The sequence below is a fragment of the Anolis sagrei genome, chromosome 1 (genome assembly GCF_037176765.1).
Source record: "Anolis sagrei isolate rAnoSag1 chromosome 1, rAnoSag1.mat, whole genome shotgun sequence".
In the NCBI taxonomy this organism is placed as follows: domain Eukaryota; kingdom Metazoa; phylum Chordata; class Lepidosauria; order Squamata; family Dactyloidae; genus Anolis; species Anolis sagrei.
In genome coordinates, this window is record NC_090021.1 from 214,079,266 (window position 1) to 214,223,444 (window position 144,179).

At 39.9% G+C, this 144,179-nt stretch overlaps 3 protein-coding genes across 4 annotated transcripts in view; 1 reads left to right on the forward strand and 2 right to left on the reverse strand.

Annotated features, from left to right (window-relative positions):
- Positions 1-261: 261 nt before the first annotated feature.
- CCNT2 (cyclin T2) lies at positions 262-19,321 on the reverse strand. Of its 2 annotated transcripts, XM_060775908.2 has the most exons (10): positions 19,046-19,215; positions 14,595-14,676; positions 13,705-13,833; positions 11,665-11,725; positions 11,191-11,253; positions 7,370-7,415; positions 4,674-4,837; positions 4,141-4,211; positions 1,861-2,974; positions 1,615-1,762 (listed from the first exon to the last, which is right to left on the reverse strand). In XM_060775908.2, the coding sequence occupies exons 1-10, from the start codon at positions 19,063-19,065 to the stop codon at positions 1,698-1,700; spliced, it is 1,815 nt and encodes a 604-aa protein (XP_060631891.2). In that variant the 5' UTR covers positions 19,066-19,215; the 3' UTR covers positions 1,615-1,697. The 2 variants fall into 2 exon arrangements, with proteins under 2 accessions (XP_060631883.2, XP_060631891.2); XM_060775900.2 differs by having other exon boundaries at positions 262-2,974; positions 19,046-19,321.
- A 4,256-nt stretch (positions 19,322-23,577) lies between these two features.
- Positions 23,578-63,075, reverse strand: ACMSD (aminocarboxymuconate semialdehyde decarboxylase). The gene is made up of 10 exons (XM_060775926.2): positions 62,969-63,075; positions 55,117-55,161; positions 46,768-46,864; positions 44,375-44,424; positions 42,621-42,857; positions 40,459-40,552; positions 39,481-39,576; positions 35,708-35,880; positions 26,622-26,720; positions 23,578-25,545 (listed from the first exon to the last, which is right to left on the reverse strand). The coding sequence occupies exons 1-10, from the start codon at positions 63,023-63,025 to the stop codon at positions 25,483-25,485; spliced, it is 1,011 nt and encodes a 336-aa protein (XP_060631909.2). The 5' UTR covers positions 63,026-63,075; the 3' UTR covers positions 23,578-25,482.
- Positions 63,076-87,444: 24,369 nt separating this feature from the next.
- Positions 87,445-144,179, forward strand: part of TMEM163 (transmembrane protein 163) — a 103,822-nt gene continuing 47,087 nt past the window's right edge. The window contains exons 1-2 of the mRNA XM_060775886.2: positions 87,445-87,777; positions 94,051-94,170. Coding sequence (XP_060631869.2) covers positions 87,648-87,777; positions 94,051-94,170 — 250 coding nt within the window. The 5' untranslated portion in view covers positions 87,445-87,647. The remainder of the gene's footprint in view (positions 87,778-94,050; positions 94,171-144,179) is intronic.

Genomic DNA, 144,179 nt, shown 5'->3' on the forward strand with positions numbered 1-144,179 from the left:
TAAAATGTGCAGATATTACCAAGTAGAGGATCCCCCTCAGACATGAGGATAACGTATTTTCTTTTTTAACATTAAATACCCAGTAAGTAACACTCGCTACTGTACTGAATTTATATTGAGGTAATTTCCATGCACTTAGGGTCACAGCTGACAGAAATGAGACATTGGTTTTTAACAAAAATCCCATCAACATACACAACAATCATTTTGTTCAAAAAAAGGCAGGTGACTAAAAACAGTAATATGACACTTACAGCCATAAAAATGTATACTAGTGGTTTAATTGGAGAGTGATTATTCAGGTCTGGAAAACAGCCTCCAGTTTGTTACGACAAGCACAAGTACAATTCACGTAGCATACGTGACAATTCTTTTTATTGTCTGAGATAAGGGAGAAATTGGGAGACCAACAATTGTACTCAGTTATTGCAAAGATAGTATTCCACCTGTAAAAGAAATGGCATTTCACTCACAAGACACATTTTTTTGGAGGGGGATTCAAAACGTGGCAGTCTGTATGAAATGCTAATGGAAAACAGTGATCCATCATGTTCACTAATAACTTAAGCTTTAAAAAAAAAACCCTTACTAAATTTCACTATATAAGTTTACGTCTTTCAGTTCTTAAATCACGTTAATCTATATAACCATTATTAACAGCTCTGTGTCTCTATTACTGCATCAAGCCAAACATTTAAATGCACTTTCACATCAAAAAGATTATATCAACTTTATTTTCATTTCCCCTTCTGAAAACTACCGTTTCAGCAGTCAAGTGGGTTTTTGTTAAAAAGGAAAAGAGTAAAGAAAAAGAGTAATAATAATAATAATAATCACAAATGGAGGCCTGAGCAGTTTTCCCCTCTCCCTGCCTTGCTGGAGGTGCATGGTCATGGCTGGCTATCCTTCCAGCAGCTTCACAATCTTCAGTCGGCAAACTGCTCTCAGGAAGTGCCTCTAAAAAAGGCCTATATTTTAATATGAAGTGTCACTTTCGTTTTGATAATTTATGGATTCTGACACATGGAAAAAAATTAGGTACATTGGTTATACTTACAAGCAGCTCCAATCCTGAGTATTTATGGTATATCTAAACATACAAAAATGTATGTACGTTTCTCTCCACTTTTTTGTTGTAAACATTGTCAGCATTACTTTACATATCCCTTCTTTGAAACATGCAAATCATACATACAGTATAAATACACAAAAATTACACTCATTCATAAACTAAGCAACAAAAATGGTGGCTGGCATACTCAGTTATAAATAGTTAATGCATCAGGCATTCAAGACAGCTAGAAGCAGCCATTCCGTCTACTTTTCTTAACTGCAGTTGTGGAAACACTGTGATTTTTGCACCTTTGATATCATTACAGTATTTATAACACTATCGCATGTGGAGATAGGCTCATTTACTATATCTCTTCTTTTCAGAGTGAAGGATAAAGCAGCACTTACATATATTATATATATATCTATATCTATATAAAGTGGGGCAGCAACGGCTGGGGCTGCTCTTCTTATATTACAACGGTCTCCATTCTAATATTCTTAAATAAAAAAGAAGAAGGGAGAAAGGGACCTGAATAACTGATTACATATTCATTCCTTGGGCACTTAACAGGGAATCCAGCATGTCGAATGTGTCTTTGTAGTCCATATGCTGGCTGTTTGTACTGTACTCGTGACTGGCCTCAGGACCGTTCTCCACTGGGTTCTTGTCCAGTTTCACGAGGGTGCTGAGATGTCCGTAGCCCACCTGGTATGCGACAGGGGGAGGAGGGGGTAAGGGAAGGTTAAAAACAGAGTTGAGAGAGGATACATACTGCTTAACAGAGGAAGAACTAGAGGAACTACCTGCACTTTTGGAACTTTTGCTCATTTTGGAGTGGTGGTTGTGAGAAGCGTCATTGCTGTACAGCTTCTTCCTCGAAGAGCCGGAACTCGAGGAATTGCCGTCGCTGCTCAAGCCAACCGGACTCCTCAGAACAGCAGGGACCAATCCATCACTACTATGCTTACTGCTGCCACTACTACTGCCGCCAGAATGAGAATGGGAATGCTTATGACCGGCACCATGATGGCGGTTTGTGGAATGGTCCTTGTGCTTTTCCTTGCTAACATGGGGACTCGAGTGCTTGCTTTTCCCGCTTCCCTCATCCGAGGAGCTGTGCCGCTCGGAGGAAGAGACCTTGATCTTCATTTTCAGATCCTCTTTACTCGAGTTCTTTTCTGTGGGCGGAATGGGTATCCGCAATTTCAGTGACCCACCCTTCTCCCTTTTGTCAACCATGTGTTTTTCGGCCTTTTCGGCATTTGCAAAGGGAATTTTCATTTTAATAGGGGATGTTACAGAACTGCTACATGCTGCTTGAGTCTGGTGTTTTTTGAAGGGTTGTTCTGTACCAATATAGTGTTCTCTGATATCCAGTTCAAGCGTTTCTAGTTTCCTTTTCTCTCTGTATTTATCCAACGTCATTTTCTGAGGCATTATCGCAGGGGCAACATGCCCGTGGTGTTTGTTTCCTGCTTTGAGTGTGCCCGAATGCTCAGAGAGCTTTTCACCTCTGTGATGTAACCCTGCATGTAACTGCAATGGAGCGCCTGGCTGGAAGTTTAGGCTGAACTGGCCAGGCAACGAAGCCTCTGGTTTCTGAGCATACATCTGTTCTGTCCTTGTTGGTTCTTGGTGCTGAGGCCATTCTTGGTGCGTCGATAGAGTATATGAGGTACTTGGCATTCCTGCTGCTAGCACTGCCAAATTGTCTTGACTGTCTTGAACAGAAATGCTTCCTGAGTTCAGAGGAACTGGAGCAGGAAATGTGGACATCGGCTGTTTTTGAAAACTTGCATTTGCCGACACACCAGCAACAGCATCTACCAACATGGAATTCTGAACCAAAGATGATCCAAGAAGAGAATTTTCTGATGACTGACCATCTCCTTTAGGCTTCCTAGCAGCTTGGTTAGCCTACACAAGAACAAATTAATAAATTTAGTACATATTCTTCAGCATAGCCTACATGAACTAGTTCTAAGAGATCAACAAAAGAGGTAAATGCATCAAGTGGTTTTGCTCTAAATCAGTGGTTCCCAACCTGTAGTCCATGGGCCACCAGTGGTCACCAAGAACTAAAATATGGTCCTTGGCCTCATCGTTACTACACTGTTGCAATGAGAGTGACTGATCTCATGAAACCCTCTTATTGTGCCACGGCAATGGGGATATTGGGAGGGGAGAGGCTGGCTACACAGGAAAGCCTCCTGACTGCTGCTTCTCCTCCCCCACTCTCCCCCTGAGTACAGCCGTTCCACATGGCGCCTTGAAGTGGAGGCGCCTTGGTGTTGTTGTTTTTAGGCCTGTTCCTGGGGCTATTTGGGGTGCTGATTTAGAAAATGGCATTGGATAGACCACATCAGCTCTAGATGATTAAATATGGTTTTCTGTGGGAGAGCAGATGGTGACTACTGGATGGTATATGTTCTGTATCAGAATCTAGAGCTGATGTGGTCTATCCAATATAATTTTCTGAATCAGAACCTCAAACAACCAAACCAAATCTAAAGTTGACCAAAAACAGATTCATAATCCTTTTGGTAGTAATGTTGAAGAGTGGTTCCTGGTCAAAAAAGGTTGAGAACCACTGCTCTAAATAGTGGCTTGGAGCCAGATTAGCCATTCTGCAAATGGAAGTAGCATTCCCACCATAGAAAGCATTGAGTTATCTCTATTTATTTCTCCCTAACTTAGAACACTGAATATTCTGGATCTAACCCATATATTTTAAAAACTACAGCTACCACCACCACCACCACCATCATTTGTCTTTTGCTCAGTTCAGGACTCAGAACAGCTTATAGAACATTTAAAAAATGGTTAAAATTCACAAAACCGAAATGTTAATCTATCAGCACAACGAACAGAAAAACCCAGCACACTGTTAGGTAGGACGGGTATTGCACAATGAGTTCTCAAAAGCCTTATTGTAAATGTAAATCAGTTAAATTATTGAAACTCCAAATTTCATTTTAACAAGCAACCTGCATCAGAATACTAACATTCAAGTAAGCCACGAGCAAATAAGCTGGTAGTTTAAATAATGTTCCTGCAATTTTATTAATGAGAAAAAATCTTACCCTCCAATTTCGAATTCTCTTTAGCCTACTAGGCGTTTTCTCCAATATCTGAAGAAATTCGTGTGTTAGCTCTGAGAAAAAAAAAACATGTAGCTGAACACCCTTAAATAATTAGTTCAAATCTTATCAATAACTTCCAACATACGTTTATGCCCAGGAGTGCCTAATTCTTCATTCAAAAGTATCTCAAGCAAGTTTTCTGAACAGCTGCTTATGTCAAAATGCAAGAAAAGCATGACTTTTTAAACTAATCCATGCAAAAATGGATTGTACTTGGAGCAGTTTAGAATAACGGAGCAAATAAGGACAAAATATCAGAAACAGCCATTAAAGCAAAGCAGTAATATTCTGAAGAGAAAAAGTCAGAATCAAGATAACTTGTATTGCATGCTGAAAAGTTAAAAAAGTAGGAATTTGAAAGCAATTAACATGTGCTCAATTAGCCTTTTAAAGTCAACTATATAAGAAAGTGAACACCAAAATCACAATGCAAACAGTTTAAAGCAGAATAAAGCAATGTTGATGCTACTTACCATCAAGTAACTCTAAAGTAACAGAAGGATCTACGTATTCCCACCAATGTTTTCCATCAGTTGACACAGGGATCTCCCAGTTGGACCACTTGCAAGCCAAATGTATACAGACACATGCTATCACAGTCGGCTTGTATTGAAGACAAAATGTAGTAAGGTGCAGACTGAGGTCAGAAATATTTCATAATGGAACAAATCCCAAACATGGAAGAGAACAAAAAAACAAGAAGAAAGAACTTATCAGCACATTTTTGAAGTAATAAGCTAATAAACTGTAAACATTTTTTCTAATATATTATTTGAAAATTTATACTAATAAAAATCATTATTTTAGAATTTACATCTCCAGTTAAATAAACAGAACTACCATATTCCATCTAGTATTCAATAAGTGTAGCTCAATAATTCAAAAATTTAGAATATTAGCTTTTACAATAAAAACATTTTTGTCAAAATAAATATAGCAGGCTGTTATCTGCTGGGGTTTGGTTCCAGGAGCCCTCATAAATACCAAAATCCATAAATGTTCAAGATCCATTAGATATAATACTGCTGTAAAAGAGTGTGCCTTATATAAAATGGCAAAATCAAGATTTGCTTTTTGGATTAAAAAAATTTCAAATCATGGATAGTTGAAGTCATAGAAGCAGAATCTGTGGATACAAAAGGCCGACTGCAATTTACAGGTTTTTTGGCTTTATATGCTTAAATATTATTAACATGTAACATACAGAAAAAAACACCAATTCTACCTCTTCCAGTTCAACCTGATCAAATAAGTTACTACCAGGTAAAAATACCTAATTCACACTAACAGAACTATGCCAATCCATGTTCTAGTGCTGCTTTAAAAATTAACATGTAATCTGAAAGATTATTGCTATGTTCATTCCTGCTAGCTAGTGTTTCTTTTGCTTCATGTTTATTTACATTAAATATGAGCTTAAAGTCACCTGCACTTGGGCCCCATCTCCAATGACTATGTAATGCAGTTCAAAGCTAGCTTCAAACTGCAGTGGCCAGACAGCAAACTCCCACAGGAGCATGTGAGAGAGTGCCTTATGGTTTTGTGATCAGTGTGTGGGCCTCAAACCGGTTCCAGGATTTCCTATGTAATCATTTGCACAGCAAAAACACTTTCTTCAATACCAGTTTAAAACTAACTTAAGTGGTCAGTTATCCAGTTTCTCCATGTCATTTTTCACTCAACTTGAATGCAACAATAATGCTGCATTAACTTCCCAATTTAACCTTCCAAATTCTTCAGAAATAACTATGTAAGAAGTATAGTTGGAGAAGAGGGGCAGGAATGGGGAGCTTCAAGGCAGTGGTGAAGAAGATAGGAAGCTCCCCATTCCTACCCCTCTTCTCCAACTAATGTTAAAGTTATATCAATCCACCAGATCTGGACAAATACATATGGCTGGCTGCTACTGCTTTTCCCTATATTCAGTCAACTCAATAGCCACATTGAACCCTTAGTTCATGTTTAATATCCTATATGTTTCTGATATTTTTGTTTCCATATCACAATCTACGTCAGGCCTGCACAATATATGACATGTGGGCTGGATGCCGCAAGCAAAGGCATTCCGTGTGACACATGGGCAAGCTCACGCCTCCCCTCAACCTTGCTTCCTTCTGGGTGCTTGGGCCTCCCTTCACCTCATCCTGCCATGCGAAGGGCTGAGTGCACATGGCTCTCTCGTCTAGCACCATTCCTACAGGAATAGAGCACAGCTGAGGAGAGGCCTGGGATTCCCCTCATTCCCATGGGAATGGTGCGAGGGTGGGGTTGTCTCTTTAGCAGAGAGGGGGGAAATGTGGCTCAAATGGATGGGTTTGTGGGAAATCTTGGCCCTTCACAAGAGCCAAGGTGTGCAGGCCTGGTCCACATCAAATTCTGCCCTCTTCATCCTTTCATTTGAATTTCTGCTATACATAAACAAACAGGTGAACTTCTTTTCTGCATTTTGCTTTTGTGCTCTGCTCAATAGTGGAATGGTCAGTTGGATTATTCGTTAAGCATATTTAATTTTCATTCCCCAAATTACTGAGTTAAAACAGTGTTCTTTTTTTCTGGTGGATTTGTTATATCATGTATTTACCAAGCTTTTACATCTTATTTACCTGCCCATTTTACTTAAAACTCCAAATGTAATGAAAAAGAACAACAATTGAGTTCCTTTGCTCTTATAAAAACCAATACATTATTATAAAACCACTCAGCTTCTGCAATGCTAAATATAGGGAAGGCAGTTCATCATGTTTCTTAACGAATGATTTTATTTCATTAAAAAAGCAATGCTAATATTGTATTTTCATTAAGAAAAAAATGCCATTAACTACAAGGATAAACTAGAAACAGCTTTATACTTACCAAGATGCTCGGATTTCTACGTTAAGTTTATCTCTCTGTAATCTTTAGCTGCTATTCAGGCTACCAATTTTAGACTTATGCACTCACAATCGAGAAAATGTCACCAGAAAGCACCACTACACTTCACATCGTGCATTTAACCCCTTTGTGCCATCAAGCCCTTGTACAATACACCGCACTGCAAACAGGAAGGTACCACCACAGTAGACGGCCCAGTCGCCTGTTGCAACAAGGGTTAGACACAGACAGGGGGCCCTGCAGTAAAGGAAGCTATAGTGTGCTACAACAGTGCAACAAAGAGGTTCAGGATAACAACCTGTTGGTAGCCATGAAATATGATGTCTGTGCCAAATCCTTGCTTGCTGTAAGAAAGAGAAATAAAAAAATTAGCCAACAGTAACTGTTACTTTCTCAAATCAAAATATTTGTTACATGAAGATAAACAACTTGTTTCCAAATATATTATTTATTTGTGGTATTTATATATTGCCCTTTTCAACCCCGAAGGGGACTCAGGGCAGTTCACTGTGTTAGCAACAATTCAATGCCATTGATAAAAACATTATAAAACAGCAAAATTTATATACCAAATATATCTGGTATAAATTACTAATCACTCCAAAGAGCCAGTTATTTGTCCTAAGTAACTTTTCAAGCCAACTTCCCTACAAGGATTCTCAAAGTATGAGACTCCTGTTTCCCTAAATAAAATCAACACTTCTGATGGAGTCATACTTACATCTCATACTGATAAAACGTGAATATTTGCACATGGCAATCCAATTGTCAACTATGATCCCATTACTGCTATGCAACTGACAACAAACTAATAAAGAAAGGTAAGAAGTGCACAGTCCAGTAAAGGAGCTGATTCCCTCTCATTTATATCCATGAGTCCTTCTTACCACTACCTCTATGGCAAAAAGGGGTTAGGGAAGAGATCTCTGTATATTCAGTCTGCAAAGGGTTATGGCATAGCACTGTGTGGATTATGTACACGCATATTTTCATCACCTTTTGCTACTGACTGTACAGGATACAGCAAACAATATTTTATAGCATTGTAGCACATTTTGATTTTAAATATGCTGAAAGTAGTTGCTATCAACTGTTACACAACTAACGTTTGCTTTGTCACAGAATATTTAAGAAATGTAGGATCTAAGACAAGTCTAAACCTATCTTTTAAAAATAAAAATTAACACTTTATTTAAATTTATCTTATGTTTTACATATATGTTTGAAAGCCATTAGGGGGCCCTATTTAGAAAAGAAGATGCAGAAGAAAAATAGTATTGTAACTATAAAAGAGTGAAAGAAGCCAAGTCATCACAGTAAATTGCAACTCATTATAGACAGCACACATTTCTCATCAAAGAACCCTTTTTCCATATATAGACAGTTCCCAAGTTACAAACAGTCAACTTACATAGAACTCCTAGTTACAAACAGCGGTGAGACAACAGGAAGACTAAGTAAATCTACCCCTAGGAAAGGAAATTCACTCCTGAAAGAGTTATCATGGGAAAAGATGTCTCCACTGAAGCTTTATCACCAATCCATTTTCCCTTTTCAATCAATCAATTGATTAACTAATTAAGACTTTGCCTGCATTATTTTATGGTTTGTGCCATGAAATCCTTCCTCATTCTCGGAGCCTCCTCCTTATAATTTACACTGTCCTATCTCCCAGTGTTTAAATTTTTTAAACAATTTTATCTTTGAATCTGGCCCTGCCTATTGAAAAAAATTGTGTTTTTAATGCTTGATTTTATATTGTTGTGTCGTGTATTATTTTGATTTTACATGTTATGTATTTTGCTTGGTTTTACCATGTTTTGTGTTATATTGTTTGTATTGTATTGATGGATGTGGCCTCATGTAAGACGCACCGAGTTCCCCTGGGGTAGATGGAGCGGGGTATAAATAAAGTTTTATTATTATTATTATTATTATTTAATCAATCCTTGTTTCCACAACAAGCCAAAATTTTGAAATCCAATGATCACAGGGACAGAAAGTGAGGTGAAATTTTCTGAACAGGGGCACAGACAGCAAAACAAACACCACAGGGGTGTTAACTATTTCCAGTATCCAAAACGTTTTTAAAAATTGGCTGGAATTACTCTTAAAAATGTACCTGTTCTGACTTACATACAAATTCAACTTAAGAACAAATCTACAGAGGCTACATAATTTGTAACCCAGGAACTGCCTGTACTGTTTTTCTTTTAAGAGACTAAACATAAAAATCAGTGCATGTGACACCAGTATTTTAGATTTCTTCTCCTTATAAAAAGAGATAAATCAACATAAGAGTAACATAAAAAGACTTGATTGCACTATTATTATGGAATGTGTTGCATAATATTAATGCTTTGCCCACATTCTGTTACACAGCTATTCGAAATAGTTTCAGGTTCTCAATAAATTAAAAAATATACTTTTGCACACATAGTAATTCATTCATTAATTCATACAAACATTTCTTAACTCATGTTAAGCACAGTGGGAGAGTAAATATCTACATCAACCAGCAATTCTCTGTTCTGAAACATTATTCCCCAAAAGTGTGCTACTCCTACCCACTGAAATATGTAGCTGACTACTAACACAAGCCTTCTCATCACATTACTTTCTCTCCTGAAAATTTGCAGTTTCAGATAGAAATTAGAAAACCAACCTCTCAGTCCTAAATGAAAAGAAAATCTTGGAGGAGACCTAATTTCAAAATATCTGTTTTTAAAAATCTGAAATAAGACTGAAATGCTTTTTAAAAATCCATGCCGCAAAAGCAGGAAGATGGTTACAACTTTCCTCTTAGCTAATATTTCAGGGGGATCTTTTTATAAGGCACAAATACACGGTATAAAGTAAAATGTAAGTAGTTCTCTTTAAGGCTAGCTATAAGGATTTGTGAATAAAACATCTGTTTGAGAAGCTTCAATTTTCTCTTCTGAGGAAACATTTATCATAGAAACAACTTCCATACACACAGGTAACAAGCTGCCATAACTGAACTGTGTCTTAAGCACTTATAAGTGTATCAATAGAACATGTAATACTACTTATTCATCAAAATATTAAGAAAGTTTCAGAGTAAAATAGAAAAAGTCACAAATCTGAGAAATCCAGGACAAACAATCCATTATAGATTATATTTTCATGTCATTTAAACACATTTCCCTTTAAAATGGATTTCATGAGTACACTATATATTTATTTATTATTTATTATTTATTTATTACTTGCACTTATTAACCGCCACTCTCAGCCCTAGGGCGACTCGTGGCGGTGAACAACAACATAGAAAAGACGATTTACAATAAATCAAGACAATACATAACATTCTACATATACACCTAAGAATGTTCTCTATTCACTTGATGGTTAACTGTATTTAATTTCAGCCCAATTTACACGAAGGTTCCGCAGAATGTGAAATATATGCACATAAAATGCTTTCGAATTGTTTAAAATACAACCAAGGAGCAAAGAAAGCGAATCAAAGATAATTAAAGTCCAAAAGAGAAAGGACTTAAACCAATGGTGTCAAACTAGTGGTCCTCTAGTTGTTTTGGACTTCACCTCCCAGAATTCCTGGCTTTGGACAAGCAGACCAAGGCTTCTGGGAATTAGAGGCCCAAACATCTGGAGGGTCATAGGTTTTACATCTATGATTTAAACAATAATGCAAAAATGGTATAAACTACAACGAAAGGAATGCAATGAGCACTTTATATTTATGGCATGTTATCCAATCTCCTATGCAGAAAGACTTGAGGGGAAAAAGGTTTCCTTATTTCACTCATTTTATGTTATGTTAGTGAAAGCAAAAGTCCAATCTAATCCAGCATTCCACTCCCAAAACAACCCATTAAAAACCCAGAAGCCTGACATCAGCATAACAAAGCTTATTGCTTTATACCAAATAAATACTTGAGGATTAGCTTTTATTCTACATATAGAAAAAAGATGCACTATCATGCAATTCTTCAGCTTTAAAAGCATCTTATAAAAAACAGGTTAAAATAAAATCTAGTGAGCTACACTAGTGATTTACTCACAGTAGAAATATTCCATAAAAAGAACTATTTTCCAAGATGAAGGAAAGGACTCACTCAAGTTGTTACTGACCTCTTACTAACTGCGTACATTTCACAACATCTGTGTGTGGATGCTCAATGGTAATCTCAAAACCTGAAAAATTAAATGTGTTATTTCACAAATGTGGCAGATACTCTGGAATTGTCCAGCTCCTGATATTTCCTTTAAATGCTCAATTCAGCAGTCGCAGTACAGACCATTAAAGTAAACAAAGGATTTTAACAATCAATGTTTACAATCCGAATGTGGAGTGGATAATATATTGCTTAGTTACTATAAATGTACAATTACTGCAAGAATGTGACTAAATTAGAATGTGTGAAATTAAAAAAGGAAGTATTAGCCTGCTGCTTATGTTGTCAGTATTCTAACAAAATATATTTGCCATAATAATTAAAGTTTGAATAGATATTCAATCATCATGGTATGAAAATGAGAAAATACTGTGTCAGTAATGAAAGTGTGTAAAGAAGCCATCAGACAGATATACTATAAAGTACTTACCTAAAGTTTGAAGCATTATTGTTTCAAGTATAACCAGCTCTTGGGCCTGTTGAAGGTATGCCTAAAAATGTAAACAAAAATTGTGAAACATAAGCAGTAAACACGAAGCTAGCAAGTGCTAAATGCTAGTCTAGCATACCTGATGGCTGCCAATACTTAACATAGGGTACACAATATGATCACCTAAGCAGCTAGAAACGTCAATGTCAGGAGTCAAAGCAGATAATATTGAGATCTGTATTTATTTCAATGTTTATTTTAAGATTTCATCTTTCCATGAAACTCCCATTAGAGCTGTTGGAACTTAAATACCAATGATCATTAGAGTTTTCCAGACATATTTCACCTTCAAATACAGAGATGAGAACTGGTTGATGGAATCATGTTTTCTACACCAAATGTCTTCTGCTTCCCTTACTGATTAAAAAGATATCCTCTACTCTGATTTGGATCTACTCTGGAAGTTAAATCTGCAGTGTTCAAATAAATACGTAAATAATATTGTAGCTCAAATCTGTCAAGAGGCAAGTGAAGAGGTTTTAAGGATATTCACTGCTCCACAGGCATCCATTCATACCATGTTAGAAAGCCCCAGTTTATTTATGGAATAAGATAAAGCTGAAAGAAATGGAGAAAAATAATGAAGAAATGTGTACAATGAGACTGAAACAAAAAGCCTAATGTTTCCTCAGAACAAATACTACTTCCTTAATTTAAATAAAGAAAACTAACTTGAAGTTAATCATTACACAAGACTATTAATAATGTTTCTTAATAGTTATTTTGAATATCCAGTAGAATTACATTATGGGCAACTCTCCATATGTGTAGGTTTGAATACTCACAGATTTGATTAAAATGTTCTCTAGTCATCTCTAGGTCTTTCAGTGCAATTCTATAATCAAATATTACTGTAGGTTGAATAGAGTAATGCTGGAGGATCTAGATCAGGGGACCTCAAAATTTTAAAGCCAAGGGCCGGTTCATGGACCATCAGACTGTTGGGGCTGAACCTGGAGGCCAAGGTATCAGCGGTGGATGGGAGGGTCTTTGCACAATTCAAACTTGTTTGCCAACTGTGCCTATTCTTTGAGAAGCCAGAACTGGCCATGGTGGTACATGCCTTAGTTGCATCCTGTCTGCATTACTGTAACACGCTCTACGTGGAGCTGCCTCAGAAGATGCTCAGAAACTTCAGCTGGCCCAAAGAGCTGCAGGTTGCTAACTGGGGCTGGCTGCAGGGAGTAGACAACCCCTCTGTTGCAGCAGCTACACTGGCTGCCAGTCTGCTTCCAGGCACAATTCAAAGTGCTGGTTATGGCCTTTAAAGTGGCCTATATGGTTCAGTTCCAGGCTATTTGGCTGACCACTTCCCTTTGTATGAACCTGCCGGTGCCCTGAAATCTTCAGGAGATGCCCTTCTCTTGGTCCCACCTCCACCTCAAGCTTGGTTGGTGGAAACGAGAGAGTGGGTCTTTTCAGTGGCTGCTCCATGAGTCTTGAACTCTCTGCCCAGGGAAGCCAGAATGGCCCCCTCCCTGGTGAGCCTGCTTTTGGCTGATGAGATAGTCAAGTTAGTTAGAATTGTTATTATTGTGTACCTTCAAGTTGTTTCAAACTTAAGGCAACCCTAAGTCTAAAGTATAGGGCGGGGGGGGGGGGGGGGATGGCCTTGGAGGGCTGCATCCAGCCCACTAGCCTTAATTTGGGGACCCCTGGTCTAAAGATCTAAAGAGAGGTGTTATCTCATGTCAAAAATATTTTTGTGGTTTATCCATTTTGTGAGTATCCCATGCCACTAAGCCCAGACTGTATGTGTATGTGTATATGTATGTGTGTGTGTGTATATATATAATATGTAAAAGTACATAGAATTGAAGGATGACCAATGAACTGCGAAACATTCCAGTGTTTTGCGAGTTATTAAGGGTTAACACAATTCATGAATACAGAAATAATTGGCAAAGAAACAAGTGGAAATCTTTTAAAGCTTAAACTGTTCTATAAAGATATATTAAAATTTGGTCCAGCAGTACATACATCACTTTTTGTGTCCAGCTGTGCTTCTTGAGGATGAAGGCAGGCATTTGCTACTTTGATAACATGTTCGAGTTTTCGTGGCTGCTCTTCCACTTTTGCAGCCAAAAATAATGCAGTAGGAGATATAATCTGTTGGAAAAAACATCTTTAGTTAGAAATAACATTCTAACATTTCTCTTGTAAAATCAGTTACTGTGAACCAGGGATACCCAAAAGTGTGATCATACATTATTGGGACTTTACATATAATAAATAATCTTGTACTGAAATCACCAAGGCCTCTTCCACATAGCTGAATAAAAACCCACATTTTCTACTTTAAACTGAGATATATGGTAGTGTGGTATCAGATACATATTCCAGTTCAAGCAGATACTGTGGGATTTTCTGCCTTGATATTCTGGGATATAGGGCTGTGTGGATGGGCCCTAACAGAGCAAATAACTAGCATTATCTGCACTGCATTAAACCACTGCACAAGCAGCAGTGCATGAGAAAACATATACATGCTGTTTTTAGTGTAACATCACCTCTCCCTTGCAGTAACTTTAAAATGTACTTCCTTAGTTAAATGGCTACACTGGATTTAAGTTTTAATGTGAAAGTAGAGTAGGGCATACTAGTTAGAAACAAGTTAAAGCTAACTTTGTTTCTTGTAAAATCTTAACATTTAATATTTCCTTTCTAGAAAACTGTAGATTAAAAAAAAAAACCAAGATAGTACTTAGGGTTTTTTTTTTTTTGGCTCTAAAAAAGCCTATACAGAATCGAAAATAATAGCATAAGTTGAGAGGATATAGCTACCTAATTCCCAAAATCAACAATACAAAAAAGTAAACAGAAGTACCATGAAAAAAGCTACTGTTCTTGTGAAAATTTAACATACTTACATTTCTATTAAACTTTGTGAATGAATGATGCATATAAAACCTGTGCATGTAAACAATTGCAGTATTAATTGTAAGTTGAGAGCTGAAAAGAGAGTCAAGGAAGTTTCACATATGCACAGCCACTCAAATTAATAAAATTCCCCTCTAAAGTTTATTAAGGCAACTCTGATCTAGTTAAATTACAAACAATTTTTCTCCCAAAGCGGCTATTTTCTCAAACATTAAAAAAACTTTAAACCTTATCCATGAGCCACCCTGAGATATTTCTGACACAGGAAGTCAATTTTTATTACATAAATGAATATATAATTAAATCAGATAATCTTATTGTATGACACAAAACTGAATCATTTACACCCTCTATAGATAGAAGAACCCCTGTCCCCGATAAGTTTCTGATCCTGTGGAAAGGGTTGAAGTGGGTTTCATCTACTCCCTGCTTATGTCCTATTTCCCCTGAAAATCTGCTCCTGATGTTTGGAGCCAGAAAAAAACTATCTGGGAAAATGTTGCTGGAGGCTGAAAAAGAAGTGTAGTGATTATGGCTATAGCAGAGTAAACTGTATTTTGTTATATCCAGGCAGGCCTCAAAATTGTGCACCACCTGAAGGTCAGAGGAACCCCTTCATTCCCAAAGCCTGGAATGTAGGACATGGAGCAGCAATCCAAGGGGAGATTTGGATTTCTTCTATTTCCAGACAACTCAGTCACAACTTTCATCCAACTTTATAATATATAAAAACCCTATTTGAAAAGGATGTACAAATTCTTATTTTCCACAAGTATCTCCATGCTTCAAAACATAAGGCATCAAATCACATATTCTGTGGCCAGAGAATGTTTGCTCACCAAATAGGAGTGAATATACATGACTCACAGTTCCCTACATAGAACTTGCAGAAACGGTGTGATGCAATATTAGCACAACTGTGAAGCAATATTAGCACAAATTTATTCCAATCAATATAAATGATTTCCATCATAAACAGCAGCTTGTCTACTTGCTGACAAGCTATTTAACAAAGTGTCCAATGAAATCTGTCCCATGTCTAATGTTCTTTAATTTTTTATTTAAAAAGATTTCTTAGTATTTTTCAAAGACCATTCCACTCTTTAGATAAACAGAGCTGCATAAATATGATAGTTGCTATTCATTATTCCAATTACCAGAAATACCTGCAGAAAATATACATCTTCTATATAAATAAAAATGTAATGTTCGTTTGTGGGATTAATATAACTCAAAAACCACTGGACGAATTGACACCAAATTTGGACACTATACTCCTAACAGACCAACAAGTGACCATCACTCATACCCCCCCCCCCCAAAAAAAAAAGCAGTGGAAAAGACTTTAAAAGGAAGGAAGGAAGGAGAGAAGGAGGGAGGGAAAGGGGAAAGAAGGAAGGAAAGAAAGTAGAAGGGAAGAAAAAGGGGGGAACGTAAGGAAGAGCTAGAGAAGGAAGGAGAGAAGGAAAGAAAAAAGAAAAGGAAGGAAATTGAGAAGGAAAAAAGGAGAGAAAGAGGGAGGGAAGGAAGGAAGTAGAGAAGGAAGAAGGGAAAGAAAAGGGGGGGGGAAGGAAGGAAAGAGGAAGGGAAGGAAGGAGAGATAGAGGGAGGGAAGATTGGCCACAGCAACGTGTGGCGGAAACAGCTAGTATATAAATAAAAATGTCATGTTTGTTTGTGGGATTAACATAACTCAAAAACTACTGGATGAATTGACATCAAACTTGGACACAATATACCTATCAGGCCACTGAGTGACCTTCACTCATGAAAACACTGAAAAACACAGCGGAAGGGACTTAAAAGGTAAAAAAAAGCAAAAAGACGCTACAGTGCATGCACAAAAACAACTCCCCCAGCAAACAACACACATAATAGCATATCCACACTCTCTTCCAGACTACAGTTCCCAGCATCCCCTAGACCAGGCCCTTTTGGAGGAGGAGGATGATCTAAATGCACTGCTTCCAAGCTGCAAGCTTTCTTCTCGTTGGATTTCTTTGAGAGCATCCCAATCCCTGCACATTTCCAATTTCCTATTCCTGGACTGCAACTCCCAACAATCCTCCAGATAGATTAGAGATAGATAGGTAGATAGATAGATTGATGGATCAGGAGGACTGCTGGGAGTTGCAGTCCAAGAATAGGTAAAGAAAGAAAGGGGAAAAATAGGAAGGGAAAGAAAAGAGGGGAAAAGAAGGGAAAAAAAAGGGAGAAGAAGAAAAAAGGGAAGGAAGGAGAAAAAGGAGAGAAAGAGGGAGGGAAAGTTGGCCACAGCAATACATGGCAGGTACAGCTAGTTCAGGTATAAAATACTACATAGCGATGGTTTGGTCATTTTTATTTTATCTTTAAAAGGTGAGAAGTTTTTCTAACATTTCCAATAATATAATTCTAAAAATGTTATGTCAGAATCTGGAATAAACTGCTCAATATTATCCACTCAGTATCACCCAGTTTCACCTTCTAGATGAATAAATAATAATACCAGATTTATACAGTTTTCCCATTATATATTTTATCTCCCGTTTCAATTATTTGCAACTGGAGTCAAAGGAGGGTAAGCATAATTGCTTATCTTAGTGCAGGTTAAGTTTCCATTATCTGGAATCCTGAAATCCGATATACCACAAATCCCAAAAATGTGCACAAGGGAGGTTGAGAGAGTGACACCTTTGTTTTTTGATGCTTCATGCGCAACTTAAAAATACTATGAAATTATCCGTAAGCTATACAAGCAGTCTCAGAGTTACAAACATCGACTCATAGTGAAGAACAGAGGTGAGACAACAGGAAGTGACAAACATCTACCCTTGGAAGGGAAATTCACTCCTGAAGGAGTTATCATGGGGAAAAGGTGTCTCCACTGACGCTTTCTCACCAATCCTTGCTTCCACACCAAGACATTTTTTTCCAAAATCCAATTATCACAGGGACAGAAAGTGAGGTGAAATCTTCTGAACAGGAACACAGAGCAAAGCGAACCCAACAGGGGTGTTATGCCTTCCCTATGCTAACTAAAACTACATACACACACACACACACACGAGTGTGTGTGTGTGTGTCTGGATATACACTTTAAAAGTGTACCTGTTTGACTTATATACAAATTCAACTTAAAATATACAGAACCTATCTTGATCGTAACTTGAGGACTTGCCTGTATCTCTGTCTGTCTGTCTGTCTGTCTATCTATCTATCTATCTATCTAAAGTGTCTAAGAACCATAAAATAATTTCGTGTTCAGACATGGATCCCAAGACCAAGATACTTCTTGATATATGTATATGCAAATATGGGTATTACAAAAACGGGGGGGGGGGGGGGGGGGAACACCCAAAATTCAAAACAATTCTGGTTCAAAGTATTTTAGATAACAGATACTCAACCTGTATTAAACAGACTCAGTTTACAGTTTATAAGTGGCAATAACGAGTGACCAACTTTCCTGTATTTCCAGGGAACTCCTGTATTTTGGATCCTCCCAGCTCCCATACTGGCTTTGTATTTCTCTAGTATTTCAAAGGCTGAAACTTGGTTACCCTAGGTAATAACAATAATAATAATACAGTAGACTTTCAGTTAACTAGATTTCAAGCAACTGGAACTCCCAGGAAATCAGCAAAAAATTAAATACTACTTTACATTTAAATTGGAAAAAACCCCTAATTTTAAGGGGAAATGTACAGTTTAAATTGAAGTTTGTTAGTGATGTTCATTAAGTGAAGTGTATTGGCCACTTAATTGAAATTGCATACTGCACTCATGAAGTTGTTTATAATACAGTGAAACTGTGTTACATTAAGTTATATTTGCTTTTATTTACTTTTAATGACTTTAACATTAATTATATCTAAAATTGTAGTTTTTGTACAAGAGAAAAAATATTGTAGAAATCAAAAAGGGAGTATGAAACATTTTCTTCCTTTCCCATACCAAAGAACATACAGAGAACCTTCTGGGTGCCCCTTTCCCCCTCCTTACGCACTACCCGCCATTTAAACAGCATGGGGGGCATGGCAAGTATTTCACGGGGCAGTGCAGACGCTTTACACAGGCCACAACGTAAGATAGAAATCGAGATTTGCTTTTGTGTGGTTGTGTGAGAAGTTGCATAACTAACTAGCTTCGAAGTGCATGAACGAATACAGCTAAATAAGTGTGCAGATGGGGCCTGCATCCCCGTGGGGTTCCAGGCGGCGGCGCCGAGCTCAAGCCTCCTTCCTCCGCGACTCCCGGGGGAGCCTGAGGCGCCTTGCCTAGAAGAAGGGAGGAGCCAGGCAAGGCCTGCGAAGGCCCAAAAGCCTGAGGTGGGGCCCTTCCTCTCCGCCAGCCACCAGAAGACCCTTTCTTTCCCAGCCACGCCTTCCTTCCCCGCTTCTTGCTGCCCTCTCTGCCCCCCGCTGCCTCCCTCAGGCCCAGGCCCAGCCGCCAAGGATACACGTTGAGGCGCTGGCCCATGTCCTGGATGAGGTTGGCCGCCTGCTGCCGGTACGAGAGCTCCTTGTCGGCCTCGACGCCGCAGCGCCGCGAAGGCGTACTCTCCAGCTGCTCCCGGCTGAAGAACCAGCGAGAGCCGCCCGCGCCACGAGATGCCGCCGCCGCCGCCGCCGCTGCCGCCGCTGCCGCCGCTGAGCTCGCGCCAGGCCCGGAACCCGTCGCAGACGACGCCGCCATGACACGACTTCCTCCTCCACCCGCAACCGGCGCGCCCGGCTCAGGCCCCGCCCCTTCCTCCTCCTCCTCCTCTTCCCCCTCCGCCTGTTCTGCCATCGCGGCGCCTCTCGCGAGAGCTCCAATCCGCGTGGCCGAAAGCCTGCCGGCTCTACGCTGCACGCGGCCTCCAATAAACCATAGAGTCGCCGGGAAAGGTGAGAAAGGCTATAGAGGCGCTCGAATAACCTCTCCTGGATCAAACCGGAAGTCGGAGAAAGGCTCGGGAGCTTTTGTTTTAGGCCGCTTCCCATGAAGATGTATTATGCAACAGTATAGTAATACAGAATACTAATGTTGTGCTGTGCTAATAATATATTGTATACAAATATAATATTGATAATGTTATAATGTAATACAATATAATAATACAATACAATAATGTTATATTTCATATTACATGTAATATTGCTAATAATAAAACAGAATAGTGGCATCATATAATATGGTATTATATATTACAATATACATGGTGAGGCAGCATAACTTCTTTTTTTCAAAACTTAATAAAACCCCTTGTATCAATCAGAATTTTTTTTATATAATGTAGGCGCATACCTATTTCTAGGCGCAAAGATGACTGCAGATGCAGACTGTGGCCAGGAAATCAGAAGATGCTTACTTCTTGGGAGGAGAGCAATGTCCAATCTCGATAAAATAGTAAAGAGTAGAGATATCACTCTGGCAACAAAGATCCGCCTAGTCAAAGCCATGGTATTCCCTGTAGTCACCTACGGATGTGAGAGCTGGACCTTAGGGAAGGCTGAGCGAAGGAAGATTGATGCTTTTGAGCTGTGGTGTTGGAGGAAAGTTCTGAGAGTGCCTTGGACTGCGAGAAGATCCAACCAGTCCATCCTCCAGGAAATAAAGCCCGACTGCTCATTGGAGGGAAGGATACTAGAGACAAAGTTGAAGTACTTTGGCCACATCATGAGGAGACAGCAAAGCCTAGAAAAGACAATTATGCTGGGGAAAGTGGAAGGCAAAAGGAAGAGGGGCCGACCAAGGGCAAGATGGATGGATGGCATCCTTGAAGTGACTGGACTGACCTTGAAGGAGCTGGGGGTGGTGACGGCCGACAGGGAGCTCTAGCGTGGACTGGTCCATGAGGTCACGAAGAGTCGGAGACGACTGAACGAATGAACAACAACAGGCACATACCTAAAGTTTTGTTTTACGTAGTTTTGTAGATCAAATTAGGTAGGTGACGTTCCCCATTCTCCATTCTCCATACACAGAGTAAACCGATTTCTGGCGTTTGTCATGACTCTTGCCAGCATAGCAGGCGTTATGTTGGCAATTTCTTCCTGGATGTTGGTCTTCAAATCTTGTAGGGTCCTTGGACTGGTCACATAAACACGAGATTTCAAAAAAACCCATAGAAAAAAATCACAAGGGGCCAAATCTGGAGAGCGGGCCGACCACTCCAAATCCGCTTGAAAAGTAGGCCTCAGCGGCAAAAGCACGCTCCTCACTGTTCCAATGCATGATGGCGTCTGAACTGTGTCAGGACAAAACTTTATACTCCCGCCTCTCAAACAAGACCACTAGCGCTCCACTAAGTCTTGAGCCGACTGAATGGTGCGCATTTTAAAAAAGGAAATTATGCTGCCTCACCCTGTATAATACAATATATTAATATATAATTCTAATATTGTGCTATGCTAATAATATAATATATTGTATATACATATATTGATAATGTTATAATGTAATACTATATATTACTTTATATTATATTACAATATATTAGAAATAGTTTTCTAAGATCTACAGAGACACTTGCTGGAACACCTCAGCAAGCAAGAGTCCAAAAGTGGCAAGCTCAAACCCAGAACCTCAATCAATGGCTGATACCAAATGAGAGACTCCCTCTTGGGCGCACAGAAAACTGGGCGACTTGGAAAGCGCTGAACAGACTGCGCTCTGGCACCACAAGATGCAGAGCTAACCTTAAGAAATGGGGCTACAAAGTGGAATCCACGACATGCGAGTGTGGAGAAGAGCAAACCACTGACTACCTGCTGCAATGCAACCTGAGCCCTGCTACATGCACAATAGAGGACTATAGTAATATATAATACAAATATTGTGTTGTGCTAATAATATATTGTATACACATACAATATTGATAATGTTATAATGTAATACAATATAATACTAATAATAATGCTTATTTGTTGTCGCTTCTGACTCTTTGTAACCTCATGGACCAGCCCAAGCCAGAACTCCCTGTCAGCTGTCGCCATCCCCAGTTCCTTCAAAGTCAATCCAGTCACTTCAAGGATACCATCCATCCATCTTGCCCTTGGTCGGCCCCTCTTCCTTTTCCCTTCCATTTTCCCCAGCATAATTGTCTTCTCTAAGTTTTCCTGTCTTCTCATGATGTGGCCAAAGTACTTCATCTTTGCCTCTAATATCTTTCCCTCCAATGAGCAGTCAGGCTTTATTTCCTGACTGGTTGCATCTTCTCGCAGTCCAAGACACTCTCAGAACTTTCCTCCAGCACCACAGTTCAAAAGCGTCTTATCTTCTTTTGCTCAGCCTTCCTTATGGCCAGCTCTCACATTCATAGATTACTATGGGGAATACCATTGTTTTAACTGTGCGGATCTTCGTTGCCAGTGTGATGTCTCTAGTCTTCACTATTTTATTGAGATTGGTTATTGGTCTCCTCCCAAGAAGTAAACGTCTTCTGATTTCCTGGCTGATGGCAACCTACCCCAGTATTCTTGCCATGAAAACATTATTATTATTATTATTATTATTATTATTATTATATATTTCATATTACATGTAATATTGCTAATAATATTACAGTATAGAGGTATAGTACAATATAGTAATATATAATACTAATATTGTGCTATGCTAATAATATAATGTATTGTATGTACATATAACTTGTAAGCTGCTCTGAGTCCCAGAGCAGTAGTGTAGTGGCTTGAATACTTCATGCACACTGTAGGGATACCTCTACACCAGGCATGGGAAAACTCCCGCCCTCCAGGTGTTTTGTTAGGAATTGTGGGAGTTGAAGTCCAAAACACCTGGAGGGCCGAAGTTTGTCCGTGCCTGATCTGCACTGGAGACTTAATTCAGTTTGCATCACTTTAACTGGCATACACCCTCTCCCTCTGGAGACCAAGGTTCAAATCCTCGCCCAGTCATGGAAACTCAGTGGGTGACCCTGGGCAAGTCATACTCTTTCAGCCTCAGATCGTGCCATCACCGCTCAAGCAGGGAGCTTTGAAATGATTGAACATAAGCTCTCCGAAGCTTTATGTGTCCCTACTGCCTATTACAGCGAAAGCCTAGCTTTTTGAAACCAAAAGTATTGTCAGGTGTACAATTTTTTTTTTTTTAGAAACAGACCAAAAGTCCAGTGAGTATTTGCATTGCTGAAAAAAAAAACCCACCAGTAGATCTAGGAAACAGCGCCCAAGCACCCCTCCGTGTAATCTCAATTTTCTACTCTAGAAAACTGGTTAAACCTCACAGGACAGTTTTGAATGGTGCAGAGTTGTGAGGAAAATACATACAGTTGGGGGGGGGGGGGGGTATTTAGTCAGATAGCAATTGTACAAGTTCTCCCATTTAAAAAGATGATAGAGGCCTGTAATTGACATCATAGGCAGTCCTCAACGATGAGAGACAACATGAGAAAACACATCCAGAAAATCACATTGTCTGATTTTTAACGAATTTATTTGCAAATTATGGAGACCAGGGTTCAAATCCTCACCCGGCCATGGAAACCCAGCGGGTGACCCTGGGCAAGTCACACTCCCTCAGCCTCGGCAATCCTCTTCTGAATAAATCTTGCCAATAAAGTTTTATTCGTACCTGACCTATGTGATAGAGTTGCCATAGGTCAGAAAAGGCACCCAACAACAATTTTGTAAGGGCCCCCATTCATTTTGAACGGGCTCTGTCTAATGTGTCGATTAATTTGTTTTTAGCCATTCAAAATCATTATAATGATTCAAACTTTTAAAACAAAATTAATGCATAATTCATGTCATTTGAGGCCTCTTCAACTGCCATGGCTCCATGCTGTGGAATCCTAGGATTTGGAATCTGGTGCAGCAAGGAAGGTTAAAACGGCAGTGGGCCATGGCAGTTGAAGTGGTATCAAACTGCATTAATTGGACAGTACAGATAAGTCTGAATTCCCTCCTTTGGGCTTACCACCATCTCAGGGCCGTGAGACTGAACCAAATAGGTACAAATATCTCAATGAATGGCTTAGACAAGAACTTAAACAACCAGGAACAGTTTATTCAAGAAAAGGCTTATCACAACAAACACAAATGCTGGCTCACTGCTTCTAGCAGTGTCACCATTTGTATCTGACTCCAAAACTTCTGGAGCCCTAAAACTACTTTCTCTTCTCTTGTTTCTCTCAGACAGAACTGTGTCTCCCTCAGTACCATTCCACTCAACTGTCAGTAATACATTCAAAACTTCGTCAGTTAAACTGTCCTATGGGCTTTCCCCTTCACCCCGCCCTCCTCAACATTCTCTGGACTGTGATTGGCTGTTTCCTTCTGATTCTGCTGTCAGTCACAATAATCTTAGGTGATATTCCCACTATGGAAGGGTTCATAGTCTGGGTTCAAAGAGCCAAGCCTTAGCCCCCAACTATAGGTATAAAAGAGCCATAGAAGTTGTATTCCAGGTTGAACATCCCTTATCTGGAATTCCAAAACACCCCGAAATCAAAAATTTCCTTCGTGGTTGGCTAAGACAGTGACACCTTTGTTTTCTGATGATTCAATGTACCCAAACCTTATTTCATATACAAATTTAATTTTAAAACATTGCATAACATTGTCTTCAGGCTATATGTATATGGTGCACATAAAACACATATTTCGTGTTTAGACTTGGGTCTCATCTTCCAGAGATAGATACATTTTATATATGTACTAGCCGTCCCCTGTCACGTGTTGCTATGGCCCAGTCTGCTGTGTATATGTGTTTTGTGTGTGTATATATTTCTGTATATGTGTATATGTGTCTTTGCACGTGTGTTGTAGAGTACTTTTTTTTTGCTTTTAAAGTCTCTTCTGCTGTGTTTTTCAGTGTTTTTATGAGTGATGGTCACTCATTGGCCTGATAGGTGGGTTGTGTCCAAATTTGGTGTCAATTTGTCCAGTGGTTTTTGAGTAATGTTAATCCCACAAATGAATATTACATTTTTATTTATATAGATGTATGTATATACAAATCCAGATACTCCAAAATGTGAAATCCAAAATACTTCTGCTTCTAAACATTTCAGATAAGGAATGAACAACGTGTTTAGAAGATAACAACTCTTCCTGAGAGAGAAAAAGACCTACATCTTCCTCATCCCAAATCTGTTCTCTAAGTACCACGTAGAAAAAATACTTTAAATCAATGGGAAAGTCAAGACTGGTATCATTAAGTCTAGCATTATCAGGCCAACCATTGGATTTAGGCCTATATAACCAATCTTCATTCTGACAATGGTCACTTTTTTCAGGAAGATAATGCCCACAACATTGATGGAAATGGAAATTAGTAACAAACAGAAATGCACACACACACACAAATTAAGAATTGACATGGGATTAAATTTACTAAGACTGCAGCTGTATGGTTTTACACAAAAGCCTCAAACTGTCCATAAATATGTGAAGTAGTGATGACAGCTATACTAAGAAAATTTAAATCCTGTATTCAGGTCATTTAAGAGTTGGAACCTAGCTCTGGATTGTTTGCATTGAGAGTGCCGTGTTAACTTTCCTTGCAGGTCATAAGCAAACTGATCAACCCATGACAATACAGGTGGCAAAGAGCCCATCAGATTGTAACACACTATTAGTTGGAAAGTTTTTAAAAGACTTGTAAATTGATAGACATCGGTGTTTGCTCTGCGAATGATTGCCATGCTCTTCTTTCTATGCAAACCGTGAATAAAGGTTTCGTTTTTTTTTTTCCATCCTCTAATCCTGTGAGTTAATTCACTGCAGCCCACCAGGCACAAATCCACTGTTCTTTTGGGGAACAACAATTTCTGGCAACCCAGCTGGGACTTTGGGATTGCTCACTGATACTTTGCAAGTAGTGCCTGGTCTGCATTTTCTCCTGTTGTAGTTAGAGCCGCCGAGGTTGGATGTTCAAGGCATTCTAATATTATTCAAACTGCTTTCTGTCAAGATCCAAAAATGCAAGGGCATTGCCAAACTTGAGCTTATCCTGTAACATAAATTAATTAATTAATACATTAAAAGTTTTTGCAAGCTTCATTAAATATTTTGTATGTACAACAATGGCTAGAAAAAATACAATGTGAGTTTCTCCATACTTCAGCTATGTGAGTGAATTTAAATTATAACAGGCCTGCATATTTTATAAGGGATGTGTTCTGGGGACCCTTTGCGTAATATGATTTCTGTGTAAAACATAGCACCCTCAGCCCCCTTCCACACAGTTGAATAAAATCCCACATTTTCTGATTTGAACTGAAATATATGGCAGTGTGAACTCCGATAACCCAGTTCAAAGCAGACATTGTAGGATTTTCCGCCTTGATATTCCGGGTTATATGGCTGTGTGGAAGGACCCTCAGATGGGTCTTCTCCTTGGCTGGTATGCTACTGAAAGCTGAAAATACAGTACTATAATTAGTCATTAAATTTATTGAAAGAACTGCAGTGTGACCTTTTTATTGTGTTTTTCAAATTCAGCACGCCAAAATATATTTAAAATAGTTGGGGGAGAAAACCCTGTACAAATACCAATGGTATGTCTACAGTTATGGTGCATTTTCCTTTGTAAAGCAAATAGTTTTTGACTGGGGAAACCTAAACCAGGGAAATGGTTCAAGAGAATGGGATAAGATGGTCTCCTTTATTGCTTTATCGCCATTTGGACTGATCTACGCTGCTGGTTGTTTCTATTATTCACAGATTTTCTGTGTTGTGTGATTACTAGCATGAGATCTTAGAACTATTAGAGATTGATTTCACTACAAATGGTATTTTAGAGTCTGATTTATTCATGCAGTGATTCCCTATGAGACTTATCTGACAACAGGCTGTTAGTCTGCATGTGAGTTCAAAATCTAACCTGAGTCACAGTTGTAATGAGAAGTGGTTTAATAGTTGCCTTAGTATTCAATTTGAGGAGATGTTTTCAGGTAGGGCTGATTACTATCATAAATCAAAGTCCAATGAGATAATTATCACTCTGTTTGACACAAGCAGCATTTAAAGGAAAATTTTAAACAGGAGTTCAAGATTGAAACCTTTTAAAAAGGGCAATCACTGTACCTTCACTTCCTCATCAAAGTCCTCCATGGATTCAATCAGTTTCCCAGGTTCATGTTCTCCAAGTGGGAATGGATAATCAGTTCCCAATATTACCTTGTCCTGAAAATCATTTGTTAGTTACATATTTAATGCATTTCTTTACAGAAAGTATGAAATCCAAAAAGTCCGTCATTTTAAATTATAAATTACATCAAATATCTAGTAAACATGCAATGAAAATGCAATTAAAATAAATATCATGGTTAGCTTACTTATAATTATTTCTAAACAGAATATTGGACTCCACTACCAAACCTAATGTCCTAATGTCACTTCTGGGCTGCCCTAAGTCAGAAGGGACTTGAAGGTTCACAACAACAATTCTATTTTTCACATATTGTTTTTACTCTTCAAGGACGGGAAGCTCCTGTTCAGATCTATTTCCAAAATACTCTGATTTTTAAATATTTTTAGAATTCTTCCTTAATTAAAGCAATAGATTGCGGGCAATATCTATCTATATTTATATCTATATCTTCTATCTATCTATATTTATATCTTTATATTTATATATTTATATCTATATTTATATCGATCTATATCTATATTCTATAAATATAATAAAAGTCAGTGTTTGTATGTGGGAATGTGGGTGTGTATGTGGCAGCTTTTTGATTGGCTCCCACTTCCACAGGCCACTGCGACCAGCACAAGTGACTGACCTGGGCCAAACTTGGCACACATAGCCCCCATGACCCACTTTAAGTCCTGGTGTGGTTTGGAGGATCACAGAGGATGGGATCTCCAGTACTTTCATTTGCTTCGGCTCCCATAGACCACTGTACTGTCCACCAATGACAGATCTCGACCAAACTTGGCACACAGAGCGCCCATTATTACAGTATATGCATGTATATGACTAAGTTTCTGTAAGGATCATCTACTGTGTGTGTGTGTTAAGGGAAAAAGCACCTGGGTAATTGAAGCAATCAAGGTTAACAAGCTTGAACCACTCCCTGAATCGGATATAACTTGGAGAGTGTTTTGTAATGGATTTTGGGACTTACTGAAACACTTGCTTCAGAACTTACACAGAGTAAGTTCCAGGCTGAGAGCCTATCATCCTTGTACCATTAGAAGAAAGAAGAAATCTACAAAGAAGATGCATGAATTTAATGCTAAGGACTTTATGTGAGTTTCTTTTTTGCGGATGTACTGAGCTATTTCAAAGCTGGATATTTTGTGTTTTTCGAAGCTACTTATTTGACTCTGTTACTTAAGAGTAAATTTTGATTTTCCCATTTAATTGGCTCATATTTACTCATTGTAGATGAACAAAGGGCTGGGAAGTCTGGACAGGACTGCACGCATTCTGGGTTTGCTTTTGTATAAACCGCAACACCCATGACCCACTCTACATCCTGTTGTTGTTTGAAGGAGGATGGGCCATAGATAATGGGACTTGAAGTACCTTCACACACTTCCTGAGACCACTGCAACCCTCACCACTGATGGATCAAGGTTGAACTTGGCACACAGAGCCCCCATGACCACTCTACATCCTGGTTCGGCTTGCAAGTGGATGGACCATGGATGACAGGACTTGCATATGGAAGTTATAGTTCACCCGCACTTACTGAACCCAGCCAACATTGGATCTAGACTACACTTGCAGCACAGACAAACAACGCTTTACTCAAATAACCCTGGCACCTCTGGGTCCCCAAGCTAGTGAAATTAGAAAATGGACTTTCAAGGTCAAAACTATTGCAGTTCATATGTGTTGTTCTTAATGATCAAATGTGGCCCCAGAAGCTATCTTTTCAGCCTGGCAGTGCCCTAACTCGGTGTTTCTCAAACTGTGCTCCTCCAGGTGTTTTGTACTTCAGCTCCGAGAAATCCCAGCCAGCTTACTGGCTGTTAGGAATTGTGGGAACTGAAATACAAAACATCTGTAGGAGCACAGTTTGAGAAACTCTAGCCTAATCAAAGGATTTCCAAGAAGTTATTGACTGGGGTGCTGGAAAATTATATTTATAGTGCTGTCAGATTCGTGGGACAAACAGACAAACAATTTTACCTTGACCCAGTAGGTCTTTCCAGCTTCTTAGGGTGCATCTACACTATAGAATTAATGCAGTTTGACACCTCTTTAAATGCTGCAATTCAATGCTATGGCATCATAGAAATGATAGCTTGGTGGAAGTACTATTCTCAATTTGCTTTACAACCAGGAGAGTGCTTTAGATTTCATTTCCCAGTTCCCAGACTCTTTGATCCAGGTTCTGCCAGGCTTAAAATATGTTTTTTTTAGGGGAATGGCATTGTCAGATAGAATTACAATGGTGTTTATACAGGCAGTTCTCAAATTATAAACAAGATAGGTTCTGTAGGTTTGTTCTTAAGTTGAATGTGTATGTAGACTTCCCTCACTTCCTGTTGTCTCACCCCTGTTCTTAACTATGATACTTGTAACTTGGGGACTGTCTGTATTTGATGATGCGGAATGTAATTTTTTTGGCTTGTCTGACAAATATTTGTGTTGATTCATAATGTCTCCTGTAGGCGTCACTATGGGGTTTCTAAAAGCAGTGTTCTCAGTACATATTCTGTATCAGAGGACCAGTTCAGCTTTTTGTAAGATACTTTATTTAAACTATGATAAGAAAACTTACGTTATAGAAGAAATGCTTTAACTTCACATCCCTTTTGTTCCTACTGTAATTATAACCCTCCATGATTCATCTCACCATTTTACAATATTTGCCAGGGCAGATATCCAGAGTTCACAAGTCTGACACATGCAATATGGTTTCTCAATGAAAATATGTTTTAATATAATAAATGCTATTTTATCTTAGTTCACATTACTACTAACAAAAAAAATGTCATGGAAAAGTGAACATAGGTCCTTACAACAATCCACACAAGCTTGCACATTTAATTGCTTTTGCACTTTGAGAAAGAATTACCATACATTTCTTCCATCTGTTCTGTGGCCAACCATTTAAATAATAAAAAGACACAGTGATAGTCTAATTTATGATTTTGTTGAATCTATATATATAAATTTGTTAGGGGCATCCAATGAGGAAACAAAACTCAAAAACCCCCCAACGAAACTTAACCAAAATTCCCATGCCCATAACACAACCCACAAGGTACAAACATATCTACTCAAAATGAAAAACAACACAACAACACACTCACAAAATGGCAAAACAACAAAACTAAAAAAAAAACCAACGAAACTTAACCAAAATCCCCGTGCCCATAACACAACCCACAAGGTACAAACATATCTACTCAAAATGAAAAACAACACAACAACACACTCACAAAACGGCAAAACAACAAAACTAAAAAAAACCCCAACGAAACTTAACCAAAATCCCCGTGCCCATAACACAACCCACAAGGTACAAACATATCTACTCAAAATGAAAAACAACACAACAACACACTCACAAAACGGCAAAACAACAAAACTAAAAAAAACCCAACGAAACTTAACCAAAATCCCCGTGCCCATAACACAACCCACAAGGTACAAACATATCTACTCAAAATGAAAAACAACACAACAACACATTCACAAAACGGCAAAACAACAAAACTCAAAAATCTCCCAACGAAACTTAACCAAAATCCCCGTGCCCATAACACAACCCACAAGGTACAAACATACCTACTCAAAATGAAAAACAACACAACAACACACTCACAAAATGGCAAAACAACAAAACTCAAAAATCCCCCAACGAAACTTAACTAAAATCCCCGTGCCAATAACACAACCCACAAGGTACAAACATATCTACTCAAAATGAAAAACAACACAACAACACACTCACAAAACGGCAAAAGAACAAAACTCAAAAAAACCCCAACGAAACTTAACTAAAATCCCCGTGCCCATAACACAACCCACAAGGTACAAACATATCTACTCAAAATGAAAAACAACACAACAACACACTCACAAAACGGCAAAACAACTGAGCATGCGCATTAGCGCCCAGCCGCAAGTTCCCTGGCGCGCGCACATGGCCTTCCGGCCAACGTTCCCTCTGCGGAAACCATGCCCACTCCAAGCCCCGCCGCGCCGCTTCCCGCACACACACACACCCTGCCGCACACACACGCAACCCCATGCTCCATCACTCCCCCGCCGCCGCATACACACACGCAACCCCACTCCCCCCGCCGCCACACACACACACGCAAACCCACGCTCCATCACTCCCCCCACCGCCGCACACACACGCAACCCCACTCCCCCCGCCGCCACACACACACGCAACCCCACTTCCCCCGCCGCCGCACACACACACGCAACCCCACGCTCCATCACTCCCCTGCCCCAATCTTACCTCCTTTTACTTCATGCCACCTCCAAACCCCACCCCGCCCCTTCCCGCCCTGTCAAAATCTAGGAAAGAATGGAAGGAAGGAAAGAAGGAAGAAAGAGAAAGGGAGGTAAAGAAAAAGGGGGAAGGAAGGAAAGTTAGAGGAAGAAGAAAAGAAAAGAAAAGGAAAGATGGAAGGAAAGAAAAGAGAGACAGCAGAAGAGAAAGAAAAAGGGGGAAGGAAGGAAAGAGATAGAGAAAGAAGAGGAGAAGGAAAGATGGGAAGGAAGGAAGGAAGGAAGGAAGGAAGGAGGGAGGGAGGGAGGGAGGGAGGGAAAAAAGGAGAGAAAGAGGGAAGATTGGCCACAGCAACACGTGGCGGGTAACGGTTGTTATTTCTATTATGATGATGATGCTATTGTTCCTCTGAGACCCTTTTAGGGGGAATGGGAGAGGTGTCAAGTCCCAGAGGCAATGCATTGCATTATTGTTATTGTTATGATGGTGGTGAAATAAAAGGAAATAAAAAGTGAAAGAAGGAAGCAAACAGGGAGGGAAGAAAGGCAAAGGAAGAAAGGGGGAGGGAATGAAGGAAAGAGAGAAGGATGAAACCAAGTAGTGAAAGAAGGAAAGAAAGAAAGAGGTAGAGAAGGAAGAAAGGAGAGAAAGGGGGAGGAAAAGGGGGAAGGAATAGGTAGGTACCTCTCTTTCATAATAGTCCAGATATCTACCTCAACTTTGATAAGTTTTACTATAGGCCACAGCAACGCGTGGCAGGGCACAGCTAGTGTTATATAACCTCTAGATGGCAACCTCCCTTTTTTTCCTATTACTGTTTGCTATCAGTGGAACAACTTCTGTTTGTGGTAATTAAGAATGAAAATGATAAAGCATGGTATATAGTAACAAGTTTACAGTGTAATTCTAGAACAAACAAGAGTTTGCACAAGAGAATCATTAATATGGGAAAAAATTGTAAGAGGCTAAGACTGCATACACACTGCAGAAAATATTGCACTTTAGTCCCACATTAACTGCCATGGCTCAATATGATGGAATCCTGAGAGCTGTAGTTTTGCAAGTCCAATAGCTTTCTCTGCCAAAGTGTACTGGTGCCTCATCAAACTACAAATCCCAGGATTCCACAGCATTGAGTCATGGCAGCTTAAACTGATGTCAAACTGTATTGATTTGACAGTGTAGATGTACCCTAAGGCTGGAATGCTATATGTAAAATGCCAGAATGCTAAGATAACACACCAAACCGCCCTTTTTCTTCATAAAGTAATGCAGCTGAGAACTGCATATTTGGAGAGATCGGGGTGATGAAGATATTTGAACTGGATTGGGATTGTGTAATAGCTGGTCTATTTTAACCTTTGTTTTAGCCTTTGTTTTTAACTTTTGTGGTATGAAGTTTTACCTTGGCATTTTAATATATGTGTGTGTGTATAATACTAATAATAAGATATTATAATTATATATTTTATATTACATGTAATATTACTAATAATATGACAATATAATTGTATAGTACAATATAGTGATGTATAGCGCTGATATTGTACTGTGCTCATGGTATAATGTACTGTATGTATGTGTATATATAGTAATAGTAAGCTGCTCTGAGTCACCTTCGGGGTGAGAAGGGTGGCATATAAATAATGCAAATAAATAAATAAATAAATATATTTTAACTTAATCAAGTTTTAATGTATGTTCACTATTATGGGAGTCTTAGGATAGTGATTAGTGTCTATTTGTGTACTTCTTTTTTTTGTCTTTAATGTTGATATGGTCAGTGGACTAATCAATAAACTTTGCTTGCTATATGTAAAATGCTATATTTATTAATCTGTCTAATAGTAAGACCTTTTGACCTCAGCAGGCCTTACTCCAGAGCAGAATTGCACCATACAACTCTAATAGGCTGATTTAATAATAATAATAATAATAATAATAATAATAATACTTTATTTATACCCCGCCTCCATCTCCCCAAGGAACCCGGAGCGGCTTACATGAGGCCAAGCCCAACAATACATCAATAAACAAGAAAGCAATAAACAAAAAATAACAATACAGTTAAATAAATAACATATAAACATTAACATGCAAGGATTTAAAAACCTATGGCCGGGCCAGATGTAATAGTTAAAAATTAAAAAATAAACACTGGACACGAACAAGGTAGGATATACCTAATAGGAGGGTTTTAAAGAAGAGAGGGGAGGTCAATCCAAGCGGATAGTTAAAGTGCATTTGAGGACATTTTGCTGGGAATTATTCCTTATTTCGGGATTTGTCATTCTAAATATTAAAAAGGATGCTTTGTAAGTTATGACAGCTCCTCAGAATACTTCAATATGATGCTATATAGGATGATGGTCTATGCATATAGGATGGAACCAACAGGATGCTAGAAAATTTGGCTGCTCTTAAGAATGATTGCCTTACAAGACTGTCAGGGAGATAAGGCAGCAGGAAAAAGCATGGAGCACAGTGGGTTCAAAGGGAATGAGTCTAACATAATTAAAAGGCTTATTTACTCTGGAGTTTGAAAGAGTAGGAAGGTACAGGGAGCCATTCTGCTTTGAAACATGTAAAGGCTCAGACTGTGCTGTGAGTTAGGACTGCCAGGTGAAAAATAATACAGAGATCCTACACCTTTAATGGTTGTATAGAACAGTGATTTTTGGCAGGTGTTGCTTGCCATGCAGAGCCCCAGCTTTAATACAGATTAAAGGAAGAGAAGCCTTGTTCTGTTTTTCACCTGGCAGCACTAGTATCTCTGTTCTCAAACAGCTGCCTCCCAAAACCAAGATTACAAAAGTGCCAAATTCAACATACTCCAATGAAAGGTCAAAGCTAAAAAAGACAAGGAAAGCCTGTTTGCTCTTCATGTCTTCTTCTGTGTTCACATATAATGTGGTGGTGACTTAATATTCATATCAAATGGGACCCATTCATGAGAGCAACGGAAGTGTGCCTTTTCCTTATCTCCCAACAATCTCCTATAAAAACAATTTTCCAGTTAAATATCAGGTATCAAAAATGCAGAAAGTGTTCCTTAATATTTTTAAAGCCTCCTGTCTAGATCAGGGGTCCACAAACTTTTTAATCAGAGGGCCAGGTCACAGTCCCTCAAACTGTTGGAGGGCCAGATTATAATTTGAAAAAAACATGAATTTCTATGCACGCTGCATATATCTTACTTGTAGTGTAAAAAAACACTTAAAAACAATACAATAATTAAAATGAGGGACAATGTTGACAAATATAAACGTATTTGTATTTCAATGGGAAATGTGGGCCTGCTTTTTGGCTGATGAGATAGGATTGTTGTTATGTGCTTTTAAGTTGTTTCAGACTTAGGTTGACCCTGAGTGAGGGCCGGGTAAATGACCTTGGAGGGCCGCATCCGGCCCCCGGGCCTTAGTTTGAGGACCCTTGCTTTAGATAAAGGAATTGCAAATCTTCCTTCAATTGAAGCTATGAAACAATGCATGTAAAAAAACAAAACACATCCTTTGTAAATTTAGATAATATTTATTTATTTATTTATTTATTTATTTATTTATTTTATTTGGGGGTTCTTTTACCCCGCCCTTCTCACCCCGAAGGGGACTCAGGGCGGCTTACAGGAGCAAGGCACAATTTGGTGCCTGCATCATAAACAATCGTACACAAAATTACACAAAATTACAACAATTTACAGTTGACATGCATACAATATAACCATAAAATCAATGGAAAAGGATAGATCTTTACCGGTATATAACAAGACAATGATTCTTTTCCTTTGTGTTCTTTCTTTTCTCTTTGCATAGCAATTTCTCTAACCCCTCCACTTCTCCACCTCACCACAAAAGTCAACATTGACAGTGAAATACAACACCGCCTGAGCTCTGCGAGTGCAGCATTTTTCCGAATGACATTCATAGGAAGACCAAGGCAGGCCCGTAGCCAGGATTTTGTTTCGGGGGGGGGGGGGGGCTGAATTTTTTTCAGGGGGGGTTTCGGGGGGGGGCTGAATTTTGGGGGGGCTGAGTCCGAGTGAAAGAGGGTCTAGCCTAGCAAACCTTTTGTATCATTACCTCAATACCCCCATGCATATGGGATATATTGAGTATGGTGATCTGATCATGATATGAATAAACGTAACGTGTGTTTTGTGTATTTTTGTAGTTATTTTTTATTTTTTTATTTTTTTTAGGGGTTATTTGGGATTTTAGCATACTTTTTGCTTCTTCTTTTTTCTTTTTTTTCTCTTCATTTCCTCACTTTCTTATACTTTATTGTTCCCACTCTTTCATTGTAATCTATATAAAATTAATAAAATTCTTTAAAAAAATTTTTCATTATTTATTTATTTATTTAATTTACATGGACTGGGGAATTTTCAGTGGATCCGCATTCATGGCAATTCCACAATAGGTTTTAAAAAATCAGCTTCCTCCTATGTTTCTGCTCTAGATTTTTGTTGTTGTTGTTGGGGGCGGTATTTATATCAGGAAGAGAGTTATTACTAGCACCAATAGGAGCTTTTCTTTCCATATACCATAAATAGCAAGCACTAAAGACTACAATTGCAGGAGGTCCTATCCATGTCCAGGACCATGGTGTGTTTTTTTTGAAAAACATTCCCATCACTGTTTAGGCTGTGAACAATGTGTCATGTCCAATCTGAATCTTAATAGCAAGGAAGAGGGTACTTGTAGCCTAAGGATCCATCTTAAAGAAATTTGCTTCTCCTACCTTTCCTACTACATCTGTCAAGAGCTTCAGAGCACTTGCATCATGGACGAGGGAGTCCGTGTAGAATGAACCAAGGTATTTCTTTGGATCAATTTTATTATGTACTGCACACAAGTCAGGTCGCACATTGAATCCATGAGAAATGCGCCCAAGTGTGTAAGGAAAAGAACCACCTGAAAAGAAGTGAAAATTGTGTATTTATCCTGATTTAATTAATATACCTAACAATATGGACATATTGCAACATTACAAATATTTTTATACAGGCTGAGTACCCCTTATTTGAAATTTTAAAATCCAAAATAGACTGTCCACATGGGTGGCTGAGATAGTGACACTTTTCGTTCTGGTTGTTCAGTGTACACAAACTTTATTTCATTACACTACCTTCAGGCTATCTGTATGATGAATTGGGTACAATCTCTGAGAGACCCCATTATATATGTGTATATGCAAATACAGGTATTCCACCCCCCCCCCCCAAAACCCAAAACACTTTTGGTCCATTGTGTTTTGGATAAGGGATGTTCAACCTGTACTGGCTTGATTGATTAATTGATAGCTTCATTTACTTTAAAGAACGCAAGACAAGACACATGGATTTCCATGCACCCCATTTTTGTTTTACAAGTCTATGAGGTAAGAAAGCTTATGAGGGAGCGACTGGTCCAAGGTCACCTATTGAACTTTTGGCTCCATTGAAATGTTAAAATATGGGAATTAAAAACAAACAAACAATTCATGTGCTTTGTCATAGAGGTTGTAAGTGTTACCCTTTCTTCCTTAAAGTCCTTAAATGATTATATTTTTCACTTTTTAATTTTTTTAAAATGTCCCAAATATCTGATAAAGAGTATGGGAGTTATTTCTGCCATGTTTTTTTACTCCCCTCTGGGCCATATTAGCTGGGAGGGAGAGCCAAAGACTTGAAAGAAGTGTCCGTGTGTCCTTTGGTGGTTGTTTGTAAGCCTTTGTAGATAAACAAAATGTTGGTGTTTTGTTTTTGTTTTTTGCAAGATGGTACACTAGGCAGTGTGACCCTCCTAGCCCCCCTAAAGAGCCAGATATGCATGGATAACACCAATCGCTCATCCTTTCTACTGAAAGAGATACGGTTTTGGAAAGCCGCCTTAGGCACAGTTACAAGCTTTGTTTACTTACTATTATTGTTACTGGTGTAATTTTATTTTCTCATTACGCAAAAAGCTCTAAATATTTACATTTTTTGTACGGTTAAGTCACTGGCCTATGATACAAAAGACACTTACATAGTGAATCACATACACATCTTGTAAATGTACTTACATCAGTTACAATTCCATAAAAAGCGAAGTTATGTCAGAATTGTAATGTGATCTAGTTATGTCTTGATTATTGCAAAAAAAAAAAAAAGGAATTATTTACAAGTAACTAATGTTTGCAATTGCTCATGTTTCCTGTGTGGGTGGACTTAAGAACAAACACTGTAGAAATAAATCTGATATTACTACTAAAGGAAAATTAAAGGTTATTTTATAATGAATGTATAATTTGTTGCTTTGATCGTCATGTGTTATTGCCCTGTTTTTAGACACATCATTTTAACTTATAGCCTTTATTTGTGAAATAATGTTTACACTACTAGGTTCTTCTCTCATTTATGTCACTGGGAAGGCGGAATTCAGAATGTAAGTCTTGAGTTAAATGGTTAAGCTTTTTACCATCAACAGTGTAGGTTTGCAGTACTTCACTAACCATAGCCTAAGGCTCATCTATACCAAGAAAGTTAGTCTGTTATAAATTTGGCCTGGGGCAGCCCCAGATCAAGCATGTATGTGCTGAAACTGGGGCCCTTGACCTGATGGCCTGGAACTACATTGGCTCCTCTCTTAGCCATGGAGCCCTGTCAGAGCCTGCCATATCTGTGGTGTTGGAATGTGGCACCGATTACATCCACAAAAAGGAGGGGAGATTGACCTTCTTCTTCATACTGGTGTTGCAAGCACTCCGTTTTCCATTAGAGCAGTGGTTCTCAACCTGTGGGTCCCCAGATGTTTTGGCCTTCAACTCCCAGAAATCCTAAAAGCTGGTAAACTGGCTGAGATTTCTGGGAGTTGTAGGCCAAAACACCTGGGGATCCACAGGTTGAGAACCACTGCACTGGGGGGCACTGTGGTGTCCAGGCATTCAGGTGGAATTCTCTGAACATCTAGGAGTGGTGATGACATCTCCTGGTGATGGCAATGCTGTTTGTCTGGATAGTTGATTGGGCCAAATCAGACCCAGTTCAGCTGTCCAGACTGTCCAGAATTGCCTTATGCTCCAGAGTTTCAAACAAATTCCGGAGATTCTCTGACTTTGCCTGAAGTGTGTAACCCCTGTGAATCTAGAAGATTGCCAGCAGTCCATTCACAGTGAGTGTGTACAGCTATTTTTGTTAGTGTAGACAAACCTCTAGCCACCCCTTTTCAACCTGTAATGACAAGGAATGTGTAAGGGTAACAATACAAATGGTGTGTGTATGCTGTCCTGAACTTCTTAAGGAAAGATTGAAATGGAAAGGTGTTCAATAAATCAACATGGGGTTTAGAACACCCTTTTAAAAGTAAGAAGTTAAGAATTCATTTACTCAGGCGAAGATCTCTTAAAAGGATATCTACCTCTGCTTCCTACTTTATAATATAGTCTGCAGGATCTGAGGAATTAGTAACTAAATTTAGCTTTAATAAGACAATATGTAATTTATTAAAGGGTGAATTTCATAGGAGTCCATCATCATGAAGAAATAAAAAAATTCTGCTGGCATTATATTGTGAAATCTGAAAAAAGAAGCGTCTTTCACCTACTTTTCAGTCCTTTGCTGTCAGTATAAATGGCTCTGTGTTCCTCTTGGTTCTTTTTAGTTATGCTATTTATTCTTTCTCTCTCATCTCTTAGAATAGGTTTGTTCTCGACTGGCCTGGAATTGGCACCACTTTCTGACACTTTGCAAGCTGCTCTGATCTCACAATGGGAAAGGTAGGGAGCAGAAAAGGAAGGAAAGTATTATTGATAGTTACTCCTCCAGCCTTTGGCTTCCTGACTTTTTTTCCCTCATGTATGGCAGTTTAAAATTATTCCTTCTTGATCATTTTGGGTATGTGTGGATTCTAACATATGTGTTTGCAAATCACATTTTGATAGTCTATGCTGCAATGACCTTGTGCCTCAACCAAAAAAAAAATTTTTTTTTCAGAACTAGCACCAGGAAAATATTTTCCTCTTGAGCTTTTCTCTTGATTGTGTATTTTTGGCCACTGGTTACTTAGCTAACTATATGATTTTGTTTATTAGCTCTTTCAGTGTACCCTGGATTCCTGCTCTCTGCTTGTGGCACCATTTGTTCTAGAAGATTGTATAGAAAATTTAATGTAATGATATCCATCTCCACCAAGAGCTATGTCTCACTTAAGTGTGCAAAGGGTGCAATTCTATCTGGGAATGTCATTTATTGCCTACATTGTGACTTGTTTCTGAATAAACATCCATACATTGTATTTAATTTACAAAACTTGACTAAGTGCTTAAAATTCTGCTTAAAAACACTGATGCTCAGTTATACCAAAATCGCACTGGATCCGAAGTAAGTTCAAATGCCTCTAGGAACTTCAAACAGGTAAAAAATGCCTTTCTCCTACTCTTGCGACTATTTTCAATGGCGTACATTGTATTTTATGCCACTGTAAATACATTTCTGTCATCCTCTTTCTGTCGTATTTTAAGCATTCTGAATCATAACACTATGTGACCCTTACCTCCATGGGCAAAGCAAACTCTCAGCCTGGGGAAAACTTCAAAGACCCCTCCCATTATCATGGAGCAAATAGCAATGGTTGTTTCTGAGGGCATGCCTATTAACAAGAAATAATTTAAGAGAAAATATTAATAATTTTTATTGTACACGTTTAATTTTGTGGAGACAAAATAACATTTTTTTCTACAGAACCTGGGAAAGTTACTTTTGATTATGACAATTCCCAGAGTCCACCAGCCAAAATATCTTGTATGTTGGTATTAAATGACGTAAGAATTTTCCCATCCTCACCCCACTTTGTTGGCTGTTACTTGCTGAAAAGTTTCATATGAGTATATTATATCACAGAGACATTTCTGGGCTATGTTGATCAGAGACACAGATGGGGTAGAAATGCCTTTCTGAAGTTTTTCATTTAAGCTTATCTTAGAGAAGGCAACAAAAAACACTGCAAGTGATATGCCAATAATCCCAAAGAACCACTTGCCATACTCGTCAAACCATTTGTGAGAACATATTGTACTGGTATAGAAAATCCATGACACCTGCACATTTGATATGTTATAGCCACCGTGATGAGTTGCCACCATGATGAGTTGCCACCATACAGAAGTATTTCCATAGGTTCAGTGTCATGGAATCATGGGAATTGTGGTTTTACAAGGTCTTCAGTCTTTTTGCCAAAGGGAGCTGGTGCCTCACAAGCTACAACTTTCAGGATTCCATAGCATCAATCCATGGCAGTCAAAATGGTTCAAAATGCATTAATTCTACAATGTAGGTGCTCCCTTTGTTAATTAGCAATTGGACCTATTATATCTCAAACCACTTCCTTCTGAATGTTTCACTTGCAAAACATTTAAAAAATCTTCTTTGTTTGTTTTCATTTGTATTTTCTGCAGAATGTATTGAAGGGTCCTGGCTTTGAATGTCATCCTTCCCTCGCTTGGGTTTGGGATTATATCACATCACTACTAACCTACAAGCCAAGGAAACCAGTACTTAGACATTCTTCCATCGGTCTGCATATCCCAGGGATGCACAAAGAGGCAGCAGTTTAAATGTTCAGCAGCCTTCAGTTAATGAGAAAAAGAAGAAATTATTAAATATTATATATTCCAGGCAATAAAACCACCGCTTTCAAAAAGCGAAAGCGTGCTGTTTTAATGAATAGTAAATAATGCAATAATTATTATTATTTTGTAAAGCAATAATTATTTACACATATACCAACCATCATCTTCACAGTGGCAGGCTAGAACAATATGAACGTATGCCTGTATTTTTTGCCTGGAGCTTTTTGTAACCTCTCTGTTTTGAAGGGCTTCTCAGATGCCTCCTGACAGGAGCAGTTTGGGATTCTGCCCATTACATCCATTTTATTCTGGGATTACTTACATAGGTTAAGTGCTCAAGGAGAGGGTCTAGGAAGTTGATTAAATGGCCACATATACATATGATAGCAATGCTTAAATATTTGAAGGACTATCATATTAATGAGGGAACAAGTTTGTTTTCTGCTGCTCCAGGGACTAATCAGTGTCATACCAGTTGGCAAATACTGTTGCAGGGAAGCAGTCAGAAATTGCCTCACTATGGATTAAACCACATACAGTATTATGGTAAATGTAGACTATGTTGCTGAGGATCCTCTCTGTTTTTCTTTTCTTTTCCTTTCTATCAAATGTGTAGTGTCCCCAACCAAGATCAGTGCTTGTGAGTGCAAGATCCTTAAACCTTTCTGTGCCTGCTGGGTTTTGTTCAAAACTTCCCCTGTTCCCTTTTGCAAAGGTTAAAAGGGAAGGAGGGAACTTAAAATGCACACTATGCATTTAAACTTATCTGTTTATTCATTTCACTTCTTCTGACATACTCTTATTGAATTTACAGTGCAGCTAGTGAGTATGAAGTGACACATGGATCTGAATTCAATGGGTAAGCATGAACACATTTAACATGTTTGCAGTGAAATGTTAGCACGTTTTCAGATATCTTTTTGTAGAGAGCAGTGTTTGTTGTCCATCATTATATTGCTGATTTGCTGTTTAACTTTACATGGATAAGTAGAACTACAGTTCTCTAGGGACAGCTAAGGTTTTCTAGATTAATGCAAACAAAGCAGTTGTACGATACTGTAATGGTTAGATCAGCAATACAAGTGTTACAACATAGTATACCTATATATCATAGAATAGTTCTGTTTCGTAATTTTTTAAACATGTATGGCTGAGCTAAAATATTGGCACAGCCCAATTGCATTTTCAACAGTCACACCATTATTGTTCCTTCCAGATATTGGTGCATATTAAAATAGCTTCTTAGGGCATTTCCCATTTGTTCATCTACTATGGCTGCTCCACAGTTGGAAGCTTTCATTCACTCTATTCCTTTCTGGACCTGCCCAAATATAGGGAAGCAGATACCAAGAAGATATCCAACAGCTTGAATACTCAAAAGCAGTCAATTCCAGGATGCCACATCAAGGACTAAGGATTAATATTAGTGTTGTCTGGGCCCCATAAAATGGGTAGATTGCCTTGACTGTCTTCTCATATACTGTGATTTCTTTCATACTGTATTCTAGATGGTAATCTGGAATGCTTTGGAATGAATTCTGCTTTGTAGGATTTCACTCTCACATTTGAACCTGACATAATGATGAATCTTGACCTTGGGGAGAAGAGGTGAAGTCTGTATAAAATGAACTGCTTTGAAAGCCACTGTAGCATAATGTATCAGATTAGAAATAGGGAGAACTAATGCTGAATTGATCAATTGATTATTGATTATGCTAACAAGTGACAGTAGCAACAACAATACTAATACAATACATTCAGAGATGATGTTTAATAATTTATCTAAGTCTCCATGGTTTGACTCATGATAAAGATGGGCATAAAGGGTTCCAAGTCCACCAACATCTGTATTGGAGCATTTTGGATTCCGGGTTCAGTTACAAAGGTGCCTAGAATTCTTTGACCTCTAACTAAGTTCAGCAACAACATAAATGAGTTACCATTTCCTATCCTCTTGATTTTACCTTAGAGAAAAAGGATATCTAGTTATCTGCAGATCACAGTTCTGCTATTATCATAGAGACATCCACATCACTTTTTTAGAAACAAGAGAATGCCTACTCACGGCATAGACTGGAAAGAGCTCTGGGGCATTCAGGTCCCAGTCGTTCACATGAGATCCTATCTGAACACCAGGAAATCCAAGTTCATTTACACAGCGATACATTTCCTTTACAGCCAGATCTGGAGCTTGCATGGGGAGTGTGCCAAGGCCAATGAACCTCTTTGGGTACTTCATGACTGTAGCAGCTAAGTCGTTGTTTAATAATTCGCACAGGTCTAGTGTATCATGTGGTTTGGCCTGGTAAGAATAATTAAGAGAAGACTGATTTATAATGTGGTTTTTATGTTGAGAGAGGAACACAAAGGTTGGATGCAAACACAATACAATACCATGCAAACAAGTGCATAGACAAGAGTACAAAACCTATTGAAAGAACGGTCCATTTAAGCCCCCACCCTGTGGAACAATGCAGCTCTTATATTTTGAAATACCAGGAGTGATCTCTGATATGTAACACCAAATTCTATTTTTTCTGGCTACCAAAATTTGAGCACAGGATTGCTTCTGTTAATCTTTTCTGCCTTTAGAAGCACCTTGCTTAAACCTCATTGTGACTAGTGAATTTTTGTCTAGTGTTAGACAAACAATTCTGGCTTTATTGAAATATGGGGACTATCAAAATGAATAGCTGCAGAAACATCCTATTATGGATGCTAACTAGAATGGGCCTACTTAATAAATGAAAGTTGGATAAGTATTGGCTTCCAATTTCCCATTGATTCAATGGGACTACTCTAATAGCTACTAACAGCCAGACTGAAGCCAATAAATTCTTCTGTGATATACCTAAGAATCATGTCCCTAGATCCTATGCATCCTTGCTTCTACACAGATCATTTTAGCTTCAGTCATCATATAATGTATTTGAATGGATAAAAGTAAAAATTATTTTCTTACTAAGTACAACACATGTTAAAGTAAGGTGGCTGAATAGTTTTCAGAACAAATTACAAACCATGAAATATTGCAATAGGAGGGAGTACAAGAATGTATGAATATTGGTGACTTACATAATTTTAATATGTAACTTTTTGTAAGCATATTATTTATACACACAATCCAATACTACTCCAGAAATCAATCATACTATGCAAGAAAATGACCATTTAAAAAAAAATCTAGGGTATCAAGTCTATGTAGCATTTGATAGCCTGCTGAGAACATTAAATATGAATTTAAACCTATTGCCAGAATATTTGTGGTTCTAAAAATAATGTCTTCTTCTTGGATTCCTCTGCCCCTGAACGATAATGCAGATGTTTCCTTAGAGAGGGCCTTCTATACATGAAATAGCAAACTTATGTCCCCTTTAGGTGTTATGCCACAGTCTTGTGTTAGGTCACTTAAATACAAGTTAAGCAGATTTAAATGCCAAACTGCAGCCTAGCTTGAATCTGAAATATTTTCTCTTAATTGCTATTTCATAATTTGATGGAAAATGTTCACAATCTTGCAGCTGACAATCAAGACTTTACATACTTGGCATGATGTCAATGGTGAAGTGGCCCCAATCATACCATTTTAGTACTTTCTCAATGCTGTGAAGATCCAGCATTGGTTTGATCCATTCTATCCAAGGGAAATCATGCTTTGTTATTTTAGTTTAGAGATATATGGTATATCCCTAAACTAAATACCTTGCTGTTGTTAATTGTGGTCAAGTTGACTTTGACTTACTGTGACTCTGTGAATATCCTCAGCAACCCTGCTCTGGTCTTACATGTGCTGCAGTATATTTTTCTAAATTGACTTACCCAATAGCTAAACATGACAGGAACTGTGGAAAGGACTTGGGCAGTGACTCCTGTGGAACAGAATGTGTACAAGTGATCAAGAATATGCAGCTGTTTTCTTGAATCATCTCATATATTAAGTGCCCATCTTACAATACTATCTTTCAAAACTAATATAATAAGTAAGAGTGAAATTGTTGTGTATTCGTTCAGTCGCTTCCAACTCTTCATGACCTCATGGACCAGCCCATGCCAGAGCTTCCCCTTGGACGTCGTCACGTCCAGCTCCTTCAAGGTCAAGCCAGTCACTTCAAGGATACCATCCATCCAACTTGCCCTTGGTCAACTTCTCTTCCTTGGAGTGAAATTACTTAAATATAATACCCATTGGCTTGTGATTGCATTGGAAATCTATTTTTAAAGGGACATTTAAAGAGGCATTTGGACAGAGATTCTTCAGATTGCACACCACTCTTATCAACCTGAAGCATTCCCTTAAAATGTGCAATGCAGCGAGTCACACAAGTTACAATCTCCTAACTACACCTTCCAAACATGGAGACAAATTTCTTTAAAAACATAATATATTAAACTCTGAATTATGGATCAGCTATGCCACTGGCTCATAGGCTGGTGAATGTGACTGATCAGAGAGAGCCTTGATTTACGGTACTGTGTGCTGGAACATTGGACAAAGTTTCCCACATATACATCAATACAGACCACTTCAGGAAAACATCTATGGAACATTGTATCTGCTGAAACATAATGCTGCCAGAATAGCCAGGAATACTTCAAATTGATGATGTTTCCACTGAAAATAATTAGCATTATATTCAAGATACTTGTTTCTCAGTCTGGTATATTTCAGATGTTTTGAACTTTCATTCCCATCAGCACCAGCCAATTATTTGACATGATGAGAGCTGTTGTTCAAAACATAGTTGAATCCACACTTTCTGGTTCACAACCTTTGTCATTTTTTTATCATTTCAGAGCCTTACAATGCTTTGTGACATGAGTCCCCAATTTAAAAATGAAGATCACCTATAGCCAGTTTGTATAATAGAAGCAGGCAACAATCGCTCCAGTCACCGAAATTCCTAAAATTTATGGTCACTCCATGAACATGTCCACCAACATTTTAATATCAATAATAATAATAATAATAATAATAATAATAATAGAAGAGCACTAATGCATCAGCATTTCGCCTGATGTTTCCAAGCTCTGGTTTCATTATGACCTATTATGGATTACCCCAAGACTTCAAAGGAGTCAGCAGCTTGAAGAATATATCCTTATGTTTCTAAGCAATCATCTGGTCTTGGGCTGAACTTGAACAATTTTGTTTTGTTTTGAGAAACAAAATTAATGAATAACTTTGAAAAGCAACCAAACACCAGTGACTTGGTTTTGAAGAGTAGTCAAACCGTTCTCCCAACACTTCCACTGGTAGATTTCTTTGCAAAAACATTTGTGACCAGATTGCTTACAAAAATAAAATCTCCACAATTACAATGTGAATGCTTTTCTGTCTCTCTACCCCATTAATGCTCTGAGATCCATTAAAAGTATTGAGATCATCCTGGTTTCATTCAAATTAATCCCTTTTATGTAATAAACTTAGTTTATTGTGGGTGCTTTACTGTAGGTTATGTGGGTGGAGTGGTAAAGTGAGCAATGAAAATCTCTCAAGTTGTGACTGTGACCCAAATCCTAGCCACATTTTCCCTCATTTGTAAGCCTTTTTTGTTACATCATGGCTGCACTGCAGCTTTACAAAATCTGAAACAAATAGAGAAGGAAGGTAGAGACATAAGAACAGATCTTTAAAAGCTTTATTCTTTAAAAATATTTGAAAGATGCAGCTTTTCTCCCTGTGTTATTACTTAAACTATAAAACTGTTTTGCACTTCTATATTAGATCATTATGGTTAAGAGCATGTATGGTTGCTGAGGATTTTATCACAAGACAGGTTTGTTGCACAATCATGCCAGTTTAGTTCCATGTTTGATCTTTCCTTACCACACAACTTTGTGACTCTCCTGTTGTTATATTGCATTGCCATCATTATTCAGTTGCATATTTTTATTGATGGGAAAACCTGTTAATGCCTCTAATGTTGCTACTCTTTGACTATTATTTTTGGTGCAATCATTTCATTCTAGATGTTTTGATCTGTGTCTCATAACCCTTTATTCAAAATTCCCTGGATGCCTTTTCTAGTACCTAAAAAGGAGAAACTGTGCCTCTTGGAAGCTGTCAAGAGTACCAATTCACATTTTAAGCACAGCACTGTTTAACATTTTTTTAAAAAACCCAATCATTTTCAAAACCAGATGTACAAAATAAGTATTTTTGAAAATTCTGTATAATGTTCTGTTTTTTCAACTACATGCACTGATGATACCTGACTTGTCCATCTGTTTTATTCGAACCTCTGGATCCCAGCAGTTGTCTTGGATAACTCTGAAAACTTTCCCATCTTTCATCATCTTTGCTTCCTCCTGTAAAAAGGTAAACATTCATGAGTTCAAAGCTTGTCTCTTTTAAACAAAGGAATATTTTTGTTAATTTCTATTTATTTTTTAAAAACAATATCTGGCATTTTTAGACCTTTTGTTCATATTGTCTTTGTTGTGTGGGAACCAAGTGCATAAAATAAAGCCAGAAGCCTGGAGTTGTATCTACACTGTGATTCATTCAGATCATGTGTCAACATTCTTCCAATGTCTGTGGCTGGCTCACTTAGCCTGATCCTAGAATGATTGTATCAGGCAATCATAGAATCATAGAGTTGGAAGAGACCATAAGGGCCATCTATTCCTATCTCATTCTGCCATGCAGGAACACACAATCAAAACACTCCCATTCCGTCTCTCTTTAAAAACCTTCAAAGAAGGGGACACCACCACAATCTGAGGCAGCATATCCTACTGTTGATCAGCTCTAACCTCAGGATTTTTTCTTCTTCTAATGTTTAGGTGGTCTGTCTTTTCCTGTAGATTGAATCCATTGTTTCATGTCTCTGGTGCAGTAGAAAACAAACTAGCTCCCTCTTCAATATGACACCTTTTCAAATGTTTAAACATGACTATCATACCTCTCAACCTTAAACATAGAGAGCTATTTTACCATTTTGGTCACCTTTCTCGAAACACATTACAGTTAGCTAATATGTTTCCTACACTGATGCCCAGAACTTAACAGTATTCCAGGTGAGGTCTCACCCAAGCAGAATAAATTACAACTGCCATGGCAGGAGGGGCTATCTAAAATATGTAGAGATACCAGGTTGGAAAATGGTAGCCTACAGAAGCATTTCTCAACCTGGAAGTCGGGACCCCAGGAGGGGGAGGGTCAAGAGGGGGTGTCGGAGCGGTCACCAAAGACCATCAAAAACACAGTATTTTCTGTTGGTCATGGCGGTTATGTGTAGGAAGTTTGGCCCAATTCTATCATTGGTGAGGTTCAGAATGTTCTTTGATTGTAAGTTAACTATAAATCCCAGCAACTACAACTCCCAAATGGCAAGCCTATTGTTCCCAAACTCCACCAGTGTTCACATTTCGGCATACTGAGTATTCGTGCCAAGTTTGGTCCAGATCCATCATTGTTTGAGTCCACAGTGCTCTCTGGATGTAGATGAACTACAACTCCAAAACTCAAGGTCAATGTGCACCAAACCCTTCCAGTATTTTCTGTTGGTCATGGGAGTGTGCCAACTTTGGTTTAATTCCATCATTGGTGAAGTTCAGAATGCTGTTTGATTGGAGGTGAACTATAAATCCCAGCAACTACAACTCCCAAATAACAAAATCAATCCCCCTCCCAATCCAACCTGTATTTAAATTTGGGCATATTGGGTATTTGTGCCAAATTTGGTGCAGTGAATGAAAATACATCCTGCCTATCAGATAGTTATGATTCATAACAGTAGCAAAATAACAGTTATGAAGTAGCAATGAAAATAATTTTAGTTGAGGAAATGTATTAAGGGGTCACAGCATTAGGAACCACTGGTCTACAGTCTCCTTTCCCAAGTGGTTGGAATATTGAATGCAATATTCCTGCTTCTTGGCAGGGGCTTGGACTTGATGGCCCATGAGGTCTCTTCCCACTCTTTGATTCTATGATTCTATGATTTTACAATGCCAGTGCATGGGAGAAAAAGTTGTATGGATTCATAGATGTGAATTCCTAGCCCTTGGGGTATTTTCCTCTATTGTGACTTTAAGAAATCCTAGCCAAGAAGAGAAAGCTTGGTTAGAATTTCATAAACTTGATCAAAAGCTTGTGCAAATGGATTAAAGTTCTACTTTGTTGGTATTGATTTTTGTCATTAAAAAATAATGAGCCTTCTCTTGGCTGAGATGAAAACTTGAACAAAAGAGGAGATATTTTTCAGATACAAAATTCAGAGTAAGAACTTTCCAGGGTGAAGTGTATTTACTCACTGTTGAATAACCAGACCCAGTCTATTCTGGACTGTAGCTTGGAACTTTGTACAGTTTACTGTGGGCTTCATCTGAAGACCTTCATCTGAAGATTACATAGTAGTTTACAACAATCAAAACAGTGAATGCAGTTGCTTCTAAATGTTTGATTTTTTTTTGCTTTGGTTGTGTTTTACTATTGTTTGTGTTTTGTTCTTTTTTATTCTGATTGCTGCATTCTGTATTTTTTTCCCTTGGGTTATTTTCAAAGGGATCCCCATGTATGGTCTGCTGCAAAAATCTAAATGAGAGATTATCAGACTTTTAGACAGAAATTCTTAGTTTGAGTAGGGTGATTATTATAGTTTAATAAAAATAATGTCCTTGTAAATGCATTATTAAGTAGGATTTTCTTCCACCAGGAAATCAATGTGCAGGCAGGCAGTACAAACACAGCTTGATGAGATCAAGAGAGGTTGGAGACCAGAGGGAGGCCTGAAGCAGCTGAACTTTAACTTTAGCAGAATATTAAAAACTGGAACTAAATTATTTTTCTTAAGACTGTCATTTAGGTTGCACATGGATTTATGTGCAATTGTTATTTGATACTGGAACAGCCTGGACCATGCTTTTGGATCAGGTGATTTTAATGTTTATATTAACATGTTTTCAATCCCGTTGTATAATGTTTAAATTATAATAGGAGCCCTTGGTGGCACAGTGGGTTAAACCCTTGTGCTGGCAGGACTGAAAACCTATAGGTCGCGGGTTTGGATCCGGGGAGAGTGCAAATGAGCTCCCTCTATCAGCTCCAGCTCCCCATGTGGGGACTTGAAAGAAGCTTCTCACATGGACGGTAAAAACAACAAAACATCCACACATCCCCTGGGAACTGTCCTTGCAGACGGCCAACTGTCTTACACAAGAAGCAATTTGCAGTTTCTCAAGTCGCTCGTGACACGAAAAAAAAATTAAATGTGGTTACATTTTATGACTTAATGTTACAGTGGTTTTATGTTAGGTTTTCATGTTTTGTAAGGCATTGAATTTTGAATAGGTTGGAAACCTCTTTGAGCCCCCACCCCCTGGGTGAGAAAAGCAGTATATAAATGAAGTAAATAAATAAATTCTAGTATCAATAATAAGTCAATATGAAGTGACAACCAATCTAGATGTGAGATTGAAGCTATAGTTTTGTGAGGCATCAGCACTTTTTGGCAGAGAAGGCTAAAGATCTTATAAAATAACAACTCCCATGATTCCATAGCATTGAGCCATGACAGTTAAAATGATGTCAAACTGTATTAATTCCAAAGTGTAGATGCACCCAATAGTTCAAGTCCTCATTCAGCCATTAAAGCTTACTAGTTAACCCTGGACAAGCCAAACACTCTCAATCCCAGAAAACCCTGTAATTGTTTTGCCTTAGGGTCACCATAAATCAGAAATGTTGTTAATATAAATATATATTATTAATGTAAATTCATTTCATTCAGAGAGAGTTTTGATGTACCTTTAAAGACACTCACAGTCCTCCTGTGGCTTCAGCACAGCCCTTTATTTTGGTCTGAGAGCCATCACCATGATTATGTGCTCTCTCTATATAGGTTGATTTCTAAAATAAAAACATTCACTTTCCAGACATGGCAATTGAGCTACGTACATTTTTTTATTTGCACCAGAAGACTTTCTTCATGCCCCTTTGCACTATATGTTGCTCTATGGTGGTGCTTAAAAATCCGTAATGAAATCAAAGAAAGGTCAGAAGTAACCTTGAATATGTGGTTAGTCTGATGCATTATTTATAAGTGATGAATATTTGAAAGCCTCAATCCCCAGCCCACCCCCTAAGTGTGACTGTGTTTTGGACAGCTCTCAGAATGACTTGGCAGCCGGGTCACAATTCAAGAAAATATCACAGGCTATAATTACAGAGTTACCATCTGATTCCTTTGGCAAATGCCTCCCAAGAATGGATTTTTCCCAAACTCCAGGAGGAGAGGCCTTAACCATTCATTCCTACAGAGTATACATTATGAACACGGGCCCAATGTTGATTATTACACACCGAGCCATTGAGGAGGGATTGGAAGGACGTGATCAAATCGCGAAAATCCTATTTAAATATAAATGGTTGGGGATATTTTGGTAGGCACAGCATGGTTCTTTTTTTCCTGACAGATTGGTTTATGGAATCATTGCAGCGCAGAAAAGCCAAGCTAGAAAAGCTGTAATTTCTCTAAGGGATCTCTTGAAACCCACATAAACAAATGCAGAGTGTAGCTAGTTAAATAATAGCCTTTCTAATGGCCTCGAGGCTTGCGTTGTGAAATGGAGTCTCCAATGAGCAATGTCCTAATTAAAGAATGGTGGTTCCCCCCACTCCATCTGCATTAATGACATGCAGACCATGAAAGCCCTATAAAGAGCGCACAAGCAAACCTGCTTAGATCCATTTGCCAGCCAGAGGCAGACCGTCACTCTTTGCAGAAGGTGTGGGCTGACGTTCCATATTTATACTGTCATCATGGGTTCCAAATGCTCAGGGGACAGAGATTGTTTAAAAGACACACACACACGGATTTATTTGCCAGATCTGTAGTTAAAGTCAATTTGGGGCAGAGTCTCTGAGGCTCTACTGTAATTACTAGGCACATGGACCCAGAGAAAATTAGTTTTCCATTGCAAGCTATGACTGCCACACTGAACTCTTCATAAAAGTTAATTTAAGGCTTTCCATCTTGAGGCTAAATCAATTTACTTTCTAACGCAAACAGCGGTCCGTAGTGCAGCACGTTCCAACACTAATGGACCTTCGCTTTCATAAATCCTGGCAGAAAATAAGAAAAGGAAGCTTTGGTGTCAGATTATGTGAAAATGAACTCCATAGTATGCTTTGTTTTTTTTTAAGGAAACATATATTTCAAGATAATAATCTTTGACACAGTCAAGCCACACTGGATTTGTTTATCCATCACTTCTCCATTTTAATATTATGTGGCAAGAACTGGTATATACTACTGTGGGAGGAAATCTCTTGAGGTGATAAAATGTAGATCTCACCATGCAACTGTGCATTTAGATGAAGTAACTGTTAAATTAAATCCATAAAGCATCTAATAGTGACCAAGTGTTGTATATAAGTACCCACAGCTACAGTATTTATTTATTTATTTATTTACAGTATTTATATCCCGCAGGGAACTCAGGGAACAAAGTAAATATACATGGCAAACATTCAATGCCATAGACACACAACATATATAGACAGACACAGAGGCAATTTAACATTCCATCTTTTGTCTTGAGGGTATTTTGACCACCAGGAGAACTGTCCCTCCACCGACCTTTTGTGACACTGATGAAGTACTTCCTCATTCTTTGCATGCTTGCTGGAGATTTTTATGGCCTCGTAAATTAGTTAAATTAGCCTCCCCGCATAAGCAGTACCTAAATTTCCTACTTGACAGAAGCAACTGTCTTTCAGGCTGCAAAGGTCGACAGCAAGCTACACAAATTGGTTGGAAGTTCACTCTGACCCGGGCTGGCTTCGAATTCATGACCTTTTGGTCAGTAGTGATCTTAATGCAGCGGACTTGCAGCCAGCTGCGCCACAGTCCCATTATATATAAATAGGGTTGCTGTCTTTATAATATGAGAGGTAAGGAGCAACAGTAGGAGCAACTAGAGTAAAATCCCAATTTTTTCCAGCTCATGCTTTATTGCACTGATTAATGCAGTCGTCTACTGTACTCTAATACTGAAACCTACATTTTTGAGCTTTCCTTCAGCCTTCAGTTGCATGCATAACAGCTTTTTTGCTTGGTTTTATTCAACCAAGAATGATTCTCTACTTATCTGCTGTTTTCAAAAAGAGGCATGACTTCTTTTGTATTTAATTATCCAAAGCTTCCTCAACCTTTTATGTGATGGGTTTGATTATGTCTCCCTATTCTTAACTCAACATTGAAGTTGCTATGAATTTTCAAACACATTGTCTGTGGCTGCTTTTGGCACTTTCACCCCTTTTCTTCCATAAGAAGCCCGGCATCATCATCATTCTGTTCCCCACACCACTTAGAGTCTTTGTTGTGTGCCTTCAAGTCATTTCCAATTTATGGCTACCCGAAGATGATCCTATCATTGTGTTTTCTTGGTCAGATTTGCTCAATAGGGTTTCTCAAGTGCCTTCCTTAGAAGCTGAAAAAGTTTGACTTGCCCATGGTTGGCCAATAGATTTCCATAGATAAACTAGTCCAACATTCAACCAATACACCAGTGATTCTCAACCTTCCTAATGCCGCTACCCCTTAATACAGTTCCTCATGTTGTGGTGACCCCCAACAATAAAATTATTTTTGTTGTTACTTTCATAACTGTAATGTTGCTACTGTTATGAATCATAATGTAAATATCTGATATGCAGGAGGCATTTTCATTCACTGGACCAAATTTGGCACAACTTTGAATACTGGTGGGGTTGGGGGGGTTGGTTTTGTCATTTGGGAGTTGTAGCTGATGGAATTTATAGTTCACCTACAAACAAAAAGTATTCAGAACTCCACCAATGATGGAATTGAACCAAACTTGGCACACAGAACTCTCATGACCAACAGAAAATATTGGAAGGGTTTGTTGCACATTGACCTTGAGTTTTGGAGTTGTAGTTCACCTACATCCATAGAGCACTGTTGACTCAGACAATGATGGATCTGGACCAAACTTGGCATGAATACTCAATATGCCCAAATGTGAACACTGGTGGTGCTTGGGAGAAACAGGCTTGACATTTGGGAATTGTAGTTGCAATCAAAGAGCATTCTGAACCTCACCAATGATAGAATTGGGCCAAACTTCCCACAAAGAACCCTATGACCAATAGAAAATACTGTGTTTTCTGATGGTCTTTGGCAACCCTTTTAACGCTCCCTCACAACCCCGCCCCCCAGGAGTCCCGAACCCCTGGGTTGAGGAACATTGCACTACACCACGCTGGCTCTCACCCCTTCCATGGGTATGTGGATCTCTCTCTCTCCAGGTCACCCATCAACTTATGGTGACCACATGATCTTCATGGGCTTTTTGTAGGCAAGGAATACCCAAATGTGGTTTTGCCAGTTGCTTCCTCTGAAAGACAGACTTCAGCTAAATGTCTACCTAGCTCATTAATTTTCACCTCCAGTTTGTTGAGAGAAATAGTTTTCACATCAGAGCATTATTTTCTTGATTTGAAGTTTCTGATAAAATGTAGTTTATCTGAAATTGCAATCCTCACTTGGTGACCCCTTTCCCTGTCTTTTCTTTTCCTTTTTAGAAAAAAATCACAGACAAATATAAATCTAGGTCATCTGTTAGGTCATGTTCAAAGTGCATGATTCTACTGTAAAGACAGCAAATGTGAGATGCGATTCTTGAATTTATCAAAAGTTGCTCTTATCAACTAAGCTTCGGGCAGTGGTTGTTATGGAGACCTGTACAGTAGTGATTCGGGCAAAGATTCAGAGGATAGAAGTCAGTGGAGCAAGATTCTCGGAGATTTATAGAGTTTGGAGGGAGCGGAAGTATTGATTTCATTCAAAAATGTACTTTATTTCTTTTTTCCTCCTGGAGATTAATTCCCAAGTGAAGCCAAAAAAGGACATTAATAACTTTCTTCTCTTCATGGCATCCTTGCGTTATGAATTAATTAGCTAATTTTCCTTCTATGTTCTTTATATTTCACCTATGAAATGTGTGCCCCACTCCACATTATTTAAGCTGTATTTACTCCTTATTGGCTCCGCTTAAATGCTGTATGAAGCACTAATTATGTACTATTGAGAGGCAGAAATGAGGCAATAAAGTAGTTTATTTGAGAGCATTTCAAATCATGGATTGGCAATTGATAAACTGGGATCAGGGCCTGGATCTTCATTGTGCATTTTGTAAAGGAGCAACTCATATTTCTGAAATCTGGAAGTCTATTTAAGCAAAAGTACCGTATTTCATAAAAGTCACACAAAATGCAAGCCGTGTCCCACCATCACACAACCAATCCCCTTAAATAAATGATATAAATTACTTGTATTAATAGCAGTGGAAACAAAATTAAGTTTCTCATTTCTGCAATATTTCAGAAATTTATTGAGATTTAAGGCTGAGATAGAGAAAAATGTTTTAGTACATATCCTCCAAGGCCTTCCATGATTCAGAGGCCAACAGAAGACAAGGTTATCCCTCTTGATATCAGTGAATTCTTAGTCAAAGCATTTGGTAAAGCTTTTCTTTCAGATTTTTTGCTTTTCCATTCTTTATAAGTCATATTGAGCATAGATGTGGTTTACCTTATTGTGTTGCTCCAGCTGGATCCATCCTCCATAGCCGTATCTCTACAAAGAAAAGGATACATACTATAGTTAATTAAACATCAATGGAAACAGGAATTAAGGTGACCATGTGAAGAGCTAGATTGACTTGAGAAAAATGTAAGAGAGGTTCTACACAGACACTGTAATGCTGTTCAAAGCTGGCTTGGGGACAGTCCACAAAATGTACATCCTCAATCCATGTTAAACCCAAAACAGTGTGTAAAAAATTCACTAGAAAGTCTGGAATAAGCCAGATAACATCCCATGCAGGGCTTAAAATTCGGATGGAAAAATGCAGAGTGCTTGTCACACTTTAAAAAACTCCAAAACACAGCTGGCCAGAAGGTAAATAACCTCATTCATATAAGAACTCTTGCTTTCTGCCCCTTTGTACTCATTTCTTGTGCCCTGCCATAGTCCAGCACTGATCACCAATGGACATATCAATACATCTCATGTTTTTTACCTATCTCAACAGTCTGGGTAAATAAAAACAGAACAAAACATTTGTGGGTTCATTTACGATACCCAATCAGTGGACACTGACCATCCCAGCCTTGAACCGATTCCCTGGGTGTTTGTGTGGGCACTTTGCAGTGGAACTAGTTCAGTGTAATCCACTTCTTAACTGCATAGTACCACTCTGAGACTGTCAGTTCAGGAACAACTCTGTGACGGCTAGAAATTGTTCTAAAATGTAATGGTCAGGTTCAAATAAGTAACCTCTTTTTATTTACAAACCTTCAGATACATTGAAACCAAACCAATGTCTCTTCTGTATTTCGAAACCTAATATTTTGTTTATTGGTTGAATCTAGCCAAGCCTGCATTATAGAACTAAGAAGTTATTTATTTATTTATCGTGTCAGGGGCAGACCAAACAGTTGCATTGCATTTTTAAACAAACAAACAAACAAAACTAAGAAGTTGAATTCAATATACACAGGTCTTCAGAGAACAGGTGCTGACCCTGTTCCCCCTTCAAATTTGGCGGCACACATTTTAGCCACTCCGGTCTGTTGAGATACCAAAATGTATTTTGTAATGATTTTTTTTCATTTTCAGTCCATCAAAATCCCAACATTTCCAAAGGGCAGGACAGTTCCATATAAAAATACACCTACTGGATTGGCTTCTGCAGAATCATTCTCACATCTATTCCAACCTGAAATTGTTGTTAGCACAATAAAGCATAATTATCGTCACCACTACCACCACCACCATCATCACCATCATCTCATGGATGGCATCCTGAACAAGATATCTGCTTTCAAATTAGATGAAATCATGCTAGCTGAGAATTCTGGTAGTTAGAAAGTAATTTCTCTAAGCACTGCAGAGGAAGCCACAGGGAGGGGGGAGCAATCTTGTTTTCTGCTTCCTTGGAGACTAGGACACGGAACAAGGGCTTCAAACTACAAGAGAGGAGATTCCATTTGAACATTAGGAAGAACTTCCTGACTGTGAGAGCCGTTCAGCAGTGGAACTCTCTGCCCCGGAGTGTGGTGGAGGCTCCTTCTTTGGAAGCTTTTAAGCAGAGGCTGGATGGCCATTTGTCAGGGGTGGTTTGAATGCAATATTCCTGCTTCTTGGCAGGGGGTTGGACTGGATGGCCCATGAGGTCTCTTCCAACTCTTTGATTCTATGATTCTATGATTGGAGCAATTTTGGGGCAACAGAGAAATTCTGCTGCCACAATAACCCAGGGTAGCAAAACTGGCCTACATTTACCCTCATACAGAATATTTGCCACAGCACCAGAACTGCTGCAAAAGAATGGGATATGTTGGTTTTTGTTACTTTTTAAGTTAACACGTATTTCTTAAGATTTACTGTGGTTTCTACTAGAACAAAATGTTACCAGCACAATCCTATGCTTTCAGGTTTTTGGCTGCAAAGTCTGAGGCAATAGCTCTAAAGCAGAACTGAACTGAATGACAAGCCTTCATTAAGTAAACGTGTTGTTATATGATTTCACAGTCTACCAGGTGTTATCAACTAGATTTGGATTCTGTCTAAGAATCTAGGAATCTGTGAGATATTGTTGGCTAATTGGGCATGTTTTATTATTAAAATTATTTTTATTACACACAGTTTTCTGCTGAGCTATAATTAGTTAATCATTAGTGTAGATGTCTATTGATTCGTTTTTGCAGCCTCTATGATTGAGCACCAGGGCTGAAGGTCACGTTCTCCTATTAATATTTAAAGAGAATAGAAAGACTTTGAATACACAACTGAAATTTCCATTAATTATCCCAGAGAGTTTTAAAACGCTTCTAATGAGATATGAAATTCACAGAAGGGATAAGTACAACTTTCTTTTACTTCAAATATTCTTGAGTTTGAAATATATCTCATAATGATAGCTAATGAAATACCTTGAATTGCACATGCATTAACACATAGTAAAGGTAAAGGTTGTCCCTGACTTAAGTCCAGTCGTATCCGACTCTGGGAGTTGGTGCTCATCTCCGTTTCTAAGCCGAAGAGTCGGCATACACAGCTGCCAATCAGCACAAATAATCTGGTACAAATCTAGTTGTGTACATTTTCTGTTTATGTCAATCTGAATTATTTGAACTGATTTTTGCCAAAGTGATGTGTTTCTGTACTGATCGAAGTTAATATTTAAGATTGGATCACTGTGTTTTGAAATATTACTCTTGCAAAATAGTTACATAACGTATTGTTACTACTACTCAGTGAAGTAATACATTTCCATGATTTCATGTGCAAGTCTAATTTTTGTTGGAAAAAAAGCAGAGATTGATTATGAAGTTCTAAATACTAAAACGGCAAAATTGTCGCAGAGACTGACAGTTATGAAAACCACACATTTCTATCAAAAATTGGTTAATGTGTGTTAATACTATAAAAGAGGTAAAAGCAAAAGACATTATGAGACGTAGATATGGGAAGGTGTTTCACAAGAACACACATAGACCCAAGGTCTTGTGTCCTAAGCAATGTAAATGTTTGCAATACCACAGTAACCTCATGGTGAGCAGAGGAGGCAGTTATGATGTCAAATCATGGTGGTATGTCTATGGAGCCTATCAAAGAAGGAAGGCAAATGGCAAGATAACAGCATAATTGACTGGGAATCATCAAATGATGCTGCTCCTCTCTCACTGCTCTCCTGGTGGAAAATAGCCAGGAAAGTGTTTCTTTGATAAAGACAAATCATTTGCTAATTACCTCCTTTTGTAAAAGAAGCACCTCCTGACAACTCCTACCAGGTGAATAACAGAAGAAAAAATATATGGTCCTACCTATATGTGTATTACACCCAACCCTACTACTCCTTTCAACTAGATGTCAAGGAAGCTGTCTTGACCCTAAACCAGTGCCTGTCATCAGCAGTGGAGTGGATGAGGACAAACCAATTAAAACTTAATTCAGACAAGACAGAGGTACTCTTGGTCATTTGGAAGTCAGATCAGGAAATAGAGATCCAGCCTGTGCTCACTGGGGCTGGCTACAGGAAGCGGACAAAACCCCATTGCAGAAGCTCTACTGGCTGCTAGTCTGTTTCTGGGCAGAATTCAAAGTGCAGGTTATGACCTTTAAAGCCCTAGATGGTTTGGGTCCAGGCTATTTGGACCACTGCATCCCCTTGTATGAACCTGCCCTGAGATCTTCAGGAGGGGTCCTTCTCTCGGCCGCACCTCTATCTCAAACTTGATTGGTGGGAACGAGAGAGAGGACCTTCTTGGTGACTTCCTCATGACTGTGGAACTCCCTTTTCGCAGGGAAGCCAGAATGGCACTCTCCCTGCTTTCCTTCAGACAGGCTTTTAAAGAGGGAGGTTTTAAAGATCAAGTTAGGAGGTGCTGTGGTTTTTAACTTTGAACATGTTTTCATGGTTTTTAACTGGGAATTCTTTATACTGTTTATATTAAATCCTGTTTTAATGTTTACATATTTGTATATTTAAAATTGTATGCTGATCTTTTATTTTAAGCTACTTTGAGTCTCCTGCAGGAGAGATAAAATGGGTATTATTATTATTATTAATATTAATAATACATCATGTCCTCAACTGCTGCAAGAAGATCACGCGGACAGACTATAAGCAGAGGCATAACACCGCTGCTCAGATGATTCATTGGAACTTGTGCCACAAATACTTGGGATCACCATCCTGAAAAAGTTACAGAAAATGGGCACGTCAAACTACTCTGGGACTTCCTAATTCAAATTGACAGAGTTTTGGAGCACAACACTTCTGACCTCATGATCGTGTTAAAAAACAAAGTATGGATTGTTGATGTTAGAATCCCAGGTGACAGAAGGATGGAAGAGAAACAACTGCAAAAGCTGACATGATATGAGGTTTTAAAGATTGAACTGCAAAGACTCTGGCACAAACCAGTAAAGGTGGTCCCAGTGGTGATTGGCACACTGGGTGCAGTGCCTAAAGACCTTGGTCTGCACTTAAACACAATCGGCGCTGACAAGATTACCATCTGCCATCTGCAAAAGGCCACCCTACTGGGATCTGCATGCATTATTCGCCGATACATCACACAGTCCTAGACACTTGGGAAGTGTCCGACGTGTGATCAAATATAACAGCCAGCAGAGTGATCTTGTCTGCTGATGTCTCATCTTGCTGTGTTTCAAATAATAATAATAATAATAATAATAATAATAATAATAATAATAATAATAATAATAAAATAATAATACTACCATGAGAGAAATCTCATTGTTATCCCACTGTAATTGCAGTCTGCCTCCTGCTGTTATCCTACAGTAATTGTGATCAATCTACCTTGTGTGATATGATCCTATGTCTGGCCTTATTCCATAATTAGGAATACCTTAGGTAGCAAATACTGAAGAATATATAGTAAAGGAATTATTGCATTTTTTTTTACCCTTAAAGGGTTTAAGAATTGAGCTTGATAGCAGAATGAACTCAGCAGTTTATTTCAGAAGACAGTGCCAGGTGGACTCTGGCAAGAAGACCAAGATTGCACACAGAACAAGCAATTACACAAACTTTATATAGGATTCTTACAAAAATGTGCAGTGGCAGCAAATGGGCAACAAAAAGCCCATGACAAACTCACCGATAAAGAAGAGTAAGTACTATTTCCAAACTACAGTATGCATGTCACACCTTTTTTGTGTATCTTGTTCTGGTGTTCTGGCTGTTATCTCATCAACTAAACATGTCAAGGTGTTTCAGATATGGCTCAGAGTGCTTTGTACATGTTTAACTTAAATTGAAATCACTAGGAACTTAATAACATTTTCTGTCTTCAAACTGGGAAGCACTCAATAAAATGTGCTTAAGAATTCAGAGACATGTTTCAAGCGGCTCAATTAATGGAAAATTTATTCGTTAAAAAATCTTTATAGGCCTCAAGGCCTTTAAAGGCCTCAAGGCCTTTTAAAGAGGATATTTGCAAAGTAGCTTCAGAAATGTAAACAGTCACACCATTTACTGGACAAAATATTGTTTCTTCTATGAATTTGTTTCATTTAGGCCTTACAGTTAGTTTTTGATTTTCCCTCTTCAGGATCACTGGCAAGGTGCTGGAGATACAACTAAATTCATGCCATATAAATTGGTCCACATCCCCGTGGGGCAGTAAAGGGTCCAGTGAACTACTAGTACTCAAGATTCAACTGTTGGCCTGGTCACCTTCAGTATATGACATAGAAGGGTCAACATCCTGCTCTGAATTTGCCTGCTAACAGTGTTTTTATTGGTTCTGCCAATAAATTTTATATACCCTACTTAATGTAAATTCTATTTATTTAATGTCTTACCTCTAGTTGGGGCCAACAAATGGATTTAGGCTCCTCAACCTTCAAAGAGCTATTCTGAGACCAATGGGTTGGTTAATTGTGGGTGTATCTACATGGTAGAATGGTAGAATGAATGTGTAAAGTTTGATGCCACTTTAACTGTTATGGAATCCTGGGATTTGTCTTTAGTGAGGCACCAGCAACTTTGGCAGAAACAGCTAAAGACCTTGTAAAATTACAACTCCACAGCATTGGCCAATGGCCATTAAAGTGGTATCAACTGTACCCTACCTCTCTCTAGTACTTGAACCTTTGATTTGACGATGAACTTCATCTGATGGATGGAAAGTGGGAGAAAGTGAGAACATGATCTTCTTGTGTGTAGAATTGTCTTCTTTGGGTTCCATCGCCCATCACACAGGATTGCCTCCTCTCGCCTCTACCATCCTCTTAAAAGAGTCCCAAGGTACCATTTTGTTTTTATAGGTGCCTTGCCCCACTCCTATTCCCTTTTGTTGTTGTTGCCTTCAAGTTGTTTCTGACATGGTGATCCAAAGGTGACCCTGATACAAGGTTTTCTGGGGCTGAAAAAGTGTGACCCACTCCAGGTCTCCATGGCCAAGCTTAGAATTGAACTCTTGTCTCCAGAGTTGTAGATTTTGAGTGAGTCTCAGCCTCAAAAAACCCAGTGATAAATTTGCCTTAATTAATTAATTTAAAACATTTATATTTCACCCTTTTCACTCCAAAGGGGACTCAGGGCAGAGAACAACATATATCTGGCAAACATTCAATGTTGGAACATTAAAAAAAACTTATAAATATACATAAACACTAAAATCATTCATTTCCACTGTGAAATCAATTGTTTAAAACCATCTCAGATCAGCTCAGATCCTAGCTTAAGGTCACCATAAGCTGGGAACAACTTGAAGCAACACAACAATGTATTCAAGATAAAAATAATGTGAAGTATAATCATTACCTATCATAAAAACTACAGTTGTATTCGTGTAAATGCGATTCTGAAAAGGGTCTAATAAATCTAATGTTATTTGAGGTTGTACTTCTAATGTAATATAAGTACAATACTAGTGCTGTCAATTTGTAGCTGAGGGCTCCATTTACATTATCAGTCATTTCAAAGAAAAAAACACAAAACAGAATTTGTTCTTCTGACGTTATCATTTTGCCCTTCAAATCTACCAGATGGTGAGATTTTGAAATGAGAACTAAGAAAATGCAATAGATCCTCCGACTAAGTGAAATGCCATTTCCTGCAGTTTCCTGGTTGCTGCCAGAAACCTTTGTATCGTAATTCAGTATAAACAGCACTCATGAATGCTCAAACCATTGCCTAACCTAATAGTCTTTACTTCTCATTCAGGTAAATTAAATAGTTCAAGGTAACTTGGCTACAATGTGTAACTTCCTTACAAGGAAACCCAAGTGAAGGTGGTGGTATTTACTTCTGAATAAAAATGTTTAGAATAACACCAAAGCTTAATGTGCTCTTCACTTTTGATTTTTAATTAGGCTGATGAAATACTTCTATCCATGTTTGGTGAGTAACAAAAACATTTTGAAGGCAGAAGAAGCAGAGTATCATGCTCTTGAACACCACCTCACTTAGCTTTTCTTCCTGGCAGATATTATTTTGCATCAATTTTGCATTAATTACAAATTTAAAAAGAGGTTTGTTTTGTGCAAACAGGTAAAAAACAAAGGATTGATTTCACTGAGTAACCATCAGAATGTCTTTGTTTAATATATTCAAATTACATTTAATTGTTCAAAGTTTACTCTGGTACATGCAAAGCATGACACTGCCTGAAGTATTTTGCAATGAAGGTCAATCTCTGTGCTTATTGAGTGGTAGCTCGGCTTTAAAAAAACTCACACAGAGAAAGCAATTGAGAAAGAGACACTGTGCACCATCCAATCCAGAGGGAATTCTCAAAGCCTGTAAATGTCATAAAGCCCAGCTGAAAACATTGGAAAATATAAGAAGCCCAATTGCTTCCCTTTGGTTTTTGTAGTGGATATCCAATGCAGTTGTTACCTGTTTTAGATCAGGCCACTCCTTGGGCAGAATGTGACTGTGAATGTCGATTTTCATCTCTGAAGGTTCACCTAAGGATTCACTTTTAGTAAAGGCTCCTCCCTCAATTAAACTGTAATTGCGCCTGTGTGTTGTGTGTCATCCACAAAGTGGTAGTTTTTCATTAACTTTAACTGCTGCTCAAGCCCTCCCACTGGCCAATACAGATCCCTGCCTACCAATCCAGTATTTCATAAGAGCTCTGCTGTGCCAAAGGCAGAGGCGTGCAAATACTCTTCAAGCCAAATGCCCTTGGTTCTGAAGTAGGTAAGAGTGAAAGTACAAACGAAAGGAACAACATTTGACTGGGAGGCTTAAAGTGCTGATCTGTTAGCACAGTGGTTCTCAACCTTTCTAATGACGCAAACCCCTTTACACAGTTCCTCATGTTATGATGACCCCCAACCATAAGATTATTTTTGTTGCTACTTCATAACTGTAATTTTACTGCTGTTATGAATCATAATGTAAATATCTGATATACAGGATGTATTTTCATTCACTGGACCAAATTTGGCACAAAACCCCGATACGCCCAAATTTGATACTGGTGCGGTTGGAGGGATTGATTTTGTCATTTGGGAGTTGTAGTTGCTGGGATTTATAGTTCACCTCCAATCAAAGAGCATTCTGAACTCCACCAATGATGGAATTCAACCAAACTTGGTACATAGAACTCCCATGACTAACAGAAAATACTGGAAGGGTTTGGTGGGCATAGACCTTGAGTTTTGGAGTTGTAGTTCACCTACATCCAGGGAGCACTGTGGACTCAAACAATGACGGATCTGGACCAAACTTGGCACGGATGCTCACTATGCCCAAAGTGAACACTGATGAAGTTTAGGGAAAATAGACCTTGACATTTGGGAGTTGTAGTTTCTGGGATTTATAGTAAACCTAAAATCAAGAGTATTCTGAACCCCATCAACAATAGAATTGGGTCAGACTTCCCACACAGAACCCCCATCACCAACAGAAAATACTGTGTTTTTTGATGGTCTTTGGTGACCCCTCTGACATGCCCCTCATGACCCCCACCCCAGGGTCCCGACCCCCAGGTTGAGAAACACTGTGTTAGCAGGTTTTATGCCCTAAGGAAGTAATCCTTTGGATTAAAAACATTCCCAGAGCTCAGATTTAATTTCGCAAAATGGATTAAGTATTTTTATCAAATACACAAGTAACCAGCAATGAGGGATTTTCACATAACTGGATAATTAGGCTTAGTTTCACCAAATTTTAAAATCCTATTAGGTGCTGCATGGTAATATGAATCAGTTTAACATTTTCTGACAATAATTCCCTCTGTTTGCTTAATTCCTGGTGCAATCCTCATTGGAGCTATATCAGGCCAAAGGGTTGATTTCTTTGTCTCCCCAAGTCATGGTCCCAAGCTAGATCACCTTTCTTGGTTGCCAGGCCCGTAGCCAGGATTTCGTTTTTTTTTGGGGGGGGGGGGGCTAAATTTTTTTCAGGGGGGGGTTGGGGGGGGCTGAGTTTCGGGGTGGGGGCTGAGTCTGAGTGAAAGAGGGTCTAGCCTAGCAAACCTTTTGTATTGTTACCCCAATACCCCCATGCATATGGGATATATTGAGTATGGTGATCAGATCATGATATGAATAAACATAACAGTTTAAATAATGCACCAGTAAGGCCTTCTCGCGGGCCACCATGAGAATTTCGGGGGGGCTGAAGCCCCTCAAGCCCCCCCCCCCCCCGGCTACATGGCTGTTGGTTGCTATCCAGTATCAAAAACCAGCACACAAGGTCCTATCATGCACTTAATGTGTCATGTACAATTTGGTTTTCTATTTAGCTTCAAGGATGGGAAATCTTGGAGAGAAATGGAATTAAAGAATCAATAGAAAAATGACTGGAAACAGCAATAATGGCCGCTCAGCCTTGTCACCAAGGAAGATAAAGCTGCCGAGAGAGACATAAAAGAATCTCTCGATGGAGGAAAGGCAATGTAAATATTGTTGCTATGGAGAAAAATCCAATGATCTCAACATTACACTTTGATGGCAGCTTTCTTCTGTATAATAAGGACAGTGATGGTTCATACCATTTGAAAACAGTTTAAACTTGAGCAAAGTATAATAAAATCTAGATTGAATGAATCTGGGGGTGGGGGTGGGGGGTGGGGAAGCACGCTAGCATTGACTGTGAAAATAAATCAATAGCATTGACTGATAATTACCCCAGATGTATTCATTTATGCAACTGATACTTTAAAGTGAAGGACAGGGTACATTGGCCTTGCTGGTGACACAATCCTGAGAGCTTGCAAAATTTTGCTGGTGAACTTTCCAAAATTAAAAAGTGACAATTTTCCAAATGCAGCCTTGCATTTTCTTGAATATTGTATAGCAGTAGTTCTCAACCTGTGGGTCCCCAGATGTTTTGGCCTTCAACTCCTAGAAATCCTAACAACTGGTAAACTGGCTGGGATTTCTACGAGTTGTAGGCCAAAACACCTGGGGAACCACAGGTTGAGAAACACTGCTGTATAGCAATGTGTGCATCTGTGTGTATGGGGGCGGGGGGCGGGTAACATTGTGTTAATAATGGAATCTACAAATACAGTCCTTGCTGCTATTATTATAGAAATATCTATTATTATTATTATTATTATTATTATTATTATATCTAATAATAAATAAGATCTTGCAAGGCAGACTTCAGCAATACATGGAGAAAGAGTTGCTAGATGTACAAGCTGGATTTCGAAAAGCCAGAGGAACAAGAGACCAAATTGCCAATATCCGCTGGATAATGGAGAAAGGCAGGGAGTTTCAGAAAAACATCTATTTCTGCTTTATTGACTATTCTAAACCCGTTGACTGTGCGGATCACAATAAATTGTGGCAAGTCCTTAGTGGCATGGGGATACCAAATCACCTTGTCTGTCTCCTGAGGAATCTGTATAATGACCAAGTAACAACAGTAAGAACAGACCATGGAACAACAGACTGGTTCAGTATTGGGAAAGGTGTACGGCAGGGCTGTATACTCTCACCCGACCTATTCAACTTGTATGCAGAACACATCATGCAACGCACAAGGCTTGATGAATCCAAGGCTGGAATTAAAATTGCTGGATGAAACATTAACAACCTTATATATGTTGATACCACTTGTTAGGATACCAATTGTTAGGATGGTTGAAAGTGAGGAAGAGTCGAGGAGCCTTATAACCAAGGTGAAAGAAGAAAGTGCAAAAGCTGGGTTGCAGTTGATCATAAAGAAAACCAAGATTATGGCAACCAGACTTATTGATAACTGCAAAATCGAGGGAGAAAACATGGAGGCAGTGACAGACTTTGTATTTCTGGGTGCGAAAATTACTGCAGCCAGGAAATCAGAAGATGTTTACTTCTTGGGAGGAGAGCAATGACCAATCTTGATAAAATAGTGAAGAGTAGAGACATCACACTGGCAACAAAGATCCACATAGTTAAAGGGAAGGCTGAGTGAAAAAAGATAGATGCTTTTGAACTGTGGTGTTGGAGGAAAGTTCTGAGAGTGCCTTGGACCGTGAGAAGATCCAACCAGTCCATACTTCAGGAAATAAAGCCCGACTCCTCATTGGAGGGAAGGATAATAGAGGCAAAGATGAAGTACTTTGGCCACATAATGAGAATACCGGAAAGCTTAGAGGAGACAATGATGCTGAGGAAAATGGAAGTAAAAAGAAAGAGGGGCTGACCAAAGGCAAGGTGGATGGATGGCATCCTTGAAGTAACTGGCTTGACCTTGAAGGAGCTGGGGGTGGCCACGGCTAACAGGGAGCTCTGGTGTGGGCTGGTCCATGAGGTCGGAAGTGACTGAATGAAGAAACAACAACAAATCTATTGTTATCTATATATCTATATATTATTATAGAAACATCATCTACCAATGTGGCCATGACATGCAATATATGTTCCTGTTCTCTTTCTATAAAGCGACATAGCAAGAAAGAGACAAAATATGGTAGACAACAATTGTGCCTGTATTAATACCCTTAGATTAAGATTTCCTTCCACCCTCAAATTTCCAATAATTCAGTATCTTAAAATTTCAGTGTTTACAAGTACAGTCTGCATGATAGCACCAAGCACGTAAATAGAGAACAAGTGATAAAATATGGATGTGTGTAATCTGGCAAATTCAGAGTCCTGAATAAACAAGGAAGAAGAGTCAACATTTCTAGATTATTGAGTTAACAGTGCTACCTCTGCAGGCTTTGGGGTATATGGAAAAGAGGAGTTGTTGCATCCAAAGAGTGATAGTGGCTCAGTCCCTTTTAATCTCTTAACCAAAATGGAAACTACTGCATCATATTTTATGCCTTCAGAAGGATAGGTCTGGAAGGATTGATTTTTTAAACAAGGAATTGCCAGTAGTGTTTTCTAATTCTTGGCCATACCAGTTAAATTGTGCAAGGATAACTGGCCTTCTGAAGTGGAATTCAAAATTGACAGTCTTCATAGGTATAAATGCAACGAGTTTTATGCAAGAGCAGTTATTACTTTTTAATTTCCCAAAACATGCTCGTATTTATACCCCCTAGCTTTTTGTTATGACAGTGACATAGAGACAGCCCTCAATAAGAAAATTTGTGCTGTGTTTCTTCGAAGGAAATGTAGGAAAATGCTGAAATTTTGTGGGGAACAAAGGTCAGAGAGAATGGGTTGTTCTAGAATGCCTCTAGAACATGGCCATATAGCTCGAAAAAACCTACAACAACCCAGTGATTCCAGCCATGAAAGCTTTCGACAATACGTCAGAGAGAATATTTTGCTTTTTCTTACTGCCCCCCCCCCAATGGCTTTTGGTTCTTTTTGGCAATTTCTATGGAAACAACATATATATTAGGGATATCCATAGGCAAGAAAACTGCAATCTTTCAGAATAAGAATAGTTGCTTGAGAGTTATGATGAAAGACAAACATGTTTTGATTGCTTATTTTATATTCAGCAAATACAACAGGGGAAGGCCGAGTAATGGATGGGAAGCATACAATGGGACTGTCGTGTGCCTTTCACTAAAGGGAAGCCATCATAGGAATTTCCTTGATAATATTTATTCAGAGGGGGATTGCTTTTGCCTTCCACTGAGCTGAGACAGTTTGGTTGGCTGGTCAGCTCCTGGGTTTCCATGACTGAGTGGGAATTTGAACGCTGGTTTCCAGAGTCAAAGTCCAATGACCAAAACACTACACCAAACAAAATGGGCACTAGTTAAAAGCTACTATATGTACCTCTCTCTGGGTGAGAAGTAGGAAGGAAGTAAGGAAGGAGGGAGGGAGGGAGGGAGGGAGGGAAGGAAATGTGTTTGACTGAATTGGGATGAAAGCATGAGATTCTCTGCAAGATAACACAGAACCAAACGAAGGACTGACAAAGTGTTATTTATGAGGTACATGCAACCTTACTCAAATTATGTGCCCTCTAAAACCCCCAGGAGTCTCAGTTTAAATGGCTAGTGCTAATGAGATTCTTCACCTATTAATGATTTTTTTTTTTTAGAAACTAAAACCACATGAAAATATCCCCCAAAGCCCTTGGGCAAAAGGAAATGAAATAGATTCACTTGTGAACTAGAAGTGACACGATATTCATGGCAGGCACATCAATGGTGTGCTGGTACAGATCATTGAGGGTACCACTTTCCTTTGCCATGTTTTATAGAGGTATGGGGAATTTAAAAAAATATTCTGACAGTGATTGTGGTCATGATATTATTATTCTCCAGGGTTTTATGTTCACTTCTGTGAAGTTTGAGGTCACGTTAAAGTGTATTCATTCACTGTTAATGAATCATGCCACCTAGTGGACAGACCCTTAAGTAAATTAATTTAGATTAAATCCGATTACCTCCAGATTACAGCCCTCTTAACAAAGGGAGTAGCAACACAAGATATACTTCAAATAGGTTCTTTGTTCAGTGGGGTTGATAGTTTCTGCTACTTGTCTTTTTTTTGCTATCTGTGTCGGTTTTTGCTTCGTTTTCTTTTTTCGGTATGGTATCCATGTAGTTTTTCTTGTATGTCAGGAACTAGTTGAGAAACTGCAAGTCGCTTCTGATGTGGGATAATTGGCCATCTGCAAGGATGTTGCTCAGGGGATGCCCGGGTGTTTTACCATCCTTGTGGGAGACCTCTCTCATGTCCCTGCATGGAGAGCTGGAGCTGACAGAGGGAGCTCCCTGGATTTGAACCTCCGACCTGTCGGTCTTCAGACCTGTTTGGAGAAGTCAATTGTACTAATTTGCTAAAATGGGGTGTGGGGGGGGGGTGTGGGGGAGAGAAGAGAGCAATTCATGGAAATGCCATCAATAATCAAATTAGTTGGCAGAATTAATATTTTGGATAAAATAACCACACATAAACATATTTCTCCTTCCCTCCCATGGGTTCTTGTTGAAGAACGTCTTTTAAAAAGCATGTTGGCGCTGCAGAAATACTTTAAATCCCTTCTGTCAGGCTAAGGTCTCATACATTTCTGTTATGCTCATTTTCCTTCTTCCAGTGGTGAGGCATTTCAGGGGCATGGCGCTCACTTAAGTATGTGTTTCTTTGAAAGGCAAACTGCACAAGGCTTATTGATGTTGTGCAATGTTTGTGTTTATTTACAGATGTTCAGATTGGGAATAAATAGAGGCAGAGCTCAAATGCTTCAGCAGGCTGCTAACCTCCACTGCTCTGACATCAGTTCTCTAGGGAGACAAAAAAGCCATGCTTCAGTGGTTTCTCTAAGGCTATGCCGTTCTCTCTTTCTATCTCCCAACAGGCTGCTCTTTTTTCCATCATGCAGTTTGTCCCCCTCCTCCCAGGTTTGGAGTGTGTGAGACAGCTCTAATCACTATCACCTAACTTCTTAGCTTATCTTAGTTCCTACAGATACATATCATCTGAATAATGCAGGTCATCAATGCTTTTTTGCTATATGCTTTTTACCAGTTTTAGTGTTGCCTCTCAAGTTGGGGGGTGGGTAGATGGGAGATAGCCAACAGGGGGTTAAACATTGCACTAAGGCCCTGAAGGCCAGGGTTTGATTTCCCGCTTGACCATGGAAACCCACTGGGTGGCCTTGGGTGAGTCATACACTCTCAGCTCCAGAAAATGCATGCTAGGTCCACCTTAGGGTCATCATAACTGAGAAATCACTTGAAGGTACACAACAACAGATGAAGGGTTAGAAAGCATGATCATTAAGTTTGCAGATGACAACAAATTTGGAGGGATAGCCAATACTCCAGAAGACAGAGCGGAATTCAAAACGATCTTAACAGATTAGAAAGATGGGCCAAAAACTAAGAAAATGAAGTACAACGGGGACAAATGCAAGATACTCCCAGGAAGAAAAAATGAAATGCAAAGATACAGAATGGGTGATGCCTGTCTCAACAGCAGTGCGAAAGAGATCTTGGAGTCTTCATGGACAACAAGTTAAATGTGAGCCAACAACGTCATGCAGCAGCTAAAAAAGCCAAAGAGATATTTGCCTGCATCAATAGGAGAATAGTGTCTAGATCCAGGGAAGTAATGCTACCCCTCTATTCTGCCTTGGTCAGACCACACCTGGAGTACTGTGTCCAGTTTTGGCCACCACAATTGTTCTGGAACAGCTGTTCCAGGAGCTCCAGATTTATTTGCTGTGTTTAAATGTTTGTGTGCAATCCCATGCTTGGGATTTTGCAGCAGGGGGTTTCCTGTTATAATTTGCATTTATAGGGTAGGCCACCTGCCAATTATAGTTAGGATTCCTGGTCCCGCCCCTTTTTTGCTTTTTGGAGGGAAGGGAGCCTTTTCCAGTCAGTCACAGAAAGGTTAGCCAATGTATAGGATGTGTTTACTTCCCTGTACAAAGGCTTCAACCTTTAAGAGCTCCAGGGAAAGAACACCAGGGAAGCATTCCCACAGCTTTAAGGGTCTCCGAAGAACTCCAGGGATTCCTTTTTACAGCCTTGGGAGTTTCCAGGAAGACAGCCAACTCTAAAGAACATCCATTGCCTGTCTGGTAGGTCCTCTCAGTGTTTCGAGAAGCAGTTCGGCCTGGCAGAGGAGCCCACACCAGCGGGGGTTGGATTTTAGTTAGCCTTGGGAGAAGTTAAAAAGGGGAATTTTCCTTTGAAGAAAGTTATGCGGACAAGTTTGAGAGAGCTGATACCTTACCAAGAAAGCTTTACAATTCCTGTTGGATTCATTAATAAAAGACTTTGTTGTACCTTTTAAGCCACTTGAAGATTCCTTCTGTAAAGGAAGCCTCTGAGAACTTTTCCTAGGGTCCCTGGCTTCCCGCTGGGTAAAGGTTACACATCCTATATCTAAAGTCAACTAGCTATAGGCCCAGCGGCGACAGAACACAATTCAAAGGAGATGTTGACAGGCTGGAATGTGTCCAAAGGAGGGTGACTAAAATGATCAAGGGTCTGGAGAACAAGCCCTATGAGGAGCAGCTTAAAGAGCTGAGCATGTTTAGCCTGCAGAAGAGAAGGCTGAGAGGAGACATGATAGCCATGTATAAATATGTGAGAGGAAGGCATAGGGAGGAGGGAGCAAACTTGTTTTCTGCTGCCCTGGAGACTAGAATGCAGAACAATGGCTGCACACTGCAGGAAAGGAGATTCCACCTGAACATGAGGAAGAACTTCCTGACTGTGAGAGCTGTTCAACTTGCCCCAGACATGCGGAAATAATAACGAAACGATTTCGAAACGAATATGAAATAATTACGAAGCAATTACGAAACGAATTGAAAAATTCTTTTCGTTTTTTAGATGCTCCTGAATGGTTCGTTATCGCTTCGTAAACAAAAAAAAAAAAACAAAAACGAATTTTTAACGAATTACGAAATTACGAAACGAAACCGCCCAGCCCTACTGTTCAGCAGTGGAACTCTCTGCCCAGAGTGTGGTGGAGGCTCCTTCTTTGGAGGCTTTTAAGCAGAGGTTGGATGGGCATCTGTCAGGGTGCTTTTAATGTGATTTTCCTGCTTCTTGGCAGAATGGGATTGGACAGGATGGCCTACGAGATCTCTTTCAACTCTTTCAACAAGGTGGGATGGGTAACAAAATTCTAAATATTAATAATATTTAATTAAAATTCTTTTCTGCATATATTTCTTTTGTTGCAACTTCACAGATGAAATTCTATTAAAAAGGAATTAGCCCCTTTGAAAACAGAGGATTTCATTTCTAAGTAAGTATTGTATACAATAAGCTGTGTGATTTCATCCCTGTTCTTAAATTAAGTGTAATTAACAGTATGCAGAATCAGGCAACTGAATGACCAGATGTCACAGTTAAGGGGATGAATCTAGTTCACATTAACTTAAAATATGTGCAGTGAGACACCACTGAGAAAAAAAGATAATATTGTATTGTTATATTTCTTCAGGCTTAACCCTTAACCTTAGACTGGCATACATAAAGCTAGTACAATCTAGGCCCCTTCTACACTGTCATATAAAATCCAGATCAACCGCTTTGAACTGGATTATATGGCAATGTAGACTCAGATAATCCAGTTCAAAGCAGATAATGTGAATTTTCTGCTTTGATAATCTGAAGTATATGGCAGTGTAGGAGGGGCCCAAGTTTATGAAAAGCAAAAAATCAGTCGCAGAATATCTGCTGTGTATTGAGGAATTTACCATCTTCAAATCTAGATCTAAATCAACCCTCTCTTCCTTAGAACAATATCTTGTGCCTGTTAATATAGATTTCTAAAAATGTGTTAATTAAAAAAGCGTACACACATCACAGGTGCATGCCACATGGGTTTTCACATTAAATTAAAGAAAATTAAGTGTAAAGCAATCTTTTGCAAATTTGGTTTCGTGGGTGTGTGTTGCTTGCACAAATCACACGCTTAGTATTTGTAGCACTTCTGCTGTTATCCTTTCCAATTTTAACAAGTGTGATGCCAAGAGGAAGGCAGGAAAGAACAAGCAGCTTGACAAACCAAGAAATACAGAAACCAGAATAATAAGGTGAGTGGACAGGAAGCCACAGATTTAAAGGCAGATGATGCATGTGGGAGATACCCTAGTTTCCAAAGCCTTCATAATGTACTCTTAAGCATATATCAATACGAATGTGAAAGAAATAGGTCAGAAAGTGTAAAGTTTTAGAGGTAAATATTGGATTGCAGCCAACTGGTGCTGGCTGAAGGCTCTTCTGTTACTGAACAAGATGAAGATGACTTTAGGCAGTTCCTCCCAAATACTGTTCCAAGGATCCTTCAGCCTTCTGCAGGCGGATGCATCAGGCTTCATAGGAAAGAAGAAAATGGTTGAATGTTTATTTACCATTGACAAAACTTCTGCTTAAGAAAAGAACTGTCCCACAGCAGCAAGGTGGGCGATTCAACTGGACAACAACAACCTGTTGCTAAGTAACAATAAGGTTCCAGGAATTTACTACTCTGTTGTACATTGGGCTACTTCCCAAATGACCTCAGGAAGCAGACTTACTGAGTAGGATAATTATCACACCCTACTCACTAATAGTAAACTTAGGTGTCACAATCCTGTTCCCCATTAAAATGGGAATACACTAGGATTGCTCTTCTTCCCTGTTAGCAATCTGTTAACACAGATCATGCAACACCTCACAAGTCTCTCCTTTCTACCTGTGCTTTCTACTTCCTAGTGCACACCCCCTTTTAAATTATTTTTTAACCAAAAAAACAGCAGAGTTCTGAGAGTTGTCTCATTATTGCAAGAATCTGCCATTTCATGTTTTTGTTGATACGCATTCATCTTTCTATAACTCCTATCGTAATAAATACAGATGGCTATGTAAGCAAATCCCAGCCTTAAACAATGTAGTTTATACTAATTTAAGGATCTCATCACATTGAGGTCTGAATCTGTGGGGCAGTGGGGAGGGGTATTTGCCACACAGTGCGGTGAATCTGTAGGGCAGTGGGGGGAAGCTGTTGCCCCATGCCCCGCATCACCTGCTGCATCCATTACCCCATCCCATGGGGGGGGGGGAGGGAAGAACCGTCACCACTCGGCTTCCCCCCATTCTTCTCTCTAGAACACAGGAAGCCTCCTGTGTTCCCAGGGAAGCATCCTCCATGGCAGTGGTTCTCAACCTTTTTTTGACCAGGGACCACTTTGACCAGGGACCACTTTTCAACATTAGTACCAAAAGGGTTATGAATCAGTTTTTGGTCAACTTTAGATTTGGTTTGGGGAGCTGATTCAAAAAATAGCATTGGATAGACTGTTGTGGTTTGTGTATGAGTACAGTCCAGCAAGCAAACCAGCAGAAAACTTAATTCAAAAAATAAGAAACACAAAACAGATGAAGAACTTAAAACATTTCTCTTGAGTATCAGAGTCTCAAAAATATGAATATAGCAACTTCAACATAACCAGTCACAGTCTTCCTGTAGACACACATAGTCCTTTGCATTACTTCATGCATATGCTGTCTATCACAAGAGTATATCTTCTTTCTTGTCCAGAGAAGGCAACACTTGTAGTTTCAAAATGGGCTGCAAGTCAAGAGCTTCCACTCTGGAGCAAACCTTCAGTCAGCCTGGTGTTACATTCCAAACATTTTACAATTATACCCGTAGAGAGTGGCCCAGAACCAGTTAGCCTTAGTTAATTCAATTACACCATCTGAGAATTGTGATTAATCAAGGTGAGTTTTTTTTAACACACACATGGTAGTGATCGTGTGGGAACTTAGCCCATGTATCTTAATACAGACCACATCAGCTCTAGTTTCTGATACAGAACATATGCCATGGTCAGTGACAAGGAAAAAGTGGCAGTTGGTACGAAAGGAGCGGAAATAAAATAAAACAAAGAGGAAAGAGGCTCACGAACCAGATTTTCATTCATGCTGGTCCATGGCCCGCACGTTAAGAACCACTGCTCTATGAGGCCTTGCCAGAAGTTTGTCTTATGTCGTCTGATGGTTTCTGGTGGGCTCTGTAGAGGAAGCATCCTGGCAGCATGCTGGGATGCTTCCCTTACTGCATCTAATGAGGTAGAAACAGAGTTTCAAGTTTTGTCCATTTCAATCCAGCATACTACATCGCCATTGAAAGTGTGCCTCCACATTCACTGGTTTTCCTAAGTCTCACCACAGGTACAGTGTTCTCTCACTACTTTTAGCAGACTTCCTGTTTTGCAGGTTTTTGAAAATATTAATTAAAAATATAAAATGAAAAATATTTATGTCCAGTGGAGGACAGGGACCTTGGAAGTGCGGTGGCCTGAGGTTCGGTGGGGAAGGCCTGCCTCCCTGGTCTGCTGCTCCCTGTGTGGCTCCGGAGGCTCTGCCGGGGTCTGTGGAAACCAGGGAGGCAGGCAGGCGCCCTTGGGATGGGGCGGGAGGCGGGTAAGGAAGCGTGGATAAGAAAATAATATATAAAATATATAAAACAATGTATAAATATTAAAATTAATATGGCATTCCTACTTTGTGGATTTTCACTTATTGCGGGTGGTCCTGGAATGGAACCCCCACAATAAGTGAGGGAACACTGTATTTTTCAGTCCATCTGGGACATACCATAGATTGAACTTGGGTCATTATTTTTGTAAACGTGTGTACTAGCAACAATTATGCCCCTATCTAGCTATGGTCTTATCTCTATTTCGCACAGAGACAGTTGTGTGTGCAGAACCAGGATGTATAAATGTAGTGCCGGGGTTGTGTAAGCCTTGCAAGCCCCCAGACATGTCCAAATTTTATTTTTTTTCTGGTCCATTTTTCAGGCACTTTTTAATCTGAAAATAACTCAAATGCAAAAGAACTGCTTGCAAAAACAGTTGTTTTGTTCCCTTTAATCTTTGAACCAACAGGCTTTCTAAAGATTAAAAAACGCTCCAAATATGTGACCAGAACTGATGTGATATGTGGTGATGTCCATGGAGATGGAGGCAAGGACAAAATCGGCCTCTGATGTGACTTCAACTCCAGCAATATCTGGAGACAGACATATCTCCCCTTTGCTATAGAACCAAGAATCCATGAAGGAATTTAGGTACACAAACTCTTTTATATGGTTGACTGTGTTCACTTCATATCATATAACAATCTAGTTTTCCATAGGCACCATGAAAAGGAACATGCCTTGGTTAGCATTTATGCAAGCATAATAGAAGTAACAATTTAAGTAAGCAATGTTAAGTCAAGATGATCTATTCAAGGTGTTTCATTCAATCTTCAACACTAAATGTCTTGCTTAGGCAGGGCGCACATATCTACAGCTATCACTGTGCTGCACACCATTGCCTTCAATTCAAGAGCACTCTTGACTCTTGAGAAAGGTGGGAAATAGTGGCAGCAAACGTGTTTAACCACTTAGGATCAAATGACAATGGAGCGGTAAGTGTGCTTTTAAGGAACTGAGTAATATGGGAAAGCAAATAAACCAATTTCAGGCATCTGCAATGTCACAATTGGCTTCTTTCTATTTCATGGTGACCCTGTATAACAATTCCTAATAGGGAACTACCTGACACATCGTCTAGAATGAACCTGAGGAAACTAACATTTCAGGTTTGTTGGTTTTTTAGCCTTTGTGAAGAAAAAGGAGAAGTACTTGACTGCTGCTACAAAACATTTGCTATAATAAAAATTTCCATTAAAAATATTGGCTGAGAGCCTGTATTTTGATACAATAGTGTCTCATATGCATCTCCTGATACTACTCCACCTACATTATAAGCAATGCAGCCTGCCCAATCCAGCTATTCCCATGTTGTTGGAAGGTGGGGAAGGGGATTTTATGAAGATGCATCTGCTTATTTTCCTGACGCTGGATGCACTGTGTGACAGGTCTCTGTAGAGATTTCTGGGGGCTCTCAGGAGATCTCTGCAGATATCTGTAGCAGCAGAGCTATCTATAGGAAAATAATTGGATGTACCTCATTGAGTTCTCCATTTTCCAACAATGTGGAAATATTTTAAAAACTCTAAAATCAGGACAGTAAATAAAGAGAAACACTCAAAAAGCAGTGGAATTCCAGACATGAATCAATCAGGCCTAGCTAACACCTGTTCCAACCCATGGGGAAAACCTGAGGAATTTGCTAGCCGTTTTGAGCCTCACACAGTATTTGTTGCCCATAATCTGACCTTGTTCCGTGATCTGAGCATGCTACTCTAGTATCAGAATCAGAGAATGCCCCGAAACCCACTTCCCCTCTTATACATGAAGCAAGTAGTTTAGCCTGCCAGAGTCACCACAAAACGTACTGAAGCTGCAATCTATACCACATTCTCTTGAGTACAGGTGTCCCTTTGTATCCACAGATTCTTCACACATTCAACCATCTACTGATTGAAAATATTTTCTTTAAATCTTCAAAAGGCAAACCTTGCTTTTGCCATTTTTTATATGTAAAGGTTTCCCCTGATATTAAGTCTAATTGTGTCCGGCTCTGGGGGATGGTGCTCGTCACAATTTATAAGCCAAAGAGCCGGCGTTGTCCGTAGACACCTCCAAGGTCATGTGGCCAGCATGAGCTCACCCTGCTCCCCAGATTCGAACCACCATCCTTTCAGTCAGCAAGTTCAGCAGCTCAGCGGTTTAACCCACTGCGTCACAAGGGGGCTTCCATTTTTATAAGGGACACTATTTTACTACTCTGTTGCCAGTAACGGGACTTGAACAAAGATAGCGTTTACTAGTCCTTGGACCAGCCAGTTGGCCAGGAGTAGCATCCTTTTAGCCATATTCTTATATCAGCACAAGTTGGGATGCCAGGTGAGCAAGGTGACATTTTACAGGTGTCTTTAAAAAGATAGCTTTCTCTTTACTTGAAACACACAAGGCAGTAACTTTAAAAATATATTTGTATTCATAGTAGTGGGATTCAAGACACATATACAAATAATTTATAATAATTTTAAAAATCTTACTGAAGGTGGAACATACTAAAACTTTGTTTTCTATATTCATTAAATGCTGTGACTTAGAATGATTTCATGAGCCTGCCAAACACATAGAATCATAGCGTGCACCTACACTGAGGAATTGATGCGGTTTGACACCATTTTAACTGTCATGCCTCAATGCTATGCAATCAAGGGATGTGTAGTTTGATGAGGTACCAGCATTCTTGGGCAGAGAGTCTACAAACTTTGAAAACTACAGCACCCATGATTCCATAGTATTGAGCCATTGCAGTTAAAGTATTGTCAAACTGCATTGTTTCTGCAGTGTAGATGCAGCCATAGAGTTGCAAGAGACTACAAGGACCATTCAATCCAATCCCCTCCCATGCAAGAACACATAATCAAAATACTCATGACAGATGGCCATTCAGCCTGTGTTTACAATCCTCCAGAAAAAGAAACTCCACCATACCCAGCAGTCAGCTTCTCCTTCTCCAGTCCACAGCTCAAAGTTCCTCTTCCTAGAGATTCATCATCTGAAGTGATCAGATGATCCTAGGATTTCTCAACATGTTCTGGGAAGAACCCAAGTGCTTCCTTTGAACCTGGCCTAGAAAGATGGCCCGATAGAACCTTAACCTGAAACTAAGGGTTATATCTACCATCTAAAAGCACCTGTGTCCATTTGCTGTCACCCATCTTAAAGGTATACTGACACTGTAGATATTCTTCAAAGAATCCATAGAGCCTCACCAACTGCCTGGTTGCTGACTCTTTGCTTGGAAAGAAGCTAGCAAAAGAAACGAAAACTAGGTTCCTCCACCTTTATTAATACTCATGAGGAAACTCCTTCTTCTCTTCTTAATGATACAGGAGCTTTGTGCCCTTTTGTATCTGGCCACTTTGAACAATTAAAATCATGTGGCAATTACTCTTGCATTTACTTAAATCTTCTCATAAGAGCTCTTTTTAGATGGTATGGATGTAAATATGAAGAGCCCGCATATGCGTACAGTTGTGTCTAGAAACTGACAAAAACTTAAAAAAATCACATGCAAGTTGGCTGTGCTAACATTTTGTTTACAGTATTTGCATGTATAACTCTGGAATATGTTAACCTTTCCTCTTCATACTCTTTACATTTTTTGTATGAGTCCAAATCATTAAAATCAGCATTTAGCCCAATTTTAATGCCCCCCATTCCAGTTTACTGTTTAATAAATTTACATATTTGAAAGCTCAGTTGAATGTATCTTGGGGATTATTATTTAGGATTAAAGGAAGAGAGAGAGAGAGAGAGAGAGAGAGAGAGATTTAAGCTCTTGTTACATTCAGACCTCAGCAAATTGTCCCAAATGGCAACTATGAAAGCCTTGCTAAAGTTCTGCCATTAGCACAAGTGCTGACTTTAGGAAACAACCATACTTCATTCTGACAGCTCAAGATGCATTTGAGTTACTTTATCTGTAAACTCATTCTTCATGTCCGAAAATAAGTGTTCTTAGAAGGATGGGCATTCTGAACAGATGCATCTAAGCCGAACTCATGTAAGTGAAAGGGAAAATGCATTCCTGTTTAGTTACTAATTTGTGAATAAGCCCAAATCAATTTAGTGGAATTTACTCCCAAGTAAACATGTACCAAAATGCACTGGAAGTTACCCTGAATTATAATAAGGAAATTGTGTTGTTTACAATAAAATTACATTCACTAAAGACAAAGGAAACATCAACTCAACTCAATTGTAACATAAAATACACTACAAGCCACTTATCTATGGATTCAGTATCCATGGTTTCACTTACCCATGTGCCATAAAAGTTCCCTACTGGCAGTATTTGTCTCTAGGTCCTCTTTGGCATTTTTCAAGTCCAGGTATAATTGCTATTGTCCATAATTTCAAGCATGCATTTGGGGGTGGGGGCGCGGAGTGTCTTGGAATATATTGCCTGCAGATATAGTGGTTGCACTGTATGTGGTCTATGTGTTAAAATGCTAAAAAAACAAACAAACCCAAAACCCCAAACCATTGGGTTGCTGTGAGTTTTCCGGGCTGCATGGCCATGTTCCAGAAGCATTCTCTCCTAACATTTTGCCAACATCTATGGCAGGCATCCTCAAAGGCTGTGAGGTCTGTTGGAAACTAGAAAATGGGGTTTATATATCTGTGGAAAGTCCTGGGTGGGAGGGAGAAAGAACTCTTGTCTGTTGGATCTAGGTGTGAATGTTTCAATTGTCCACCTTGATTAGCATTTGATGGCTTGGCAGTTTTTTGGTGTGGCTTGTTAGTGCCTGTGGGAATCTTTTGTTGAGAGGTGATTAGTTGTTCCTGATCGTTTCCTGGTTGGATTTCCTCCGTGTTTGAGTTTTGTTTTTTATTTACTGTTATAATTTTAGAGTTTTTTTTAAGTGATGGTAGCCAGATTTTGTTCATTTTCATGATTTCTTCCTTTCTGTTGAAATTGTCCACATGCTTTTGGATTTCAATGGCTTCTCTGTGTAGCCTGACATGGTGGTTGTGAGAGTGGTCCAGCATTTCTGTGTTCTCAAATAATATGCTGTGTCCAGGTTGGTTCATCAGGTGCTCTGCTATGGCTGACTTTTCTGGTTGAAGTAGTTTGCAGTGCCTTTCATATTCCTTGATTTGTGTTTGGGCAATGCTGCGTTTGGTGGTCCCTATGTAAACTTGTCCACAGCTGCATGGTATACGGTAGACTCCTGAAGAGGTGAGAGGATCCTTTATGTCCTTTGCTGAACGAACCAAACAATTCTTTGTAAGGACACAGAGCCATACAGGGCTCTGTGTCCATAGCCATACAATGACTTTTATTCTGACAGTAGAATGTTTACTTTATCAATGTAATGAATTTACATTTCATTTGGCGCTAAAATCGCAGATTTATTAGTCAACACGCATCTGTTGCTTTTGAGCATTCAGAATATATCATATACATTACCTAGTTGTAATTTTTGCGACAGAAGCAAGTGGTACAAGCTATGGATGTGCATCAGCCTCCCAAGACACTGAAGCTGTTTAGTCTGTGAGCTGAGAAAATAGAATGGCTTCTCCAAAACTAGGCTGCCCTAGAGCCTTGTTACCCACTTGCAAAGGTCTTCACGTGCAGTCCTTTGCAAGGCCTTGCCAATACTATTAACTCTAAGGTGTTCACTCTAAGCACAGAAGTTAAAAGATACAGATTTATTTTAGGTATGCCCACTAAGAGTGTGGTTTCAGTTTGGCTTTCAGTCCAACAGTGTTCAGTGGAATCTCCTTTTTTACCTAATCCTTTCCTCCTAGCAGGTCATGGCCTGCAGCAATAATAACAGAAGATACACTTGAGGTTCAGCCTTTCACTTGAGACTCCTGGTTCTTGGTACTTGCTACTACAATAGTTACAGTGCATTGAATAGAAACATCACAATGTGGCAACTTTCTCTGAAACATTCCAGGGCAGGAGATGCATCAGAGTATGGTGAGTGGGATTCTTGTGGGTTTGAGGACTTGATCAGTCCACAAAAAAGTCATCCAAAGATCCAAATGGCTGGGCTTTAGCACAGCAGGTTAACCATCAGCTGCAGTAAATCTTGCCAACTGAAAGGTTGACAGTTCAAAGCTTGGGTCAGGGCGAGCTCCTGGCCTTTAGCCCAGCTTCTGACTACTTAGCAGTTTCAAAAACAGCAATGTGAATAGATAAATAGATACCACTTAAGTGGGAAGGTATTTAAGGTACCTATAAGGAAATTCCAGAAAAAAGATGGCGATTTGATCAAGGAGGATGTTTACAAACACAGCTCTATGGCAGGGAAAGTGGAGCGATAGCACCCCCTGGTGGTCAGAAGTGACCACAGACTCCTAGATGCCGAAGGTGGGAAAGCCTATATATACATCTATCTATGTACAGTTGTCTGTCTTGTCAGTGTATAACGGCATTGAATGTTTGCCATATATGTGCTCTGTGATCCCTTCTGAGTCCACTTCAGGGTGAGAAGGGCGGAATATAAATACTGTAAATAAATAAATAAATCTTAAGAGTGCATCTACACTGTAAAATGAATGCAGTTTGATACCGCTTTAACTGTCATGGGCCAATGCTATGCAACCATAGGAGTGTTTTACAAGGTTTATAGCCTTCTCTGCCAAAGAATACTGATGCCTCATCAAACTACAACTCCCATGATTCCATAGTGTTGTTGCCATCATAGTTCAAGTGGTGTCAATCTGCACTGATTCTATAATGTCGATACAGCCCTAGTTACCAAGAAATGACTTTCTCAGAATTAATGAGTTTGCCGTCCTGTTTGCTCTTGAAACAAACCTGTGTCAGCGACAACCTACTAAATGAAATTAATAGTGAAGTCCTATTTGGGAAAAAGAAACCCTTACACCCCCAGGTGAGTGTGTGATTCCAATCTTAATGAGGATGCACTTGAAGAAGTTTCTCAACTGATATCTGAAGTGCTATCTTCAAGGAGAAACATATCACAGTGATCCAACCTAGAGGTCATTCAGGCAGGAATGAACACACTTGTTTAGTTTCAAGCTTTATTATCCTTTTGGGTTCAATTCTGAAAACAATATTTCCATCTAAATGCCAACTCCTTCTAACAGCCATTATATCTGGTCTCTCCTTTTCTCCTTTACTTCCTGAGATCTTTTTTTAGTCCCTTTAAGCATGAACTGTGCGAGCATCTCACAAAATTATCACATATGGTTGTCGTGACCACTCTGTGGGTGCATCAGCACTGTTGAATTAATGCAGTCATGACCCCTCAACCCTTGAGGATGCCTGCCATAGAAGTAGGTGAAATGTCAGGAGAGAATGCTTCTGGAACATGGCCATACAGCCCGGAAAATGCATAGCAACCTAGCGATTCTGGCCATGAAAGCCTTCGACAACAGTACTGATGTTCTGGATTTACTGGACACAAAAAGTAGAAAAACAAATCATTTCCCCACTAATTTCAAAGTAGTTACTGAGAAGTTTCCATCATGCATATATCAACAATGCTACATTCAGCTTAGGTGCTGGAGTTATTAACTGTCCTCGTTCAAAACGGAATGAAACTACCTGACTACAGTGGGCAGAATTAGCTTGCTCCAAGCCTCAAAGCATTTGAAAGAAATACGTTTCAAATAAAAATTATTGATATATCCCATATACACGGGGGTATTGGGATAACAATACAAAAGGTTTGCTGGGGTAGATCCTCAGCCCCCCCCCCCCCCATCAAACTCAGCCCCTCCCCCAAATCAAAATCCTGGCTACGGGCCTGCCTGAACAGTTGGCAGTACTGATATGTGGCAGGTACTGGCTTGTTCAGTAGACTCTCCTCTACAGTACCATTTTGGCAGAAAGCCTTAGCATTGAACGGTTGTGTTCAAGTGTGAAGTATGAAACCCTGGTCGATGCTACTTAAGCAATGTGCAGTCATTGAATTCTTGACAGCAAAAGGTGTCACCCCAAAGGAGATTCATCAGACACTGCAAGCTGTTTATGGTGATTGTGTCGATGTGAGTACTGTGTGTCATTGGGTGAGTAAGTTTAAAGATGTTGAGGTGGGAACATCTGACTTGCGTGACAAACGAAGAGTTGGACATCCTATGACAGCAACGACTGAGTTTCATGAGCAAAAGGTTGACAGATTGATTCAGGATGATCGTCGCATCACTCAGAGAGAAATTTCAAGCAAGTTAAAGAGCACATTGTAAGGATTATTTCTGCTAGGTTCTTGTAGGTTTTTTCGGGCTATAGGGCCATGTTCTAGAGGCATTTCTCCTGACGTTTCGCCTGCATCTATGGCAAGCATCCTCAGAGGTAGTGAGGTCTGTTGGAAATAGGAAAATCGGTTTATATATCTGTGGAATGACTGGGGTGGGGCAAAGAGCTCTCTGCTGAAGCTAGGTGTGAATGTTTCAGCTGACCACCTTCATTAGCATTTGAAGGCCTGGCTGAGCCTGGGAAAATGTTCTGTTGAGAGGTGTTAAGATGTGCCTGGTTGTTTCCTTTCTGCTGTTTTACTGTAGTAATTTTAGAGTTTTTTTAATACTGGTAGCCAGATTTTGTTCATTTTCATTGTTTCCTCCTTTCTGTTGAAATTGTCCACATGCTTGTGGATTTCAATGGCTTCTCTGTGTAGTCTGACATGGTGGTTGTTGGAGTGGTCCAGCATTTCTGTGTTCTCAAATAATATGATGTCCAGGCTGGTTCATCAGGTGCTCTGCTATGGCTGACTTCTCTGGTTGAAGTAGTCTGCAGTGCCTTTCATGTTCCTTGATTCGTGTTTGGGCGCTGCGTTTGGTGGTCCCTATGTAGACTTGTCCACAGCTGCATGGTACACGGTAGACTCCTGCAGAGGTGAGAGGATCCCTCTTGTCCTTTACTGAACGTAGCATTTGTTGGATTTTCTTGGTGGGTTTGTAGATTGTTTGTATGTTGTGTTTCCTCATCAGCTTCCCTATGCGGTCAGTGGTTCCCTTGATGTATGGCAGGAACACTTTTCCTCTGGGTGGATCTTCATCTTTACTCTTGTGGCTAGTTCTTGGTCTTGCAGCTCTTCTGATGTCTGAGGTGGAGTATCCATTGGCCTGTAGAGCCCAGTTGAGGTGGTTCAGTTCATCTTGGAGGAGGTGGGGTTCACAGATTCTTTTTGCACGGTCTGCCAAGGCTTTGATGGTGCTTCTTTTTTGACTTGGGTGATGGTTGGAGTTTTTATGTAGATATCTATCTGTGTGTGTGAGTTTTCTGTAGACGGTGTGACCCAATTGTTGATCTGGTTTGTGGATGACTAGGACATCTAGAAAAGGCAGTCTTCCTTCATTTTCTTTTTCCATTATGAATTGGATTTTTGGGTGGATGCTGTTAAGATGGTCCAGGAACCTGTTGAGTTCTTCTTCTCCATGGCTCCAAATGGTGAAGGTGTCATCCACATATCTGAACCATATCGTGGGCTTTTTGGTTGCTGTCTCCAGGGCTTGTTTTTCAAAGTGTTGCATGTAGAAGTTAGCTATGACCGGGCTGAGAGGGCTCCCCATAGCTACTCCATCTTTCTGTTCATAGAATTCATTGTCCCACTGAAAGTAACTGGTGGTAAGGCAATGGTGAAACAGAGCCGTGATGTCTTCTGGGAACCTCTGGTTGATGAGTGCCATGGTGTCTGCTACCGGGACCATGGTAAATAGAGATACCACATCGAAGCTGATCAGTTTGTCGTTGGTATTTAGCTTGAGATTGCTGATTTTTTCTATGAAGTGGGCTGAGTCCTTGATGTAGTGTGTAGTGAGCCCAATATGCTTGCCATAGATGCAGGCAAAACGTCAGGAGAAATGCCTCTAGAACATGGCCCTATAGCCCGAAAAAACCTACAAGAACCTAGTGATTCCAGCCATGAAAGCCTTCTACAATACATTGATTATTTCTGCATTTGATTTATTAAAATATTCCCATCCAAACCCAAGTAACGAAGGTGGAGGCACTACTTTTCAGTCAACCCTCGTATCATATTTAAATACTAGACGTTCCGCAAGATAATAGAGCCTGGTGTCCAAATTGGGATTGTGTAGAAGTCAAGTGAAGTGAAAAAGCTCCTATTACGGTCTGTTTCCCAGCCATCCAATGTGAATCCAGTTGCCTTGTGGATGCTTCTCTGCATGGCAACAGAACTATGCTCTGGGGAAAAGCTAATGCTGCTCTTTGCTTGCTGGAGCCACAACAAACAACAAATTCCATGATTCCATAGCATTCAAGTGTGGTAGTTAAAGTGGGGTCAAAATACTTGTTTTACAGTAAAGGTGCAGCCAAGGTCTCAGACTGACCTGTAAATGCACTGTGATAGAGGAACGTTGTCTCCAGCTTCCTCAAATTTGGATTATACTTGCTGCATCTCTCCTAATTATTGAGAAGGGCAGAACTCAAAATTAGAGTGCATCTACACCAGGCATGCGCCGGTAGGCTGTTAGGAATTGAAGTCCAAAACACCTGGAGGAACGAAGTTTGCCCATGCCTGATCTACATGTTAGGATGAAGGCAGTGTGACTACTTTAACAGCCATGGCTCAATATTATGGAATCTGGGAGGTCTAACGTTATGTTTACCTTTAGCCTTCTTTGCCAAAGAGCGCTGGGACCTCCTCAGACTATAAATCATAGAATTATAGAGTTGGAAGAGACCTCATGGGCCATCCAGTCCAACCCCCTGCCAAGAAGCAGAAAAATTGCATTCAAGCACCTCCAACAGATGGCCATCCAGCCTCTGTTTAAAAGCTTCCAAAGAAGGAGCCGCCACCACACTCCAAGGCAGAGAGTTCAACTGCTGAACGGCTCTCACAGTCAGGAAGTTGTTCCTAATGTTCAGATGGAATCTCCTTTCTTGTAGTTTGAAGCCATTGTTCCACATCCTAGTCTCCAGGTCAGCAGAAAACTAGAGTGCTCCATCCTCCCTATGACATCCCCTCACCAGGCATGTAGCCAAGGGGGGGGGGGGGGGGCTTGAGGGGCTTCAACCCCCCCCCCCCAAATTCTCATGGTGGTTCGTGAAAAGGCCTTACTGGTGCATTATTTAAACTGTTATGTTTATTCATATCATGATCTGATCACCATACTCAATATATCCCATAGGCATGGGGGTATTGGGGTAATGATACAAAAGGTTTGCTAGGCTAGACCCTCTTTCACTCAAACTCAGCCCCCCCCCCAAAACTCAGCCCCCCCAACCCCCCTCCCCCGAAAAAATTCCCCCCCCCCCCCGAAACGAAATCCTGGCTATGGGCCTGCCTCTCACATATTTATACATGGCCGTCATCATTTCTCCTCTCAGACCTCTCTTCTTCGGGCTAAACATGCCCAGCTCTTCAAGCCACTCCTCATAGGGCTTGTTCTCCAGATCCTTGATAATTTTAGTTGCCCTCCTCTGGACACATTCCAGCTTGCCCGGAATTGGACACAATATTCCAGGTGTGGTCTAACCAAGGCAGACTAGAGCATGGGTAGCATGACTTCTCTGGATCTAGACACTATGCTCCTATTGGTGCAGGCCAAAATAGGTTGGGTATTATATCTTTTCCACCTTTTCCCAATTGTTTAGTATTATACAGTGATAACTAAGCAATAGTAGGACTCCTTTCCATTTTTATCTCCATAATATTTTCTGTTTCTTTAAATACCTTTCCCTCCAAACGACTTACATCTTTACATTGCCACATATTTCTGTTGGCTCTTAGGAATGGTGGCAGCTGGAGCCCAAAACACCTGGAGGGCTGAAGTTGGCCCTTAGCCTGCTCTACACCGTGCAAGGATCCCACTGGCACCGCTAGGGAATCGGGAGGGAGAGCAGGAGTTTGGTGAAGCCTAGGACTCTAGAACTTTGCCAAAGGACGACACACCGCGTGGCATCGCCTTGAGCCGGGCCAGTCGAAGCGGGGTCCAAAACGGACAGAGCGCTCTAGTGTCGGCGGCCCCAAGGGAGTCCCTCTTGTTCCTGGGGGTGGCTTGGGGTCGGGGTTTCAGGGCGGTCCGCACTCCCCGGGTCGCGGAGGGCAGCTCCCGTGGCTCTGCCCCCCTCCTGCTCCTGCTGCTGCTGCTCTGCCTTTGGGGAGGAGGGGGAGGAGCCTCGGCAGGCGGAGAGGCGCTGCCGGTGGGTCCCACCTGCGCGCAGTTGATGGGCGAGGAGGAGGAAGCCAAGGAGGCGGAGGGAGAGGGAGAGGGAGAAGGACGGCGGCGGCGGCGGAGGCGCTGCCCCTTGGCCCTCGCAGCTCCCGGGAGGCAGCCTTGCCCTTGCCATGGAGGACACGCCGGAGCCCACCGTGGTCCAGCCCGGAGCCGCCCCCGCCGCCCCTCCGCAGGACCCCGAGACCCCGCGCCCCGCCGAAAGGGAGGAGGGACACTTCAGTGAGGAGATCGAGGACAGAGGTGAGCCGGGCGGGAGCCAGGCAGGCTTTGGGAGGCACCAGCCCACCCCCCCCCCCCGCTTGAGCCGCTTTATTTGGGGGGTGGGGTGGGGAATGTAATGGTCTGGCTCCTTCCAGCCTCCCTCGCGGCTCCTTCGACCACCTTAGGCGTTGGGGTTCCGTCGAGGCGCTGCACTCTCGCTTTGCATTTTCTTTCTATCTCTATTTTCTCCTTCCTTCCCTTTTCTTTCTTTCCGCTTCCCTTCTTTTTCCTTTCCTCCTTCCTCCGTTTTTGCCTTCCTCTCCTCTTTTCTCCTCCTTTCCTCTCTTCCTTTTCTCCTCCTGGTCTCCTTCCTTCCTTCCCTCTTCTTCCTTTTCTCCTATCTCTCCTTCCTTTCTTCTGTTCTTTCTGTCTCCCATTTCTCCCCCTCCTCTTTTCTTCCCTTCCTTGCTTCCACCTTCCTCTTCTCTTCTTTTTCTCCTCCCTTTCCTCCCTCCTGTTCTTTCTGCCTCCCTTCCTTTTCTCCTCCCTCCCTTCGTTCCTTCCTTTCCTCCTTCCTCCGTTTTGCCTTCCCCTCCCCTTTTCTCCTCCTTTCCTCTCTTCCTTTTCTCCTCCCGGTCTTCCTTCCTTCTTTCTTTCCTCCTTCGCTTCCCTTCCTTTTCTCCTACTTCTCCTTCCTTTCTTCTGTTCTTTCTGCCTCCCTTCCATTTCTCCCTCCCTCTTTTCTTTCCTTCCTTTCTTCCACCTTTTCTCTTCCTTTTCTCCTCTTCTTCCTTCCTTCTGTTTTTTCTTCTTCCTTTTTCTCCCCTCCCCCTTTCTTTCCTTCCTTGCTTTCAGCTTCCTCTTCTCCTCTCTTCTTTTTCTCCTCCTCTTCCTTCCTCCCTCTTTACCTTCCTTCTGTTCTTTCTGCCTCCTTTCCTTTTCTCCTCCCTCCCTTCGTTCCTTCCTTTCCTCCTTTTTCTGTTTTTGCCTTCTCCTCCCCTTTCCCCCTCCTTTCTTCTTTTCCTTTTCTCCTCTGGTCTTCTTTCTGCCTCCCATTTCTCTCTCCCTCCCTCTTTTCTTTCCTTCCTTGCTTCCACCTTTTCTCCTCTCTTCCTTTTCTCCTCCCCTTCCTTCTTTCCGTCCTTCTGTATCCCTTCCTTTTCTCATCCTCCCTCCTTTCCTTCCTTCCTTGTTTCCACCCTCCTCTTCTCCTCTCTTTTTTTTCTCCTCCCCTCCCTCCCTCCCTCCCTCCCTTGGTTCCTTGCTTACTTCCTCCTTTTCTCCTCTCTTCTTTTTCTCCTACCTCTCCTTCCTTTCTTTTCTCCTCCTTCCTTTCTCTCTCTCTCTCCCTCCATTTCTCCACTCCCCCTTTTCTTCTTCCTTCCTCCTTCCCTCTACTTCTTCTCCTTCCTTTCTGCCTCTCTTCTTTTTCTTCTTCCTTTCTGCCTCTCTTCTTTTTCTCCTTCCTCTCTTTCTTCTTTCCTTCCTCCCTTCCTCCTCTCTTCCTTTTCTCTTTCCATCCTTCTTTTCTCCAACCTCTCTTTTTCTCCCTCTCTCCCTTTCACCTCTCCTCCTTTTCATCTTCCTCCTTTCCCCCCACTTCTCCTCCTTTCCGCCTCCCTTTTCTCTTCCCTGTCTTCCTTCTTTCCTCCCCCCACTTTTCCTTTTCTCTTTCCATCCTGCTTTTCTCCTCCCTCCCTCCCTCCCTCCCTTCCTTGAACAGTTCCCTCTCCTCTCCTCCTAGAGGCACTTTCATAGAGGCCTGACCTTCCCCTCCTGTCTTCCCACAAAGGTCACCCCAACTGGACCCCCTCCTCCTGCCATTTCTAAAGTGTGGAGAAGAATCTCTTGCTGCTTCGAAGGCACTGTAGAATGAATGCTGTAGAATGAATGCACTTGGACACTGCTTTAACTACCAAGTCTCGGTGCTATGGAATCCTGGGAGTTGTAGTTTGGTGAGGTGCCAGCTCTCTGTGGCATATGAGGCTTGAAAGGCTACAGCTCCCAGGGTTCCATAGCATTGAATCATGTCACTTTGGCCCCTTCCACACAGCTGAATAAAATCCCACATTATCTGCTTTGAACTGGAATATATGATGGTATGGACTCAGATAACTCAGTTCAAAGCAGATATTGTGGGATTTTCTGCCTGAATATTCTGGGTTAGGTGGCTGTGTGGAAAGGACCTTAAAGTATTAATCCTACACTGTAGCTGCACCCTAAGATTCACAGGCAAACTTTAGCACCAACTCCCCATTGGAGTCAAACAAACGCCCACAGCTTGAAAATACTTTTTACAAAACCCCAACAAGCAAGCCTTGATGTTGCCACTTGATATCAGGGATGTCATTTTCCTGTGCTCTTTCACATCATGGGACTTGAACACCCACAGATTTTGGTATTCATGGGGAGGGGTGTGTCTTGGAAACCTCAAACCCCCAAATCGCCTTGGATCTTTCTCAGACATGTATCCTTGTCATGTGTTCAGAAGCTGCAGTTCCACCCAAAGCGAATGCCCCCAAATCCTACAATGGCATCTTTGTGGAGCATCATTTCCAATCATCCACATCACAGCCCCCCTTGGCCCTTCCTTTCCCAGTGCCCCCCTCCCTGGCCTTTCTGCCACTTGATCTATTGTTGCCTGTTGTCTTACCCTTCACAACAGTATTTGAATGCCCACATTCTCCCTTCTCTCCGGTCCTTTGCCATTCTCAGAAGAAGAAGAAAACAAAATCCCACAACAAAACCTCAAATGTAAACATGTCCGTAAACAATCACATTTTGAAAATGCGTCTTTTCCTAAGCTAGGCAGCCACATCAATTATGCACCTCTCTCTTTTATCCTCTACTTTTAAAAACAGGTCATGCAGAAACAACCCCTTAAACATACACTTTCCCTAATGCATTTGAACCTCTGTATTCAAAATGCAATGAAAGAGGCATTTGGTAACCTTCCCCGCCTCTCTTTTCAAGGAAGGGTCATTCAGCCCATTGTCCTCCAACACAGGCACCTGCCCCGCACGCGCCTATTCACCCGCTTGGCATATATGGTGAATTCCCTTGGAGTCTGCCCTTTCTTTCCCTGTCCCTCCCTGCCTCGCACATACAATGGCATTCAAGTTTCCTCTGAATTCAAGCTACCGCCTTTCATTCCTTTGGAACATCCTCTTGGCTATTGTTTGCAGTCTTCTCTTCTTACCCCAGGTTCCTTTTTGTGTTGTTTAAAAGGACAACCTTCCCAGCAAACATTCTGGGCGCAAGCATATTGTGCAAACAAAAACAATAGTAATGATGATGAGATTAGAAGCATCGCTCTTCTTTATTTTGATGGAATGAGCAATGTCTGTGTGCTTCCAAGCCTCCTGTCGATTTATGGCAGGAGGGTTTTCTTAAACAAGGAATACTCCAAGGTCGTTTTTCCAGTCCTTCCCTTTGAAATATAGCTTAGGGCCCTTCCACACAGCCCTATATTCCAGAATATCAAGGCAGAAAATCCCACAATATCTGCTTTCAATTGGGTTATCTGAACCCACTCTCAGATAATGTGAGCTTTTCTGCCTTGATATTCTGGGATATAGGGCTGTGTGGAAGGGCCCTTATGGTAACAGGTATTCATTGTTGGTCTCCCATCCAAGTTCTAACCAAAGCAGAACTTGCTTAGTTTCCGGGACCTGGTGTCTTTAAGGGGAATATCGACCGATTTTGTTTAAGATCCAACTTGGGCCCTTCCACACAGCCATATAACTCAGAATATCAAAGCAGAAAATCCCACAATATCTGCTTTGAACTGGGTTATCTGAGTCCACACTGACATATATTCCAATTCAAAGCAGATAATGTGGGATTTTGTTCAGCTGTGTGGAAGGGGCCTTAAAGAGGGCATGGAATCAAAAGGAATTGACTTGTCTGGGAATATGCCTCCCGCTATGTATCCTTTATTCACTTATTGAGATATATCTATATCAAAGTGACAGAGAGAGGGAACAAAGGCCCCAGTTAAATGGATAGCAAGTGTGCCTGTGTGTGTGCAAAAGAGAAAAGAAAGAGACAAAGCACCCATATGGGCTTCTTTCTAAAACCGGCTTTCCTGATTCCCCTTAATATGAGCATAGTTCTGACTGTTGGTATTGGATAGCATTATTTCTGAGGAAATTTTGGGAATAATTTCATTTTTCATTTTTTCTCTGAATCTCAACCCCATTTTGATTGTGTGTAGTTCAAGCTGTTTGGTTGCTTCTGAGAGGAATATGAAGATTTTAGACGTAGGGCATATTCAACTGGATTGAAAAGACTAGAAGCTCGCCGATTATATTCCTGTTCTTTTTAATTTTATTATGTGTCTACACCATTAAGATTTAAATAGCAAAGACAGATTTCAATTAAAAAACTAATTGAAAACTTAGCATAGACTTTCATCTGAAATGTTAAAAAGTAAATGTGGAGAGCCAGTGTAGTATATTATGTATTTATTTGCGGTATTTATATACTACCCTTCTCAACCCTGAAGGGAACTCAAGGCGGTTCACGGTGTAGTATATAGTGGTTTGAGCACTAAAATACAATTCTGGAGACCAGTATTCAAATCCCTGCTCAGCCATGGAAACCCAGGGCCCTTCCACACAGCCATATAACCCAGAATGCAAAGGCAGAAAATCCCACAACATCTGCTTTGAACTGGTTTATCAGAGTCCACACTGCCATATATTCCACTACAAAGCAGATATTGTGGGATTTTATTCAGCTGTGTGGAACAGATCCCATAGGCAGGTCACACTATCTCAGCCTCAGAGGGAAGGCAAAGGGAAACCAATTTAAAAAAAAAAACATTGCCAAGAAAACCCCATGACAGAATAAACTTTTGGGTTGCCATACATTGGAAAGAGCTTGAATGTACACAGCAGCAACAAATATGGTGCTGATTAAAGGCAGTGCTTATTAACTCCTGGCCTCATAAAGACATGGTCAGCTGAAAGAATTTTCTATGACTTAGAAACTATCTTTTTTTAAAAAAAAATAGACAACAAGAAAAATTAGAAAAGTTAAATAAAATCCATTATTATGAATGTTAAAATGTTATCTTCTATAAAAAGCTCTGAGAATGTTGGATACAATGCCACCTTCGTAAGACTAATATAGGCATTTCCTGTAAATTGCTACATAATTCCTGTTGGTTGATTATAGTTTATCCTAATAATAGTCCAATGCAAATCTGAATGTTCGTTTTAAATGAAATTGGTACACATAATGTAGCCGCAAAGGTCTAATGTTACCTTTCATTCTGTGTATTTGGCAGCAGTAGGATGTTTACATGCTGTACCCGGGGATTTTTTTTATAGATACGAGACAATGCTTTTAGGAGGAACAATTTTAATTAAACCAAGGAAATGAATCGTTTTAGATTGGAAGGAATTAATAGCATAACATTTCTCAGATTGCAATAGTCAAAAATTCCCTATGTGGAGGCAGACTTTCTAATATTTGATAATCAGAATCTGATTTTAGTGACATATGTCCTTTTAGTTGCTCACTATCTGTGTGAATGATGAATATCAACAGCCAGTATCTTGCACAAATCCGCATGTTGCTCTTTTGGCACGGAAGCACACATTCAATGAGGCTTTCTCTAATTTATTCTTCCGATAGCCTGATTTGGTCAGTCTGTGCTTCCCCACTGTGACCCACAATTAGAAAACATATATTCATTTGAAAAGAAGTGTTTTGCAATTCTTTTCAGCAATCAGGTGACCAGGATGAAAAGAAAAGGAAGCTAAATAAAGAGATGCCATCATTTTAAAAGAGTGGCAAAATTTTAGTGGTACAGTAAGGCTCTTGGAATGAAAATAACAAAAGAATCAAATGGAGGTGCCTGTGCAAGAAACGGATTCTTTTCCTGTCTTCTAATATGCATGCTCTCGTTTTCATATCAGCCCTTTTCTTTCACCCTGTAGTCAAGCTGCCATTTGGTTTGTACATCTGGTTCATGGGCACCCTAAGCAAGCCTTCCTCTTCTTACTTGGCCTCTAATGATGGTGTGAATGCAAAATGGGGATGCCAAGGTGCAGTGAAACCTTCAGTTATAGTTTCCTTTGTGCTCAGGGTAGCAAGTAGCACATTTTAAACCTCCTTGTGAGCTGCAGGCACACAGCTGGAGACAGCTGAACTCATGCACCTGTGTTTGTTTAAATATGCTGAATCAAACGACAGCACACATAGAAAGCATGCATGGGGAAAATTCATTTTGGGGGGTTCTGTTGGGATCTTGCTATCTTTTATTAAAGCAGCAAAAGGAATTATTTTCAATTCTTCCATCAGGTTTACTAGAAAGCAGCACACGATTAAAACCTCATGAAGCTCAAAGCTACAGAAAGAAGGCGCTGTGGGTTTCTTGGGCTTCCATTGTTGTCACGTTGGCCCTGGCGGTTGCTGCCTTCAGTGAGTATTGGACCTGCTTCAAATTTTTAGCTTCATCTTTGGTACTCAGAGATTTGCTTCCATACAGTTCATATATAACTGACACAATGATTTAGACAAGACTTGTTTGATGCTTATGAATCAATAAAGCACAGCTCTGTGTATCTTCCCTCCCTTGGAAAAAAAAATCACTGAAGGTCGGATGATGATGATGAAGAAATTTGGTTCTCTTTAGCATTTTTGGATATAGAAATATGTCGATTGGGCTAGATCTATAGTGTTATATGATGCAGTTTGGAATTGTGTTTCTATGGTCAGTGTAGACCCTTATAATACAGTTCAAACTGCATTGTAGAGTTCTACAATGACCACATAATAATGCAGTTCAGTGCCAGTCATATTGCATTATAGGGTTCTACACTGACCATATAATGCAGTTCAGTGCCACTCATGTTGCACAATATTAGGGTTCTACACTGACCGTATAATGCAGTTTAGTGCCATTCATGTTGCACAATATTAGGGTTCTACACGGACTATATAATGCAGTTCAGTGTCACTTAGGTTGCATCATAGTAGGGTTCTATGCTGATCATGTGATGCAGCTCAGTGCCATTCATGCTGCATTATTGGGTTTTACACTGATCATATAATGCAGTTCAATACAGTTCATATTGCGTTCTATGAGTCCACATTTATCTTGTGTATTTTACTGCACTATCATGTGCTTTTGTAAACCGCCCCAAGTCCCTTTGGGAGATGGTGGTGGGATATAAATGTTGTTGTTGTTGTTGTTGTTGTTGTTGTTGTTGTTGTTGTTGTTGTTGTTGTTGTTGTTATTATTATTATTATTCATAGTAGTATCAAAATATCTAGTGGTTTTATTATTAACTAAAAAAAGAGAAGTAAGAACTGTACCATCTCTTGACATCTATCTGTGATACACTCACACACACGCACATAAAGTATATGTGTGTGTCTATATCTATCTCTAATCTACATATATATGAATGATATTTATTTACTTGTCCTATAATGTAACAACAATGTTTGGAAGGCATTCTTACATTCTGCAAAGATTAATTCCCTTTTGGGACTGATTTAATAATGTTCATGTGGATGTGATTTTCTGCTTTAGGCTGTTTAAGTTAATATTTAAGAGGGAATAACTTTTTTCTGATTTTTTTCTGATCACTTTTTAATGACGTGCCCAGTGTGGACATGTAAATTAATGTTACTTTACAAATCAAACAAAGTAAAAGACTCACGTGAAAGGACATTCACTTACCCAGACAAAAATAAAACTAGGAGAAATTTGCTAGTTATCCTGTGAATAATGTAAAGAGTTCTTCTATTTTGGACAGAGTTTTTTTTAATGCAAAGTGCCTGATTGTTCTAATAGTTAAAAGATCTGTTTATTTGGATGGAGAAATTGGACCATTTATTGTTCCAGAAATAGAATTCCACTTCCCAGAGGCACAGGATTGGTGTGCAGTGCTCAAAATATCCTTTCCTGGTGTGAGAAAAGCTGAATGCTGGAGCAGCATATGTTCCCTTGCTAATCTGCCGTGATGGGCTAGTGCTGAAAGTTGGTGTCAGCTCCCAAGGGGTGCTATTAAGACATGCCCAAATGCGTCCTGCAAAAGTCAGCATATATTACTTGGTGTAATTGGTATGGAAGGCACACACACACACGGTGTTGACTTTTTACAAATAAAGAAGAACAAAACATTAAAGCAGGGTTTTCTCAAGCTTCTATAAATGCTCTGTTTCACTGGTATAATTTTCTACTTTGCAATGAATTATTTATTTCTGAAATGTGTATGGTGGGAGGTGGAAAAAGGAAGTATATAGGTAGGGGAAATCAGGTCTGCTTTGCATAGTTTTTATGCATGCTTGAAAATGAAGATTTTGTAATAGAACTCTTCCCTTCTTAATTGGGCAAAATGGAGTAAATATTTAAATTTGCTAAAAGGTTATTCTATTTAGAATTTAAGTTTTCCATATAATTGTATTTGTAGTAGCATGCTGTGTTGAAATCAGAAGCATTTTTAAGCCTGAGTATAATACTAGATTATGATCATTATTCTAGCTAAAATTATTTCTAAATATCAGTTTGCTGATTGGTTTTGTTTTGTTTTCCTTCTAAAACAACAGAAAATGTTGCTATTATGTGGGAGAAATTATAAGGAGCAGGAGTACCCTTTTAAGAACCAATGTGTTGAATCTCCAAATTTAATCAGAATTGTTTGATTTGGAGGAACAGGATTTCCAGACTTAACTAATCTTTGGAGTTGTTCTAGATCTTGTTGTGCAGAACATATGGGCATCAGTATATATGTCCCTCTCCAAATAAGGCAAGTACAGTTTGGGAAATTATTCAGATCAGGAAATTGCTTCATGCCTATCCCTAGTGCTACAGTCCTTTGTTTTTCCCCAAAGTTTTATTGTAAGTGGGTTGCTGTGTGTTTTCGAGGCTGTATGGCCATATTGCAGAAGCATTCTTTCCTGACATTTGACCAACATCTATGGCAGGCATCCTCAGAGGTTGTGAGGTCTGTTGGAAACTGGGCAAATGGAGTTTATATATCTGTGGAATGCCCAGAGTAGGAGAAAGAACCCTTGTATGTTGGAGGCAAGTGTGAATGCTGCAATTGGCCCCCTTGATTAGCATTGAATAGCAACTTCAAAGCCTGGCTACTTTAAATGGTGTATTTTAATATTGTGATAAATGTTTTTGGTTTCTATATGCTTATATGAATTATTGTCCCGGCACTGAATGTTTGCTGTATATATGCTGTGTTCCGCCCTGAGTCCCCTTTGGGGTGAGAAGGGCAGAATATAAATGTTTTAAAAATAAATAAATAAATGAATGAATACTTCCTGCCTGGGGGAAACCTTTGTTGGGAGGTGTTAGCTGGCTCTGATTGTTTCTTGTCTAGAATTCCTCTGTTTTATTGTAACAGCAGATAGACATAATGGAGGAGCTTCTTTCCCATTTGCCTGCTATGTAAGGCCAGTAGTGTATAATTGGGGCTTTGCTGGCATAGCATGTGTTGGGAGGCTCTCATTGGAATCACTATCGGCAGGAATTTCAATAGTCAACCCTCCATATACTATGACTAGGAGACACAGATTTCTCCTGCTTCCACAATGCAAGGCTACAGAGTGGTTGCACTGAGTGCCAAGCAATGCATGGGGCCACGTCAGGAGAACCCTCTTATTACAAGCAAAAGATTGCCAGTTCTGTGAGTACTTCCTCATTTCTTTCTAACTGTGAAAAAGTGTAGGTAGGGGCATGAAGAGAGAGAGAAATGAATCAATAAAAGAAGAAATTAAGAATGAATGAAGAAATGAACACACTGGCAGGAAGGGAGGAAGCATAGGAAAACAGGAGAAGCTGCAAGGAAAGAGAGTATCTTCCTTTAGGGCAGGTGAAGTCAGACAATGCTTGTATAATTGGGGAGCTGGGAACCCACACCCTTGACTATAACAGTGAACTTTGTATTGTGTGTTGGTGTGCATACTTTCAAGTGCTTTGAATGAGATTTTCCTGCTTCTTGGCAAGGGGTTGGACTGGATGGCTCATGAGGTCTCTTCCAACTCTATGGTTCTATGATTCTAAGTATTCTGGTGACTTATGGTAGTCTCATGAATTTCATAGGGTTTTTCAAGGCAAGGAACACTCAGAAATGGTTTGACATTGCTTTCTCCTGCATATAGTCCACAGTATGCATTCCTTGGTGGTCCCTGTGAAACTGTTGCAGGGAAAGAGGGGGAAAAACAGTAACCTTGCAAATATATCACTGAATAATAATTGTGTGAATGAGAATTAAGCAATAATTAAAGGTCTATAATTATCCTGCTCCGATAATACCTAGCTTAGCTATTTTAAAACTATTCAGTGGAACTTATCAAACCATCAGAAAACAAAAGATGTCAGTATCTCAAACATGTATTTGGACAATTTTGGAGTACAGTCAGCCCTCGACATTCATTGCAAGTAAAGATGCAGGACACCACAAGTGTGGCAAAACTGCAAATACTGCCCCCCTCCCAATATTTTTTTTTTACATGAAAGAATACCTTTTCAGGGATTCTAGGTTTTCCAGCTCATACTGGATTTAAAATGGTCTTTGAGAGGGAACGTTTTAAATCGAAACTGCAATCGAATCTGCAAAAGTCAAAGCTGCCAATTTGCAGGGCTGACTGTGCTTTGAATTTTGGAGTTCCACACAAGGGATCCAACTCAACTTGTACCTACTTTTTAACCATTTGTTGGAGAATTACCTGCTAAGAAAATAAAGTGATGGGGTCATTTGATGCAACAGCTATAATGCTGCATAAGGTTGTAGCAACTTATTTGTATTTAGTTTGAGGTTTTTTCTTGGCTCTCTCTATATTACAAAATATTCCTTTGGCATGTAATGTGCTGTCTATTCTCATCATTCATATTTGATTTAATTTCTCAGCTGCTTCTATTTTCAGGCAGCTTTCAAGTTGAGATGTTTCTCAGACAGCTCAGTGATTGTTTCCTACGTGAGATGACTGGCTTCTGCTTGTCAGATTTGGGTTAGTGCAATTTACTCTGAGAATTGTTTGCAAACACCTGCTATTTATGGCACACTGTTTCCTCTTGTTCTGGCTGCTTCTCTATCCAACTGTTCACAATGGCAAAAATGTTAGCACCAAAGAGCCCAGAGTCCACAGTGGCTTCTGTTCCTCCCTTGAGACCTGCTATCCAAATTGACTGTCAGACTTTACATTTTTCTTCTTCTGTTTCTTATGATTTCACCATTTTCCAGATAATCTTGAATGTTTAGGAAATCTCATTTTATAATTTCTGCTTCTGTACTTATGCAAATTTATGTCACTTTAAATCTAGTAATGCAATTAAGTTAGGGTATATGAAATGTTTTGATAAGTGGCAATCTATCTTTTTTTTTTAAGGCAAGACATCAGTACGCGTAGGATTGAAAATCCCCCCTCCCGCGCCATTATGGCTAATGTATGGCTTGCATTTTGCCACTGTTGTTTGCTTGTGTTTACTATATCTTCTAGGACCCCAAACTCTTCTTTGATGCAGCCATTTGGTGTGAAAATTCGACTGTAAACTTAGAGTCCAAGCAAGGTTTATAAGAAATCTCCTAAATATTCCTTCTTGTGTACCAAATGCAGTCCTGTTTTTAGAAATGGGTGAATGCCCACTGAATACAAGAGCCTGGACTATGAAAATGAACCTTTGGTTAAAAACAATGGTATTCAAACTGGGAATAGGCTTACTATATCACCTCTGTTATGAAGCTTCCAAACTACTCTGGGAAAGGAGGATTGAACGGAAAGCAGCCTCAATTGGACTATCTACATCCCTTTTTCTCCATTTGGGATTTAAAATGGCTCAATAATCCCTGAAGCAAAGGTTGCGGGATATTGCCCTGGGAAAGTTAAGAGTCCATTCAAACACATGCTCCCCCAGAGTCTTAAATTTACCAAACAGAGAGCCATTTAAGACATGTAAATACCTAAAAAATCTCAGTGATCAAATACCACAGATTCTTTGCAAAGGTGAGACTAAATGTATTTCCCCCAGAGCTGTTACGAGGCAGACTATCTGGAATCCCTTACTCCCAAAGACTATGTCCCTGTGAAGGAGAAGAAGTAGAAACAATAGACACATTTTATTGTGGTGCCGCTATTATACAGTGCAACATAACCAATTTCTTTATCCAATTTTGTCTCATATGACCAGCCATCCTCTGCAGGGGATTGTTAGAAATCTTTTAGAGGATAAATGCCACAGGGTGAGTCTCACAGTTGCAAAATTCCTTACAGTGGCAACAAGGCTGAGAAAGAAACAAACCTCCGATACGGGTATTACTAAAAACCATGCAGGTGTATCTGGTATTTGGTAGAATGAACTTCTCCTGAGATGGGAGAATTTATAAATGATTGTCTGTTTCACTGATGGGTCTATGGACCATAATGTTGTTGTTGTATCTTCTAGGACTAGATATAATCATTTTCCACTTCATAGATTTCACAGCCTGTAATCATAAAAATTCAGTAAGAATTTATCAGATATTTTGGACCAGTTATGGAGAATAAGGAATGGCTAAAGCTAAGCAGAATATAGAAAGCAGGACTCTCTTCATGCTTTGCTCAGTGCCTTTGGGTTCAGCTGGTTAAGAGGATGTGTTCTTATTCAAGTAGCACTATCAAGGGAAAGTGTGCTCACTGGCACTGATGTCAGTTCAGAACAAACAGCAAGAAGAAATGTAGACTATGTTTATAGCTTAGCAGGGAATTACATCTCACCTCCTCTTATCACGCTCTTCTCGGTTGCGGAATGGCTTTTAGATGGTTATTCTAATGCAGGAACTGTTTCAGGAGCTCAGTACAACTGCAAATCAGGAAGGTTAACTAACCAAGTCATGCATATGCTGAATTAAAATGAACTCTTCTAAATGGCAAGTACTCCAAGAGCCTTGGTGACACATGTAAGGCAAAAACCAAAATGGCAGACAGAGAACACTTTCTACCAGCCAGCAGTAGCTCTGTCTCTTCCTTTCACTATCTCTCAAATGGGGCTTTAATGGTATAAGAGAAGGGCTTTAGACTTCACTTGCCCTGTTCATCACCACTTTGAGGGCGCATCCATGTGTAACCACATCTCTTGCTGCAAATCATGTGCTTTGGTCAGAGGATCCAAAGTAAGAATCCTTCCTTTTAAAGTTTAAGGAAATAGCAACTTTCTGTCACAGAGTTTCTTTTGCCATAAGTAAAAGGTAAAGGTTTCCCCTTGACATTAAGTCTAGTTGTGTCTGACTCGGGGTGTGTGTGTTCATCTCCATTTCTAAGATGAAGAGCTGGCATTGTCCGTAGAGGCCTCTAAGGTCACGTGGCTGGCATGACTGTGTGGAGTGCTGTTACCTTCCTGTCGAAGTGGTACCTATTCATCTACTCACATTTGCATGTTTTCAAACAGCTAGGTTGCCAGAAGCTGGGGTGAACAGTGGGAGCTCACCCTGGTCCCAGATTTGAACTGCCAACCTTTCAGTCAGCAAGTTCAGCAGCTCAGTGGTTTAACCCGCTGCGCCTCCGGGTGTTCCTTTTGCCATAAACAGCAAGTATTACAGATCTATAGAGTTCTGGATTATAGGACCTGTGTGCATTTCTTCTTCTTGAAAGTATGTTTTGCATATGTGGTGGAGAGAAAGAAGAGATAACTTCCAGAACAGCCATGTTGCTTAAGCACTAATATTCTGATATTCTGAGGTAAAAACATTCAACATTATTATAAGACTGATTAATGCAGTACATAAACCATCACACAAAAACAGCATTTTAGTTTGAAATATAGAAGCTGGGGAAAGGTAATCATTGCATTCATTGTTTTTATGGCATTCTAGTCAGAGCTGAGGGTGAAATATATCATAGCTGTGACCTGTTTAGAAAAAATGTACTAATGCTGATGCATTGAGATGTTCAGCTTCCTTGGGTGAGCACTCAAGTTGAAAGTGAGATAACTACAAAGACAAAAACTGTAGTTACTATCTTTCTGGGTGAAGATGGTTTGAAAGGGTTGATGACAGACATCTGGTTTTAATTCACTTCACTTTGTCTCCCAGAAGAGATTAGTTCATAAAAATGTGAATTTTTGAATTTATGTTTTGGGTTTAATGTCAGTCTAAAACTTCTAGTGTTATAACTTGGACAAATATAAACAGTTTACTACTGCATTTTGGTTTGAAGACTAAATCAGGGCAACTATTGGGTTGGATCTGGATTTGAGCAGAACAGAATCCCACTAATTGCATATTAACTTATTAGAAAGGCATGGGTGGAGGTCAACATCCTTTTTAAAGCAAATCCCATGTCTTCCCCACAGAAAATGGCTCTGGGAATTATAAGGAAGTAAGATAGACAATACAAGTTGCCTCCTGCCACAATCCTAACAGTAGCCTTTGTTGAATTTGACTCATTTTTGGAAGGAGATGTATCATGCAGTGAACAGCAGGTCTGAATCCAATCCACTTTTAAAATAGATACTATATTATGGGTAAATCCATCATGAATATTTACATTGTTGTAGACTTGGTGGGTCAAAAAGTAATGCCTCAATCGCTCTAACTTTTATTTCTTTCACAGCTACTGGACTATCTATGCATGATATGATAGAGGCAACCTTACTCTACTGATAATAGTCTTTTTTTTTACCCTGATAGACTTATTAGAATCATGAATCTGAAGCTAAAAGAAAGAGTTGTCATTGAATTTCTGGCAAAATAAGGTTGTGCACATAAGGAAATCCTTTAATCGCTTGAAGGATGTTTATCATTTGGCCCCTTCTGACTTTTAACTGTTTGGACCTCTAAAGGACAACCTATGTGGTTTCAGATTCAATGACTTGAATGACGTTAAAACAGTTTTAAAATCATGGATCATGAAGCAAAAACCCTGCATTTTTCAAAAATTGTTTTGATGCCTGGGTTAAACAATGGTGCAGATGTGTACAAATTGATGGTGACTATGTTGAACTGTAGTTTTGTGTAGATAATAGTTCAGGCTATGATCTTTGGCTGTTATATGTTCATTCATAATTTTATGACACAGGAGGCAAAACTTTTTGACCCACCTGCGTTTGTGTGTTTTGAATAAGGGATACCCAACCTGATTTAAATAGATATATGGAATCTATTTGAAGAAGTGGGATTTCATTAATTATGATAACAGCCTATTTTGTGTGTAATGCATATATGTTATATTCAAATAGCTATAGAAAATAGAAATTTGCTGCAGTTAGGGCAATTTCTTGCAGTGCGGACTTTTCTACTAAATGGTTTGAAAGTCAAGATTGAGACAAACAAGATTATTTCTACTGCCGATGAATTTTGGGTTCTAGTCTTATGATATTGTGAATCATACTCTTCCTGATTAGATTTGGTAGCACGATGTTCCAATTACCACATGGATATTATCGCTCTAACATAGACCGGTTAATGTTTTCAGCACAAGGTTTTGTAAATAGCTTCAAAACATTTCCCTGTTTGAATGAAAAGAAATATATCTACAGTAGAGTTTTGCATATCCGACATAAACGGGCTGGTAGAACGTTGGATAAGCTTGAATATATTGGATAATAAGGAGGGATTAAGGAAAAGCCTATTAAACATCAAATTACATTATGATTTTACAAATTAAGCACCAAAACATCATGTTTTACAGCAAATCAATAGAAAAAGCAGTTCAATAACAGTATGTAGTAATTACTGTATTTACAAATTTGGCACCAAAAATCACAATGTATTGAAACAGACTTTGTTGGCTAATGCAGAACGTTGGATGAGCAAAAGTTGCATAATCAAGACTTTGCTGTATTTGATTACTTACAACTTGTGTGGGAAAGCATAGAAATAATACCTGTGTGTTGAGATAATGTATTTTAAATCATCCTTATTTTGCTTTCTACCCACAAAGTGGATTTAAATTTAATGGAGTATGTTCTGAAAAAGGGTTGTGTGTTCATGTGTATGATTTTTGTGAAACAGTGTTTAGATCAAACAAGTTAACAAGAATCTAATTCATTCAGTGCTAATGTATGGATAACACAGGTTCTCAATTACTGCTTGCAGCTTCAGGTGTTTAATTAAAAGGCCAGATGGGGCAGCTCTGCAATCTCAGAAAAACGACAGTGATATCCCAAAACAAATCCTCTAAGCCTGTGATGACATCTATACACACAATTTGTAGCCATACCTATACTCACAACAACATTTTTTTGTAAATCAAAATGAATGCTGGTTACAGCAATATAACGTGTGTGTGTGTATACTTTTTAAAAGAAGCTGGGAAGATTTTGTTGTCTTAGGGAAAAAGTGAAAGTTTTTTAAAGAAAGGGACAAAGTTACTCTAACATGTTGACTAACTGAGAGGAGATCTTGTGTTACCTGTGTAGGGAAGTGGTTTTCTCAAAATTTTCCAGTGCTGTAAAAAGGGCATGCCTGATTTTGAATGTGTATTTTACTTTTATGCAGTCAATAAACACATTTGAATGTGGGAAGAGTGGATGAAAAATCTAGAATGGTTGGTAGAGCCATTGGCTGCCTCATTGCCTAAGCGTGATATTCCCTCAAAGCACTCCCATTAGGTATTATTGTGACTTGAAGTGCTTAATATATCTTATGCAAGCACACTTACATAGGTAAAGGTTTCCCTTGACATTAAGTCTAGTTGTGTCCGACTGGGGAATGGTGCTCATCTCCTGTCTTAGTCGAAGAGCTGGCATTGTCCGTAGACACCTCCAAGATGATGTGGCCAGCATGACTGCATGGGCGTTGTTGCCTTCCCACAGAAGCAGTACCTATTTATCTCATATTTGCATGTTTTCTAACTGCTAGGTTGGCTGGGTCTAACAGTGGGAGCTCACCCCTCTCCCTGGATTTGAATAGCCAACCATTCAATCAGCAAGTTCAGCAGCTCAGCGGTTTAACCTGCTGCACCACCAGGGGGACCTTACATATGTGTACATACTGAAATTTCTTGGTAATGGGACCTAGGTCTAACTACAACATTAATATATGATTTATACACACCTTATATACAGCCTGAAAGTAATTTTCTATAATTTTAAAAATAATTCTGTGCCTGAAAAAAAGGTCATGTACATCAAACCACTAGAAAGCTAAGGTTTCACGATCTCAGCCACCCAAAAGTAGAATTTCAAAATTTGGAGGCTTTTGGATTTTGGAATTCCAAATAAGGGAGGCTCGGAATTACAAACACTGAAAATAAAGAGAAAAAAAACCCACATGATTTTGATTGATAAACATTCTCCTGTGCAGATTCACATTTAAGTGTTGTTGTCCAGCCAAGGCATCTTAAATCGACTGATCTTGTGGTTATGCAAAGTAAACCAGCCATAAATCCTTCTTTCATTCAGCTCTGGAAAAAAAAATCTCACCAGGATCCTGATTCATAATGGTAGTATTTCCTAGGCCAACCTCTGCTTAGTTCATTTCCCTGATCTCCAAATCTTACGCTGAAAATTTCAGGCACTGAGCCAAGGCTGATAGTGAGGTTCATTACAGTGCTTAAGTAGAAAGGGTCATTGTTCCACTTATGCCATTACAACTCACGTAAGTTGCATTTCAAGGCAACCAGAATCAACGAAGGATTGGAGCAGCTTCTCTGTGAGGAGAGGCATAATGTTTGTGCCGTTCAGTTTAGAAAAGCGGCAAGGGAGGCATTCTTTAACCAACACATGTTAAATTGTGGAATTTGCTACCACAAGGAGGTGTGATAGTTGGCAACTTGCATAGCTTTAAAGAACATTTGATGTATTAATAAAAAATACTGGCTGCATCTGTATTGTATTAATTCTACAATACAGATGCACCCAGTAATTTGAACCCACTGTCCTAAGTCCTAGTCCAGTGGTCCTCAAACTAAGGCCCGGGGGGCAGATACGGCCCTCCAAGGTAATGTACCTGGCCCTCACTCAGTGTCAACATACGTCTGAAATGACTTGAAAGCACACACAACAACAACAACCCTATCTCATCAGCCGAAATCAGGCCCACACTTCCCCTTAAAATACTAATAAGTTAATATTTGTTAAAATTGTTTTTTATTTTAATTATTGTATTGTTTTAAAGGTTTTTTTTTTTGCAGTACGAATAAGATACGTGCAGTGTGCATAGGAATTCATTCTTGTTTTTTTCAAATTATAATCCAGCCCTCCAACAGTTTGAGGGACAGTGACCTGGCCCTCTGTTTAAAAAGTTTGAGGACCCCTGTCCTAGTCTCTAGGACAGCAGAAAACAAGTCTGCTCCCTTTTCTTTATGACATCCTTTCACACATTTATATATATATTTTCGTCTCAGGAGTGACTTGAGAAACTGCAAGTTGTTTCTGGTGTGAGAGAATTGGCCATTAGCAAGGATGTTGCTCAGGGGATGCCTGGATTTTTTTTTGATGTTTTACCATCCCTGTGGGAGGCTTCTCTCATGTCCCCGCATGGGGAGCTGGAGCTGACAGAGGGAGCTTATCCGCTCTTTCCCCAGATACAGACCTCTGACCTATCGGTCTTCAGTCCTGCCAACACAAGACATTACGGCCATTACGTCACCAAGGGCTCCATATTTATACATCGCGATCATATCTCTTCTCAACCATGTCTCCTGGACGCTGGTGCCCAGAATTGAACACAGTATTACAGGTGAGGTCTAACCAAAGCCGAATAGAGCGGCACCCTCGACACTATACTCATTTTGATTCAGCTTAAAATCACATTGGCTTTTGTAGCTGCTGCATCACACTGTTTGCTCACGTTCAACTTGTTGTTCTTGAAGACTCCAAGATCTTTTTCGCATGGACTGTTGATGAGCCAATGGAATGGCTATTCTGATATTCACTAGTTAAACTAATTAGATACAATCCCATAGAGCCATCAGTAGAGTGACACTCAGTTGTGATCATTCAGCAAGTGTGACACTTCTGATCTTACTCGTTTAGGATTTCTGTTTCGATTCTATTTCTTCTATTATCTTCCAAATATGACTATTCTTTGAGGGTTTTCCATTGCCATTCTTCTTCCTCTTCAGGCTTCCCTCTCCTGCCCCAAGTTCTCTTTCCCACATCAGGACTATTTTTAAATTTCTTCTATGATTTTACATCAGTTCATCATCACTAAGAAACTTTATATTTAGCGGTATACCTGTGCTGTATTTCTCTTTTCTTCTGGTGAGGTTTCTTTTTCCTATATTATTTTTTGGGGGTGGGGGGTGGGGACAAGCAGCAGTAGGTTAATCTTGTATTTTGTACTTTAAAGGCTCTTTTCCAAACTGACTACTGGAGTCGTTGATTGTCTTACCTTTTGTGTTGAAACTCTTTTTCTCACTTACTTTTCTCATATAAAGTGTAATAATAATAATAATAATAATAATAATAATAATAATACTTGTGGGATCACAAGTCTGAAAAAGTTACAGAAGATGAATACATCAAACTACTCTGGGACTTCCGAATTCAGACTGACAGAGTTTTGGAGCACAATACTCCTGACCTCATGATAGTGTTAAAAAACCAAGTATGGATCATAGATGTTGCAATCCCAGGTGATAGCAGGATTGAAGAAAAATGACTGGAAAAGCTGACGCAATATGAGGATTTAAAGATTGAACTGCAAAGACTGGCACAAACCAGTAAAGGTGGTCCCAGTGGTGATTGGCACACTGAGTGCAGTGACTAAGGACCTTGGCCTGCACGTAAACACAATTGGCGCTGACAAAATTACCATCTGTCAGCTGCAAAAGGCCACCCTACTAGGATCGGCACACATTATTTGCCAATACACGACACAGTCCTAGACACTTGGGAACTGTCCGATGTGTGATCCAATAAAACATCCAGCATAGTGATCTTGTTTGCTGTGTACTAATCTTGTGACCTTGAAGGAGCTGGGGGTGGTGACGGCCGACAGGGAGCTGTGGCGTGGACTGGTCCATGAGATCACGAAGAGTCGGAGACGACTGAACAAATGAACAATCTTGTTATTTCTAATAATAATAATAATAATAATTATTATTATTATTATTATACATCACTCATCACATACATCACACAGTCCTAGATGCTTGGAAAGTGTTCGACTTGTGATTTTGTGATACTGTGCTTTTTTGTCAATAATAATAATAATAATAATAATAATACTTTATTTGTAGATCGCCCTGTCTTCCTGAAGCGACTGCTATATCTCCTGTCCTATTGTAAAATACAGACATCTAACGAGAAATAATTCAGTTTAGGAAAATTAGACACACGTATCCAGTCAGTTGTATCAATCGAACATGAAAACATGTTAGAGAAGATCAAATATGGATCGGAAGATAGCTGAACTACAGGCAAAAATATTATAATGCTCCTAATGCAGTTTTGTCATTCAACTCACAAGACATTCTCCATTCTGCATCCTTTTGTGATTTCTGCAAAAACAATTGTCCGGAGAGCCGTGGACTCTCTCAGCATAGCATGAAAGATCGTTCCTGGCTGATTGCATAATATGGCAATCAATGATTCAATGGAAATACAGGAACACATTCCGTTACTGCAAAGTCTAAAAGGAATATTACTTCATTAGATCAAACTCATGGTATAAGAGCAAAGCATTCAAATAATTTCAAAGTGAAAAATGAGGGACATTTATGCGTATTGTGTTAACAATGGTACATATCTTCCAACAGGTGCAATCTCTATCGATCCTCTGTCACTCTACTTTTTCAGATGCCGTTAAAATATTCTAGTTTCTCTCTTCTCCTCCCACTTTCCTCCCTTGTCTTACTTCAGTTGCTGCAAATTGAGTTCAGAGTTCAAAAGTCATTTGCCCTCATTTGACTCAACACGTGAAGAGGAAAAGGCAGGATTTTCCCTTTCCCAATAGGCTTAGGCAAAAGTGAACCCTTGCTGCTTTTCCTAACCTGTTTGTTTTTCCTCATTGATCACTTCTGCCATGTTTACCACACAGTGATGTTGCTTGGCCATATGTTTTCTACTTTTCATCTTTGAAATGTTAGAGGATAGGATGGCAGGTTTAGGGTTAACAGTATAAATACACCAACATGTCTCCAACTGGCTGCCTTCACTAAGTGGAAATTAGAGATAATGTGACTTGCCTTTCCTCTGCTGCTGCCGTATTCTTAATATTGGTTGTGAAGGACAGCAAAACTCTTCAGTACAGATTTTTTTTGGGGTGGGGTGGGTGGGTGGGTGGGGGGGGGGGGGGGAGGATCTGCACTATGGAAGAATAAGTGCGTACGTGTTGTGTGAATGGAAGTCTCCTATAATGATGTTGGATTTCAGCCTTAAGGTTAGGTATTTGAGAACAGTATTGTTTCGGTGGTGCAACAGGTTAAACCTTTGAGCTCCCTGTATGATCAGAACGTTAATCTTTTGAGTGAAACCAGCCCTTATTAATTAATGTTTACTTCCTGACATGATAGACCTCACTGTTCTGTGACTTGCTCTGGCAGCCAACATTTATCAGGCCATCATTTCCAGCTGCGTGGAACTAATGATACCCAAAGGAGCCTCTTTTGCAGGTTTGACATGTGGGATATTAGGTGCACAACATAAACGCATCGCTCTAATTATCAAGGCTTATATTTCATAATATAACCAAGCGTAACTAATAAGAGTGAAATTTTATTGAAAACAGGCTTTAAAAAATAGCTAATAGGGCAGTTTAGCATAATAAAAGTCTGCCATGCAAGATATAATTGCTTTGTATCTGTCATGAGCAGATGGAGTAAATGGGACAATAAGGGTCGTTGCTTTGTAGGGTCATTCCCTAATGTGAGAAGGGAGATTGTTTTGCTTTCTGCCTATTTTAGTATCTTACCATGTTTTGATAGCATCAAACCTCATCTGGCAAAATCAAAATGTCATGGTGTCTGTACCTGCAAGTTAGAAATATTCCGGTGCCATTTTTGTGTATTATTTTTCTTAACAACAGTGAAAGAAATATCAGAAGCATTTCATTCGTGGATCCTGCGTGAGGTGAAATGTGGAATATTAATTAAATACATTTACAAAGATAAAATAGGCCACTTACAGAATGTATCACATTTCATTCTGTGCAATACCTATACAGTTTTTGTTCTGCTGAAATTGGGATATAATTTTTGGTGTTTGATATTGTCTTTATGCGTATGCTGAGGGGTCAATGTACTTCAACTTCTTTCCTTAACAGTCCTATGTTAACATGTGCATATCTTTGTGATTTCTTCTGTTTTTTTCATTGCACATTGTACTTATTAGGCGGTCCCTCATTGTCCAAGTATGATGGCCTTCCAAGTATAGGGTTTTGGCAGTGGATTCGTAGGTGACTGTAGAGCCCTATTCTTGGCCCACATGTTCTTCTGAAGTGAGGACATTGATGTCCAGGTAGAAGGAGGTTCCGGTCAGGGTTAGTTTGATGCACTTTTCTCTTGGCCCATTTCTCCCTTTTGCCCTCCATTCGTGCCTCTTCAAATTCTACAGCATTGCTGGTCGCAGCTGACCTGTAGCTAGAGCGCTCAAGGGTCAGGGCTTCCCAGATCTTGGTGTCTATGCCATAGTTTTTAAAGTCAGCTTTAAACCCATCTTTAAATCTTTTTTTCCTGTCCACCAAACACTATGTTTTCCATTCTTGAGTTGGAGTATACTAACTGCTTTGGGAGACTGTGATTGGGCATTTGGACAACATGGCCAGTCCAACGGAGTTGATGGCATAGGGGCATCGCTTCAGCGCTAGTGTTCTTTGCTTCTTCCAGCACACTGACATTTGTCCGCCTGTCTTCCCAAGAGTTTTGCAGGATTTTCCAGAGGCAACAGTGATGGAATTGTTCCACGAGTTGAATGTGACATCTGTAGACAGTCCACGTTTCGCAGGCATATAGCAGGGTTGGAAAGACAATAGCTTTATAAACAAGCACCTTGGCCTCTCTATGGACGTCCCAATTCTCAAACACTCTCTGCTTCATTCGGAAAAATGCTGCACTCGCAGAGCTCAGGCAGTGTTGTATTTCTGTGTTAATGTTGACTTTGGTGGAGAGGTAGCTACAACATTTTCTAAAACTACACCATTAAGCTGTATTTCTGGCACTGCAGAGGGATTGACTGGTGAGTGCTGGAAGAGCACTTTGGTTTTCTTGATGTTTAATGAGAGGCCGAGCTTCTCGTATGTCTCTGCAAAGGTGTTTAGAGTAGCTTGTAGGTCTTCTTCTGAATGTGACTACAGACTACTTTATCATCGGTATATTGGAGTTCTATAACAGATGTTGTTGTGACTTGGTTTTGGCTTTCAGTTTGCAGTCTGCTCACATTGCTTATTATATGTGGTGATGAACAGGACTGTGTAAAATGTTTTTCCCCGCCAGCACTTTTGCTGTGTCTGATAGTGATATTTCTTGCATTTTGTACTTAATTTCTGTGTTGAATGTGGGATGTTTAGGTTGTGGACATGGGATGGACATGTCAGCACAGCCCGTAATAATGGAAGCATAGGAAGTTCCTGTACATTGAGACAAACCGTTGCTTTATCTATCTTGGGGTTGTCAACTCTTGACTGACAGTGCTCTCCAGTTTTTCCAGGCAGCATCCTGGACAACACTGGCATTTTCTGGTAGTCTCCCACCCAAGCATTAAGTAGAGTAGATGCTCAGTTCTTGTGGGTTTTTTCGGGCTATATGGCCATGTTCTAGAGGCATTTCTCCTGACGTTTCGCCTGCATCTATGGCAAGCATCCTCAGAGGTGAGGTCTGCTGGAAGTGGGGAAAAAAGGGTTTATATATCTGTGGAATGACCAGGGGGAGACAAAGGGCTTTTGTAAGTTGGGCTAGGTGTGGATCTTTCAACTGACCACCTTGATTAGAGTAGATGCTGTTTTGCAGCCAAAATCAGTTAAGATTGGATGTGTTCAGGTGGTATTGTGATTGATACACGTATGTATGGTGTGACCCCCTTATTTATGGATTTGATATCTGTGGTTTTGCTTAGGAACATTCCAGAAAGCATTTCCTCCAAGGTCATGTGGTTAGCATGACTGTATAGAGTGCTGTTACCTTTCTGCTGGAGCGGTACCTATTGATCTCCTCGCAGGATTGCAAGACATCCGGGCGTCCCCTGGGCAACGTCTTCGTAGACGGCCGATTCTCTCAACCCAGAAGCAACCGGAGACGACTTGAAGCATGCAAACAAGGAAGCAAAACAACCAACGGTCCTTTTCAGGACCAACCATGACAATAATCGCAATCAACATCGAAGGCATGTCAGCTGCCAAAGAACAACTGCTCTATGAACTGTGCCGAGATAAGAAATGTGACGTGCTGTGTGTCCAAGAAACACACAGGGATGAACGACAGAAACGACCCAAAGTCCCAGGAATGATCCTAGTAGCGGAAAGACCACATGCGCAGTATGGAAGTGCTGTCTTTGTCAAACCAGGCCTCCAAGTCAGCAGTGCCCACAACACTGAAGAAAACAATATCGAGGTTATAACAGTAGAGCTTAATAACATCACCATCACCTCCGTGTACAAGCCCCCAAATGAAGATTTCTGCTTCTCCTCCCCCGAGAACTTTGATAGGCACCAAAGGGCGGTAGTAATTGGTGACTTCAACAGCCATAGCCATGTATGGGGCTATGCCCAAGAGGACAGAAATGGAGAGGCTGTCCTGTCCTGGTCTGAACTGCACAAACTATCACTCATCCATGATAGCAAGCTCCCACCATCCTACAACAGCGGGAGATGGCACCGAGGCTATAACCCAGACCTCTTATTTGTGAGCGACAGCATCGTACAGCAATGCACCAAATCAGTGGGACCACCAATCCCAAACACACAGCACCGACCAATAATATGCCAACTGTTCCCAACAATAAGGCCTCAGGAAGTTCGATTTAAATGAAGATACAACTTCAGAAAGGCAGATTGGACTAAATTCTCAAACATGTTAGACGACATGATCACATCGGTCGCGCCAGTCCCTGAGGAATACGAACATTTTATTGAAATAGTGAAAACCTGCTCACGGGCCTCCATACCGAGAGGCTGCAGAACCCACTACCTCCAGGGCATTACTCCTGAAACAGCTGCCTTGTTGGAAAACTATTACAGGCTCCACAACGAAGACCCATTCAGTGAGCAGACTCTTCAGGCAGCGCAGAGCATTGTGTCCTCCATCTCTGAAGCCAAGAAAGAACAGTGGATCAAGTTGATCACAGAGGTCGACATGGGCAGGAGCAGCCAGAAGGCGTGGAGGCTGCTGAGACGGCTGAGCAACGATCCCTCACAAACTAATACCCATGCCAACATAAAGGCAGATCAGATAGCACACCAACTCTTGAAGAATGGGAAACCCAACCTTGCCACCAAAGTAGGAAAGAAACCAATAGCCAGACAACCAGAGATTGAGAACAACAACCTCCATGAACCCTTTACATCTACTGAATTGGACATGGCTCTCAACAAATGTAAGAATGGCAAAGCAGCTGGCTTGGATGATCTACGGATGGAACAAATCAAGAACTTTGGTCCAAAAGCAAGGCGCTGGCTGCTGGAGCTGATGAACAACTGCACTGCATCCTGTCAGATCCCCAAAATCTGGAGGAAAGCAAGAGTCATCGCCATCTTGAAGCCAGGCAAAGACCGTAATGACCCAAAAAGCTACAGACCAATCTCCCTGTTGTGCCACCTCTACAAAGTTCTGGAGAGACTTATTTTGCATAGAATTATGGAAAATATAGACCCCTGTCTGATCCCACAGCAAGCTGGCTTCAGAAAAGGCAAAAGCTGCACATCGCAAGTGCTGAACCTGACCCAGCACATAGAAGATGGCTTTGAAAGGCAGCAGATCACAGGAGCTGTCTTCATAGACTTGTCAGCAGCCTATGATACTGTGAACCACCGCCTCCTCCTGAGAAAAATGTATAATATCACAAAGGACTACCACCTCACCCGCCTCATAGGAAACCTGCTACAAAACAGGAGCTTTTTTGTTGAGTCCCAGGGCCAGAGAAGCAGATGGCGGAAACAGAAGAACGGCCTGCCTCAGGGGAGCGTGCTTGCTCCATCCATGTTCAACATCTACACAAATGACCAGCCACTGCCAGAAGGGACAGAGAGTTTCATCTATGCTGACGATCGTGCCATTACTGCTCAAGCAGGGAGCTTTGAGATGGTAGAACAGAAGCTCTCCGAAGCTCTAGGTGCTCTTACTGCCTATTACAGGGAAAACCATCTGATCCCTAATCCATCTAAAACACAGACATGCGCCTTTCACCTTAAGAACAGACAAGCATCCCGAGCTCTGAGGATTACCTGGGAAGGAATCCCACTGGAGCATTGCAGCGCACCCAAATACCTGGGAGTCACTTTGGACCGTGCTCTGACCTACAAGAAGCACTGCCTGAACATCAAACAAAAAGTGGGCGCTAGAAACAACATCATACGAAAGCTGACTGGCACAACCTGGGGATCACAACCAGACACAGTGAAGACATCTGCCCTTGCGCTATGCTACTCTGCTGCTGAGTATGCATGCCCAGTGTGGAACACATCTCATCACACTAAAACAGTGGATGTGGCTCTTAATGAGACATGCCGCATTATCACGGGGTGTCTGCGACCCACACCACTGGAGAAATTACACTGCTTAGCCGGTATTGCACCACCTGACATCCGCCGGGAAGTAGCAGCCAATAGTGAAAGGACCAAGGCAGAGACATCTCCAGCTCATCCCCTGTTTGGGTATCAGCCAGCACGTCAACGACTTAAATCAAGACATAGTTTTCTTAGAACTACAGAGACACTCGCTGGAACACCCCAGCAAGCGAGAGTCCAAAAGTGGCAGGCCCAAACCCAGCACCTCAACTCATGGGTGATACCAGATGAGAGACTCCCCCCTGGGCACTCAGAAGACTGGGCGACTTGGAAGGCGCTGAACAGATTGCGCTCTGGCACCACGAGATGCAGAGCCAATCTTAAGAAATGGGGCTACAGGGTGGAATCCTCGGCATGCGAGTGCGGAGAAGAACAAACCACTGACCACCTGCTGCAATGCACCCTGAGCCCTGCCACATGCACGATGGAGGACCTTCTTGCGGCAACCCCAGAGGCACTCCAAGTGGCCAGATACTGGTCAAAGGACATTTAACCAAATACCAAATTTACAAAATCTGTGTGGTTTTTTTTCTTTTTTTCTTTTTTTTCTTTTTAATCTCTGTGTTTGTTTTGCTCTGTTAGAATTGTAATACAATGGTTGCTGATGACACGATAAATAAAAATAAATACCTATTGATCTACTCATATTTGCATGTTTTCGAATGGTTAGGCTGGCAGACGCTGAGGCTAACAGCAGGAGCTCATGCTGCTCACCGGATTCAAACCCGTGACCTTTTGGTTAGCAAGTTAAGCAGCTCAGCGGTTTAACCCACTGTGCCACTGGGGGCTCTGAGTTAGTTTCCCTAAAAATGTTCACATGCATCTGTGAAAAATATGAGTACAGTGTTAATTCTTCCTGCCCCATTTGATTTTGTTTACAACCAAGAGTAAGCAATAGAAGTACTTAAAGAGGTAATAAATCCACTGCCTCACACCAGATCCCCAGAAAGGTATTGTAACATCCCTAGATAAGTTAGTTATGCCCTGTCCATCTCTTCGTTAAAAAAAATGTGCAGATTTCATCTCAAAGATTTCATTGTCAAAGATGAAGGTGAAAAGAATGAGTCATCTTGCCTTGTCAAATGGCTTGACATGTTCCACTGGTCTGTCCTTTTCAAAAATTCAGATTATTTGTAGTGGAAATCAAAGGATGCCAAAAGGAATAGGATACTTTTTTTAAGATTACAGAAACTTTACAGAAAACTAGGAATAACAATAAGCCAGCTATTTAAAACATCTTTCAGTTATTTTGTAAGGTTTATAAAATGTGTGCCATATTCTTGTGACAAGAGTACCTTCTGGACTACCATGCTTGCTAAAAATGTTGTGTTGCTGAATTTTTCTGTAGGAGAAAATAGGTCCAAAGCCATTAAGAAGTTAGTGGTTAAGGGAATTGACTGGTATCTTGTGAAGTGCCTTCCTCAGATCTCTCCTCAACTATGGATTCACAGTTCAGACAAGCTTCTGTTTCATCGATTTCAATCTGGCTGTTGGCTTTAATTTGACAATCAGACTCCTTCTATCACTCTGACAAAACCCTATACTAATGAAAAAACCCAGGCTGAGCACAATTTTGTTGATTTTCCTGGATGTCTCTGTGGCCTTTGATGCTGTCAGTAATGTTGTCTTTCTGGATAGACTGTGCTGTAGTGGTTCTGTTTCTTAATTGAGGGTCAGACACAGAAGGTTGTGATGGAGGCTATTGCTTTTCTGCTCAGCAAGCGTCCTGCGAAGTCTTGTATCTTCGTGCTGTTTAGTTTTTACTTGAAAGCACTAAGTGCAGTTATTTGGTGTTAAGGTGTTACTGATAGGCAGATCACATCCAAATATTATTTCTCCTTTTCATCAGGTGAAGGTATGGCAGTCCTAAATCAGTGTTTTGGCCATGGTACTAAACTAGATGAGGACCTGTAAACTCGAGCACCGGAGAAACAGAATGTAGATACTGCTGAGGAAGTGATGCTGAGGTACAGGCATGCAGATCCATCATTTTGATCTCAATGGAGAATTCTGTGTTCAGACCTAAGTAGAACAAAATTGGATCCAAGTTCAGAGATTCAGAGTTGCAACTGTGGCATCGTCTCCCTTGGACCAGCTTACACTCACAATCTTGGTGAACGCATGCCTTTTTAAAAATGTCAGGAGCAACTTGAGAAACTGCAAGTCACTTCTGGTGTGAGAGAATTGGCCGTCTGCAAGGACGTTACCCAGAGGATGTTCAATGTCTTACCATCCTTGTGGGAGGCTTCTCTCATGTCCCTGCATGGGGAGCTGGAGCTGACAGAGGGAGCTCAACTTGCTCTCCCTGGATTTGAACCACTGACCTGTTGGTCAGCAGTCCTGCTGGCACAAGGGTTTAACCCATTGCACCACTGGGGACTTCATGACGCATGGCTGAGAAACAGCTTGACTTGATTTAGCCATGCTCTGGTAGGCTCCTGCAAGTAATCTACTGCAATGGGTGCCACTAAACTGGGTAATTAATGCAGCTTGACACCACGTGAACTGCCATGGCTCCTACTTCGGGGAGGCACCAGCACTCTTTGCCAGAGGAGGCAAAAGATCTTATAAAACCACAGCTCCCATGAATCGATGCAGTGTAGACGCACTCAATGGACTTTAATTGGAGTTGCATTTCATGATTACTGAGATGATGTATGTAAAGTTATTGCACAATTGGGTGAAAGCATGCATAATACAGATATCAGTTGTTGTAGTGAATAACTGAGTCATTTTCACAGCACTTAGTTATAGAGCATAAAAACATGAAGATGAATAATGAAGCAATTTAATTGCAGAAGTGTCTTCGTTCCCTGTTTGAGCTAAGATGCCGTTTATAAATTTGGGGAAATGGGTACTGCAGTTCTGTGGCTTAAAAACGCAAGTTACATTTCTTGTTCTTTGTTTTCCAAGGGATAGAAAATAAGCGATTGTTCTAATTATGGATGAGCACAACTACACCTTTCTGGTGTTTTCTCCCTTTCTAGAATATTTCATAAAAGGATAAAAAGAAGATTTATTATGCAACATAGAGTCCATTTTTGTACTAAGTGCACCATCCAAGTGATGCATTTTTCTGTTAAATATAATTTAGAGAGCAATGTTGACATCTGTGTTTTATGAACAGGTTGTCACAAGCATGCAGTATTTTTGTTTTAAAGTGGTAAAACATGAGTTGCAACCCAAAAGGTTTGATATAATGGATGTATAACTTAACTGTTTACTGATGCTTGAAGAAATGTTGGATTTTTGTTTAATGTTGGATTTTTGTTTCTTGATCCAAATATGTAAGAATTTAGCGTGGCTAGATCTGAATATGTTAAGCAGTGATGGTAAAGATTTCCTCTTGACATTAGGTCTAGTTGAGTCCGACTCTGGAGGATAGTGCTCTCTTCCATTTCTAAGCCAAAGAGCCGGCATTGCTGTAGACACCTCCTAGGTCATGACTGCATGGAGTGCTGTTATCTTCCCACCAAAGCGGTACCTATTGATCTACTCACATTTGTATGTTTTCGAACTGCTAGGTTGGCAGAAGCTGGGACTAACAGCGGGAATTCACCCTGCTTCCCGGATTCAAACCACCAACCTTTTGGTCAGCAAGTTCAGCAGCTCAGCGGTTTATCCCACTGTGCTACCAGGGACTCCAGGAAGTGATGGTAGCCATGTTTAAATATTCAAAAAGATGTCATATTGAGGAGAGGGCAAGCTTGTTTTTTTACTACTCCGGAGATTATTATACAGTGAACATTGGGTTCAAACTATAGGAAAAGAGATTCTGTCTCGATATTAGAAAGGGCTTCCTCATGGTAGGAGCTGTCTGGCTATGGACCATGTTTCCTCCTCGGAGCATGGTGGAGTCCCCTTCTCCAAAGGTTTTTAAGCAGAGGCTGAATGGCCATCTCTCAGTGGTGATTTGATTCCATGCTCCTGCATGGCAGAATGGAATAGGACAGTGGTTCTCAACCTTCCTAATGCCATGATCCCTTAATACACTTTCCTGTGTTATGGTGACCCCCCCTCCGCAACCATTAAATTATTTTGGTTGCTACTTCATAACTGTCATTTTGCTGCTGTTGTGAATCATAATGTAAATATCTGGTACGTAGAATGTACGTTCATTCACTGCACCAAATTTGGCACAAATACCCAATACATCCAAATTTGAATACTGGTGGGCTTGGTGGGGGGGATTGATTTTATCCCGTGGGAGTTGTAATTGCTGGGATTTATAGTTCACCTACAATCAAAGAGCATTCTGAACTCCACTAATGATGGAGTTGAACCAAACTTGGCACACAGAACTCCCATGACCAACAGAAAATACTGGTGGGCATTGACCTTGAGTTTTGGAGTTGTAGTTCACCTACATCCAGGGAGCACTGTGGACTCAAACAATGATAGATCTGGACCAAACTTGGCACGAATTCCCTGTATGCCCAAATGAGAACACTGGTGGAGTTTTGGGAAAAAGACCTTGACATTTGGGAGTTGTAGTTGCTGGGATTTATAGCTCACCTACCATCAAAGAGCATTCTAAACCCTACCAATGACTGAATTGGGCCAAACTTTCCACACAGAACCCCCATGATGAACAGAAAATACTGTTTTCTGATGGTCTTTGGCGACCCCTCTGACACCCCCTCGCGACCCCTCCAGGGTTCCCGACCCCCATGTTGAGAAACACTGGATTAGGACCAGATGACCCATGACCCATCCAAATGTATGATCCAAATGTATGACTGGATTAGGACCAGATGACCCATGACCCATCCAAATGTATGATTCTAATAGAAATAGAGCAGAAAAGGTTGGTTTGTTTCCTCTTTTTTTGGCAATTCTATTTTGCCAACTATTTCCTGTGAAGATCAAGAAAGGAAATGGTGACTTACCTTCCAGTTGCAGGTAAAAATTCCTCCTAAATCCAGCCATGTATTATTTGCTTCTGATTGTGTAGAAACAGCTTTCCTGTCTTTAATATAGAATAATGGAGGGTAAATTCTTCTTCAAGCTCACTGAAAAAGTATGTACTCATATCACACTTTTGAGTTAAATTTATACCTGTTGAGAACAGCAAGTGATGTTTATTTACTACAACACTGTATAATTATATACATTTTCATGGCAAACATGTGACTATTACAGCTGAAAGGTGACACTGTTGTTAGAGCAAGATTTTATGCAGAATGCTTCTCATATTATAGACAGTTGGGATAGCATAGTACATTTCCCATGGGATGACTTGAATTGTTTTTGCTGGCAATTAAATACTCATTATGCAAAAATGTCTTGTATTAGGAAAAAGAATTGTTGTTGTGTTTGAAGCTACAAAATGCTTCCGACAATCAAATCTTTCGCATCCTTGTCCTCACCTTCCCAGTAATTGTCCTTATTTCTGAAGAAAAAGGAAAGAAAGACAAAAGATTAACATTGTTTTGCCACAGTGGGGTGCAGTGTGAAAACCACAATTTTCACTAAGAAATGTAATATAAATAATTGACAGTTTGGTTAGGTGATGAATCTGTTTGACAGCGAGCTTGGATCTAATTTTGTTCTACTTAGGTCTGAACATAGAATTCTCCATTGAGATCAAAATGATGGATTTGCATGCCTGTAGCTCAGTTGGAGCAAAATTAGTATCTGAAAAAAATCTTCTATAAATATTCCATCATATTGCATGCAATTGTTCTCCAGAAGCAATCTAAGCATCCCACCCCTCCCAATGCAGATCTATTTTATTCACCCTGATAACCTGCATTGTGCAGAAAAATCTAATAACTAAACCTAGAGAGAGCAATGTATGCATTCAGGTATTTCATTTTCCATACCTGAGTCATCTTATTGCACTGAAGTAGAAGACACTTGTAATGGTCCCTTGATGGAGAAACTTTTAGGAGCTCTTTAGGGGCATCTGTGGAACATGAACTTTAAGTGCATTAACCTATTCTCTTTCATTCCTCTGAAGGGGGACAACATTTGTTTCAGGGACAATAAACAGTACACAGAATATTCAGCTTTTTATAATACTGATTGTAGTATGCAGGGAGACTATTCTCAGTTCCTCAAATTTGGTGCAATTGATTGCATCTTACAGCCATAGGCAATTATTGTAATGAATCTTAATGTAATTTGGATGCTTCCACAGTCGTTTACTGTGGAATTCCCACTCATATCCTTTTAACAAGTTGACTACATGGTAGTGCCATGTGTTGCCTTCCCACCTACCCTATGTTGCTTCCACTACTTTTTGGATATCTGAAACATGACTCTTTTGTGTCTCCACAGCTTAATGTGGTCACTTGCCAGTGGAAGGGTTGGACCCTAATGTAGCCAGAGTTGCCCATCTCTCTGCATTATTTTCCATGCCTTTCCTGGTTAGACAAGCATTCCATGTGCTATGAAAAAAGTCCTTTCCCTGCAGAGTCTTGCTTTATTTATTCTTAAAAATAATTCTCATTATTTGTTTTCCTCTTCAAGTGTTCTAAGAAAATCAAATGTCCTTGAGGGATTGTTACAAATGTCTTCTACTTCGGTACAGTAAGCCCATAGCATTATGATTCCACTTGAATTACCATGGCGACTTCCTATGGATTCATGGGATTTTCATCCAGAGTCCTCCAGCACCTAACCAAACTAAAAGCCTAGAATTCTGTAGGAAGCAACACTGGCAACTAGCATGGAACCATCGTGCTATAATTGTTTTGCTCCATCCATCCTATTCTCCAGAAAAAAAAAGCATAATTCAGTTATGGCCATGAACTGGACATTTGGAACTCTGTACGTTTTCCTCAGTAATACACTCACATGATTTTGCCTGTCTTAGACAAAGCATCATTTGGTTCTCTATAAATACTGTGATAGCTTTGCCTAGCACCTTGCACCCATAGCTTTCTTTGTTGTGTGTGTGTTTCGGGAAAGAAGAGGAAAGAGGAAGAGGTAAAAGAAATTGGTTACTCTTCTTGTTTAAGCAGGGAGTTGCTATATGATTACTCAGGGGGAAATGTCTTATGAACATGCTTTAAATTTAACATTCATGTGACTTTTAATGGTTTAATATTTTTGTAATGTGATTATTATTATTGTCGTTAATATGTTATTTGCTAGGTTTCAGTAGACCTTTTTGTGTCTCACTCCATGAGAAAATCAATCAGAGATAGCAGCAAAAACAAATAGAAGCAGCAGCAATTATGGGAAGAAGAAAATGGCATTATACTAAAGAGATACTTTGTCCTTTGCTCCCCATTTGAGCAGACAAAGGGCCCTTCCACACAGCCTCATATCCCAGAATATTAGGGCAGAAAATCCTGCAATATCTGCTTTGAGCTGGGTTATCTGAGTCTACATTCAGATGTTCTGTATTGATATTCTGGAATAAAGGGCTTAGTGGAAGGGCCCAAAGTGTAGAGAAGACCGCCTAGTTTGAGAAGTAGCAGCTATGTTAATTTGGTTGCACCAAATAATAGTTTCAGAGTGAGGATAAGGATCTGGTATGGTCTGTAAGAGCTGGAAGGTAACAAGACAAGAGGCAGGAGTGTTTTTTTTTTAAAAAAAGTTTTGACACTAATTTTTCTTCTGCTTCCTAAATTTCTCCAGAATCTCTTCCTTAAATGATTCTTGTATGTATATAGGGCTCTGCTTCTTAAACTGTGGGTCTTGGTGCCAAATGAGATTCCCTTAACTCAGTGCTGGGGTCCTGAAAAACTTGGCAACAGTATTGTTCTCCCATTCTCTAATCTTATGAGCCCAGGGAATACAGGGCTATATTAAGTTGCTGTACAAAGACACAGCTTTCATTTCATTTCCAGCTGGTAGCAGGAAAGCAATTTCTTAGCTGCACTGAAGCTCTACTAGTCTGCCATCAACCATATACATACACATAGGCACCCACCACAGCACAGTTATACCTCAGTAAACAAAATAGATCTGCTCATGGGCATCTGCTCTTTAACAGAAAATCTGGCACCAGAGGCAGGAATAATATGGAAAGGATAGGAATATGTTTCCACCCCACAAATGAGAAAAAAAAATCAGCAAATGTTGGAGTGAAAACGTCATGCTTTAAATATGTGAAATGAAACAACTAAGTCAAGTAATTTTTTTCAAAGACTTTCTTCCAGGAATGATTTTTTTTCTTTTACCTGCCTTCACTTTTAAAAAAATGATTTCCATTTCGTGGCCAAATCTATCGAACTATGCTTTAACATGCTGGGGGTGGCTGGTGAGGCAGGCACAACCGCTTTCCCCCTTTTCTCTGTATTGCTGTTGACACATGGATTTTGGAGACAGCTGCTGTTGACTTTGTTTGTTGTGAAGAGATACAGCTCAGTAGGATCAGCTCGAATAAAATCCTGTTTTTTATCTGGTCGAACTTTATTGTATTATTTTTTTTACTGCAGACATGCCACTGCAATCAAATGCTGAAAATCCATTTCACCATTCTCCCTATGCTAATTTTACTAGATAAACTTCCATGTAGACAGAGGATGGAAAGTGTGGGTTGTGCAAGTGTAAAAAGACTTTGTAAAAATAAGCTTCCTTGTCAGAAGCTTTGGATGCATCTATACCAGACAGCTGGTAGGCTGTTAAGAATTGTGGGAATTGAAGTCCAAAACACCTGGAGGGCCAAAGTTTGCCTATGCTTGATCAATACTATGGAATTAATGCACTTTGACTCAGCTTCAACTGCCATGACTCAATGCTATGGAATAATGGGAGTTCTGTTTAGAGAGGCACCAGTGCTATTTGGCAGAGAAGATTAAAGATCTTGCAAAAATATAGCTCCCATGATTCCATAGTGTTGACCCATGGCAGTTGAAGGAGTGTCAAACTGCTTTGATTCAACAGCGTAGATGCATTCTTTATTACTCGAGGAATGTCTGTATAATACTGTGAGATCATACTGTCAAATCCAGCCATTTATTTTGTTGAGCTGGCCTCGATGCTTTTGCATCAAGAGAAGCTCAAGCACATCTCATGTATCATTATCATACAATATCAATAGCTATGAAACATAATCCTCCGGAGAAATGCTTTTTGGAAATGCACAACTAAAAACTAATCTGCTTTGGGCTATGATATTATCATAGAAAGGAAACATGGTGTTATTCATTTTGCCCTGGGATATTGACTAGCACGTAGTAAAGGTCAGTCTTGAATTTGATACCTTGGGGTCTTTCACCTAAATACATTGCTTCTGGCTACAGCAGAGTGGTTATAAAAATTGACCACTCACCTGGAATAAAGAGTCAGACACACAAAATGTATGGATAAACTAAATGCTGCTTTATTATTTCCAGTGCATGTGTACTTTCCAGGCAGCCTATATGTATCTGCCCAATTTGTAAAATATCTGTAGCCAATCCCACACAATTTATTAGAGCAATGGTCTAATTAAGGGTATGGAATAAAGTACAAAAAAAGAAGACACATCTATTATTACTTATGTGGGAAACAATACAACAACTGGAAGTATCTTTTCCTGCAATATTAACCCCCTCTCCTCTTAGATAAATTGAATTATTGTGTATGATGTGATTTGCACAAAGGCAAGTACATACAAGTTGGAAGATCCTTAACCTTATCAGTTGATAAAATCAACACACAACATTTTAATTTCTAGCATAGTCCTAGTTTGATAAATGCCAGAATGTTAAAACTGATTAACCCCCCCCCCCCCATAGAAACACTGCTTTAATGCAGTATGAGGCAAACTATTATACAGCAGTATTTTCCAGACAGAAGATTTAAATTATTCATGTATCATGCATGCCAATCATATACTGCTCTCTTGAGAAATCAGTCTTGTGCAATCTCCCCAGTATATAGTATTGCTGCATTGGCAATTAGTACATCTGCAAACCAAATATGCAATATTGAGAACCCCCAAATTGGTCCAAATCTGAGGGAAAGGTATTATTGCAAATAGATGTTGCTAAAAAGCATCTTATACATACTGGTACACACATATATGTGTGCTCGCCGGTGTCCTTCCCCACCATTCTGCCTCTGCTGTTTCTGAATTTCATTGTTTATTTGCTTTTTTGTTGTCAAGGCAAGACTAGAGATGACAGCTGCAGATTGGTGTGTTTACATCCAGATTCATTGCATGAGAAACCATGGAAGTGTTTAACCTCCAAAAGAGCTTGTAGGCGAGGAGTGTCCCCCCCTTCCATTGCTCTTCCAATACCTTTTAATTCCAGTTGGACTTGATTTCCATACATTAGAGCTTGGTTGAAGGAAATGTTCCTTCAAGGCTGGAGGTTAGGAGGGAAGGGCTCAAGTTCATTACCTTTGTGTCCCTTTGCTATTGAGATTGGATTGTTTCCCACAATATATAGTGGCTCTATATGATTGTAGGAAAACTAGGTCTAATATGTAAGGATGGAGTTTGTATCACCCTCTGGAAAACAGACATTAAAAGAGGGGGGGGGGTGTTAGAAGAGGACTGAAATATATTTTAACAAGCAAAAGAACCATAAGTGACACCTGTAGAAATAATGCCATATATAAAAATATTTACAATCTCTGTTTATAAATTGATCCAATTCATTCACAAAGCATTGGCTTAGTACCATACAGGTGCCTTCTGTTGTCATTCATAAATAGCACTCGAGTCACTTCAGTTGCAAAATGCCAAACATTTGTCATGTTTATGTAAAGCTCTCTGGGTTTTATCTACCTTTTGTTGTGCCATTTGTTTGGTTGACATTTTTCATTAACTCTGTATAGTTAAGTATAATGGTGTGTTGTTATAATTAATCATGACCTTGTATATGCATCAGTGGTGGATTTCCACAGGCCAAATAATAGGATCTGGCAGAGCTGATTGGAGTGACCCCTTTCTTCAATATGGCTCTCTGTCCACCCCTTCAAAATGGGTGCCGCGGGGCTTGAGCAGTGCAAAGGCTTGAAGAGGGGATGGGAAGAACATTATGATGAAATTGCTTGTGCAATGTTGGATTTATTAAAATTACTTTAAAATTCAGGGATGGAATTAGTTTTGTTGCTTAATGCAAACTTTTTCAAAGTTTTTAGCTGTTTTTAAGTCATTGTAAGGATCTCCTCTTGGTGAAGCGGGTTAAACCATTGAGCTGCTGAACTTGCTGACGGTTCAAATCCAGGGAGCGGGGTGAATTCCTGCTGCTAGGCCCAGCTTCTGCCAACTTAGCAGTTTGAAAACATGCAAGTGTGAGTAGATAAATAGGTACTGTTCCGGCGGGAAGGTAACAGCACTCAACACAGTCATGCCAACCGCATGACCTTATAGGCATCTATGGAAGACGAAGGCTCTTCAGTTTAGAAATGGAGATGAGCACCACCCCTCAGAGTTGGACACGACTAGACTTAATGTCAAGGGGAAACCTTTACCTTTACTTTAAGCCATTTTGAAGCCTGTGCTAGGTATGATATAAATGACATAGAAGCCAGGCAGGCAGGCAGGCAAGCAAGAAAGAAGTGGGGAGAGGGGATGGAAGGGAAGGGGCAAAGGAATGTGAGGCCATGTTTTCCTCCTAATACATGAACTGAAAGTTATTTCTATCCAGTTGAAGGCAGGATTTCCATTTGTGTCATCAGAAGTGGTCATTGGAAGGCACAGCTAGTGGGATGGTACAGTTACTGGCAGATGTGGCATGCCATGGAGAGATACAGAATTTGAAAACCTCTTATGTTTGATGGCAACAGTACATATAAACACTGGAATCACAGACTTATGCTCAACATTTTTCTTTGTTCAACAGTTTTGTTAGGATAATGTTATTATGACTTCTCAACAGTTCTTTTACTGAAACCTGGACTTGAAGGAAAGTTAACAGCTGCTAGTGTGTCTCTGTGGGAATGAAAGGTTAAATAGCTGATTCTGGACCACCATTCTGGGAGGTTTGGAATAGGAAAAATCATAGAAAAACTGTGGATTTGAGACTGTCCGTGCCAAGCAGTGGATTTAAGACGTATATTTTTGAATAAGTGCAAATATTACAGAATGTCAAGAAGCCTACAGTGCCTTCCTTGACAAGGAGGAAAATCCTCGGTAAATGCTGTGCCCTCACTGTGCTTGAAAAATATATCTAATATCTAAAATTAGAAAACTCTTCCCCTGATGAATAAAGAGAGATGTCTTCATAGGAATAAAAAAGATGTCTTTTTGGTAGCTCCATAGAGCTGCTTTTCTTTTTCATAGCTCTAGCTGTGAATAATTGATGCTGTTTTAGACTCGAGTGTGTATTTTAAAGTATGAGAACACTGAGATACTGTGGTGCAGACAGTAGGTAGACAGCATCAGTGTTCTTATGTATTATAAATAGCTGACACTATTTTAGTTGGAACTGGTTGTAATAATACCATCTAAAATGGAACAATTCCACCTTATTGTTAACACACAACATGGATAATGAAATTGTCTTTAGATTTGCATATACTGTATTTACTCGTGTATAAGTGTACCTCATGCATGAATCAAGCACAGATTTTGGAACCAAAATTATGGATTTTGATGTCACTTGTGAATAAGTTGAAAGTCATTTCATGGAGTAGGGAAAGCACCAGTGTGGCCTGAGGATGCCAGCCAGCCCTGACCACTACTATGGACTTGCCCAGACATTCAAAAAGGTGAGAAGTGGTACCACAGTGGAGAGTAGAGGAGGCAGTGCTTCTTTTAGGTTCTCTTGGGATGGACTAAGCTCTTCCCTTTCACTACTCTACTTAGAAAAATAAATTGTCCTTTTTTTTTTGATAATGTTGTTTATTACTTCACATTCAGCCATGAATAAGTCAACCTAGGTTTTTGGGTTTGATTTTTTAAACTAGAATTTCTAGAAAAATCTGGTCAAGTTTTCCCAAAGTGACAGAGATGATTCTATACTGTTGGGTATTTGGATTAATATATTCATACACATTACAATGCTCTCTTTGTGTGTGTAGGTAGATAGAACTAAAAAAATCTAGAAATATTTAATATATAAATATATACATCAAATCTTTCTAGATACTGGAAGTGATCTCAGCCTGTTCACTATTGGGAACCATTTTATCGCCTTATCATGTTTAAATTCATATTATGTGATGATGTTTGTTAGAGTTGTCAAGTTTTATTTTTTGGTTAGTTTCTATTTGGTGTTAAGTTTATAGTAATGGCTGTTCTATTTCTTTGGTGTGCATTGTTGTGATGCAATATGTTAATAAGTCTTTTTTCCTGGCATTTAATGTTTGCCATATGTGTTGAAAACTGCCCTGAGTCCCTTCAGGGAGACAGGGCAATCTATAAATAAGTTGTCGAAGGCTTTCATGGCCGGAATCACTGGGTTGTTGTAGGTTTTTTGGGCTGTATGGCCATGTTCTAGAAGCATTCTCTCCTGCATGTGTGGCAGGCATCCTCAGAGGTTGTGAGATCTGTTGCAAACTAGGAAAATGGGGTTTATATATCTTTGGAATGTCCAGGGTGGGAGAATGAACTCTTGTCTGTTGGAGGTTAAAAAATAATAAATGATATAAATATTTCTTCTTCTTCTTAAAATATATATAGGGTATACATGTATCAGAGACTAAGAAGAAGTTTTTGGACTAGAATGTCTTTTGAAGGTATAGCTACTAGACATGCTGAGGCATGGTACAGGAAGGCCTAAGAAGGTTGTGAGTCTTTGAAATATATGGAGAGCCCCTTTGTTATAGAACACCACAGTAAAGGTAAAGGTTTCCCTGTGATATTAAGTGTAGTTGTGTCTGACTCTGGGTGTGTGTGTGTGCTCATCTCCATTTCTAAGCCAAAGAGCCTGCATTGTCTGTAGACATTTCCAAAGTCATGTGTCTAGCATGACTGCATGGAGTGCCATTACCTTCCCGCCAAAGCGGTACCTATTGATCTACTCACATTTGCATGCTTTCGAATTGTTAGGTTGGCAGAAGCTGGCCCTAACAGCGGGAGCTCACCCCACTCCCTGGATTCGAACCACTGACCTTTAGGTCAGCAAGTTCAGCAGCTCAGCGGTTTAAACCACTGTGCCACCAGGGGCTCCTAGAACAGCACAGTAGAGGAGGGGAAAGCCTTAATTGCAATGCACTTTTCCTTAATATACTGGTGTTAGAGTTATGTTTATATCCAGTTCAAAGTACATTTATAACATCTATGTGTCAGCCATTTATATAATCATAACCTGTCATTTTTGATGTTCTTTTAAATATACTTTCAGTAAAAATAAAACTTTTAAAAAAACCTGCAGCAAGGCGCAAGAAGGCTGGGTCACTGCAAATCATTTGTTATTGCACATTCCGTCACAGAGTGGAAATGCCACACATTTTGAGCTCCAATTCTCAGGAGTCGTGGGCTATGTAGCTGGGATTATGGAAGTGACTGATTCACCTGTCAAACATGCCTCCCTCAGGATTGGGTTAGTTCTTGCTCCTGTTGTCCTGTCACAGCTTTAAAAAATACCTTTGTGGTTCACATAAAAGTATCAGACACAAAGCTCTTCTCCAGTGCAAAATGTCACACTATCTAGATCTCTGCCATTAATGTATAAATCTGAATATTTCTATATCATCTTTGGTCATGAAGGCATCAGGATATCTAGTCTGAATTGTGAGTGACTAGTAATACATCTAATAAGGTTCAAATGTGTCTAATTTCTCTCTTGCACTCGCTCTAAAGATAAAGGGAGGGCCATAGCTCAGCAGCAGAGGACATATTTTGCATGCAAAAGGTGCCACGCTCAGTCTCTGCTTGGTAGGTCTAGGAAAGATATCCAAAACCCAGGAGAGCTCCACCCAGTCAATATATAAAATTCTGAGTTAGTTAGATCTATGAATTTTTTCTCTTGAGCCTCCTTTGTTCCCAAAAAAGTCATTTCATATGTGTATCATATGTTTAGTGCTGTAGGTCAGAGCTTTTTTTCTGAATGATCTACATGAGATTTTTAGTTGGATCCCTAAGAAACCAAGCAAAGCTGATTCTTTCAACTAGTATAATTAGTGGATTTTAATGACACAAGTTTGATTAAGAGACTCAATCCTCAGATGGCAACACGGGGATCCTGTAAAAATGGATGTCAAGAAAAATAAAAGTTTGAATGATTTTGGATAGAGCATAAAGGTTTGTGAAATGGTCAAAATGGACAGTGTAATTTCAGTTATATAACTAATAAACATATAAATTTTTTCAAGAAGAGTGAGATTTCAGGACCTGTTGGCTAAAAATTATTATTACCCTAGATTTACACTTTGTAATATTTATTAACCCCTCACTTAAGAATCTCTGGATAATAGAGGAGTTGGTACCCTCTAATTTGATTTGGATCGTTTGGAGAGGGTGGGGTGGGGTGTGGGGTGTATGTGGGAGAATGATAGTGATACATTGTAAATTTTTGTCTGCACAATACTAATTTACTAACAGACTAAACTTTTAGATTATTTAGACAATAATCAAAATTTGATAAAAGAGTAAAAAGAAATAATTAAAATAAAAACAACCAAACCTTTGACAATCAAGATGGACTTTTAAGGAAGAAGAGCTGGAGGAGAAGACAAGAAGAACATTGAGTAATATGGAAAATCTAAGAAGATACAACTATTAGGTTTTTACATTAGATGACAATGCGATTCGTCTTTTTGTTATAGTGTATATATGGAAATTGTAATATTTTAAATACTTTAAGTAATGTGTATAAGGGTAATAGAGATGAAGAATTAGATGAAACAATATATATTGTTAATTTTTTTTACAATATTTTCCCTCTGTCCACCCAACCCCTCCCTCTTCCCTGGCAACATGCTAGGTATTTTTAAAGTAGTGGTTTCCAACCTGTGGTCCATGGGCCACAAGTGGTCTGCAAGAACGAAAATATGGTCTTCGACCTCACCATTACTATACTGTTGCAACGAGAGCGACTGGGTCTGTAAAGCCCTCTCATAGTGCAGAGGCTTATTAAATATGGTTTTCTATGGGGGAGCAGATATAGAAAATATGCCACCCACTACTGGGTGGCATATTTTCTGTATCAGAAACTAGAGCTGATGTGGTCTATCCAATGGCTTCACCCTTTGCACCACCGGGGATTCTAATGTTTAGTTAATTTTCTTGTTATTGTTCTGAATATATATGGCAGTGTGGGCTCAGATAATCCACTTCAAAGCAGATATTGTGGGTTATCTGCCTTGATATTCTGGGTTATATGGCTGCATGGAAGGACCCTTAGAATAACCCAATATAAGCACAGAGGGGCCTTGTTTTTATAGCTGCTCCAGGGCCCCAACTACCACACATTGGCCTTGATAGTAGCCAATGATGCAATTAAGTGCATTGATAGTAAACTTCCTTTTCATGCAGACTAGTGAGGCAAGAAATGCTTGTCTTTACTAAGCATTGTATGCTAGGAAAGAATAGGAATGGGGCTGCCATGATCCCTTCATGTCATAACTGGCCTGTTATGTGAAATCACAGAAATCAAACAGATTGGCTTCTTTTGCAAGCAGCCCTACTCCAGAGGCTGCATTCGCCTGGGATTGGGTGAGTAGATATCAGAGCTGCAATTTTTGCCATTTGGATGCCCAGATTGTGAAGCTGTATTCCTTTCAGGTCTTCTTTAGTATCGAATTGTTGCTAGATTGGAATATCTTGTGTTCTCCTTGTATCTTTTAATGTTCCCTTTTACTCCCCTTCCCTTTTTAAAGTTCGTACCATTAGTGATTTTATCAAATGATTAAATTGGAAAGCCTGATGTAATGCAATACTTTACAAGTCCACTCCCACTGCAAGCAGATGAGCAGAAGGTCCACTGCATTTCCACTTGCATAGAACCGATGCTGTGATACCTGCTGAGAGTGAAGTATAGTTGTGAAATGCCAACACCTTTTCGTACTTTTCTCTTGGGGAAAATAACTTTAGGACACTAGCTCTTTCTTGTATGTATGTGTTATTATCACTTACCACTTTTGAAGGGTGTCAGAACTCAAGCTTGGGGTGTACTTCATTGATCCCCCTGCCTTCTGTTTGAGCATGCCATGGCTTATGTAGCTAAAAGATATTGAGGATATCAGTCAGCTTGAAGAAATGGCAATATGTAGAAGAACAAAAAATTAATCAGGAAAAACAGAAGAATCTGTTCAGTGCCTTCCAAGTTACTCAGTCTTCTGTGTGCCCAGGAGGGAGTTTCTCATCTGCTATCAGCCACTGATTGAGGTTGATTTTAGTCTGCTACTTTTGGACTCTCACTTGCTGAGGTGTTCCTGCGAGTATCTCTGTAGATCTTCAGAAGCCATTTCTTGATTTAAGATGTTGGCATTCTGGCAGATATCCAAACAGAGGATGGGCCAGAGATGTCAAAGCCTTTGCCTTGGTCCTTTCATTATTGGCTGCTACTTCCCAACAGATGTGAAGTAGTGCAATACCAGCTAAACAGTGTAATTTGTGTAGTGGTGTTTCACAGGATATCTATGCCCTACACTACTGGAGAAATAAAATCCAGATTATCAAAACCGAAAATGCACATCATCTCCTTTGAACTGGATTATCTGAGTCTACACTGCCATATTATCCAGTTCAAAGCAGATAATATGGATTTTATTTGGCAGTCTAGAAGGGGCCTTGTAGAGGGAAGTGGTTAAACATGGGCTGCTTCAGAGTTAGCTGCTCTAAATTAGACTGCATATTAAATAAAGTGGCTAAGCATGCACTGGATTACAAACCTTACTTAGGTGATCCCTCATTGTCCGAGTAGGATAATCCTCCAGGGTGGGTCCATAGGTGACTATGGAGCCCTATTCTTGATCTGCATTGTCTCCCACAGTGAGGGCATTGGTTTCCAGATGGAAGGCGGTCCTGGTCGGGGTTGGCTTGACGCGCCTTCCTCTTGGCACATTTCTCCCTTTTGCCCTCCATTCGTGCCTCTTCAAATTCTGCAGCACTGCTGGTCACAGCTGACCTCCAGCTGGAGCGCTCAAGGACCAGGGCTTCCCAGTTCTCAGTGTCTATGCCAGAGTTTTTAAGGTTGGCTTTGAGCCCATTTTTAAATCTCTTTTCCTGTCCACCAACATTCTGTTTTCCGTTTTAATGAACAGCAATTTTATAAACCTATAGATAAACCAACATGGCACCAAAATTGTATGGATGAGTTTTGAGTTTTCAGGTGTTCTTTGAAAGAGACATGTTACCTTGAAAATTTACTATGGATAGTGTCATGTGGTGTTTGTCTGTGGTGTTTCCCATGACTGTTTCTGGAGGATTGTGGAGATACATGTTGTGCTGAAAGGTAGCCTAGAACATATTTGTACCACCCTGCCTTTCATAATGCAGCTTGTGATGAGTTTAAATTGATTTACCCGCTTAGTGACCTGCATTTGGGAATTGTCATCAGAGCCTACATTCATATGTGAGTGTACAGGTTGGATTTTGCTCCTTGTAACAAAGGACCAATTCTTTTCTGCAATTATATCATACAGGAGCAAATTAAAAAACTTTACGCAGCCTTGGTAGGGCAGAAACATATTCCCTCTGTAAATTCCCTTGATTCTTCCTTTGATTTTTTCCCTTCCTTCTTTTCACAGATGGAGTATGAATACCCAAATGAGCCCTTTAGTTTATTCTATTTTTATCTATTGCAGTTGTGCAGTTTCCCAGAGCTGTAGTACAAGTCTGTGGAATTGTTCATTAATAGGCTCACTTGAATAACTGAGCTTTTCTCTGTGATAGTCAGAAGTGTGTTGTTGTTATAGTTGCTCTTCTTGCTTTAACAGAGCCACCCCAGGAAATGATAGCCTTGAACTACTCTCCACCCCTCTGGTGTATTCCAAACCCAGTACAGTGGTAAGATTGTAAAATTGGATCTTCAAAGCCCGTGTTGCCTTTTTATTTGCAGATATAGACATTCCTGGCTTTGTCCTTCACTGAATGGTCTCTCACTTGATATGGCAGGATTCTACATAGTTTTCTAAGAAAGGTTTTGGTAGCATTGTTTGCTACATTACTGCACAGTCAAATAATACAAATTTGGAATTGGAAAAAATATGAGGTATTTCTTTAGCTTATGCTTTTGTTGCCAGCTGGAAAGCGGTGTGAAACAGGCACCCATTAGTGTGATATCACTAATCATAGACCCATCAGTAACCATTCTTTTAAGTTCTTGCCTTTTAGTTTTTCGATCCCAAAGACATCTTGTTTTGTACTCAAGAGGAAGAACTTTAAGGAATAAATTTACTCCTTTTTTGTGCCTCTAACTGTGAACATATTTCACTCTGGTTCTTTAAAATTTTTATTCCAGTATTTTTGAACAAAAGATACCAACAATATTCATATACTAAGGGTTAAATTCAGTGGTACCAGTCCTCCTGTTGGCAGAATAGTTTCCTGAGAGAGTGAGGTGGCCTCACAGTCCCCTCAGCTGGTAGTGCTGGGGGAATTCAACATCCATGCTGAGGCTGCCTTGTTGGGAGTGACTCAGGACTCCATGTTTGTCATGACAGCAATAGGCCTATTAAGCCCTACTATCCCGATTAAACAGGACAAACTGCAGACTTCTAGATCTTACTGTATCACAGTTCACATCAGCTCTAGTTATGATATCTAAAGATGGGAAATATAGGAGTTGTAGTCCAGCACCTAGATGTGACAGGTCTGGATTCGGCCAGAGATCCTTGAGTTTGACGCATGTGGTATAACTGATACAGATCCAGTGGATGGAACGTGGCTCCTGTTTGTCCAGTGGAAATGGATACATCTAATTTGTCCTACCAGGTGCGGGATCAGAATTCTTGAAGAATTGAGACTTACTTACATGTTAGAACGTCATCCTTCTTGTCTTATTAGAAAAGCCAAAGAAACTAGATAAGTGGACAGAGGATGTTATGGATGGCTTCTTCTTCTTCTTCTTCTTCTTCTTCTTCTTCTTATTCTTATTCTTATTCTTCTTATTATTATTTGAAACACAAGATGAGTCCACAGCAAACAAGATCACTCTGCTGGCTGTTGTATTGGATCACCCGTCGGACATTTCCCAAGTGTCTAGGATTGTGTGATGTATCAGTGAATATTGTGTGCAGATTCCAGTAAGGTGGCCTTTTGCAGCTGGTAGATAGTAATTTTGTCAGTGCCAATTGTGTTTAAGTGCAGGCCAAGGTCTTTAGTCACTGCACCCAGTGTGCCAGAGTCTTTATTATTATTGTCATTGCTATTATTATTATTATTATTATTATTATTATTATTATTATTCCTAAATGCATTTTGGAAGAAACTTCATAGTTCTTTGTTTACTCAGGCAGTGCTTACCTGACCTGATTGTCTCAATTCAAGTGTGCATATCTTTGGTTCTGAATAAAAAGTCTGCTGAAATGTATTCAAACTGTTTTTCTTTTTGTGGTGTAGAAACCTATCCCTATTTTTCTATTTTATTTCTGCCTCTGGCACCAAAGATGTGAAACTGAGGAGCACATCTACTTCGTTAAATGAAATGTACCTGTACCTCTTTCCACTTCAATTTAATTATGTTGTTTTGATCCAAAACCAGTGTCTGGATAGCATGAAGATTAAAAAATTGAAATATAATCCAGACAAAGCAGAAGTTCTGGTCAGTAGAAAGGCAGTTCAGGCAGTCACGATTCAGCCTTTGCTGAATCTGTTGTTACACTTCCCCTGATGACTGTGGTTCACAGCTTGAATGTCTATCTATCCTTGGGGTGTCACTGCATCCTTGCCTTAGTGACATTTTGCTTAATTTACTATAACATGCTTGTCCAAAGAGCTATAGACTAGTGGTTCTCAACTTGTGGGTCCCCTGATATTTTGGCCTCCAACTCCCAAAAATCCTAACAGTTGGTAAACTGCCTGGGATTTCTGGGAGTTGTAGACCAAAGCATCTGGCAACCCACAGGTTGAGAACCACTGCTGTAGACAGATTGTTAACTGAAGTACATTAGTGAAATTGGAGAGGAACCACCTTGTTGCCCAAATTGAAAGTTCACTCATTTGATGCTGAATGTCACTCAGTGTTAATTATTGTACCCCATCCTATGAAGTTCATACCATAATGAATATACCATACACTTTTAGTATAGCATTATGCTGGATCCACTGTTGTTCAGGTGATTGAACAATAGGCACTGTGACCTGTTCATTCGGTTCTTCTCTTTCTGACTTCCTTTCTTGGACTGTTTTCCTGTGTATTATATACTTTCGGTAACATTTCCCCTTTGTTTTTTAACTCCCTGAACTGCATTTTCTCTTTCAATAATTTCTATCTGTATATTTGATATCTTGCTATTAAATCAGAGTAGGTACTTTGAAAACATACACACACATGCACACTTCCTTCTTGAAAAATCCATTCAGTGATAAGTTACATGTAGAGTTAACTGGATACTAGATCAGTGGAATCCCTGTGTGAATATATGACTTTCAGTCAGCACTGCGGTATTCTGGTTTTGCTGCAAAAACCTGACCTCTCCTTGGCATGGAATTTAACAGGCTCACAATGCTTTGAGCTGAAAACACTCTTCAGCACAGGGAATGAGCAATTGTTCCTAGTAGCACACTCACAGTTGTAGTGGTCAGTATATCTAGAAACCAATTAGACTTTATATTTTCAATATGAAACCTCTTTTGATAGAGAGAAAGCTTTGCAATATCACCTTCCTCTGCTTCCCATCTTTGTCATCTTCAGGCAGCAGCCAGTCGAGATCATTGGAGTCTGCAGTGTTACGTCACTGAGGGAGTCTGGACCAATGTCTCCGTGGTGCAGCAGGCTAAAGCTTTTCATGGCTGAGAAAGGAAAGTAGCAAATCTGGCAAACAATAGAGTTTCGAGAAGGAGGCATCTTTGATATATTGAAGTATTTTAGCTTGTCCAAAGCTATTAACACAATGATTTTAAAGCAGAATCTTTTTGCCTAGTATTCATAGATCCAAAGCTAGCTAAAGAGTTAAGATATAATCTGAAATATATTTTTCAATGCCTTCTGCATCAAGCAATGATGCTAAGCGACCAAATTAAAATCTCAGCATAGGAGACAAGATAGAATAGTATCCAATTAGTCCAGTCCAGGGATACCAGCACTCCATGGCATCACTTTAATTATTTTCAGTATGTTATTTATGTGATCACTTGTGACAAACAATAAATTAGAAGAAATTCTAACTAAGTTAAAATTGGGTGTCCATGTTTGAGAATGTGAATATATATGCTAATATATGTAATGCCTAGCTGGCCCTTTTATCAGCTTGTGTCACTTCAAAGGCTAACACATTTTGTTGTGGCACAAGCTTTCATGAGTTGTGTTCACTTCATCAAATTCTTGGAAGTGTTACCCCACTTGGCAGATTTATATACACAAACTTGGGTATTCAGGTGGGTGGATTATAAACATTGGATTCAGTGGAAATTTAAATGCAAGGAGTGTAGACAGTGATAATCTGGCTGTTGACAAATCTTTGTTGTGTGGTAGAGCTCGACAGGAGGAGTGTGTCCCTGTTGGTTCTGCTGGACCTCTCGGCGACCTTCGATACTGTTGACCACGGTATCCTTCTGGGATGCTTCGCAGAAATGGGACTTGGAGGTACTGCTCTGCAGTGGCTTCGGTCCTTCCTGGAGGGTCGGTCTCAGAAGGTGTTACCTGTTCGGCTCCACAACCATTGTCTTGTGGAGTCCCTCAGGGTTCAGTACTGTCCCCGATGTTATTTAACATCTACATGAAGCCGCTGGGGGAGATCATCCGGAGTTTCGGAGTAAGGTGTTATCTGTATGCAGATGACATCCAAACCTGTCACTCCTTCCCACCCGTTACTAAGGAGGCTGTCCAGACCTTGAACCGGTGCTTGGCCGCTGTGTCAGACTGGATGAGGGCTAACAAATTGAAATTGAATCCAGACAAGACAGAGGCACTCCTGGTCAGTCGAAAAGCCAAACGGCATAGGATTACAGCCTGTGTTGGATGGGGTTACACTCCCCCTGAAGATGCAGATTTGCAGCTTGGGAGTGATCCTGGATTCATTGCTGAGCCTGGAACCCTAGGTTTCGGTGGTGGCCAGGGGAGCTTTTGCACAGTTAAAACCCGTGTACCAGCTGCACCCATACCTTGGGAAGTCTGATCTGGCCATGGTGGTCTACGCTCTGGTTACATCTCGAATAGATTACTGCAACGCGCTCTACGTGGGGCTGCCTTTCAAGATGGTTCGGAAACTTCAGCTAGTTGAACGGGTGGCAGCCAGATTACTAACTGGAGTGACATACAGGGAGCATACCACCCCCCTGCTATGCCAGCTCCACTGGCTGCCAGTCCATTTCCGAGCCCAATTCAAAGTGGTGGTCTTGACCTATAAAGCTCTATATGGTTCTGGCCCAGCCTACTTGTTCGAACGCATCCGCCCCTACATCCCACCTCGCAATCTAAGATCATCCGAGGAGATCCTGCTCTTGCTCCCATCAACAGCACAGAGGCGCCTGGCAGGGACGAGAGACAGGGCCTTCTTGGCTGTGGACCCCGCCTATGGAACACACTCCCAAATGAGGTAAGATCTGCTCCCTCCCTCCTGGCTTTTAGAAAAAAAAAATGAAATCATGGTTTTTGGGAACAGGCCTTTGGGCAGTAGAAGAAAATGTATGCATTTCAGGAAGACAATGACTGGAATGGCGATTTGAGGAATGAGACTGTTTTATTGTTTTAATGATTGTTTTATTGCTTATGGATGTATGGTTTTAATTTGATTTATGTTTAATTGTAGTGTATAATTGTAATTGTTTGTACTGGCATTGAATTTGCCATTACTTATGTGTAAACCACTTTGAGTCCCCCTCGAGATGAGAAAAGCGGTATAGAAATACTGTAAATAAATAATAATAAATAAATAGCACTCATATCCAGGCATGTAGTATTTCACACAGGAGACAGAGGTGAATGTCTGAGTGAATTCTTGTTCTGTTGCATTGCACTGAAGTCTGCCTCTGAATACACCTTTGTTTCAATGGCCACTGGGATCAAAGATTGGGGTGCCTTGGGCAGTTGAAGTGTCCTTTTAACTACAATTTCTTATGCCAAGTATATGGCCACTCATTGTGTATAATTAAGCCTGCTTTTCCTTATTTGAAATGGAGTAGGACATTCCTGGCATTGGATATGGCTGTATTCGAAAAACAGTGAGAGAACTCTTTGAGGAAGAGAGGGGTGTGAAGGGAGAGATACTCAGGGTTTGATTTGATTTAGATAATCTAAACTCTGGTTTATGTTTCTGTTTGTTTTAAATATATTGCCTGAATAATCACCCTGAAATGAGGAGGCAAGGAGAACCTTTCTTGTCAGATGGATACAAAAGTTTCCTATTACTACTTTAGAGTTTTCTGTTTCATGAAGTAATAGCCCTACAAATTTTGATGCTTAAAGCAGAAAATCTGCTATCTTTTCACTCATTCCCTGGTGATAAACACAAACCAAACTGAATAAACTCAAATTTTGTCACCCCTTTCAATAGAAGGCAACACACCATAGAGTCCACCACAGATTTAGCAGCTCCTAAATTTGCCTGTTCCAAATCTGATAGCTTCTTTGTATTTCGGACTGATGTAGATGGTAGACAGAAAGGATCAGCAACTAACATAGAAATTAACATAGATATTACACTGTATATTCATGTATAAGTTTAGACATTTTTGTCAAAATCCCAACCCAAAAATCCTGGGCAGACTTTTCTATGGGTCAATGTGAATACATTAGCTCTTATCAAAAAAGATACCATCTCCTTTTCTTAGCAGAGTGGTCAAAGGGCTTAGTTCATCCTAGGAGAACCTCAGAGAAGCATGGCATGGACCCACTCTATGTTCTCCACTGCAATAATGCTTCTGATTTTTTGAATGTGTGGTCAAAGAAATTGTGGAGGTAGTAGCCATATTGATCCATTGAAATAGCATTGGTATTTAAATCTCTCCATGGAATGACCCTTGACTCATCCATGGGTCATATCAAAATCTATGATCTTCACCACCAAATCTGCTTTCTGTCTATGCATGAAGTCAACTTGTACATGTGTATATATGTTAATTTCTGAGGAAAATATTGTGTGACTGTTGCAAATTCCAATAAAATGGGGATATGGCGAGTATGTGTTCGACCTGTTTCCAACACCAGATAGTACGATATCTGGTGTAGGACATGGACCTGAAAACATGGATGTTCAGACAGACCTTTAACCTTGAGTAGGCTGAATGGGCCCATATGAAGCTGACACTTGGCACCTTGTGAATTGATGGCAGTTTTATCTACTGTTGTTTTAAAATTGTGTTATTTTCATTTTATCCTACATGTGTTGATGGGGGTTGTTGTTATAATTTTATGTAACCTGTTTTATACTTTTGTACTGTTTTTACCTGTTGTATGTTATATGTGCACCCTGGAGTGCCTTGTAAGCCACTCTGAGTCCCTTCAGGGAGATGGTAGCAGGAAATAAATAAAGTTTATTTATTTATTATTATTACGATGTGGTCACTGCCATCTTGATCATCCCCTTTCCATTATCTATTCCCATTGCTTGAAAAATGCACCCTACCAACCACTCCTTCCCTCCCGTCATGTGTGTGTGTGTGTGTGTGTGTGTGTGTGTATGTATATGTATATGTGTATATCTATATCTCTATCTATCTATCTTCCTCTCCTTATGGACTGTGGTGGGAATCAACAATAAATAAAAGAGATAATGCCTTCAGTGTAGATGCACATTCATTTTTCTGTATAGATTTGCAGAATATTTTTAATATGCTTGCCATAAAGAGAGTAGATACATGATTGACAAATGACTTCAGGGTGAGGTGAATACTATTATACTTCTTCCATATTGTTTGTGAACTAAATTTGTTGATGGTAGAAAAACATCTGAAAAGATCACTTGGCAGATGACAAATTGAAAAAGTGTCTCAGCTGCCAAAACACATGCAGGATGAATGAGATGAAATGTGTACATCAGCACAGCTGCTAAAGTTACCCGTGCATGCCATAGAACCAACTGTTAAAAAGTGTTTCACTTTCTGTTCACTGTAGCATTTTTATTTGGTTGGCAAGCTGAAATCTTTTACAACTATCCCCATACTTTTTGTGTGTCAGGAGTGACTTGAGAAACTGCTTCTGGTGTGAGAGATTTGGCTGTCTGAAAAAACATTGCCCAGGGGATGCTCGGATGTGTCCCCCACCCCCCATGGGAGGCTTCTCTCATGACCCCAACATGAGTAACTGGAGCTGACAGACAGCAGCTCATCCTATTCCCCAGATTTGAACTGCCAACCTTTCAGTTAGCAGTTCTGCTGGCACAAAGGGTTTAACAAGTTTTTCTAATACCCATAATGGTAACCCTTACTTAAAAGGAAACCAATGTGAAAGTCAAGTTATAAAGAACCCCTCCTTCCATTTGTTGATGATTAAATGACAATCAATGACAACTAAGATAATGGTTACAAGTTTTTGAAATACAAGTCATTTCCACTCCGGAGAGTGTGGGAATATGTGGGAAGACAGACAAGTAGAAAGCATCATTAACTTTTTCCTAGAGCATATTTCTGTTGCAATGCAAAGATGCTGCCCACAGGACAATTGTGGACTTTGTTTCCAAAAGGTACCAAATCCACCTGAACAAATTTTACAGGAATCAAAACACACACACAATATGCTGAGGATCTGCATTCTTTTGCTATGAAATTGAATTTTCCAATCCCTGTACCAAAGAGATTTTTTAATGTACATTTTGATAGTTTGGATCTTTTCATAATATTTTCCTGCTAGCTAACAATTTGCTGCCACCTATAACTCATATTTCATTTTCTTTTTTGGATTTGGTACCTTTTGCAAATGATCTCCACAATTCCATTTATATGGGATGGCTGGGAAACAGATCAAATTAGCTTACTCCTTCTTGTTTGCTCCTACACAGCCCTGATTTGGACACCAGGCTCTACTATCTTGCTGCACTTCAAATATTTAAAAATGATAAATCAAACTAAAGGACCTACTTAGTGATTTTCTTTTGAAGTAACGTATTTTGTTTCTTTCGAATGTTTTGAAGCTTGGAGCAAGCTATTTCCGCTCACTGCAGCAAGATAGTTTCACTCTCTGTTTTGGATGAGACAGTTAATGACTATAGCATCAGAGCTGAATGAAAGATTATTGATACATACATGATGGAAACTCTTGAATGTCCACTTAGAAATGATGGGGGGAAACTGCCTACTGTGTTTGTGCTCGGTAAATCCTGAATAATGATCAGTATGTGAATATGTATTGTCAAAGGCTTTCAAGGCCGGAATCACTGGGCTGTTGTAGGTTTTTTGGGCTATATGGCCGTGTTCTAGAAGCACTCTCTCCTGATGTTTTGCCTGCATCTATGGCAGGCATCCTTAGAGGTTGTGAGGTCTGTCGTGAGACCCCACAACCTTTGAGGATGTCTGCCATAGATGCAGGCGAAATGTCAGGAGGGAATGCTTCTAGAACATGGCCATGTAGCCCAGAAAACCTACAACAACCCAGATCAGAATTTTGAGTTTATCAATTGTGGAGAGGGAATGCTTGAAAACATTATAGGGTTAAGGACTTAAATCCAAAGGTTAAATCAATTTGCATATATTGGCATTGGCTTCATTGATTCAAAGGAATCCTTTCCCAGTCATTCAGTGGACATAACAGTAGATGCAAGCAAAAGATTTTCACCAGGTTTACCATGCCAATATCTGCAAATAGACTGATTTAAAAAAATGCAATGTAACATAGTGCTGAGGTAAGGCATTTTGTTGGAGACTTAAAAGACACTATTTGCTCTATGTTTGATATTATAAAGCAAGGTGATGTGATTTAAATGTTAATTGCTGTTGATTATATTTAGGAAAATCCAGCAATCTGTCTTCAGAATAACACAATGAAGCTTGAACATGTATGTGTGCATTTAAAGGTTAATGCTAACAATCAGCTATCAATTGGGTTATGTATTTGCATCAAGTGCATGCATAAAACATAGTTACAAATCCATTAGATGTACATAATTAAGGATTTTTATGCAGACAGACAGAACACTACACTGTGGGGATACTTATTTTCCTTGTTCTCCAGGATAGGCACAAAGTATGGCCTGCTCGAATCATATGATGGTTTCATTAATAGTTGAAGGGCATTTCATGGAGAAGGGAAAGCACCAGTGTGGCCTGAGGGTGCCAGCCAGCCCTGACCACCACTGTGGACTTGCCCAGACATTCAAAAAGGTGAGAAGCGGTGCCACAGTGGAGAGTAGAGGGGGGAGTGCTTCTTTTAGGTTCTCTTGGGATGGACTAAGCTCTTCCCATTCAATGCTCTACTCAGAAAAAGAAATGGTCCTTTTGTTCAGTAGTGTGCCAGCTGAACTCCTGACCTGAAGGTCAGCAATTCAAATTCGCGAGACAGGGTGAGCTCCTGTCTGTCAGCTCCAGCTTCCCATGCGCGACATAAGAGAAGCCTCCCACAGGATGGTAAAACACCCGGGCATCCCCTGGGCAATATTTCTGCAGACGGCCAATTTTCTCACACCAGAAGCGACTTTATAGATTTATAGGTTCATTAATAGTCCAAATAAATGACAATAATTGGCCTTCCTCTCCTTCCGAAGCTTCTGTAAACATATGAGCAAGTTGTGTAGTAATTCAGCTTATACTGTATATTTACTTGTTTTATGAAGGCACAGTGTCTTCACTTACTGGGCAGCACCCATGGCCATTGATGGTGGTCTGTTGCCCTGTTGATCAGGAAGCAGCCGATTGATGTTCCCAACCCCACTTGCACACACTGTATTGTGAGAGGGATTTACAGCAGGAACCTTGCTTCTGGCTGTCATACCAGAGATCACTTTTAAAGAAGGCTGAAACATCAGTTAGCTGTTTCCTGATTGACTGGGGAACTGATCCCTGTTGCTTGCTGCTAACACTGCCTTGTAAGTAAATATCAGATTGGGGTCACTCTGGTAGACACTATATAGCTATGGTGGTTATGTATCTGTAACTGCGTTTGTGAATCCTGACCCAGATTGTGATTATTTGCTGATATTTAATTTCTTGCAGTGCACATTTGTTGTGACATGTTTTACTCTTATTTTTAGTTATTTTTTTAATGCCACCTCAGTCATGAAGAGGAAATGTGATGAAAATCTATGAATAAATAAAACCTGTTCTGAGAAGAGTGCAACCTTGTGGGAAAAAAAAAACCCTAATAGGGGAATATAAATAAGGGACTCACAGGTCACATGTTGCTGATCACACAATATAAATAAAAGTGTATTTTAAAAGATATAGCAGTTATCATACTTCACACAGAAACACAGAACTGTCTTAGGCCCTATGCCAATATCACCCATGTTGTATGTTACTAACAGATGTGTATGTGTGTTATGGACAAACACATTCTGTGGTGATGCCAATCTAAAGACGCTTATATGGAACATGTATTGTTTTGCTGCATTTGCACCTTCACCTTTTTCAGCCATTTGGGAATTGGTATGAATTTGAAAAGATGCTCTGAGGTCAAGATCATCTGAAATTGCTTTCCCTGTAGGCTTGCTTAGTGCTGTTATTGTCTATCTGGCTCTACTCTCTACTGATGCTGCTGTCCTCGGTACCAGAAGGCACATGCTGCTTGATTTCTTTATGTCGCTTGCTAGCCTTGGCCAGATGCAGCTTTGTTTTAGATACAGGTTGGGTTGGTTAATTCATTTTGTAATGTGAAAACAACTTTTAAAAAAATGTTGGTGAGAGAATGAAAGAATGACAGCGTCAGAAAGAAAAGATCAATCCACATGATTTCAAAGTGCTCTGTTTGTACACGAATGTGGACTAGACCTTTTAAAATATTTATAAAAACTGTATTGACTTTA

Excerpts from the sequence above, each read along its gene's own strand:
- CCNT2 (XM_060775900.2), bottom strand. The coding sequence starts at position 19,281 with ATGGCGGCGTCGTCTGCGACGGGTTCCGGGCCTGGCGCGAGCTCAGCG. Across the intron at positions 7,416-11,190 it reads ATGTACGCAGTTAGTAAGAG|CAAGCAAGGATTTGGCACAG; the intron begins GTCAGTAACAAC and ends TCTTTCTTACAG. Across the intron at positions 2,975-4,140 it reads AGAGAATTCGAAATTGGAGG|GCTAACCAAGCTGCTAGGAA; the intron begins GTAAGATTTTTT and ends GTTCTTGTGTAG.
- ACMSD (XM_060775926.2), bottom strand. The coding sequence starts at position 63,025 with ATGAAAATCGACATTCACAGTCACATTCTGCCCAAGGAGTGGCCTGAT. Across the intron at positions 55,162-62,968 it reads AGTGGCCTGATCTAAAACAG|AGATACGGCTATGGAGGATG; the intron begins GTAACAACTGCA and ends TTTTCTTTGTAG. Across the intron at positions 40,553-42,620 it reads AGCTCTTTCCAGTCTATGCC|GCTGCTGAACATTTAAACTG; the intron begins GTGAGTAGGCAT and ends CATTAACTGAAG.